This window comes from Scyliorhinus canicula, chromosome 18, assembly GCF_902713615.1.
Source record: "Scyliorhinus canicula chromosome 18, sScyCan1.1, whole genome shotgun sequence".
Classification (NCBI taxonomy): Eukaryota; Metazoa; Chordata; class Chondrichthyes; order Carcharhiniformes; family Scyliorhinidae; genus Scyliorhinus; species Scyliorhinus canicula.
In genome coordinates this window covers 118,390,982-118,512,877 of record NC_052163.1, presented here as the reverse complement: position 1 = coordinate 118,512,877, position 121,896 = coordinate 118,390,982, and the positions used below count along the sequence as shown (strand labels likewise).

The window sequence follows — 121,896 nt, the reverse complement described above, 5'->3', positions numbered from 1 at the left end:
ACAGGGGGGGAGGTTTGGGTTTGTATGATGAATGGGGTTGTTGGTTGGGGGATTACTATTGTATTTGTTATTGTTGGTTATCTTTTGTTGGGTGTATATTTGATAAAAATGTGGAAAATGAAAATAAAAATATATATATTTTAAAAATTTTATTAGGCCTCTCCTTGTAAACATAAGCATGGCTTGAAAGAATGATGATCTCACTTTTATGACATCTTAATTGTGCCTTTTGCAGCTACAAATTCTGGCTTCCTTTTAAACCAGGATTGTAAAGAAATATTGCTGCAGCAGATATATACACACCTTGACCGAGGCTTTTAAAACATTACTGCAACAAATACACATCATACAGTATGTATACTGTAGATTCCACTAAAGCAGCACACTTTGGTTAGCCAGATAGAAAACAAAGATTCTATTTATTCACAATATTACACTCTCCACACCCCAAAAGGCCTCCTCCCGGCCTGCTTCCAGCCTGGGGTTTTTATTTATTTATTTTTAAATTTAAGAGTACCCAATTCATTTCTTCCATTCAAAGGGCAATTTAGTCTGGCCAATCCACCTACCCTGCACATCTTTGGGTTGTGGGGGCGAAACCCACACAAACACGGGAAGAATGTGCAAACAGCATAGACAGTGACCCAGAGCCGGGATCGAACCTGGGACCTCAGCGCTGCGAGGCTGCAGGGCTAACCCACTGCGCCACCCTGCTGCCTTGGCCAGGGTTTTTATACTAGAGAGCTGAGCTTGGGGCAGCACGGTACCACAAGTGGATATCACTGTGGCATCACAGCGCCAGTATCCCAGTCTCGATTCCCCGCTGGGTCACTGTCTGTGTGGAGTCTACACGTTCTCCCCCATGTCTGCCTGGGTTTCCTCCGGGTGCTCCGGTTTCCTCCCACAGTCCAAAGACATGCAGGTTAGGTGGATTGGCCATGGTAAATTGCCCTTTGTGACCAAAAACGTTATGAAGGGTTACAGGGATAGGGTGGAAGTGAGGGCTTAAGTGGGTCGGTGCAGACTCGATGGGCCGAATGGCCTCCTTCTGCACTGTATGTTCTATGTACTATTTATGTACCCTCAGTTAAGGGGGAAACCCTGCCCCTTCATTACCGGGGGAGGTAACCTGGAACCTAATTGTACTGGTCTTGTGACCTCCCCAAGGATTATAACATCCCCCCCCCCCCCCCCAAAGTCCTAAGACATATCCTTGTCTGCAGCTCGGAACACTGGCTCATTAAGCGTTCTAGCCCGGGAACGATCGTCGAGCGGCGAACGTATAGTAGCGGGTGGCATGTACCGGACTGGGGAATCACGCCTTTGCGTGGAGCGTCTTGGCGGGGCCGTAGACGTTGCGGTGACCGGGGCCATGGACACTACTGGCTCAGGCGGTGGCGATATATCCATGTCAACCTCAGAATCAGTGTCCAGTGGATCCTCGTCCGGCCTTTTGGTCTCCTACGTCTCTGGTAGGTACGCCCGGGACCAATGGTGGCGACTTGGGCAGAGCTGTCAGTTCGAGCTGGGGGTGAGTTTGGTCTGAAACCTCCGGAATCTGATCCGGCATCTCGATGATGTGTCCTCGGAGGTGATCCACATGCCCATTCGATTTGCGTCCTTGTGCCCGTACTCAATATGAGACTGGTCCCGTCAGGGCCTGGTGTCCACGTGGCTCCTTCTCCAAAATTCCAGACGTACACTGACTCGCCCATCGTGAATGCCCATAAGGGCAAACATCGTCCAGCATCAGCCTAAGCGCGGTCCTGGCCCTGGCGATTTTCCCACCAATGTCCGGCAGGACTAAACTTAAACTTGTTCGCAGGCGACAGACCATCAATAATTCAGCCGGAGCGACCCCTGGCGTGGTGTGCGGCGTCGTCCTGTCACACAAAAGGAACTGTGCAAGCCACGTCTCCCAAGACACGCAGGTCAGTTTCTTCACCTGTTTTTTAAAATTTGCATGGTGCATTCCGCCAGTTCATTCGACGCGGGGCGGTATGGGGCATTGTGTACATGTCGTATCCCATTGGCGGTCGCGGACGCCCCAAATTCCACACTTGTAGACGCTGTCCCATTAGCCGAGACCGGTATCCCATGCATGCTGAATGATTGCTGCAGTCTGTCTATGGTGGCTTGAGCTGTTGTGCTCTGTATTTTGTAGACCTCCATCCACTTGGAATGGGTGTCTAAGATAATAAGGAACATCACTCCCTCGAATGGTCCCACAAAATCGACATGGAGACGGGACCAAGGATGGCCCGGCCAATCCCATCCTTGTTGGCAGTGTAAAATCTGTTGAAGCAGCACACATGGATCAGCCTGATAGAAAACAAAGGTTTTATTTATTCACAATGTTACACTCTCCACTCCCCGAATGGCCTCCTCCCCAACCTGCCCTCAGGCTGAGGTTTTTATACCAGAGAGCTGAGCTCTCAGTTAACGGGTAATCCCGCCCCTCATTACCGGGGGAACAGGAGGTCACCAGGAACCTAATTGTCCTGATCTTGTGACTAGCCTGAGGGTTATAACATATACCAATTTCTTACATTCAACACAAATGGACTAGCCATTTAATTACTGTGACTACAAGAATGGGTCAGTGGCTAGGAATCCTGCAGCAAGTAACTCACCTCCTGCCTCCCCAAATTATCTATAAGGCACAAGTCGTGAGTGGGATACTCTCCACTTACATGGATGAGTGGAGCTCCAGCAACACTTAAGAAGCTCAACACCATCCAGGACTAAGAAGCCCACTTCATTGTCCACAAATATTTACTCCCTCCACCACCTGCACAGTATCAGGAGTAAGTAGCATTTACAAGACCCACTGCAGGAACTCACCAAAGTAGCACCTTCCAAACCCACGACCACAACCATCTAGAAGGGCAAGATCAGCAATTACCTGGGAATACCACCACCTGGAAGTTCTCCCAGCTACTCACCATCCTGACTTAGAAATATATCGGCCGTTCCTTCACTGTCACTGGATCAAAACAGTGGCACCCCCTCCCTAACAACATTATGGGACTTCCGTTGCTCCAGCAAAATCTCATCCAATGTCCCGAACCAATAATCAAGCTTAAAAGTATTTCTGGGGCAGCACGGTGGCCTAGTGGTTAGCACCAACGCCTCACGGCGCTGAGGTCCCAGGTTCGATCCCGGCTCTGGGTCACTGTCCGTGTGGAGTTTGCACATTCTCCCCGTGTCTGCGTGGGTTTCGCCCCCACAACCCAAAAATGTGCAGGCTAGGTGGATTGGCCACGCTAAATTGCCCCTTAATTGGAAAAAATAATTGGGTAATCTAAATTTAAAAAAAAAAAAAGTATTTCTGTTGTTATGGGGCCAGGGTTTAGAAAACTCCGAAGTATATCATGGAGTTAACCTGACCTACAACTGTTTATTGATTTTGGCTGCGATGGGCAACACGGTGGCGCAGTGGGTTAGCCCTGCTGCCTCATGGCGCCAAAATCGCAGGTTCAATCCCGGCTCTGGGTCACTGTCCGTGCGGAGTCTGCACATCCTCCCCGTGTTTGCGTGGGTTTCGCCCCCACAACCCAAAGATGTGCAGGGTAGGTGGATTGGCCACGCTAAATTGCTCCTTAATTGGAAAAAAAGAATTGGGTAATCTAAATTTATTTAAAAAAGAAAACAAATTGTTGATTGTGATGAATACAAGGTCCTACCTTTCAGGTGTTATTCAACACAGGCCTTAAGCACTTTTAATAAAAAACAAAAGTTTATCCTACAAATTTAGTTAACATTTTTCTAAACACACACGCAAAGCATTTTTATCAATTACCCACATAAATACCCCACACAGCTACTGTACTCTATGTATAACCCTTAATAATTCCCCCTTTAGCTGTTTCAATTTAATAACAAGATCCCATAAACCAAAACAACTCTTTTCAAAGGTGTAGCCCAGCATATGGAACTCTTATTGTCTTTAAGACCAGCATATGGATAGTCTTCTTTCCTTTCCAAAACAGCAGGTTTAAATTCCTTCCAGAAAACAGTTATCACTTTTAAGTTATCAAGTAATCTGAAAACAACTTTTAAAATGCAGACACTCCAAGATACTTGTCTGCCTGAGTACAGCAGCCAAATGTGAAAATGAAAGCAACAAACGCAGAGCCACCAAAACAGCCCCAAACCAAAGCAAAAGTAAAACCAACTCCCAGAGCCACAGCCCAGCTCCACCCACACAATTACATCACTGAAGAAGCCATGTAATAAGACAAAAACATTTCTTAAAGGGGCACTCCCATGACACTGTGCTTAAGGTCCTTTAAATCTTTCCATTGTAAAGCATTTTACTTTACACCCTGCTTTGAAGGCAATCACTATTACTGTGGTAGAGCTAAATAGATTAAGGATATTGTCATAACCCAGTACAATCTGAACTTCAAACTATTTTTAAAGCTGACCAAATGGGGCAGCGCAGTGGGTTAGCACTACTGTCTCACGGCACCGAGGTCCCAGGTTCGATCCCGGCTCTGGGTCACTGTCCGTGTGGAGTTTGCACATTCTCCCCGTGTTTGCGTGGGTTTCACCCCCACGACCCAAAGATGTGCAGGGTAGGTGGATTGGACACGCTAAATTGCCCCTTAATTGGAAAAAATCAATTGGGTACTCTAATTTTATTTTTTTTTAAACAATGTGGTTGAATAGGGCCGTTCAATGGGTAATAAATGCTGGTCCCATGAATGAAAAAAGAATGTCGCTGGCAGCCTTCATGTGTAAATCTTTTTTTTTTAAATAATTTTTATTCAAGTTTTTTAATAACAATAACAAATGTTCTCCCCGCAATTTAAAACAAACAAGGCGTGTTCCCACACCAAAACAAGAAAAGAACTCTCCCCCCCAAATAAATAATAACAAATAGCAATACAAGAAAGAAGAAAATAACATAACAAACCCACCGCCGCAAAAACACACCCCCCCAACCATCCCCAGGTCTCCGAACTCGGGGGCCGCGCATCTCTCCACTGTAACAGAATCCTACGCCGGGCTACTAGAGATGCAAAGGCCAGAATGCCGGCCTCTCTCGCCTCCTGCACTCCCGGCTCCGAAGCTACCCCAAAGATCGCGAGCCCCCAGCCCGGCCTGACTCTAGACCCAACCACTTCCGACAAAATCCCCGCCACCCCCTTCCAAAACCCCTCCAGAGCCGGACATGCCCAGAACATATGGGTGTGGTTCGCCGGGCCTCCCGAACACCTCCCACACCTGTCTTCCCCTCCGAAAAACCGGCTCATCCTTGCCCCCCGTCATGTGAGCCGTGTGCAGCACCTTCAGCTGAATTAGGCTGAGCCGTGCGCAAGAGGAGGAAGAATTCACCCTTTCCAGGGCGTCCAACGACGTCCCATCTTCAATCTCTTCCCCTAACCCTTCTTCCCATTACGCTTTGAGCTCATCTACTGAGGCCTCCTCCTCCTGCATCAGTTGGTAGAGAGCCGAGATCTTTCCTTCCCCGACCCACGTCCCCGAAGGCACCCTATCTTGCACCCCCTCGGCGGCAGCCGCGGAAACTCCTCCACCTGCCTCTTAGCAAAGTCCCTGACCTGCATATACCTAAAAGCATTCCCAGGGGGGAGGTTCCACTTCCCCACTAGCTCCTCCAGAGTCGCGAACTTCCCATCCAAGAAGAGGTCCCCAAACTGTCTGATGCTTGCCATGTGCCAACTCCCAAATCCCCCACCCGTTATCCCCGGCGCAAAACGGTGATTGCCCTGTATCGGGGCCCAAACTGAGGCCTTCCCTTCCCCCCTATGCCGCCTCCACTGTCCCCAGATTTTGAGGGACGCAACCACCACCGGACTCGTGGAGTACTTTGCCGGGGGGGGAGTGGAAGTGAGGCCGTCACGAAGGCCTCCAGACTCGTACCCGCACAGGATGCCACCTCCAATCTCTTCCATGCGTCACCCTCCCCTTCCGTCACCCACCTGCGAATCATCGCCACGTTCGCCGCCCAATAATATCCACACAGGTTGGGCAGCGCCAGGCCCCCTACCTCCCTTCTTCGCTCCAAAAATACCCTCCTTACTCTCGGGGCCTTCCGCGCCCACACAAACCCCAGAATCGACTTATTCACCCTTCTGAAAAAAGCCTTCGGGATCAACATGGGGAGGCACTGGAAAAGAAACAAAAACCTCGGGAGCACCGTCATTTTAACCGACTGGACCCTGCCCGCCAACGAGAGCGGCAGCGCATCCCACCTCCTAAACTCCTCCTCCATCTGCCCCACCAGCCGCGAAAAGTTAAGCCTATGCATAGCCCCCAGGTCCTAGCCACGTGGACCCCAAGATACCTAAAGCCCTCCTCAACGGGAGTTCCCCTATCTCCCTCTCCTGACCCCACAGGTGCAGGTCATGTGTGAATCTAGACAACAGCTTGTATTTATATAACACCTTAAACATAGGGAAAAAAAATCTCACGGCATTTACAGACTATTAATCAACCAAAACTTGACAAAGAGCCCAAGAAGGGGCTATGTGGGATGGTGTCTAAAAGGTAAGCAACCGTGTCTGCTTGGGTTTCAATCCCACAAACTCAAAGGTGTGCAGTGTAGGTGGATTGGCCACGCTAACTTGCTCCTTAATTGGGAAGAAATACTTGGGTACTCTAAATTTATTTTTAAAAACTTAAGCAAAAAGGTTTTGGGCTCTGTACGGCAGGTCATGGGAAGTTCAGTGTCAGAATGCTTTAGGAACAGTAGACAGCCAGAGTTAGAGAGCTGGAAGCATAACTGCAAAGGAAGCTAAAATGGAAGGAACAGCGTGCTCCAGGAGGGTTTTAAGCCTGAAGGAGGCTACAGAGGTAGGGAGGGGTGCGACTCTGAAGAGTTCATGAAGGGGCACTGGTGATGGATGTCGGATTGGAATATGGCGAAGAGATTTTTGCATGATCAGAAGTGGGAACGCTGGCAGATACTCCCTTACTCCCGACCCCTGGCAAAGCCTAATTGTTCTGCCCTTTCTGTGAAGTTGGGATCTTTGGATTTCTATGACTTGGTACTGCACCAGATGTGTCTCTACCTACAAGAACCTTCAGGGAAGTGAGGAAAAATCGGAAGGAAAATTTTAAGATAGATTTACTGCTGCTACAGACAGGGATTTATATATAATTATTGCATTATGTTATTGTCAAGAGTGGCATTAACTGACTGTTGGAGATTTCCAGGTCTTCCTTGCAGGTGGTCTGACTTTATCCTGATGAATTACAACACTTGGCACAATCTCAGCTTGCAGGGTGTTTTAAAAATTCAAGTTTCAGAGAAAACAAAATGTAGGAAATTCTCTGCCATTCCCCCCCCCCCCCCCCCCCCCACCTCACTCTATCATGATTTTTCTTTGGTTTGTTTATTGCCCATGAAAGAGTTTGTTCAGGAATGTAAGAAAATCATTTTGTAACTGAAAGTACAGATGCCAAAAATAATACATGGCTGAAAAAAAAGTTGCATTTTTTTTGTCTGTTCCTGGAATCTTATCGGGATTGGTCGGAAATCTGGATTTGAGTGGAAGACAGCAGATGAGAATCCATTGTGTAGGAAAGAAAGGTAATTTTCTAAAGCCTTTCATACAAACAAGATTCCGAAAGCTCTCCAAGCCTGATTAAATTGGAATGAGCAAGAGGCTAGCAATGAATAAAATGCTAGGAATTTCTACTCAGCTGGGGATCCTGGGCCAAGGGGGAAAGGGCCAGAACGTCTTGCTTTCCGCACGCTGATGCAGTTGCACACATGAGCAGGCAGTCCACTAACTCAAAGTCGTGAACAGATGAAACTGCTCATAAAACCCACCTCGTGGGTCTGCAGTATTTTTTTTAAAAATGACAACACAGAACAGTATTGTTTGTTGAGCAAGTGTTATCCTTTTCGGTCAGGGAAATGTCTCTCCGTTTCTCAAAATAATGTTCTGCGTACTTAGGCAGGAAGGCATTTTGCAGTAAAGTGAGAGACTGCGTGATTTGCAGTTCCAGCTGCCCAGACTGGGAATCTGTTCCAAGAAAACAGGCCAAGTGGTGCGGGTATTTTAGAGTATGTGAGACTGAGGAAATTCTGTATCGCATTTGGCCAGACAGAAACTATTTTGCTGCAGCAATAGACTGTAGGAACATTTTATCATACAGTAGAGACTGAATGTTACCTGTTCAGTGCACTAGACTAGTGGTGGAGGGAAGGGAAGGAGAACAGACAGGATAACATGGATGTTTAGTCTAATTGTTTTATCCGACTAGGAATTTAAAAAGTCTGCAAGAATCCCAAGTATTCAACGTGACTGAAATGTCTGCACTGTTTGGTCTCTGCACTATTGCATTACATAAGCCAAATGTTTTATCACTGAAATTTTCAGATCTTAAGAGAAAGTTACTTAAAGCATAAAAAATTTATAATTTCTAGCATTTTTATCTCATTAAGAGGTTTTTTTCTCATCAATCCCTCTTAATATATTTATCACCCTTAAAATAAGTTTTGTGGGGTGGCACAGTGGTTAGCATTGCTGCCTACGGCGCTGAGGACCCGGGTTCGAATCCCGACCCTGGGTCACTGTCCGTGTGGAGTTTGCATATTCTCCCCGTGTCTGCGTGGGTTTCACCCCCACAACGCAAAGATGTGCAGGTTAGGTGGATTGGCCACGTTAAATTGCACCTTAATTGGAAAAAATTAATTGGATGTTCTAAATTTATAAAATAAATAAATAAATAAAATAAGTTTTGTTTTGGAATAAAGTAATATTTTTAAAATATTTTTTGTTTTCTTCTGTCCCCAGCTTCCTGCCATCTCTCCTAATAGCACTGACTCATGCTGGAATGTAGTCTCACATGCACGACATCACTGCTGTAGTCATTGTTCATCTGTGACCATAAATGGTGAATGTCAACAGGAAGCACAACCATCATGGCCACATCCAGCTTGTCTTCACCTGACATTCGGACACAGATCGCTGGTTAATGATTAGGAACAGGCAGCCCTGGGCAATTTTATTTCTCCCTTTCCTCTGAACCCTATAACCAATTATGGTGCTAAATTTTCAGGTGAGCTAACTCAACGCAAAACTTGTGGCCAATATGATCCAGTTTCACACCAGGCAGAATAAATCAAGTGGGGAACCCTGGGTATCTGTTAAAATAATTCATTGAGTTTTGAAAAGTTTTAAATGTAATTTCATTGTATTTTTAGTGACACGGTCAGCAGGATGTGCGGCGCTGAAGACTGGGGTTCGAATCCCGGCCCTGGGTCACTGTCCGTGAGGAGTTTTCACATTCTCCCCATGTCTGCATGGGTTTAACCCCACAATCCAAAGATGTGCAGGGTAGGTGGATTGTCCACGGTAACTTGCCCCTTAATTGAGAAAAAATAATTGGGCACTCTAGGAAATTCGGGATGTCCACATTAACCCTTACCAACTTTTACAGATGCACCATAGAAAGCATCCTATCGGGCTGCATTACAGCCTGGTATGGCAACTGCTCGGCCCAAGACCGCAAGAAACTTCAGAGAGTCGTGAAGCCGTCCAGTCCATCACACAAACCTGCCTCCCATCCATGGACTCCATCTACACCTCCCGCTGCCTGGGGAAAGCGGGCAGCATAATCAAAGATCCCTCCCACACGGTTTACTCACTCTTCCAACTTCTTCCATTGGGCAGGAGATACAGAAGTCTGAGAACACGCACAAACAGACTCAAAAACAGCTTCTTCCCCACTGTCACCAGACTCCTAAACGACCCTCTTATAGACTGACCTCATTAACACTACACCCTGTATGCTTCACCCGATGCTAGTGCTTATGTAGTTACATTGTATATCCTGTGTTGCCCTATTATGTATTTTCGTTTATTCCCTTTTCTTCCCATGTACTTTTTTTTTTTTGTTTTTTTTTAAATTTAGAGTACCCAATTAATTTTTTTTTTCTAATTAAGGGGCAATTTAGCGTGTTCAATCCACCTACCCTGCACATCTTTGGGTTGTGGGGGCGAAACCCACGCAAACACGGGGAGAATGTGCAAACTCCACACGGACAGTGACCCAGAGCCGGGATCGAACCTGGGACCTCAGCGCCGTGAGACTGCAGTGCTAACCCACTGAGCCACCGTGCTTCCCTCTTCCCATGTACTTAATGATCTGTTGAGCTGCTCGCAGAAAAATACTTTTCACTGTACCTCGGTACACGTGACAATAAACAAATCCAATCCAATCCTTTGTAGCATTGGATTATTCCTTCGATGAGCCCAGTGCCCTAGGCCTTCCTTGGCAATCTATTCCAGCAGTTTATCAGGCTCCCCACAGCAAAACACGTTCTCCCATCTTACCCTGCTTCTATCAAAGTATTGTTTTTCTGTCCCGTTTAGGTACTTCAGGATTTCAAATGGTCAATCACATCCCCCAAATAAAATATAATTTTAAAACAAATTCTGCACAAAGATGTCAAACAATTTAGTGACAAACCAATTTAGTCCTATTCTGAAATTACATCTCATTGGGAAAGTGGTATTTAGTAGAAACTTGGAAACTAATCAACTATCTTGACTGTAATTGGCATCAGCCAAGTAAGACAAAAAAAAACCAGAAGCAAGTTAACTAGGAAAGAAAACCTGGACACTCATTTATCAATAGGCAGCCAGGGTTCCCATGCCTTTTTGTTTTAATTTAGAGTGCCCAATTATTTTTTTCCAATTAAGGGGCAAGTTACCGTGGCCAATCCACCTAACCTGCACAGCTTTGGGTTGTGGGGGCGAAACCCACGCAGACACGGGGAAAATGTGCAAACTCCACACGGACAGTGACCCAGGACCGGGATTCGAACCCCAGCCTTCAGCGCCACAGTCCCAGTGCTAACCACTGCGCTACATGCCGCCCACTCCTGATCACAGTTCAGTGATGTCTGCTGCGAGGTGAACATGCGTGGATCTCAAGCAAGGAGAAATTGAGGTTGATTTTGAAAACTCCTGGTTATAATGACCAGCTAATACACCACCATGTGGACTCACTTGGCCCTTCTCACAGACTGAAGACAGACAGGTTCCTGTGGCACGACACTGCATTGTGAGTTGGCAAGTTGATAACTGAAGGCTTAGAAAAAGAGATTCACACATTTACAGCAATTAACATACTTGAGAAAGAAAAATCAAATTATTTATGCATTTGTCCCAACTATGTTTATCCTGGTCTAATTGGTATCAGACTCCCTGGTCGTGCTACCAGTGTGTATGGGCCAGACAGCTGAATAAATTGGTGCAAATTGGAAAGAGAAAAATAGAGTGAGGTGTTTGTAACCTTCTACCGAGGGGAGACAGGGGCATAGTGGCTGGGCTAGTAATCCAGAAACCCAAGGAAATGTTCTTGGTACTGACGTTCGTATCACACCATGGCAAATTTGAATTCAATAAATATTTTGAAATTAAAAGTCTAATGGTAGCCGTTGTTGTTCAAAACCTATCTGGTTGACTTCCGGTGACGGCGGGCGGGAGGCAGCCGCGCATTCGGGAACGGCATTGTCGGGGATTGACGCCCGGTCCCAGGGGCAGCGAAGGCGGTAAAGGCCAGGAGAAAGCACAGGGAAGGGATATGTCCAGCACCAGAAGAAAAAACGGCTGTGAAAACAGCTGAAAGTCCGTCGGGGAGTAGAAAGGTCACCAAGGAAAATGGAGGCTGGAGCACCAGGGGAGGCCGCATTGCTTACGGCTGAAGAAATAACTACGGTGATGGCTGCGGAATTCTAAAGGCAGTTTACAAAATACATGGAGACAATGAGGAAGGAGATGTGGAAGGTTTTGAGTGTGCTGGTGGGGGAGGCGATTTCCCCGGTGACGACGGCGGTGGCGAGCGCAGTGGCGGAGGTGCGGAAGCAAGGGGAGGCGCTGAAGGGAAGTGGAGGAGACATTATTGCAGCACGGTGATCAACTTACCTCGATGGGGAAGGAGATGCGGAAGGTGATGGAGATTAACAAGGATCTGCGAGGAAAAATGGAAAACCTGGAAAACAGATCCAGGCGATAGAATTTGAGGATTGTGAGGCTGCTCGAAGGAGTTGAAGGGCCGAGGCCAACTGAGTATTTTGCTGCAATGCTGGCGAAACTATTGGGGGAGGGGAGGATCCCTCCCGTTATGAACTGGATCAGGCTAATCGGTCGTGGAGGCCTGTACCAAAGGCGAGTGAGCCGCCAAGGGTAGTGACTCTGTGCTTCCGTAGGTACAGTGTGAAGGAGAAGGTCCTGTGCTGGGCCAAGCAGAAGTGGGTGGTGCAGTGGGCTGGAGCAGGTATACGTGTATACCAGGACTTTACGATGGAGCTGGCGAGGAGGTGGGCTGCTTTCAACCGGGTGAAGAGGGCACTGTACATTAGCATGGTGCAGTGCGGCATTGTATATCCAGCAAAGCTGAGGGTGACTTACAAGCTCAAGGACTTTGATTTTGGAACGGTGGAAGCAGCCGAGGAGTTTGCGAAGGCAGAAGGACTGTGGCAGAACTGAGAAATTGAGAAATGGCCATGTGCCTATGTAACCTCAGGACTGTATTTTATTCTTTTTTGTTTCACTGCGTGCGGGTGTATGGGTGTATGTATATATTTGGACAAGTGATGGGACTTTCACTCGAAGTGAGGACTCTATGGGTGTAGGTGGATATGCGGGGTTTGTGCGCTAAAAGGGGATTTCTGGGCTTTCCTAGGGCCGGGCAAGGGGGAAAGGGACCCGGGCGGGGGCCTCCACGCTGGCCGGTTTAAGCCGGCCAGTGAACAGGAGTGAGGTGGGGGGAAGGGCTGCGGCCATTGGAGCCTGGTAGAACAGGGTCCGAGTGGTCTAGCCAGGATGGAAAGTTGGGGGGAAGGAACTGAGGTTGGGGGAAGGTGTTTTACAAGAGGCAGTGGACGGGAGGAGTTGGGGAGGGTGGTGGGGTTTACAACTCTTGGGTATCATGTACGGCACTCGGAGATTGGATGGCGTTGAGTATGTGGGGGGGGGAGTGGACTCTTTGGTGACCATGGGCGGTCCCGAACTCCTTTTCTCTTTTTCTCCTTTGTTTATTTTGTTTCCACTGTGGGAGGGTTTGTTTTATTGGATGCATATGTTGACATGCGGGCTGTTGTTTGGGGTGGTGGGAGGACGGGATCATTGTTATTGTTAAGGGATTGATTTTGTATTTGTTACCGTTTACTGTCTGTGGGTGGGGTGGGAATTTTGGAGGGAAATGTGAAAATGGAGAATAAAAACATTTATAAAAAAAAAACAAGCCTATCTGGTTTGGCATCACGGTGACACAGTGGTTGCCATTGCTGCCTCATGGCACCGAGGTCCCAGGTTCGAATCCTGGCCCTGGACCACTATCCATGTGGAGTTTGCACATTCTCCCCATGTCTGCGTGGGTATCACCCCCACAACCCAAAAGATGTGCAGGGTGGTGGATTGGCCACGCTAAATTGCCCCTTAATTGGGAAAAGAAAATCGGGTATCCTAAATTTGAAAGAAATGCTACCGAAAAAAGACTTGGGCAGAAAGATTGGAAGACTCTGAAATACAAACAAGAACGAGTACTTGCAGGTTTAGAATTATGAGAGGAGCAAAGTGCCGTCTTTCCCGGGGTTGCTGCCTCTGGTGCTGCAAGATAAGCTTCTGTTGGAGGATGAATTAAGGGAGAGGAAAGTGTCGGATATTTACAAGGAACTGATGGAGGGTGCCTGGGTTGAGGATGTTTTTTTTAAATAAATTTAGAATGTCCGGGACGAGGATGAGCAGGTTTTTTTGGGGTGAGGACAGGTGCATTAGGTGTTCGGGGAGTCCAGCGAACCACGCCCATATGTTTTGGGCATGCCCGGCACTGGGGGAATTCTGGAAGGGGGTAGCAAGGACGGTGTCGAGGGTGGTAGGGTCCAGGGTCAAGCCAGGCTGGGGACTCGCGATATTTGGGGTTGGGGTGGAGCCGGGAGTGCAGGAGGCGAAAGAGGCCGGTGTTTTGGCCTTTGCGTCCCTAGTAGCCCGGCGGAGGATCTTGTTGCAATGAAAAGATGCGAGGCCCCCAAGTGTGGAGACCTGGATCAATGACATGGCGGGATTCATTAAACTGGAGAAGGTCAAATTCGCCCTGAGGGGGTCGGTACAAAGGTTCTTTAGGCGGTGGCAGCCTTTCCTCGACTTTCTGGCTCAACGATAGGGAACTAGGTCAGCAGCAGCAGCAACCCGGGGGGGGGGGGGGGGGGGGGGAAGGGGGGGGGGGGTTTCAGGGGGCATTGTTTATGTTAATTTATTTATTGTTAATTTATTTTGTTGTTTATTGGGTTGGGGGGGGGGGGGGGGTTTCGTTATATGCGTTGTTACGGGTGCCGGGGATGTTTATTATTGTTATTATTATTATTGTTCTGTTGTTATACATTTTTCAAAAATTTCAATAAAAAGTATTTTTTTTTAAATAAAAATAAATTTAGAGTACCCAATTATTTTTTTCCAATTAAGGAGCATTTTATTGTGGCCAATCTACTTATCCTGCACATCTTTGGGTTGTAGGAGTGGAACCGATGAAGACATGGGAGAATGTGCAAACTCCACACAGACAGTGACCCGGGGCCAGGATCTAACCCGGGTTCTTGGCGCTGTGAGGCAGCAATGCTAACCACTGCACCACCGTGCTGCCCTTCGGGCGGAGGATGTTAAGCACAAATGGGAGGAGGAGCTGTGAAAGCAGCTGGGGCTGAGACATGGGCTGAGCTTTGTGGAGGGTGAATGTGTCCTCATCCAGTTTAAAGTGCTCTTTTATCCTGTGCCACTTTCCTCGTTTATCCTTGTGTCTCTGCCACTCTTTGTGTTCTTTTATCCTGTGCCTCCTCTGTTCTCCATGCACCCTTTTACTCTGGGTCACCATTTAAAATCCCATCTGAGAGATGGCACCTCCGGCAGCGTAGTCATCACTCAGTACAGCACCAAGTGTCAACCTAGGTTATTTGGCTCATGTCCTGGTGTCCGATTAATACCTACTGCCTCAGATTAAGAGTGCTATCGTGGGCCTTGTGGAAGTGGAGGAGAGGGGTTGATTAATTCTTCGATGGGGTGCTTCCATTATCTTCGTAACAATTGTTGGAACCAACATCACATTCACCACAACAATGTAGATAGTATAACAAGAACACTCATGAGATGAAGAGCGGAAACGAGGATCAGTGTTTACTGTATGTGAGTAATTTTGTTATTGAGTAATAGTATAAACCAGGTGATAGAGTAATGGGCAAATGAATCAATATTGTTTTACACTATCCCCAGGTCAAAATTACCCCCTCTACGTGTAGCTATAATAATGATTTTCAAATGAGATATTTGACAAGAAAGGGCCATAAATCATTTCTATTCTACTTTGAAAAAAAAACATTTATGTACAATTTATTAATTGGTTTCTTCTTCTATGTGACTACCAATCATTTTGATATATCTCTTGCATTATTATTGATGTTAATTATGATAACCTTATACTATAATGTGGCACCAGAGCAAAGCAAAGTTGGCGTAGAAGAAAATACTCTGTTTTAAGACTGATATTTTTAAATTCCCCCCCCCTCTGAAAGTGGTAATTCAGGCTGGAGCCATAGCCCCACAGGGGATGTCAGCCCTCCAGTACTTAATCCAAGTAGCAATTTTTTATGTTGGGAGCCTAAATATTGAATCTATTCAACCATGCAAGGATAGTGGGGAGATTATTAGAAATGCACTACTAGCTGCCCAATGCTCATTCATTTTCAGCCACAAATGATCAGATAGTAATCCGTCGCTGTATCCCTGACTGATTTGCTCTCTATCTAAACCAGACACCTGGTGATTAATTGTAATGACCCTCTTCAATTAGTGCATCTTAGCAAACCTAGCACAAGACACAACCTTCTGAGTTCTGTGCTGGGCACTTACCCGACTAATAATTATATGCAGAAAATCATCGGACCTCCGACACAACGTGAAAAGCACGTCGTAATAATAATAATAATAGCTTATTGCCACAAGTAGGCTTCCATGAAGTTACTGTTAAAAGCCCCTAGTCGCCACATTCTGCGCCTGTTCGGGGAGGCCGGTACGGGAATTGAACCCGCGCTGCTGGCCTTGTTCTGCATTACAAGCCAGCTGTTTAGCCCACTGTGCGATAAGTCAAAACGCTGAAAGTCTGAACCAGTTTTCCCACATACCAATGGGGATTGGTTCCTGAACCAAGGCTAGAAATCACTCATGGGGCGCCTGGCAATGTTAAATGCTCTCAACCCTTGCCCTGTCAAGGCTTTAGTGAGACTCTTGACTGTTGCTGCCTGCATGACTTAGCAGAAGGTTCTCGGTTAGCTTGGGGATATAAAAGTGGAGGGGGGGGGAGGAAGGTGGGGAAACCACAAAGGAGGAGGGAGCTTTCTCTGAAAATAAAAGCTGAAGCCCAAGTGAGTGCGGGGGGCGGGGAGGAGGGGGGACTATAGACCGATCCAAAGGATGGCAAAATGTATATAAGGTCAATTAAATGGAAGACAAAATAAATCTCTCTGTACAATAAAGTAAATTAACGCCGGTAAGAAAAATGTGATGTGTATATATATAATTGTTTATAAATATGAGAAATGCCAATAAAAAGATTTTTTAAAAAAAGGTTTGGGGTTATAATGAAGCCATCGATCACTGTTGGTTCTCTATTTAACCTTGAACTTTTGTGAATCTGAACAATTATTAAATGCAACATAGCGTATAAATTAATTAAAAACACGGCAGTTGTGCCAAAGAAATTAACAGAATAAAACACTTATTTCCAAACTAATAAAGAAGGTTCACCCTGTCCAGTTAAACAGATCAGCAGTACAGAACGCCAATGCACGTGTACGAACCTGCTGGAGTGGCGTTGCAAAGTCAAAGCCGCCATTGCAAAGTTGAAATGGGCTGTCAATTTATGAACATTGTAAGTGCCGGTTGTTGTAACTCGAATGTCATAAAGTCAAGGACTGCCTGTAGATGTTAAGGTCTTCTGTCCTAGAAGTGAAATACAGCTTTATTGCAGACATGTGTAATGTTCCATTAATATTTGCACATATGTAAAGAAAGTATAATCTTTAAGAAGTTGGAGCATGAGTATAAATGCAACCAGATCAATAAATCAGGCAGGCAAACTTTAAACGACTACTATTTACAGAAAGTGTTTTTTTATTTGGAAGTCACAAACCTTTAAGTGTCTAAAGTTATGATCAAATGTCTGGTAATTACTATTCAATGAGACAAATGCTAAATTTGAATTTACCTACGCACATACCACACAAATTGGAGGTAAGACCAGTGACGACTCACTAATCATTCGTAAAGAATTATTGCACCAAAACACCCAATCAATTAAAATAGTTTCAGCAATAGTGCCTTAGGATGCTGATGCTAAGAACGGCCCATTTTTATTATGTGTTGACTGCATAACACCGGAAGAATAGAAAAACAACAGCACACGTACAAGTGAGCACATGGACCACTGTTTATGCAACTCTGTGCTTCCCCGATGACTGGCAGAAGGCCCTCAAGGTCAATGAGTTATAATCTGCATTTCCACCTGAGTTAGGATGAAGCAGGCAACATTCTAGCAGCTAGAAAGGACAGCAGCCTCTTCTGTGGGGGTGGCAATGTCTGCACAAGTAGTAGCAATAAGCTCTTCTCTTTAGTTGTTTCATGGAACTACAATAGAGGGCGAAATTCTCCGACCCCCAGCAGGGTCGGAGAATCGCCTGGGGCCTCCGAAAATCCCGCCCCCGCAGTGGCAGAGATTCTCCGCCACCCGGGAAGTGGCAGCGGCGGAATCTCGCCACTCGGATCGGTGAGGCCCCTGCAGCGATTCTCCGGCCCAGATGGGCTGAAGTCCTGCCGCTGGGAGGCCCCTCCCGCCGCCGAGGTTTGAACCACCTCTGGAACGGCGGCATCAGCGGCGCGAGCGGGCCCCGGGGTCCTGGGGGGGGGGCGGGGGGCGATCGAACCCCGGGGGGTGCCCCCACGGTGGCCTGGCCCGTGATCGGGGCCCTCCGGGCCAGTGCCCTGGGTGCACTATTTTCCTCTGCGTCCGCCACGGCCTCCGCCATGGCGGAAGCGGAAGAGAAACCCACATCGCGCATGCGCCGGCAGTGACGTCAGGGGCCAGCTGCCGCTGACGTCACTGTCGGCGCATGCGCTGACCGGCGAAAGCCTTTCGGCCAGCCCCGCTGCCGGGGGCGCCGGTTTTTTGCGCCAGTCTTCTGGTGCAAACCGCTCCGGCGTGGGGCTGGCCCCCAAAGGTGGGGAGAATTCCCCACCTATGGGGAGGCGCGACCTCTGACTGGTTGGCGCTACTCCCCTACGCCGGCACCCTCCGTCACGCCGGGTAGGGGAGAATGTCGCCCCGAGAGAGCAAACCTGCCTTATTTACACAGTAAGAAGTCTTACAACACCAAGTTAAAATCCAACAGGTTTATTTGGAATCACTAGTTTTCGGAGCACAGCTCCTTCATCAGGTGAGTGAAGAGGTGGGTGACACAAGTGATGAGCCATCAATTGCACGAGAGACGAGTTGCTATACAAAAGTTAGGCTTTATTAAGCTAGAACTTAGCCCTGCGGTTGTCTACAATAAAATGGACGACCGCCGGGCGCTCCGGCTATTTATACCTCGGTAAGGAGGCGTGGTTAACTCAGCCTCTCGACCAATCGGAGAGCTGTCACATGACTGGTCTCAACCAATCGGTCGAGAGGCACATGACTGCCAGGGCCAATGGTAAGCCGGTGTTTTGCACCAATGGCAGACAGCTATACAAATCATATCACCACAACAAGCACAGCATATACAGACAAAGTCAGTAATGTAAGATGTTACTTTGAATGCAAGTCTGTGCAGGTAATGAAGTCTTTACAGGTCCAGACTTTGCGACTGAAGAGAGGGATAATCACAGTTTAAAGAGGTGTGAATTGTCTCAAGCCAGGACAGTTGGTACACATCATTATTTACATAGGGGATGGGACTAGCGTTGGCAAAAATGAAAGAAAGACAAACTATGACTAGTTGAAAGTGCCAAATCTGCATTATTGACAAGTGGGATGTGCAAAGTGACAATTATGCAAGGATGCCTCATGGTTGATTCAGTTTACCTAGTTAGTAGCTGACCTATCAAAATCAATTGAATGGACGAGCTAAAATCAGCCATATTGCTTTCCTCATTTGCGCTGACCTCGTGAGAGCCCGACATGGAAGGTACAATCTGTATTTACATGCACAGTAGTCCCTTTGCTGAAGGGTCACTAGGTGCTTGTGGACCTACAGCTGAGCAATGAGCCAACACATTGAAGAAAGAAAAGGAGGGACAAAAACTAGCAAAGTTACAAATAGCAGCTGGATATGAGCAGTTAATTGTTTTTGTGACTAACAATCTGCAGAACATTCCCCAGTGTTAGTTCAACAATGTCACAAGCATGTTACTGCTCTAAACAAATAGGCAAATAAGTGAAATTTGTAGTATACGTTCAGAGGAGATTTGCCATATATGGCAATTTCAAAGATCTTATTTACACAAAGCATGGGCGAATCTACTTAAGGAAGTTGTATCATATGGGGTGCAAAATGTCCAAAACTCATAAATATGAGATAGTCACTGACAAATCCAATAGGGAATTCAGGAGACACGTCTTCACTGAGAGAGTGGATAGAATGTGGAACATGCTATAGAAAGTGAGGGCAGCACAGTGGCGCACTGGTTAGCACTGCTGCCTCACAGTGCAGAGGTCCCTTCTTCGATCTCGGCCCTGGGTCACTGTCCATGTGGAGTATGCGCATTCTCCCCGTATCTGTGTGGGTCTCATCCCCACAACCCAAAGATGTGCAGGGTAGGTAGGATTGGCCACGCTAAATTGCCCCTTAATTGAAAAAATATAATTGGGTACCCTAAATGTTTTATTTTTTTTTCATCAAAGAGCAAGGAATAGAAGGATGAGAGGAGGTTCATGTGGAACACAAACACTACCATGGTCCAGTTGGGTGGAATGGCCTTTCTGTGCTCTAAATGCAATGTATGTAAGAGGCAACATTCAATTTTTTGTTTCCACAAAATGCAACAGATCCAAAATTGAAATCAACCCGTGAATGTTCTCCGTTATCCCAAGTGCCTTTCAACACATCACATCAAAGATGCACTGATTGCTGTATACTGGAGCCAGTTTCTGCAACACTTGTGTTTGAAAGCTGCAGATGGCCAGTGGTATGCATGAATAATTCACCAAATATCAAGGCAAAGGATTTACAAATGCCACTGCGGTTTGTAGATCTCGTTTTCACTCCTATATTTAGCTGTTTGCCGAGTGAAACACATGCTACAGTTGTTGCTGTAAGTGCAGAAAGTATGGAATCTATGTTATTATGGTCCGACCATGTGCTGTTTTAGTTGGAAAGAAACTGATATCATTTAGTAAGGAATAATTGTGAATATCTGAATTCTTTATCTTTTAACACCTGTTGAATTGTTCTTGTGCCTCACTCATATCTGCTGTCAAGATGTCGCTGGTAATATTGCTTCCCTGACGGCCCAGCAGATAAATGGACCTCCGTATTGAACCACAAAGACCCAGAAATCTTGGGATTGACCCCTGGTCTGTGCTGAGTTAACTGATTTGGGTTGGGTTGCAACACTTTGGAGGGCGCGGCTGCGTTGCCAGCACTCTTGACCTGAATCAGAAGATTATGGATTCAGATTTCTCCTTCAGGACTTGAACACAACAATCTAGAGCAGGAGTTGGCAACTTTTTTCACCTGAAGAGTCTTCTTTTTTTTTTTAAATTGCCTAAATGAAAAGCTATAGAGATCACGTGATGTGAGCGAGGCTGTAGGTGCTTTTTCGCGAAACCTGCTCTGCCCTTTTATAACCCTTCATTTCATCCTGGTGCACGTTCCCTATTTACCTTTTATTGGGCTACATGGCTTGTGCTTTGTCCTTGCAAGTTTCTAAATTGGTATTTTTGTGAGAAAGAGCCGAAATAAAATGCTAAAATCCTCACTTTGAGGGGAGGCACTGGCATAGTGGCACTGGAGTAATAATCCAGAGACCCAGTGAGTAACATTGCTGCCTCACGGCGCCGAGGTCCCAGGTTCGATCCCGGCTCTGGATCACTGTCCGTGTGGAGTTTGCACATTCTCCCCGTGTCTGCGTGGGTTTCGCCCCCACAACCCAAAGATGTGCAGGTTAGGTGGATTGGTCACGTTAAATTGCCCCTTAATTGAAAAAATGAATTGGGTACTCTAAATTTATTTTAAAAAGGAATGCGGAAGCAGACCTCTGGTCCCACGGAGACTCGCCAGGCCCGTTTCCTCTTCTGTTAGCGCACCACGCCTCACGCCACTACCGGGGTAGCACCTTCAGAGTTGTTAATTGGCTGGCGGCCGCACACATGGTTGAGCCTCGGCCTGCATGCCATTGGAGAGAAGGTCTGCGACCAGCAGGAACAGTCAAAGCGCATCAATCCAGGCCCGCGAAGGAATTCTCTGCTCTGACAAATAATCATAGAATCATAGAATTTACGGTACAGAAGGAGGCCATTCAGCCCATCGAGTTTGCACCTCCCCTTGGAAAGAGCACTCTACTTAAGCCCACACCTCCACCCTATCCCTGTAACCACACCCAACCTTTTTTGGACACCAAGGGGCAATTTATCATGGCCAATCCACCTGACCTGCACATCTTTGGACATGGGACGAAACCGGAGCACCCGGAGGAAACCCACGCACACATGGGGAGAACGTGCAGACTCCGCACAGACAGTGACCCAAGCCGGGAATCGAACCTGGGACTCTGGAGCTGTGAAACCACTGTGCTACCGTGCTCCCCCATCCTGACTCGAAACATTAGCTCCCTTTCCTCTCCACAGAGACTGTCAGACCTGCTGAGATTGTCCAGTATTTTCTGATGTTGCATGGTGGCAGCGATGGCGCCTTGTGCTTTGATCGCTGGAATCCTGGAGAGTAATCGTTGATGCTGCTTTATTCTTTGCCTTCTTGTGCAACATTAAAGATGCCTTTATCCTGTAACTTACTCTGCGGTTCTTCTATAATCCCAAACATTACTCCCTGTTGATCATGTTGTCCATTGTTTGTTGTTGTCTTTTTTGCTGTAGGGGAGTGTGAAATGTGAGCATGATGGACTGTGTCATTGATTATCCTGTTCTAGCAAAATCATATTGAGTCAATTATGGGAACAGTTTTGCTCCTTCTGGTTATGAAGAACCAGAGCCAGGGCTGGGTGGATAGGGTTGGGAGGGTTAGTTTAGTCTTCACAAAGATTGAGGATAGCCCCCCCCCCCCCCCCCCCCCCCCAACACACACATACATGCACACACTCCCAGTTAGAGCTAATCTGTTTCAGATTTTTCTTTTGGATTTAAATTTTTTAAAATGTTGTTTCAATTTAAGAATCTGTGTTTTTATCCTTTGTTGGCCTGGCCAAAGTTATTATCATGGAGAGGACTGGGTTCCTTCTGAATCATCTATAAAGTTGAGTTTTTCTTTTCCTCTACTTGGCTGTCTCTCTTTACCCCGTCCCTTGAGGTATCAGAATGTGATGCTTAGTTTTGGTGCATGTTGAGAGACCGTAATTGTGGTTGGTTTGCAGAGGGAGGAGGTTTCTCTGGGTATCCTTTCTGCGAGGGTGGTAGCCTGCAGCTAGTCTGGGCGTCCCTTCCTTTGCTTTTTTCCCTTCTCTTTGCCCAGGTGAACGTTACGTTGGTTCTTATCCTGATCTGGTTCAGGGAGGGTTTTCCTGGTTGTGCCTGGGAGGAGGGAATCGGTTCTCCCTCCTAATTGTTGGATGTCTTGATGGTTCTTCTTCTTCTTGGGCTGGGGCTGGAGTAATTATTCTCTATCTATTTGCGTGTGTGGGGACAGGGCGCTGGCCTGGATGGGGTTTGAAAGGTACGGGCTCGACGGAGGTGAAGCTTTTTCGGATGCACTGGAGGTTCTGGGGTATAGTTTCTTGTATATTGGATGGTGCTGGGTCAGACCCAGTGATAAGGCTATTATCCTGTTACCCCTGAGGATTGGGATGTCCCTCTTTGAGGGTGCTTGCGGAGGCTGGGTTTTGCTTCTTTGGTATACAGGGGCTTGTGGATGGGCTGAGTTTGGTGCCCTGGTGGATATTTTGTTACCCCTCTTTGTTGGTGAGTGGCCTGTACTCCGCTTCATTGGTGGGTACTGGGTGGCAGCCAGGGAAGTATGGGTCTGGGATTGGTCCTGATCCTTTGTTGTCAGATGGGTTAGTTTTGGTTGTGTTCGTTCTTCCTTCCTCCTTTTCTCTTTTGGGAAGCTCTGAAGGTTAGTTATTTGGTGATTTTGTTCTGGTAGTTTAAGCTCTTCTTTTCTCCCTTTTCTCCCTGAGGAGGCCCTGAAAGCTTGATCGTAATCCCAACATGTTGTTGTTGCCGGTCCTCTCTTTATATTGTGTGGATTGATTTTAGCTCTGCACTGGGCCAGTATTGGGGTTTAGTTACGTTGTGTGGTATTTATGTAACTCCCCTTAAAACTGGGTGGGTAGGGGCGGCATGTGGCGCAGTGGATAGCACTGGGACTGCGGCGCTGAGGACCCGGGTTCGAATCCCGGCCCTGGGTCACTGTCAGTGTGGAGTTTGCACATTCTCCCCATGTCTGCGTGGGTTTCACCCCACAACTCAAAGATGTGCAGGTTAGGTGGATTGGCCATGCTAAATTGCCCCTTAATTGGAAAAAAAATAATTGGGTACTCTAAACTTATGAAAAAACAACTGGGTGGATACGATGAATCCATTCTTGGCTCCCACATGGGTGCAGATCAGACTGATATCCGGATAAAGGGGGGGGGGGGGTCGTTGGCGCTGCTGGAGTTGAGGTGAATGTACGTTGGTGCGCTCCCCAATCATGGCACGGGAAGTTTATCCTGATTTCTCGTGAAGATTGCAGGCTTGTACGGCGTTGGAGGGTTTGCACAGTTTTGTCATGTTTTCATGATCTTATCCTGTTTCTCCCTCGGTCTCTGGTGGGGCTATATGAGTATCTAGTTTTGTCTAATGATTGTATTGAGCTGGACGGCATGGTGATGCACTGTTTAGCGCTGCTGCCTCACGGTGCCGAGGACCTGGGTTCCCGGCCCCAGGTCACTGTCCGTGTGGAGTTTGCACATGTCCTGTGTGGATCTCACCCCCACAACCCAAAGATGTGCAGGGCAGGTGGATTGGCCACGCTAAATTGCCCCTTAATTGGCAAAAAAAAAATAATTGGGCACTTTAAATTATAAAAAGAAATAAATGATAAACGAGCTGGTGGTGATGTTCTCCTATTCCATTCTGTACTCATGTGTATTGAGCCGTTTGTTCTCCCTGTTTATGGAAATGTATGATTTTGTAACTTTGTTGCTTTATTCTCTAAAGTGTAACCTCAATAAATACTTATGTAAAAAATAGAAACTATTGGCAGCCACAAGATGGAAAAAAGTAAAGAATGAAATAAAGATATAAGCATAACAAAAGAGGAAATAATAATTTATTGAGAATTTAAATAATATTTTGTACTTATTTAATGCTGTAAAAGGTTATTTGTTTTAACTTGTCTAATGCTTATAAGAATGGTTACAGTTACCATTGAATTCCATGTAATTTCAATCTAGGTTGGGCAAAAATCCAGTTTCTGCGTCCCAGGAATAGGTAAAACTTATTTTTGTTTTCAAAGTTGACTGTTGATGCTTGCTTCTTCTTGGGGTCCCTCTCCAAAGGCAGGTCTAACCCACAGCACCACGATCTCCACCACAGATCAGACAAACGAGCATGTTCACACTTTTCATAGAATTTAGGAGGCCATTCGGCCCATCGAGTCTGCACCGGCTCTTGGAAAGAGCACCCTACCCAAGGTCAACACCTCCACCCTATCCCATAACCCAATAACCCCACCCAACACTAAGGGCAATTTTGGACACTAAAGGCACTTTATCATGGCCAATCCACCTAACCTGCACATCTTTGGACTGTGGGAGGAAACCGGAGCACCCGGAGGAAACCCACACACACACGGGGAGGATGTGCAGACTCCGCACAGACAGTGACCCAAGCCGGAATCGAACCTGGGACCTTGGAGCTGTGAAGCAATTGTGCTATCCACAACGCTACCGTGCTGCCCTAACTTCATCCGAGCCAGAATGACTTTGCTGGGTATATTTGAACATGTTGAATTTTAAAATTAATTAATGTATTCAGTTAGCGAAAGGTGTTATGGGCTGGAATGTATGCTCTGCTGGCAGGTTTGAATGCGGGGCATGTAAAATCCAGCGTTGGTGGAGCCGGCGGGGCGGGGGCTGGGGTGGGCGGGGGGGGAAGGGGGGGGTGGGGGGGACTGGTGGGCAAGGAAATCATTGGTGACCCGCCCATCCTTGGGCCAATCGAGGCCATTAAGGATGAGACCACACTATGAGGGAGTGATGTCAGTCAAGGGGAGACCTCCTTTGTGGCTCCACTGGGCCCAGCGGAAGCAACCTCCTCAAGCATCAGCCCCTTTTAACCCTCTCCCCACCTGCCTCTTAAACCTGCCCCCAGGACACTCGCTGAGACCTCCTGACCCCAGATTTAGCGGAATTTCTCAGTGTGTTGGGGCTGCTAATAATAGAGCCCAGCACTGGACCCTAACTAAAACTATGGGAGAGATGGCCTTATCCTCCCGAAATAACCTAACAGGGGTCTGTAGCTACTATGAAATGCCATCATTAACATATTAATGGAACGTCTTCACTCCAAAGAGTAAGGCTGGACCTTTTTTGATTTGAGAGGGTTCAATTCCCAGCTTGGGTCACTGCGGAGTCTGAACGTTCTCCCCGTGACTGCGTGGGTTTCCTCCGGGTGCTCTGATTTCCTCCGAAACATGTGCTTATTAGGCGGATTGGACATTCTGAATTCTCCCTCTGTGTACCTGAACAGGCGCCGGAGTGTGGCGACTGGGGGATTTTCACAGTAAGTTCATTGCAGTGTTAATGTACGCCTACATATGACCCTAATAAAGATTATTGTTACTGTTTTCATTTACAGAACCCAATTCTTTTTTTTTTCAATTAAGGGGCAATTTATTGTGGCCAATTCACCTAATCTGCACATCTTTGGGTTGTGGGGATGAAAACAATTCAGACATGGGGAGAATGTGCAAACTCCACAAGTCCAGTGACCCAGGGCCGGGTTTGAACCCGGGTCCTCGGCGCTATGATCATGAAGATTATTATTGAGTAAGTTTGTTCAGCATCAACCAGAATCCTCAAGGCATAAGCGATAGGTCTGACTGCACCATCTTCCATCTAATGCGATAAAACCACTCCGATTCTGTTAGTAGATGCGTCGCAGATAAGTATGATCTCTTTTGGAGGTCAAAATTAACAAAGAGACTGGATGACTGCAAAACTAGTTTAACCTGTTGAAAGGCTTCTTTCTGTTGTTCTCTCCAATAGCACCTCTGGCACTTTTTGAATGGTGTGTGGAAAGATTAGGAATAAATCTTCTGTAATAATTCACCATTCCTATAAAGGATTTCAATTCTGATACATTTTTGGGGGCCGTGCTTCCTTAATTTTTTTTATCTTCTCCTCCGTAGGGTGCAACCCCAACTAAGTCACTTCATGAGCCTGGAATGTACTTTTCCCTTTTTAGCCTTCTTAAATCTTTTTTAAACTTATATTTGCGAGGTACTCCTCTTTGGAAATTCTATAATCTGTATATCATCCAGATAGGCAACCACCTTAGGTAGGTCCTGTCGTAAGCTTTCCATCATGTGCTGGAAAATCGCACACACCGATGAGACAGCGAAAGACAGCCGGGTATACCTGTACCAGTATCTGTGTGTATTTATCGTGACAAGCTCTCTTTATGCCTTGGCTAATTCTAATTGCTGGTATGCATGACTCATATTAAGTTTAGTGTAAGGTAAACCTCTTGTTAATTTAGCATTTAAATCTTCAATTCTTCGTATTGGGTATCAGTCCAATTTTGCTGCCTTATTCTCGGTTAATTTATAATTCTCATGTGTCCTATTGGCACTATCTGGCTTAACCACAGGCACGCTGGGAGACGCCCACTCCAAAAACAGTACAGGCTTGATGATGCATAATTCTTCTAGCCACTTCAGTTCAGCCTCAACCTTCTTACGTCAGGCATAGGAGACGAAGTGCAGCACGGTGGCACAGTGTTAGCACTGCTGCCTTATGGCGGCAAGGTCCCAGGTTCGATCCTGGCTCTGGGTCACTGTCCGTGTGGAGTTTGCACATTCTCCCAGTGTTTGCGTGGGTCTTTACTCAGAGAGTAGTGGGGGCATGGAATGCACTGCCTGTGGAAGTAGTTGAGTCGGAAACATTAGGGACCTTCAAGGAAAGGAAAGCAAGATGATGGGGCAGCAGGGTAGCATGGTGGTTAGCATAAATGCTTCACAGCTCCAGGGTCCCAGGTTCGATTCCCGGCTGGGTCACTGTCTGTGTGGAGTCTGCACGTCCTCCCCCTGTGTGCGTGGGTTTCCTCCGGGTGCTCCGGTTTCCTCCCACAGTCCAAAGATGTGCGGGTTAGGTGAATTGGCCATGCTAAATTGCCCGTAGTGTCCTAATAAAAGTAAGGTTAAGGGGGGGGTTGTTGGGTTACGGTTATAGGGTGGATACGTGGGTTTGAGTAGGGTGATCATGGCTCGGCACAACATTGAGGGCCGAAGGGCCTGTTCTGTGCTGTACTGTTCTATGTTCTATGTTCAAGCAGCTATTGGATAGGTACATGGATTACGGTAGAATAATGGAATGTAGATTAATTTGTTCTTAAGGGCAGCACGGTAGCATTGTGGATAGCACAATTGCTTCACAGCTCCAGGGTCCCAGGTTTGAATCCGGCTTGGGTCACTGTCTGAGCGGAGTCTGCACATCCTCCCTGTGTGTGTGTGGGTTTCCTCCGGGTGCTCCGGTTTCCTCCCACAGTCCAAAGATGTGCAGGTTAGGTGGATTGGCCATGATAAATTGCCCTTAGTGTCCAAAATTGCCCTTAGTGTTGGATGGGGTTACTGGGTTATGGGGATAAGGTGGAGGTGTTAACCTTGGGTAGGGTGCTCTTTCCAAGAGTCGGTGCAGACTCGATGGGCCGAATGGCCTCCTTCTGCACTGTAAATTCTATGATAATTCTATGATAATCTATGAAACCCAAAAATGTGCAGGGTAGATGGATTGGCCACACTAAATTGCCCCTTAATTGGAAAAAAATGATTGGATACTCTAAATTTATTTTTGAAAAAGGCAGAAGAGACGAGTCGGGCTCTGTAAAACTTGGCCATGTTCTCAGGATCCATGTAAATCTTTGTATTTAGGCCCTCTATCTTGCCTAATTCATCTTGGAATGCCTCTGGGTTTTTTTTTAAGATGTCATAAAAATCTCCTCCTTTAAGTTCGAAGATTTCTAGCCAGTATAATGTAATTTGGCAAAGCCAATCTCTACTCATCAGACTTGGCCCTTAGCCACCCACTACACTTCGAGCAATTTGAGCTGACTGGTGCCAACAGATTACGGACGTTATGGTTGTTTCTAAGATCCTCAAAGCTTCCCCAGTGTATGTGGCAAGCCTGGCCGTCTTGCTTCTTAACTTGAGGGGCTGGACCTCACCTTGTTTTTCCACCTACAACTGTCGGGAGGCACTCCATTCTGAATGGCTGACTGTTTACCATCAACACATCGTAATTGGGGCCGTCTTGTCCACCTTAATTTTGTTTAACCTGCATACTTCAGACCCGTTTTCAGTATTAGTCTCAACAGAATACTGAAGTCGGAATTTTTTTTTTGTTGACCCCGGTTGGTTCTGCTTAACCTTGTACTTTCTCCTAATGTGCCCCCTCCTACTGTGGGCATAAATACAGCCTCCCTGAATTTATTCCTCTCCTGGGGGTGATCTCCCCCACACCGGGAGCATTCTTCATTAATCCTGGTCTGTGGACCAAATTCCTTATAACTCTGCACTCCCTTTTTCTCCGAGTCCCGCTGCTAATTACTTGCTGCACCTTCACCCCTGGCGCCACAGCTATCAGCGGCTTCCTGCCAAACTTGGTGGACCTTGCCCTGTTGCACACTTTGCAGTTCCATTTCCCCCCTTTCGGCACTTTCCATGAGCTGAACGAATCTGATGAGTTTTTTACGGTAACCTCTGCCTCAGCTAGTAATTTCCTTTGTATAGTCATATCATTAACACCACAGACTAGCCCGTCTCTTTTCTCTCTTCATGTCATTGAGTGCAGGCCCAATCTCGCATTTTTCAGCCATTTGTTTTAGGCGAGCCACAAACTCCGCTATCATCTGCCCTGGGGCTGCTGTTGTTGAATTAAATTTGTATCCGTGTTATTACTAAGTGCTTTGGGCGAAAATCTTCCTTGACTAATTCCACAAGCTCCTCTAAAGGTTTGTAGTCGAGGGCTTCTGGAGAAGTCAGATTCTTTATCAGGTTATAGGTCGGAGCTAGCAGGCAGTGAATAGAATTACCTGTTGCTTCTATTCCCAACCTCCCCCCTCCAATTTCATTGGCCATAAAGATATAGCAAATGCATTTGACATATGCACCCACTGCTCCTTGTTAATAATATTTGCTTATTATCACAAGTAGCCTTCAATGAAGTTACTGTGAAAAATCCCTACTCACCACATTCTGGCGCCTGTTCGGGGAGGCCGGTACAGGAATTGAACCCACTGCCTCGTTCTGTATTACAAGCCAGTTATTTAGCCCACTATGCTAAACCAGCCCCTTATGATCAAATGGCTCAAGTTTCCTAAAAAGGGACACTTACAGACTGCAGAACAACTTTTCTTCAAAGATAAAAGGTTTCCACATGAGGTTTTTGTAGCAGTAGGAAAGGCACTCCGATTGATCCTCATCACCAAATGTAATATCTTGAATGACTAGCGAGTAGATTAACGAATAAATGGTTTACCAGCGTGAATAACTATTTACGGAGAGTGAGATAACTGTACTCCACGACTCCAAACTTCAAATCTGCCAGGGAAAACCTAGACTCAGTCCCAGGATTTGCATGCTCCTGCTCGATGGGCCGAATGGGTCTCATGATCCTCTGAGAATACGGCCCTTAAAGGGGCACGTTACCACATTTACCATCAGGGGTTTAGAGATTTGGATAATACAAAAATAGGGTGGATAATCACTAGCTTCCATTCTTGTTCCAGTTCTACAGTGCCGGCTTCGTCCTTCTGGTCACAAGGGCAACCAAAACAAAACAGAATCCAGACAAATAAAAGCTAAAATCTATGGTTGCTGGAGACTGAAATCAATGCAGAACATGGTGGAGAAACTCAGCAGGTCTGTGGAGAGAGTTAACTATTTGAATCGAATACTCTTCTTTGGAACAGAAGCAGAGTCATATTCGACTCAAAACATTAACTCTTTCCCTCCCTACAGATGCTGCCAGACCTGCTGAGATTTTCCAGCACTTCCTGTTTTTATTTCGGAATCCAGCCAAACTGGGAGGATAATTAAAAAACAGGAAAAATTTCTTAGGGCGGGATTTTGCTATTTTTCTGGCAAATTGTCATCTTGGGCGGGAAAAACAAAGGGTAGCCCCTGCGGTGCTGGGTTTTCCCGTCGTGTTTCCCAAAGTGTTTTTAAACACTTTGCCAAAAAAAATGAAAGGGCGGGTCCCACGTAGTCAGAGTTTGCCCCACCAGCAACTTTGGCTTTTAGGGTCCCCTGGGGTAACAAAAAACTGAAACCCCCCCCCCGCCCCGCACCACGCAACCATCCACAAACCATCGGAAATGTATGAATTTTGTCTGGTTAGATAATTAGCCATGGTCCACGGGCGTCACTGTTTAAAGATAAGGGGACACTCATTTAAAGCTGATATAAGGAGAATTATTTCTCTCAGAGAATTTGGAACTTTTCCTCAGAAGGCGGTGGAAGCAGAATCTTTGAATATTTTTAAGGCAGAGCTAGAGAGATTCTTGATGAACAAGAAAAGTTATCAGGGAAAGGCAGGAATGTTTTTTTAAAAGATAATTTATTGAAGGTATATCCAGAAAATATAAGAACAGGAACTGTCAAAAAAAACCCCGAATAATCCAGATGGAGCTGGCCGATAGCTTTAAGTTCCTGGGGGTCACCAACACCAACAGACTGTCCTGGTCCACTCAACAGTCAAGAAAACCCAACAACGTCTCTGCTTCTTACGGAAGCTAAAGATATTCAGCATGTCTGCATCAACTCTCGCAAACTTCTGCAGATGTGCCATAGAGAGCATCCTATCCGGCTGCATCGCAGCTTGGTATGGATACTGCTCAGCCCAAGATCACAAGAAACTGCAGAGTGTGGTGAACTCAGCCCAACGCATCACACAAGCTTGCCACCTGCACATTGATTCTGTCTACACCTCCCACTGCCTCAGGAAGGCAGACAGCATTATCAGAGACCCCTCCCACCCAGGCTTTACCTTCTTCCAGACCCTTCCATCAGGCAGATAGTGCAGAAGTCTGAGCACCCGCACATCCAGACATAGGAACAGCTTCTTCCCCACAGCTACAACACTCCTGAACGACTCTCCCTCGGACTGATCTGTTCCCTGTAAGAACACTATTCACGACGCCCTATGCTGCTCTTGTTTGGCCCTCGTTTCGCACTGTAACCAATCACTATTTGTCGATGTACCATTTGTCAATGTACTCTGTCGATTACTGTGTACGTTCCCTTGGCCGCAGAAAAATACTTTTCACTGTACTTCGGTACACGTGAGAATAAATATCAATCACAGGCAACACCAGAGTATAATGGACATACTTGAAGGCACCTGGCGTGTGATGCACTAACATTTTTAGGCAAGACTTTAGGCAAAGAATCAGAGGTTCTTCGCATTTCCCATGAGATAGAGAGGAGGAGGGGTTGAGGAACCATTTGGTGCGGAGGGGCACGCTTCTAATTTCATGCCTGGCCAATCGAGTCTGCTTGAATTACTATAATTAATCCACTGTTGTTGTAACTTACCTTTAAAAATGTAGGTTTTTTGTTCTTGAAAATATTGCTAGCTGCCTGAATGTGGCTTACCTATATAGTTACTTCCTGCAGCCAGCAACATTTATCAGAACCATGTGTTTCCTGCAGTCAACGAAGGAAAATAAAGGTGCAGACGAGCAGTCTGATAAATGTGTGTTCAATGGGACAAAAAGCCTGCCAGAGTCTATTCTGGTTCTCTGTTTTAAACAGGGTGACATTTTCCAATAGCTCTTGAGTGTATTTATTTAAAGCACAAGTTGGACACAGAAAGAGTTCTTATGATGGCTCAGTTGGTAAATCTAAGAATAGCCAGTGGGCAAGGTACAGGAAGGTTGCCGTGACCCTGCATGAGTCATCCTTCAGGAGCAGAAGGTAAAGGAAAAAGATGTATAATACTAATAAATCTCTCGTGATGTTGTTTGTGGTATGATGGAAGAGGCTGTTGCAAGAAGGGTTTTGGGGTTGAGGGGAGGATATATGGCAGCAGAATAGATTTGGAAAGAAAATTGTGAGATCTACGGTGAAATACAGTAAAGGACATACTTTCTGATTGGTTGCTGGAAAGTTTGACCCTAGTAGGATATTTTTGTGTGCAGGCTTTTTGTGTGAAATATTAATATCAGGAAGCTCTTTTTCCACATAAATAGTGATGGAAATCTGCCCCCAAAAATATGGACACAGGGTGGGATGGGTGGTGGATCAATTGCAATGTTTGAATCTGAGACATATCGATTTTTGTGAGATAACTGTATCAAGCGATGAGAAAAAGAGGTAGGTTCAAAAGGGTGAATTGGCCAGCCCCTGATATTCCTCCAATATGTTGTGATCCTGGAGCTCACAGAGCATTGTTCGCAGATGAAAGAACAATCGTCAGAATTCTCCGGTCGTTGCAATTCTGTTTACCTGCTGGCAGCGCCACCCCGCCTGCAGGTTTCCTGGTAGAGCGGGGTGGTTTCAACAGGAAATCCCATTGACGCTGACTTCCGGTGGTGGCCATGGTGTGAGTGGTCCTTTTCCCAGGTTGCCGGGTGGATGTTTTGAAGGAAAAAGGTGCAGAGGTGATGGGGGAAAGCTATACCCCACAGGTGGGATCGGTGGATGGATCCACGGACCAGAAGAGGGCCTCGAAGAAAGGAACTGCAGGAGCTGGAAACTCTTTGTGCGACACGGGGGAAGATGGCAGAGGGTAAAGGGTCAGCCCTACCAACCCAATGGTCAACGGAGCAGTTGGTTGACTTTCTTAATGAAAAGTTCTGCCAACAGATGAGGGGGGCTCAGGAGTACCTGGCGAAGGTGGTAGACCTGCTGAGAGCAGGGATTGACCATGTGGCACTGAGGCTGGAGACCCAGAACCAGGCGATCCAGAAAGTGGAGGAGGCGGTAAGGGTGCATGAGAGCAGCTTACCTCGTTGGCGGCCGAAGTTGGGAGACTGAGGGAGACTCAGAAGTGGCTCAAGGAGAAAGTGGAGGATTTGGAGAACCGCTCCTGGAGGCAGAATGTGAGGATTGTGGGGATGCCAGAGGGCATCGGGGGGGGAGCGGATGCAGGCTTTTATGTGGTCAAGCTGTTGGAGAAGCTAATGGGGGAGTGGGCCTTCGACCGGCCACTGGAGGTTGATCGGCGTATAGGGCACTTATGAGGAAGCCACAAACGAATGAGTCACCGAGGGCGATGGTGGTGATGCTGCACTGGTTTCTGGAGAAAGAGAAGATCTTGCGGTGGGCCAGGTAGACCAGGAGAAGTACCTCGGAAGGCAACAAGCTTCAGGTATATCAGGAATTGGGCGTGGTACTGGCAAAGAGGAGAGTCGGATTCAACCGGGTCAAGGCTGCCTTCTTTAAGAAGGGAGTGAAGTTTGGGATGCTGGAGGGCATTGAACTTTGGAGGGAATGTAAGGTGGTGTTGGTTCTCCCTGCCCCTCTTTTGCTGTATTGTGCTGGGTTCTTTTGTCTTGACCGATGGCCAGGGGAAAACTTTTCTTTTCTCAGGGGCTGTTTAGCTCTTTCATGGGGTGCTTTGGTGGGAGGTCAGAGATGGTGGAGGGTGAGTGCACCTTTTTCCTTTTTGACCAGTGGGGGTCAACAGGTGGTTAGAGTTTTAGAGTGGGAATGGGATTGTTGTTTTGATCACGGGAGGGGGGGAGCTGCTGATGGGGGTGGGGCAGTTGAAGTGCAATATGGAGGAAGTTGGTGACGGTGGACATCCAAGGGTGGGGCTGACGGGTTGCGAGATGCAGACTGGGGACTGGTCCAAGAAGGGTTATGGTTGATTGGCAGGGGAGGGGGGCGGGGTGCCCTCCCCCTGACCAAGCTGGTCACATGGAACGTGAGGGGGCTGAATGAGCCAGTCAAACGGTCGTGAATCTGAGGAGTTTAAAGGCGGATGTGGTATTCCTACAGGAAACACATTTGAAGATTGGGGAACAGATTAAGCTAAGGAAGGGGTGGGTTTGACAGGTTTTTCATTTAGGGTTGGATTTGAAGACCCGGGGAGTGGCGGTGCTAATAAATAAGCGGGTAGGATTGAGGTGGGGAACAGATGCGGGGGGAAGGTTTGTGATGGTGAGCGGGAAAGTGGAGGCGATACCAGTGAATGTTTATGCCCCAAATTGGGATGGTGTCGAGGCGGGTGTTGGAGAAGATCCCGTACCTGGAGTCATTGATTATTGGGGGGGGGGGGGACAACACTGTAATACCATCATCGAGCCGATGTTGGACCGGTCAAGACCACTATCGGGGAGGTTGTGTCGTGTGGCGTGTTATGGGCCAGGGTTTAGAGAACCCCAAAGTGTATCATGGAGTTCACCTGACTCACAACTTTTAATAGATTGTGGTATGGGGAGCACACGGCCCACTCTACAGGTGTGGTACAGCAGAAATGGAAAAGTATTTTTTAAAGCAAAACAATGTTAATTCTATGAACTCAAGTTAACCTTTTTAAAACATACAGTGAACATCTTAGCAACCATTAATTCAAATACAACCCACAAAGAATACAACACTAAGTAATCCGTTAAGCTTTCCTTTTAATATCCGTAAGACTTCAAAACAAAACTTTTAACAGAAGCACATCAGGTTAAATTCACTACTGAGAGCAGTTATTAGTTTTAAATCACCAAAGGATCGATTTACAGTTTTTAGATTACAGAGAGAGAGACTCATACACCTTCTGGCTGTGACTGCAGCTATCCAGCTCTGAAAACGAAACTAAAACACACCCTGCAGCAAACAGCCTAAAACAAAAGCAAAAAGCTGAAAGACAGCCCAGCTCCACCCACTCTCTGACATCACTGCAGTAATAAACACCCATTTCTTAAAGGTACTCTCACATGACAGGCGAAAGAGCTAAAGAGGTTCATGGAGCGCGGGGGCGGGGTGGACCGGACTCATAGAGGTTTGGGAGGCAGAGGGTGAAGGAATTTTCGTACTTCGCCCATGTGCATAGGTGTGTTCGTGGATCGATTACTTTGTGGTGGGTAAGACTCCGCTGGCGGGGGTAGTCGACTCGGGGTACTCCGCGATTGTGGTTTCTGGCCATGTGCTGCACTGGGTAGACTTTGCAAGCAGACCGGGGGTAGTGCGGGGGGGGGGGGGGTGTGTGGGGGGGGGTGGGGGGGGGGGGGGGGGGGGGGGGGGGGGGGGGGGGGGGGGGGGGGGGTGCGGGGGTGCAGTGACCGCACTGAGAGATTAGATATGGACTGTTAGCAGACGAGGAGGTGCGTGAGCGGTTGATGACTGCCATTGGGTGTATGTTGGAGCTGAATGACACGGGGAGGTAATAGCTGCCACGCTATGGGAGGCACTTAAGGCAGTGGTCAGGGGGTCAAGATCTCCTTCCCTAAAATGCTTTACAGCTGGTAACAACCTGATGTAAATGACCAATTAAACTGCTTTAGTTTATGTATAAAAGTATAATCCCAGTCAACTTTCCTGCTCTTATTTGAGAAGTGCCATGGGATCTTTTACTTTCACAAGGGATGGCTGACAGAGCCCGACTGAACTTCTCATCTGAAAAATGGCACCTCTAATGGTGCAGCATTCCCTCAGTGCGCCACCAAAGTATGAGCTTGGATTAAGTGCTCTGGTCTCTGGAGTGGGGCCTGAATCTAGCATTTGATCAAAGTGGTGAAAATGCCACCAACTAAACCAAGGCTAAATGTATATAAATAAGAACCTTCCTTTGAGCCAGAACAGGAATTGGCAGGCCATATGGTGAGGGAGCTCAAAATGCTGATGGGTAGATAGCCCAAGAGTGTTAACACATCGACAGCGAAGGAACAGTGATATATGCTAAAATTGGGATATGTCTTGTAGGGGAACTCGGAAGTGATGATGTTCCCATGCTCCTTGCTGCTGTTGTCCTTCAGGGGCTGTAATCGGGCCCGGCGCCGTTCGGCGATTCTCCAGGCAACAAAAATCGGCGTCACCGTGGAGCATGCCGCGCCGCCGGGGCCATTGCCAGAGGTCCACTCAGCAATTCTCCGCTCCCGACCGGCCAAGTTCCCAATGGCGTGGAACTAACCTGCTATTGCTGGTCAGGCTGCTCGCATGGCGACTGTGGACTCAGTTTGCGGCTGCCCTGGTCCGGGGGAGGGGGGGGGTCAGAGACGAGAAGGGGGGCCTTATGGGCAGCCGGGGATTAAATGTGCGCAGTTTTCTAAAAAAAATGTTTTCTCCATGTTCACCTTTTCTTCAAAATTTACACCCCACCAATAAACAGTAAACGGTAACAAATACAATGTCCTCTTATAAACAACAACAATCCCATCCTCCCCCCCCCCCCCCCCCCCCAACAATGACCCACTTGACAATATAAGCATCAAATAAAACTAAACCTCCCAAGGGAAAAAAAGAAAAAGGAATCAGGAATCGCCCATGGTCACCGTTGACACATATAGTCCACCCCCCCAAATCCCCCCTAATATTCAATGCCATCCAATCCCTGAGAGGGTACCGTGAATGACACCCATGAATTGTAGACACCACCCCACCCCCCCTCCCAGACTCCTCCCCTTCACTTCCTCTCCTAAACTCCTCCCCCCAACCTCGGTTCCTTCCCCCAACATTTCATCCCGGCTAGACTCATCAAAACCTGTTCTACCGGGCTCCGATGGCTGTAGCCCCTCCCCCCACCTCACTACCGTTCGCTGGTCGGCTTAAACCGGCCAGCATGGAGGCCCCCGCCCGGGTCCCCTCCCCCCTTGCCCAGTCCCAGGAAAACCAAGAAATCCCCTTTACCACACAAACCCCGCATACACACCCAAGGCCCAAAGAACCATCATAACAAATGAAAGTCCCAACTCTTCCCTTGTCCAAATATACAGCGTCAACTCATTTAGTACATACACCAACACACAGTGAAAAAATTAAATTACATGAGGCTACATCGGTATAAGACCCGCTCTTAGACCCATTTCTTAATTCTGCCACAGTCCTTTTGCCTTTACAAACTCCTCCGCCACTTCCGCCATCCCAAAATAAAAGTCCTTGGATTTGTAGGTCACCCTCAACTTAGCTGGATATACTATGCTGCACTGCGCCTTGCTGATGTACAGTGCCTTCTTCACCCGGCTGAATGAAACCCGCCTCCTCGCCAGCTTCACCGTAAAGTCCTGGTATATGCGTATACCAGCTCCAGCCCATTACACCACCTGCTTCTGCTTTGCCCAGCACAGGACCTTCTCCTTCACGCTGTACGTACGGAATCAAACAGTTAGATTTTTAGATTTAGAACAGTACAGCACAGAACAGGCCCTTCGGCCCTCGATGTTGTGCCGAGCAATGATCACCCTACTCAAACCCACATATCCACCCTATACCCGTAACCCAACAACTCCCCCTTAACCTTACTTTTTAGGACACTACGGGCAATTTAGCATGGCCAATCCACCTAACCCGCACATCTTTGGACTGTGGGAGGAAACCGGAGCACCCGGAGGAAACCCACGCACACACGGGGAGGACGTGCAGACTCCGCACAGACAGTGACCCAGCCGGGAATCGAACCTGGGACCCTGGAGCTGTGAAGCATTGATGCTAACCACTATGTTACCGTGCTGCCCACAATGAGTGAGCATGAGTTACTACTCATGGCGGCTCACTCGCCTTTAGTATAGGCCTCCACAACCAGATGAGCCCAATCCAGTTAGTATCGAGAGGGATCGCCCCCCTCCCAGTGCCTTCTTACAACTTTTTCAGCCTCCTTTGCCCCTGGGACCAGGCGTTAAAACCCAGAAAATTCTATTCCCGAGCGGGAGCCCTCCAGTGTGCGGGTTCCAAAGGTGAGATATAAGAATGAAATGCGACCCACTTTTGGTGGAGCACTTTGTGGCATATCAACTGATCAGTTGGCATCATCTTTAATGTTAAATTAACCTAAGCTATGAAACATTCTTTCACAGTACTGAGGAAAACAGGAGCCTTTCTGTGAAGTAATATGGAGCTGACGTTTTCAGTCAGTCACAAAGGCCTATTTTTTCTCTTCCCCTTGTTCCAGCTGTGCGAGATAATAAGTGAGAGGCTTTTCCTTTTTGGTGGGAGAGAGTACTTACTGCCTTATACTGCAGGTGCTGTTATTGTGTATCCCACAGTCCATGTACGTCAAATAGTAAATAAAGGTGTTCCCTCACTCAACCAGTGCCACATTTTTAAAAGAAGGCTTTGTTTTCACGAAACTGCACAGGGAGTGACATCGAAAGTGGATTCAACTAAAAATACCTGATTTGGCTTGTATTTCAGGATTAGGAATGCAGAAAGGGATCAACATATAAAGCACTGGAATGCCCATTTTCTTATTAATTTAAACTTTGCTGAAGCATAATCATGCAACCACCTTCTTCTATGACAGGCAGTCAACTAAAATGCCTGAGCATCTTTCCTCTTGACAATCCAACTCAATGCTGTCTTCACATAGAAACCTTGACACTTGGTACCAGCAGACACTTCAGCTCTTGGATGCATGACAGCTTATTCAAAAATTCTTCTTATTTGAAGTCTACATATGCCATTGGATTCTGATTAGGAGTAGCAAGTCTGGGGCGGGATGCTCCGACCCCCCGCCGAGTCGGAGAATAGCCGGGGGTCGGCGTGAATCCCACCCCCACCGTCCTCCGAATTCACCGGCCCTCCAAAAGTCGGCGAGGTGTGAGTCGCGCCGCCCGCCACGGAGAATGGCGGGGACCGGTACGACTTAATGGGCCCGGGGCTGCCTGCATTCCCCGGCCTACAATGGGCCGAAGTCCCGCTGGTTTTTTGCTGGTCCTGCCAGCGTGGATCAGACTAGGTCCCTGACCGGCGGGACCTGGTGGCGTGGGCGGGCTCCGGGATCCTGGGGGGGGGGGGCGCGGGGTGATCTGGCCCCGGCGGGGTAACCCCACGGTGGCCCGGCCCGCGAACGGGGCCCACCGATCCGCAGGTGGGTCTGTGCCGTGGGGGCACTCTTTTCCTATGCGTTGGCCGTGTCAGCCTCCGCGATGGACGGAGGCTGATCAACATTCGGTGGGGATCATCGCATAGGTGACCCCCACCCTGCGCATGCACGGGGATGACGTACCCGAACGGGCGCCGGATTGTGGCGACGAGGGGATTGTCACGGTAACTTCATTGCAGTGTTCATGTTAGCCTACTTGTGACAATAAAGATTATTAAATTATTAAGCAGATTAGACAGCAGTTTAAACTTAGCTCCATGTCTTTGCTGGCCCCTATCTGCAGTAATGATCTCTTTGTGCCCACGAGTTTAGATTCAAGGTTTGGGTCATTGCAGGGGAAGGATTTGGAGAGATTTGGGGATCTGTTTGTGGAAGGAAGGTTTGCCAGTTTTAGGGAGCTGTCAGAGAAATTTCAACTCCCTGGTTCCAATCCGTTTGGATATTTTCAGATTCACGATTTTTCACATGAGGCTTTTCCCGCCTTTCCCTTTGGCACCATCTTCCTCCCTGTTGAATGGAATCTTTTCTTTGGCCGAGTCTGGTGGAGGGAGCAGCTCGGATTTTACAGTCAATCCTGTCCGCGGAGTCCGCTCTATTAGATGAGATCAGGATGAAATGGGAGTGTGAACTGGGTCCTATACTGGATGATGAGGTGTGGAGCGGGGCTATTTGCAGGGTCAATTCCACGTCATCCTGTCCTCAGCTTGTCTGATCCAGTTCAAGGTGGTGCTCAGGGCTCACTTGACCAAGGGGAAGATGAGCGTTTTTTTCTCTGGGGTGGAGGACAGGTGCGATCGTTGCTTTTGGGGGCTGGCTAACCACACGCATCAGTTCTGGTCTTGTCCCACGCTGGTGAGCTTCTGGGTCTCTTTCTTTGACATCATGTTAAAGTTCTGAATGTTGATCTGAGCCATTTTCAGGGTCTCAGCTTCGCCGGTGCAGCGGACTTGGGGTGAAGGTGGATGTCCTCACCTTTACCTCATTAATAGCCCAGAAGGGCAGCACGGTGGCCTAGTGGTTAGCACAACCGCCTCACGGCGCTGAGGTCCCAGGTTCGATCCCGGCTCTGGGTCACTGTCTGTGTGGAGTTTGCACATTCTCCCCGTGTCTGCGTGGGTTTCGCCCCCACAACCCAAAAATGTGCAGAGTAGGTGGATTGGCTACGCTAAATTGCCCCTTAATTGGAAAAAATAATTGGGTAATCTAAATTTAAAAAAAAAAAAAAAAAAAATTAATAGCCCAGAGACAAGTTGTCCTTGGGTGGTGATCACCCGCTCTGTCCAGTCCTCGGCTTGGCTGGGTGACCTCCTGTTATTCTTGCATTTGGAGACAGCCAAGTACACCATTAGGGGGTCAGTAGAAGGGTTCCACCTAAGATGGCAACCATTCATTTCCCTTTTTAAGAGTTCGTCACCGTCAGATGTTAAGGGATATGGTTTTATGTTAGGAGGTTAAGTTAGTGTGGGTTCTTGATTGTTTATTGTGGCCTTTTTGAATTGTAACTTGTAATAGATGTTTCATATTATTGTGTTTAGAATGAAAAATCTTTAATAAAAATATATATATTTAAAACACACCCTATGGTAGAGTTGCCTGCTAAATTCTCAGGAGGAAACCAAAGATCTGCTGTACCATAATCCCTCAGCACTTTCCCCAAACCACATAAACTAGATAACTCATCAAATGAGAACAGAACAATCACTCTCAGCTTCTCCTGATCTCTGGCCTAATCTATCTTTGTTTATTCCTTCTTGGGATGTGAGCTTCACTGCCAAGGCCAGTACGTGTGGCCATCCCTAATCACTCTTGAGAAAGTGGTGGTCAGCCACCCTCTTGGACCGCTGCAGTGCATGTGATGTAGGTGCACCTACAGTGCTGTTAGGAACAGCAACAGTAAAGGGACAGCAATATCATTCCAAGCCAAGATGCTGTGTGGCTTGGGAGGGAACCTGCAGGTAGTGATGTTTCCATACCTCTGCTGCCCTTGTCCTTCGAGGTAGTAACGGTCACATCTTTTTTTAAAATTGAGATTGATATAAACTAGATAAACCTGTAAAGCTGCATGGTATGATCCCAACAGCTCATCACGTCTAAAAGCTGTAGACACTCTGCATTAAACTGTTTGATTTTGCAGCATTACCTCTTGATTTCTGTATTGCCTGGATGGAAGGCTCTTGGAATTAATCAGTTCAGATATGAATATGATGAAGTAACAGACTGTAAGTGAAACTGACAGACAAAATTGACATTCACACTGGAAAACAAAGCTGTGGTTTTTCCCGTGGAATAAGGGAATCATGTGACTAAATAGTCTAACCACTGAGGTTTCTTGCTGACGGTTGTCAGCAGATCAAGCCTCATGTCAATGATATCACATTCTCAGTCTGCTGCAGTACCGTTTGGTTGCCACATTTTGGCACCTCTGTTAAAGATTGGATTGGATAGGGGCAGGGCAAAGTGGTGGGAATATCAGTTCAGTTCTGATTTTGGTTTTCAGTTGATGGAAATTCATTGAAGATTATAATAACTGGGCAGCATGGTGGCACAGTGGTTAGCATTGCTGCCTACGGCGCTGAGGACTGGGGTTCGAATCCCGGCCCTGGGTCACTGTCAGTGTGGAGTTTGCACATTCTCCCCGTGTCTACATGGGTTTCGCCCCCACAACCCAAGGATGTGCAGGGTAGGTGGATTGACCACACTAAATTGCCCCTTAATTGGAAAAAAATTATTGGGTACTCTAAATTTTAAAAAAAGATTATAATAACTAATGTTGCCAACATCTTGAAGTACAGAAATGAGAGAAGGGTTTTCTGTCAACTTAGTAGAGGTCCTCCAATTGGCCTGATTATTCAGGCAAAGGCAGAACAAAAACAGACAGAATTCCCTCCACAGAACTATCCAAACAGCCCTGCATACCTGGCCGGGATTATTTTCTTTAGAAAAAAGTCTAACCTGATTGAGGTCTGTTTTAAAAATATAAATTTAGAATATCCAATTAATTTTTTCCAATTAAGGGCAATTTAGCGTGGCCAATCCACCGACCCTACACAGCTTTGGGATGTGGGGGCGACACCCACGGAAACACGGGGAGAATGTGCAAACTCCACATGGACAGTGACCCAGAGCCGGGATCGAATCCTGGGACCTCGGCGCTGTGAGGCAGCAGTGCTAGCCACTGTGCTCTCCTTTGATTGAGGTCTTTAAGACTGTGGACGGGTTCAATGGATTAGACATAGAGATGTTTTCACTTGCAGACCATAAATATAAGATAGAATGTATAGAATCCCTACAGTGCTGAAGGAGGCCATTCAGCCCATCGAGTCTCCACCGACCATCTGAAGAGCACTCTACCTAGCCCTACCCCTGTAACCCCACGCATTAATCATGACCAATCCACCTGACCTGTACATTTTAGGACACAAAGGGGAATATTAGCATGGCTAATGCACCTGACCTGCACAATTTTGGACTGTGGGAGGAAACCGGAGCACCCGGAGGAAACCCACGCAAACATGGGGGGATCGTGCAAACTCCACACAGGCACCCAAGTCTGGAATCAAGCCCGGATCCCTGGTGTTGTGAGGCAGCCGTGCTAACCACTGTGCCACAAAGCCAAGATAGTCACTAATAACATTCAGGAGCAACCTCTTTACCCAGACAGTGATTCGAATGTACAATCCTGTTATCACAAGGAGCATTTGAGATGAAATGCACAGCAATTAAGAGGGAGTTAGACAAACACAAACACAAGAGGGAGAAACAAATAGAAGGAAAAGTTTTTTTTATAAATTTAGAGCAGCCAATACATTTTTCCAATTAAGGGGCAATTTAGTGTGTTCAATCGATGGGATGCATGTCGTCCTACAAGCACCTGCAGGTGACAGGCAACTCTTCACCAACCAAAAGGGTTTCCACTCGATGAACGTGGAGCTGGTGTGTGACCATCAGATGCGTATCATGCACATCTGCGCAGATACCCTGGCATTGTGCATGATGCCTTTATCCCAGCACACTCAACGGTTTTGGGTCTCTTCAAGCCACCCCCCACCCCCGGCTGCGGGGTTGGCTCCTCGGCAACAGGGGCAATCCGCTGTGGTTGTGTCTGATGATGCCTATCCGAAGGCCACAGTCCGAGGCAGCAAACCGCTACAACATTGCCCATACATTGGCAGCATGGTGGCACAGTGGTTAGCACTGCTGCCTCACAGCACCGAGGACCGGGTTCGAATCCCGGCCCTGGGTCACTGTCCGTGTGGAATTTGCACCTTCTCCCCGTGTCTGCGTGGGTTTCGCCCCCCACAACCCAAAGATGTGCAGGTTAGATGGATTGGCTACGCTAAATTGGAAAGAGATTATTGGGTACTCTAAATTTACTTTAAAAAACAACACCCCAGGGTGGAGCCATGCCCGATAGTGGCGGTCTTCGGGGTTTCAGACCAGCCAGATCTATTCCTGGGGAGGAGGGCGGACGCCCTTGCCTTTGCCTCCCTGATCGCCCGCCGTCGAATCCTGTTTGGCTGGCGGTCAGCAGCACTGCCCAGAGCTGCAGACTGGCTGTCCGACCTCTCGGAATCTCTCCAAATGGAGAAAATCAAATTCGCCATCCGAGGGTCAGACGACGGCTTCCACAGAACGTGGGAGCCATTCATGCAATTGTTCCGGGACCTGTTTGTGGCCAACGAACAAGAGGAAGAATAGTCGGGTGGCCAAGAATCAGGGGAAAATGGCCGGGTATCGGGGGAAGGTAGCCGGGGGAGGGGGGGGGGGGGGGCTACGGGTTCGTTATGGGGGTCTGTTCGCATGGTTTTACGCTTATTTCTTTTCCTTGTTAATTTATTGTTTTTGAATTGGAGGGGAGGGGTTACTGTTTTTCTCTGTTGTGATAAAATTTGTTGTTGAAAACTTGAATAAAAATTATTCCAAAAACAAAGGAAGGACAAAGCCGCAAGCGACAGTCTGATGGCAAGCTAAGGCCCAAAACCAAATTGTAAATAAATGCCTATAAACATGTGCCTCGGCCATATTGGGGAATGTAAAATATGTATGCTGGCTAAAGGGGGCGGCCACAGTTGTTATTATCAAGATGCTTACCTGTAAATATACATGTTAATTTTGCGTGTTTTTTTTTTCTAATAATTTGTAATTTGTTGGATATAAAATATGAAAACTCAATAAAAAACATTTCCAAAAAAAAACCAACACCCCAATCAAAAACAGAACTGTCTGAATCAGAACCGGAAAGGTGCCAGTGTTTGAATCTTCACATCCCGTTTGTTACGTTTACAGACAACAGCGGCTCCTTTGGTCAGTTCTTCCTGTGTATCGTTTGGATCTCAGGACGAGTAGACAAACTGAATCTATTACGATGAATTTATAGTGCCATTGTTTAGCGACGTATTTCCTCAATATAAAGCAATGGTTGAGTTGTTGTCATTTTTTTCCTGAAATGGAGGCAATACTCAGTGGAAGGTGATCTCCTGCGGTCCCCTGGTGGAGGGGAAATCAGGCAAGACAGTGGAGCAGCGGTTCTTTTACTCAAACAGCTGAGGAGTAACTTTTATGTGAGCTTCCTGTTCTGAGTGGCAGTTTCCTGTTCCATGGTGCAGTTTCTAAAAGTAGTTCTAATTTCCAGCGCTTTGAAATGACTTGGTTCAGCATGAACTGTCCACTGGATTATTGGAAAATAAAACAATATAATTAGCTATCTTGTGACATTCTGTGGAAAATTGTAAAATGCATGATAGCGCTGAAGTGCAAGTGGTTTTGACTGACTGAGTAGGTGCAGTGTCAGCTGTGATACCCAAGGTGTGATTTAACAGAAACAGTGTGATTTTGGATGCGTGTTTCGGGGAGTATCTCAATGGCCGCGTTAGCGAGATCGCGACCCGTGTTTAATGTCAGTTAGTGGAGGAAATGAGCCCCATGAGCTTCTCGCCATTACTGGCTTACTCACCATCTGATTCGCCTGGCGCACGCCTCATCTCGCCTCTAACAAGACGGAGATACTTTTACTCGCTCCATCACCACTCATTCCCAGTCAACACACAAGCATGGCAGCGTGCAGACCTGGCCCTCGCTTTGGGCATGCCAACCCGGCCAGGCTTCTCAGAGCCGTCGGTGCGAGACGCGACGTCTTGGACGGGATTCCCTGATCCTGAGGCTAAGTGTTGATGCTGTCGGAATCGCCGTCGCGTCTCTCGACGCCGTCAACACAGCTTCAGGATCAGTAGTTCTGGCCCCTACAGGGGGTCAGCACGGCACTAGAGCGGCCCACGCCACTCCAGCTGCTGATCCTTGCATGAACTGGGCGCTGTGGGGTCCGCACATGCGCAGCGGCACCGGCACCAACGTGCAACGTCTCCCTTCTCTGCGTTGGCCCTGACGGAACATGGCGCAGGGCTACAGGGGCCGGCGTGGAAGAAAGGAGGCCCCCAGCCCGAGAGGCCGCCCCGCCGATCGGTGGGCCCTGATCGCGGGCCAGGCCACATCGGAGGCCCCACCCGTGGTCGGAACCCCCCCCCCCCCCCCCCCCCCCCCCCCCCCGCCACAGGCCACCCCCGACCCTTCCATGCTGAGTTCCCGCCGACTGAGAGCAGGAGGTCAGAACGGCGCCGGAGGGATTCGGGGTTTTTGACACGGCCGTTCAGCCCATCCCGGGCGGCGAATCGTTGGGGGGGGCCCCGTAGAGCGGCCCCTGGCCGGTGCCGCGCCAACCACGCCGGCGCCAATGATGGCGAGAATCGTGCCAGTCGTGGAGATTCCCCGGCCCGGCCCCGGGCTGAGAGAATCCCACCCCCAAGGGTGTAGGAGGACTGACAGCAGGTTGACCAATACCACCTCGGAGACAGCGGGCAGCATAACCAGGAGGGCCATTGTACAATGTCAGTAACCAGGAGGGCCATTGTACAATGTCAGTAACCAGGAGGGCCATTGTACAATGTCAGTAACCAGGAGGGCCATTGTACAATGTCAGTAACCAGGAGGGCCATTGTACAATGTCAGTAACCAGGAGGGCCATTGTACAATGTCAGTAACCAGGAGGGCCATTGTACAATGTCAGAAGAAGACCAACGACCGCCATCAGGTGGCTTTTTAAAAAATTTAGAGTACCCAATTCTCCCCCTCGCCCCACACAAATCGCGGAGTACCAGAGATTTGAGGCCTCACCCCCTATGAGGAACGGGCCTACGATGTGGCCTGGCCCGCAATCAGGGCCCACCGATCGGCGGGGCGGCCTCTCTGGCTGGGAGCCTCCTTGACCCAGGAGAGAGCAGCCACCGACAGCGAGGTTGGCCTGCGTTGCAGAAGCTCCTCCGTCAGCTAAACCTTTCAGTTTGAAAGTCCACAAGTTACTCCATCGATTACTGGGCAGGCAAGGCAGACCCTTTACCCTCCGCCATCTTGTCCTGTGGTGCACAAAGAGTCCCTTGCTCCAACTGTTCCCTGCTTCCCGACGCACTTCTGGTCTGCGGATCTATCCACCAGACCCACCAATGGAATCAAACATTTCTCCAGCCAGTCGTACGCTTCTTTTCTGCAAAACATCCACCCGACAAATGGGAAAAGGTCCAAAAATACAGCCTCTTGCGGGAGCTGCCAAATGTGCGACCACTCACAGCAAGGCCGTCACCGGAACTCCGCCAATTCTCAAACTCAACCAGAATTCACCTCCCATCTCTTGCCAGGGACTGCGCTCAGAGGGGTCATCCCGCCCAGTCCTCATTTCCCGAACCCGGAAGGAGAAACGACACACCAGGCAACAGGATTTCGACAATATTAAGGCGGGCCCTTAATCAGGGAAAGTGCTCTTTCAAGTGCAAGAATCTTCTCATGCACCTGTACCTGTCATCTGAAGGTACCCTGCAATCCCTGTAAGTGAGTTCTAATGACTTGCACTGCTGAGCCGGAATTCTCAGTCAAGGCAACATCTACAATACTGGCCATCATCCAATGCAGGCAGAACTGCCAAGGAAAGAGCCCGCTCAGCAGCAACTATACCACTACAAGCTGGGCCCCACCCCAGCCCACTCCAGCTGCCACGAGCAAACGAGGATTTTAGTATATAATCTCGGCTCTTTCTCACAAAACGACTAATCAGGAGCTTCCAGGGACATGATGCAAGCCATGTCGCCCAAGAAAAAACAAGTATGAAATGTGCATCAGGATGGAACAATGAATTGGCTGCACGGTGGCGCACTGCTGCCTCACGGCACCAAGGTCACAGGTTCGATCCCGGCTCTGGGTCACTGTCCGTGTGGAGTTTGCACATTCTCCTCGTGGTCTGCGTGGGTTTCACCCCCTCAACCCAAAGATGTGCAGGGTAGGTAGATTGGCCACGCTAAATTTCTCCTTAATTGGATAGAAAAGAATTGGGCACTATGAATATATTTTGAAAACAGGATGAAACAATGAATTAAGAGGTGAACAGACTGGAGCTGCCGAAAATGCAACTTCTCCGTCAGGGTGCTCTTTCAGAGGGTACGCAATTTCATCAGCCAGGTTTCCTCCACCAAGCGTGAAGAACGGCTCTGTGCATAATTTGGAGTAAGATGAGAAACAGATTTGTGAAAATTTATTTACATTCCTGGTGGAGAGGAGAGTTTCCAACACTATTTTAATTCAGCAACCTCTGGTGGAAAATGTTGACGTGGGGATGGGATCTTGGGATCAGCAAACAGTCCACGGTTAAATAAGCCGGCTGACACTGACTGCCTGGCTAATTTGGGTGGGATACTGGGACCATATGTTTCCCCTGGAAGTGCACTTCAGTGTGAGTCACTAAAGTGAAAAGGAGAAAGTTTGTGGGGCGGGTGGGAAAATCTTTTTAAAAATTACGATTGTACTAAAATTATCTGACTGAGCAGTCTAGACTCACAGCAATAGGGATGACTGACTCATTACTTATTGATTCTAACCAGAGAGGACCAAACACTCCTTTAAAAATGAGTAACAGACGAAAGTAAAGAAACTCTAACAAGCCTCATGGTTTAGCAACTCACATGTTCAGCTCTGTTTCCAGTGACAGAATTGAAGGACCTGATGGTTAGCAAATATGAGCCGGGCCATTAGAAAGATTTACGACACTCCATTTAGGCATAATGGGTCCAGAGAGGAACCTAGCTTTGTTATAGAGATTTAGTGAAGGTTCAGGGAACGTGCCATACTCGCTAGCAGATGTCTTTGAGTGTAGGGTCATTTGAGCGCACATAATTCCAGATAAAGAGTGAAAAGTCTGACCCATTTGTTTGGAACTTGAGACAAAAGTAAACCTGGTGGTGCAATTAAAAAGAATGGGTGAAAATAATTAACTCCTTCTGAGAACATGGAAATAAGGGAGCAGGTCGCCAGTTGATATTGGGGCAGCACTGTGGCACAGTGGTTAGCAGGGACCCGGGTTCAATTCCAGCCTTGGGTGACTGTGCGGAGTTTGCACGTTCTCCCTGTGTCCTTGTGGGTCCTGTGTCCCTGTTCTCCCTGTGTCCTGAGATAGGATGTGGGAGTGGACCTAGTAGGGTGCTCTTTCACAGGGTCAGTGTAGCCTTGATGGGCCAAATGGCCTCCTTCTGCACTGTAGCAGTTCTGTGGTTCTCTGGATATACAGTAGGATGAATTTGGACTCAACTAGGGAGGGAATTATCAAACAGGGTTCCAATTCCAGATCGATCTTATTCCAGTGATCACCTAGCCCCCATGCTTGCCACCACCCACCTCTTGGAATTGTTTATCTGTGGACACCCACTATGATGAACATTTCCTCAGGTATTCCCAATCAGCCACTGTAACTTTCGCACAACAATAGGAGATTCCTGTCAATCTTCTGCCAAAGTTACAGCAGCTGATCATGGGAACCCTCAGGGAATGCAACACTGTCAGAGATGTTGCGTTTCAGATTAGACCAAGGCCCCATCTGTATTCTTATGTACAAAAGATTGAGCTTTGAAGAAGTGCAGAGGAGTTCTCCCCAGTGGCCTAGTTTCAACCATTACCATTAAATATATTGGGCGTGATTTAACCACGGGGAGTAAACTGGCTCCCCAGTGAGAAATCACGTCGGTGTCGTTTCGTACTCCGTTTTCAAAACGCGAAATGCAATGGCTACTGAGGAGGGCACTGGAGCTGCTGCCCCACTGCTTGGCGGAAGGCTGAACAGTTCCAAGTCGAGTTCACCCCTGGGCCAGAGGCGGGTGGGGTGAGGGGCATTTCAGCACTCTGAGAGAATGTGGGAATGTAAGGCTGGGGGAGGTTTGGGGAATTCAAGGGTCCCGCGGTTGAAACCCGAACTGATTGTTGGTCTCTCTCCTCTCCAATTCCTTTCCAATACCAAAACGGATGGTGGTGTCACCCCACAAAGGATGCCGTTGTGATGTTGGGGACAGTCCAGGTGACCAACTGCTGGAGAAGGCAGCAGTGCGGAACAGGCTGGAAGAGGCACCCCATGTGCAGAGGGCCGCTGCACACCCTGTAGACCCAGCCATCATCAGGCCAAGGAGGAGTCCAGAGGGAGACGCCATTGACAGCCCAATATGTCCAGGCATCGTTGGTCTTTTGAGGAAATTACGGACAGCATCTGCCGCAGGAGACTCCATTTCAACAAAGAAACAGTGCGGCACCTGTGGCACCTCCTTGCGGACTTTGCACCAGGTGGCCGCAAAGATCACCACAGCCCTGAACCTTTATGCAACCAGTTCAATTCAGAGCTCATGCGGGAACTTGTCCGGCATATCACAAACCACAGCCCACAAGTCCATCCGTATGGTCATGGATGCCCTGTATGCCTGGGCATCAGAATTTATTAACTTTGACCTGCACTAAGCCCATCAAGATGCCTGGGCTGCAGGACGCTCCGCCATCACCGGGATGCCACAGGTCCATCGGGTAATTGGTGGCATGCATGTTGCCTTGCTCGCACTGGGGCATCAGGGAGTGGGGGAGAGGGTGGAGCCGTGCCCAAGAGCGGCAGTCTTAGGGGTTGGGTCCAGCCAGAACAACATATAGGGAAGAGGCCCGATGACCTGGCTTTCGCTTCCCTAATCACCGGAGAATCCTGCTTGGCTGGCAATCAGCAGCACCACCCACAGCTGCGGAATAGCTAGCAGACCTATCGGAATTTCTCCACCTGGAAAAGATCAAGGACACCATCCGAGGGTCGGACGAGAGCTGCCATAAAGCATTGGGGCCATTCATCAGCATGTTCCAAGACCCTGTTCGAAGCAAACAGCGACCAGGAAGGGGGGGGGGGGGGGGGGGGGGGGGGAGAGGGAAACAGCGGTTAGAGGAAAACAAATAAGGAGCAGAGGGGGAAGGGGAGCGGAGGTGAGGTGGGAACCCTAAGGGAGTCACAGATGCCCCCTCTATTCACAGCATCAAGAAGCCTGTCCAAGGGCAGCACGGTGGCCAAGTGGTTAGCACAACCGCCTCACGGCGCTGAGGTCCCAGGTTCGATCCCGGCTCTGGGTCACTGTCTGTGTGGAGTTTGCACATTCTCCCCGTGTCTGCGTGGGTTTCACCCCCACAACCCAAAAATGTGCAGAGTAGGTGGATTGGCCACGCTAAATTGCCCCTTAATTGGAAAAAATAATTGGGTAATCTAAATTTATAAAAAAAAAAAAAAAAAAAAAAAAAAAAAAAAAAAAAAAAAGAAGCCTGTCCAGGTTGGCACCCCCAAAGTGAGGAACAGGTCTGCACGTTGCCATGCTTGTGTGTCTAAAAGCAGCTCCCCTTTCTAGCGGCAAGACGCTAAGGCGTGGGTCTGGCGAAATCAGACAGCGAGACAGCCAGTAATGGCGACATGCTCTCTGGGGCTCACTTTCAGCACCATGCGCCGTTAAATACAGGCCCTGATCTCGCCAAAGCGGCTGTCTAGAAACATCCCGCCAATTGAGCCCAAAATTACACTTAGAAATGTTTCCGTCAAATCGCGCCCATATTATCTCGCCATTTATCACATTGCTGTTTGTGAGACCTTGATGTGATAAAATTGGCTGCTGTGCTTCCTACAGTACAGTAATAGCCATACTTCATGTCATAATCTGCACCCATACACATCATGAGGTAAAAGCAGGCAGTGACAGACACCCAGGTGAGCCAATCAACATACAGGACAGAACACAACCAATCACCAGGCAGAACACTAGAGGGTGGTTTCCCACTATAAAACACACGAGGCATCAGCACTCTGCCACTTTCCACTGGTGACAACTGTAGTGACAGTCAGGGTGTATATATCAGTTAGCACCTTCTACACGTGGATCAGAGTGAGCCTGGTCTAGATAGAGTTAGTTTACTTAGAGTAGTAGAGAGTCAACCCACAGCCAGCTGTGTGCATAGAAGTTCAATAAATTGTATTGAACCAACGCCTACATTTCGTGTATACTTTATAGTTTATCTGCATCGTGTTGCAGTCCGTGTTACCCCAGGGTGAATAACACGACACTTCAGGAGTGCTTGCTTGACAGTAAAGTGGGGACGTTGTGAGGTCAAAAAGCACTATATTAATATAGTTTCTCTTACCATCATTACAAAAGTACCCCTGTAAGGTCGCTGTAAGGTCACCAGGAGACGACAAGACAATTTTAAATTATTTTCAGGATAGCATTGTTCTTTCGGTGCAACTCGAAGATTCAGCCTTTAATGTAAAAAGCTGGATTTGTCACTCTTCCACTTTTGCTACTGGCATGTTGTGTTGGTCTCCCCTGTGCCTGCTGGGCTCTGCTGTGTACTGGCTGCTTTTGCACTGCAGCCTCGATCTGCAGACAGCGAGAGAACTGTGTCCCTTTCCCACACGTGGCTGGAGATGGTACAGCCTATCTTCCTATAAACCAGCTGCCTTGGGGGCAGTGGGGAGAGCAGAGAGAAAGGGAAGGGGTGGTTGTCACTATTTTGGTCTACATAAATCAGGCCAAGGCAGTTTGGCAGTGCACATGTGAGAAGTTCCAATGTTGTATCACAGCATTAGTCGACAGAGCTGCAGACTTACTGGCTCCACTCAGTTGAATGCCAGTGAGGAAAGCCCAGGTCCGGTTTTTCTTGCTGTTACCACCAGGCCCAGGCAATGGGAGTCTGTGGCTGCAGGCCAATATTCCACATCACAGCAGTGACAATGTTTCAACGGTACTTTGTTGACTGTAAAGCACTTTAGAATGCCTGGAGGTTGTGAAAGATGCTACATAAATGCAAGTCTTTCTTTTCGTTATATAAAAGTAGTTACCAAGATCCGAGTGCACAGGTTTGGTCTGCATGGGTCTAAAGTCAGTTCCCTGTGGCTGTTCAAACGTGGCAGTGAATGATGTATCTGTAGTTGGTTGCAAACCTGAGTCTACCTGTTGGGGTGATATGCATCACTGTAAATACACAAGGGGTTAATGTAGATACACTAGGACTGAGTAAACACTAGAGGGAGCACCAGAGACATTATGACACACAGACATTCAACCAATAGGTCAGTAAGATAGGACACGACCAATGGGCAGCCAAGACACCCAGAGGTGACACTACCACAAGGGGGCTACCCATATAAAAGGACAGCGTACACATGCTCTTTCCTTTTTCCATAGGCGACACTCAGAGAGACAGGGGCAGATCAGAGCATCACACCCACCGCGTGGCTTAGAGCAGACTGGTTAGTTGGATTGAGTTACTATAGTTAGATTAGCAGGAGAGTCAAACTCAAGTAGGAGAATTGTTAACTGTTCACTAAATGTGTTAAACCGATCTCCAAGTCTGAACCTTCCTTTGTCAGAGTATACATCAAGGAAGCAGCTTATGCTACGTGAAGAAGCAGAACACAACACCTGTAAGTCCTGACAGTCTATACTGCCTTGAATGTTGGACATTACATTCCAAGGCACTTCACAGGCGTGCTATGAAACAAATTTATTTTCACTGAGCCATATCAGGAGATATTGAGGCAGATGAATCTCAGCTTTGATAAAATAGGTAGGGTCTTAAGGGGGATTGGAGAACTTAGGGTCCAGCTGTCTAATCACACAGCCGCCTAGAGGCGCACCGGGATCTGTGAGTGTTGTCGTGTCAGAGGAGACGTACGAAGGATGGCAGGGGGTAGTGGTGAACTAGGGCACGGAATTTCCAAAAATGAAAAAAAAAACAATCGCTCCCTTTGCTGAGCAGAAAGGGAAAATGACCCACTTTCATGGCCCTGTCGGAGGCACAGTCTGTACAAAGCCCAAACACACGGCTGCAGCAGTTAAGACTTTCCACTCGGTTGGCAATGGGACACTTGGGTTTATTCTTTTCTCTTAAATTTACCCAGATGAATGATTAAGTTTCCAGAAACTAAGACTGGAAACCTAACTGGAAAGAAGCGTGCACTGAATTGAATTGCAGGCAGTTTCTTAGAAGCAAACACCACAAAGAACAGACGGGGAAGTAGGAAAGTAGGAGAGCCAGTGGAGGAGACAGAGGGGCTCCGTGCTGGAGACAATCTCATGCTTCGAAGCCGACTACTTGGTTTGTTTTACAGTTCACCACACCTGGAAAATATCAGCCTCCTTGCAAAGTTGGCCAAGAAAACTTTCCATCACTGAAAAGATGTTTTAATATAATACCCAGCCACTAAATGTCCCTCTTTATGTGCCTAAACCTCCCCACACCCTGTATCCGCCCCCCACCCCTTTTAATGTATTCCTCATGCAATGCTGCATTTATAGTAAAGCACTGCAATGAATCATTGATGTAAATAAATGAGGTGACACAGGTTTCAGCTCAAGGGGTTTCTCCAAAACTGACAAAGGAAACCACAACCAATAGCTTATCATGATTCAGCGCTGCAGCACCCATTCTATGCCAGCTACACACACTGAGCTAAGACTGTCATTCTTGCATTTCTACCCCTTTACAGGCTTTTCCCCAGAATCCAGTCATTTCCAAGAGTAAGGGAATAGAAATTGTAATTGCAGGATCATGTGAGCTGAGCAGCTCCATTCTGCTAAACTTGTCATCCTTTATTTTATCCCAGTGCACATTTCATATTTATCTTTTCTACGGATATATGTCTTGCGCTATGTCCCTGCAGGTTCCTGATTGGTGCTTTGCAAAAAAGCGACAAGATAAATTGCAAATAGTCCTCATTTGACTATGGTGATTGGAGTGGGCTGGATGAGGGGCTGGGTGGGGGGGGGGGGGGGGGGGGGCTGGGTGAGGGGCTGGGTGGGGCTGGGTGAGGGGCTGGGTGGGGCTGGGTGAGGGGCTGGGTGGGGGGGGGCTGGGTGAGGGGCTGGGTGGGGCCCAGTTTGCAGTGGCGTTGTTACTGGTGAACGTGCCTTTGCCTCGGCAGTACAATGTGCATCTGGATGATGGCTGCCATTGAGAATGTTGTTCTCAATGAAGATCTCGGGCGAAATTCTCCCCTACCCGGCAGGGCGGGGGTCCCGGCGTAGCGGAGTGACGCCAACCACTCCGGCATCGGGCCTCCCCAAGGATTCTCCGCATCTTTAGGGGCTAGGCCCGCGCCGGAGTGGTTCCCGCTCCACCGATGGCGGCAAAACTGGATCCAATGGCCTTTGGCGCTACGCCGCCCGGGCTGGCCGAAAGGCCTTCGCCGGTCCGCGCATGCGCCGGAGCGTAAGCGGCCGCTGACGTCACCACTGGCGCATGCGCGGTAGGGGGGTTCTCTTCCACCTCCGCCATGGTGGAGGCCGTGTCGGCGGCAGAAGAAAAAGAGTGCCCCCACGGCACTGGCCCACCCGCCAATCGGTGGGCCCCGATTGTGGGCCAGGCCACCGTGGGGGCACCCAGGACCCCGGGGGCCCGCTCGCCACGTCCGCAGGATAGGCCTGTCAGCGGCAGGACTTCGGCCCATCGAGGGGCGGAGAATAGCTGCGGGGACACGCCAATCGGCTCAGGGGGCACGCCAATCGGCGGGTCGTGATTCCCGCTCCCGCCGATTCCACGGCGGGGGCGGGATTTACGCCGGCCCCGGGCGATTCCGGGTTAGAGACCCACTCCAGGGAGCTGAGTGGATAATCAAAGCTGTCACTTCAGGACACAACTGAGGCAGTGCTGCACTGTCAGCTGGGCGGTCTTTCAGTTGAGTTGTTCAATTGAGGCTCCGTCTGCCCTCTCAGATGTATGTAAGGCCCCCACAGCATTCTACATAAATATCGGGGAGTGCAACTCTCTCTTTTGGCCTCTCGCTTTCAGCTGATTCCCTGCTCCTCAGAATATGTTCCTTAAAACTTCCTCCAATCCACTCAACAGCTGTATAATAGTTTACGTTTCTCTCCAGTTACATCTTGTGGCCTCGTTGCTAGCCTGTATCTGATTTCTGGTTTGCATTCTTTAATCGTTCTGCTGAGAATTCACCAGGCCTGATTGTGTAACATCTACTACCAAGATCCTCAAATGTGAGGTTAGCCCAAGTTAAAAGAATGTTATCGGAATCTTTTTTAGGCCTTCCCAGATATTGGTCATGTGCACCGTAAGTAACTAGAAATTGTGAAATGACCCCTAGCACTTGCTGCAAAGATTGCAAACTTGTTTAAATCGTTCAGAAATCTGGAAGAACTCTTTTTTAAAAATGTTTTCAGTTCAGACCCTTTCTGCATGCAGTTTCAGGAACCCGCATTTTACTCCCTTACTTGTGTTTGAGATATAGGCTAACATCGGAACTTCCCTTGAACAATTGATTCACAATCCTTGCTGGACTGTCACCCTATTGTTATTTCTCTCACTGCCTCAAAGAGAATCACCACTGACAGTTCACCCAACCAAGATTTAAAACCAGACTTTATTTGGAATCTGGGTCAGCAGTACAGTTTCGAACAAGGCTAAGGGCTACTGGACCAACGAGGAAAATAAAAGTTTGTGAAACAAAATATATTCATTTTTTTTTTTTTAAATTTTAGATTACCCAATTATTTTTTCCAATTAAGGGGCAATTTAGCGTGGCCAATCCACCTACTCTTCACATTTTTGGGTTGTGGGGGCGAAACCCACGCAGACACAGGGAGAATGTGCAAACTCCACACGGACAGTGACCCAGAGCCGGGATCGAACCTGGGACCTCAGCGCCGTGAGGCGGTTGTGCTAACCACTAGGCCACCGTGCTGCCCTCAAAATATATTAATTAATGGCTCCTCGATGCATACAGCTGAGTATGATAGGCGAGAAGATCTCTGGCCAATTTATAGTCTGTGCTGAATTAGCTGATCTCAGTCTCTTTTGTGTTTACAATCATCTCAGTTCCAGGACATCACTGCAGGGGAGTTCCTCAGGGTAGTATCCTCAGCCCAACCATCTTCAGCTGCTTCAACAATGACCTTTCTTTCATCATAAGGTCAGAATTGGGGATATTCGCTGATGATTGCACAATGTTCAGCACTATTTGTGACTCCACAGATACTGAAGCAGCCCTTGTCCAAAATGCAGCAAGAGCTGGGCAACATCCAGGCTTGGGCTGACAAGTGGGAAGTAATATTTGCGCCACACAAGGCAATGACCATCTCCAACAGCAGAAAATCTAACTATCAGCCCTTGACATTCAATGGTTTTGCCATCACTGAATCACCCACTATCAACATCCTGGGGGAGTTACCATTAACCAGAAACTTTTTTTTTTCTCCTTGATGCCTGAACTTTAATGCAAGGAGCAAGATTGAGCCACAGCCCTGTCAGTAAAGCAGTGAGGGTGACAGCAACGGTACCCCCTTTACAGTAAGCACACCTCCACTTTAGGAAGACCCCCATGATCGGAGACCCACATCCCCACTTTAACGCTTTGACTTGGAGACCAGTACTGAACGGCGCTTCCCTGAGGTCATAGATTATAGAATTTATAGTGCAGAAGGAGGCCATTCGGCCCATCGAGACTGCACCAGCCTTTACGAAGAGCACCCTACTCAAGCCCACGTATCCACCCTATCCATGTCACCCCCACTTAACGTTTTTAGACACTAAGGGCAATTTATCACGGCCAATCCATCTAACTCACACATCTTTAGACTGTGGGAGGACACCGGAGCACCCGGAGGAAACCCACGCACACACAGGGAGAACGTGCAGACTCCGCACAGACAGTGACCCAGCCGGGAATTGAACCTGGGACCCTGGAGCTGTGAAGCAACAGTGCTAACTATGCTATCGTGCTGCCCTTTATAATAATCGCTTATCGTCACAAGTAGGCTTCACTGAAGTTACTGTGAAAAGCTCCTAGTCACCACATTCGGGGGGGCCGGTATGGGAATTGAACCCGCGCTGCTGGCATTTTTCTGCATTACAAGCCAGCTGCTTAATCCACTGTGCTAAACCAAGGCAAAGGGATAAAATCCCATGCCTTGGGTAGATCACAGGAACGCATATTAGAATGAAACGCGTTGTCTCTAATATGTAGATTTGCCAGAAAGTGACCCCCCCGAAAATGGGTTTGATTCACATCGCAACATCTCAATGATGTTAGATCTCGCAAGGTGTGGCGAGACAGGTAGATCCCAGAAGTGGGATTCCCGGCATCCGCCAGTCCCGTTGCACTGCGCTGTTTTTCAGGTGCAACGCGATCGGTAGATCCCGCCCAAGAATTTTTTTATTCAGAGTATTGTTATTTTCTGGAACGCACTGCCAGAAAGGATGGTGGAAGCAGATTCAATAATAACTTTTCAAATGGGTGTTAATCATAGAATTTACAGTGCAGAAGGAGGCCATTCAGCCCATTGAGTCTGCACCGGTTCTTGGAAAGAGCACCCGACCCAAGGTCAACACCTCCACCCTATCCCCATAACCCAGTAACCCCACCCAACACTAAGGGCAATTTTGGACACTAAGGGCAATTTATCATGGCTAATCTACCTAACCTGCACATCTTTGGACCATGGGAGGAAACCGGAGCACCCGGAGGAAATCCACGCACACACGGGGAGGATGTGCAGATTCTGCACAGACAGTGACTCAAGCCGGAATCGAACCTGGGACCCTGGAGCTGTGAAGCAATTGTTCTATCCAAAATGCTACCGTGCTGCCCTTGTGTTGGATATATACTTGCAAAGGAAACTTTTGCAGGGCCGGGAGTTGAAATAATTTGATTAATCTTTCAAAGAGATAGTACGAGTGTGATAAGCTGAATTAACAAGGCGGGCGAAAGGTGATCGGGGGTGGACAGGAATGTGGAGTTGAGGTTACAATCAGATCGGCCACGATCTTATTGGATGGCGGAACAGGATCGAGGGGCCGAGTGGCCCACTCCTGCTCCTAATTCGTATGTTTGAACGTTTAGATGATTGTGCTGCCACCTAGGAATCTGTTGGAGACATAACTAGGCAGGGCAGTAATGTATAGAATGCAGAGTCAGCTCGGAATGTATATGGAATCTGATGACGTAGATATGGACAGTAGGACAATCTGTCATAATTCTGACTGGTTAAAGCAACAAAAGGTTGATGTAGTTGTGATGCTGGTTCGAACACTATCCTTAGGGGTGGGATGGGAGAATACTGGGTTACAAAGCAGGTTGATTGAGATTCAAGTTTATTTTGCAGTACTTTAAAACTTTGTAAGTTATTTATAGATTATTCTCTTCTGTATGAAAAGTCTGTGGGGATTCACTTTGCTATGGAATAAGGTGTGTCCTCAAACAGTCCAATAAAACAATCCAAACTGTGTCTTTACTCTGTTCCGCCCAGTAAAAATATTATTGACTAAACTGTTGGAAAGAAAGGATGTATATTTATTTTCTTGAAGAGCAGATCCTCCCAGATCTGCAGATAGGAATTTGAGTTCCTCCCAAAGTTTGTTTTGGGGAGCCCTGACCTATGACGGGGTTCGAGGCCTCCATTACCTGTTGCCAGTGATGTGTGGGCCACCAACAGAAGCTCACAGTGAAGGGGACAGGTGATCCTCGGATGGAGATGATCCCCAAACTAACCAGCTGCAGCTAGTGTCGTTTGGTGGATTTAGCAGGAGCCCTTTACGAACTGCTGGTTATACTGGAAATATGACACCAGTGCAGGATCCTGATTTCCCTATTTAAGCTGCCTTGCGTGTGATGTGACCATCAATTCACTCGAGACACGAGAGGAAGTAAACTGTGGCTTTAATAGACTTACAACTGAGCCTGCCTGCGACCAGAAGAACTGAGGGCAGACCCACGAGGCTGCAGCACTTTATACTTCCGGTAGTGGGAGGGGCCATGGGCGGAGCCAAGGGTGGAGCCCTGTACAAGCTCCTCATCTCCCCCTGTGGGCAGAGCCGTGCAACTGCTCACAGACAGAGCCCACAAGGACACAATGCTATACAGTGTGAATTAAGCAAAATACATTCACCACAGCGTGCTCACACACTTACTTATGCATATTTGGGTGTCATTGAGGTGGCTGAGATACACTGATACACCCACCAACCCCAATTCTCAACAGCACACCAACTGTTCTGCAGGGTAGAAACATATAGCCAGCCATTGGGCAGGTCCACTATTCACCAAATTCAGCTGCCCAGATGAAAATCGCTGTTGCCTGTCTATAACAATCTGCGTGACCAGTTTGAATCATTTACCAATAACAAAAGTAGCAGGTCTGGCAACATCTGTGGAGAGAGGCACAGAATTCATGTTTCAGGACAGTGTCCTTTCATCAGAATTGGGAGGAGTTGAAAATGTTGAGAAAATGGAAGGGGGAGGGTTAGGAAAAAGAACCAATGGGAAGTCTGTGGCGGGGGGGGGGGGGTGGCAGGGGAGATTCATTTTCCGGAGATGTTGTGCCCAGCGCACCTCCTGCTATTCCTGGAGAATAATGGGATATCCCACCGGATGGCGAACGAATCGCGATGCTCCTGACACGCGGTCACCAACACATAGAACATACAGTGCAGAAGAAGGCCATTCGGCCCATCGCGTCTGCACCAACCCACTTAAGTCCTCACTTCCATCCTATGCCCGTAACTCAGTAACGCCTTTAACCTTTTTTGGACACTAAGGGCAATTTACCACGGCCAATCCACCTAACCTGCAAGTCTTTGGACTGTGGGAGGAAACCGGAGCACCCGGAGGAAACCCACGCAGACACGGGGAGAAAGTGCAGACTCCGCACAGACAGTGACCCAGCAGGGAATCGAACCTGGGACCCTGGCGCTGTGAAGCGACAGGGCTATCCACTTGTGCTACTGTGCTGCCCTTAATGCAGTTTGCAATCCTGACACTCTTACCATTCATTTCCCTCATCATCCTTCCCCTCCGTCAAAACCTCATACATTTTATTTTATTTTTTTTTTTAATTTAGATTAGCCAATTATTTTTTCCAATTAAGGGGCAATTTAGCGTGGCCAATCCACCTACTCTGCACATTTTTGGGTTGTGGGGGCGAAACCCACGCAGACACGGGGAGAACGTGCAAACTCCACACGGACAGTGACCCAGAGCCGGGATCGAACCTGGGACCTCAGCGCCGTGAGGCGGTTGTGCTAACTACTAGGCCACCGTGCTGCCCTAAAACCTCATACATTGGGGAAATGATCTAAAGGTCTTTCTTGTTTAAAATAAAATTAGAGTGCCCAATTCATTTTTTTCCAATAAAGGGGCAATTTAATGTGGCCAATCCACCTAACCTACACATCTTTGGGTTGTGGGGGTGAAACCCACACAAACACGGGGAGAATGTGCAAACTCCACACGGACAGCGACCCAGAGCCGGGATCGAATCTGGGAACTCGGCGCCGTGAGGCAGCAGTGCTAACCCACTGCCCTGATCTGGATCACACCCTCACTGGTGTAAACCGGACTCGCATATTTAAAAGAGGCTTTAACCGCACAACCGCCTCACGGCGCTGAGGTCCCAGGTTCGATCCCGGTTCTGGGTCACTGTCCGTGTGGAGTTTGCACATTCTCCCCGTGTCTGCGTGGGTTTCGCCCCCACAACCCAAAATGTGCAGAGTAGGTGGATTGGCCATGCTAAATTGCCCCTTAATAGAAAAAAATAATTGGGTAATCTAAATTTTTTTTAAAAAAAAATTTTTTTTAAAAGAGGCTTTAATCTCATTTATATAAACTCAGCCCATTTGAGGCCCGAGGATCTCAGTTTCTGGGATTCACTGGCCCCACTGGCAAAGCGTGAAGCCAGCGTGAATCACTACTGTTTTCCAAAACAGAAACCAGACATGATGACCGCACTGGGGAGGGGGGTGGGGGGGGGGGGGGGGGGGGGTCGGCGCTCGGAGGCCTTTGGAGTGGATGATCGGGGACAGGGCAGTACCCTAACACTGCCTTGGCACCCAGGCAGTGCCAGCCAGGGGCAAGGGACATTGTCAATGGGTGGGGCCTGAGGGGGGGGCCATGGCAGGGGGGGGGGTGAACTGGGTGAGGCCTGAAGAGGGGGCATGAAGGGGGTATGACAGGTGGAGAGGGTGAAGGGGAGTGTGAAGAGGGGGGGGGGGTCTTGCAGCTCTTACCATTACATGGAGGGGTGTCCTGAGGGACTGAAAGCCGGGCGGCCCTCAGAGACCTCATTGCGGGGGTGGGGGGGTTATGTACCGTTGCTGACAGGGAAAGGTCACCCTCATGCCTGCATGGTGTACTGGGCATGGCATCGATATTTAGTGATAGGGGGCGGTTACCCCTCTGGTGTCCATGTTTCAGGGTATTGCCATGTCTGTGGGGGTTCACAATGTCCATGGGTGGGTGAGGGTGGGGGGAGATAGGGGGGGATCTTCAACATAACTTTGAGGACTGAGCACCTTTTAAAGAGGCCACCCCGATCTCTGAGCACACTGTCGTGCTGGCATCTTTAGTTCCCCATGCCAGGAAAAAAATCTGTGGGAGAATTCAGTGAGAATCTCCCCGTGCTCCATAAAAAATGACAGGGGGCTGGATTCTCCCAAAATGGGACTGTCCCCACACTGGCTTAAAAATGGTGGAGTTTTACTCCCGAAATTCCGATAAAAACGTTGACCTAATTCACTGCCCTGCAGGGGGCTGGGAGGGACCTGGAGTAAATCTTGCAGCTTTAGCTATGGATACGGACCCCGTATTTCGGAATCCACACACGGGCACGGCGGCGGCCTCCAGCGGCCGCACCAAACTCCATGGCGGACTTGGACCACAGAGACACACCCAGAATTTTTTTAAATATAAATTTAGAGTACCCAATTAATTTTTTCCAATTAAGGGGCAATTTAGCGTGGCCAATCCACCTACCCTGCATATCTTTGGGTTGTGGGGGCGAAACCCACGCAGACACGGGAAGAATATGCAAACTCCACACGGACAGTGACCCAGAGCCGGGATCGAACCTGGGACCTCGGCGCCGTGAGGCAGCAGGGCTAACCCACTGCGCCACCGTGCTTTTCCCAGCCGCACCAAGAAATGAGACCCCTCCCCGATCGGCCGCGTGCCCGAGTAAGTAACCCCCCGGATCTAACCCCCGGCTGCCTATCAGGGCCTCCCTAGTCTCCAATCCCCCCTGCGGCTGCGGACATTGTGGGGGGAATCACTTTTTGGCAAATCTGCATATTAGATCAACACAGCTGGTCTCACTCCAATGTGCAGATTACCCAGGTACCTGAGGCTTGGGATTCACCTCTTTTGCTTCAGATACCTCGGGCAAGTGCTGTTCAGCACTGGTCTCCACAAACAGGGACCAGACAGAACGGCATTCCTGGGGGTCTCCCAGGGGATTGGAGGCTCCCAGCTGCATGCCCTATGGGCAGGGTGGTACCCTGGCACTGCTGATGATGACACCTGAGCACCCTGTCAATGCCACACCTGGGTGCCAGCTTGGGTTATCTGTGGCCTCAGCCACGTGTTCTCTGCTGAGGCCCCTCATACAATGTGAGAGTTGGGAAACATGTGGCTAAACGCACTCACTATGGGACTTTGTTCCAAATTGGTTGAATTGCATACTTCATTCATGAACATAAAATGTATTTATTAATAAGTATTGTACAGCAGCGTGGTGGTATGATATTGATGGCTCATCAAGCAGCCTTATGGCTGCCCTTAGCTCCCAAATTGTCTCTTTGTCTTGGAGCCTCTCTCACCATGGGGGCGATTCCACATTCTGAGTCCTGGTTGGTTGCACAGGCCATGTGACCCTTGTGTTGCTTTTAAAAGGACAATCACCACATTTTTCAAGGAGTACATACATGGCTTTCTTATTCCTCCTGTTAAAAAGCACCAGCACAGACTTACCTGGAAACGAAGGTGCCGTTTCCACACCCATACTTCAAGTTTATTAAAATGCCTTCTTGTATTTTGTCACCTGGGGGACCATTAGTCCATCAGAGAAGAGTTAATAAATTAACCTTTCAGACACTGTTGATTTGGGACAAAGGAAACTTATTTGAATTAAAACAAAAAATGCTAGAGAAAGTCAGCGTGTCAGGCAAATGTTTCAATTGAAGAGTATTTGAATGCTGAGCAGTCTCTGCTTAGCTAGCTGTTGTCAGTGTTGCTCTGGACTATTTAGACATCTGATTGTGGCTGACAGCCAGCATGTGCGTGATCTACATAACAATAAAGTCAAGCTTTGAACATTGTGAAACAGCAAGAAATCAGTTGGGGCACTCTGCCCTGTGAGAGCAGGTCTCTGGAAATAACAGGACATTCTCAACTCATTTGAAGTGAACATTAGAAGTTGTTTTTGTAGATGTGGTGATTAGAAAAATGATGCTTATTCTTCGTATGAATTTAGACTTTCTCCCACTCCACCCTTTCCCTCTTCTAGTATCACCGTTCCTCTCCCAAGGGCACAAACTCTTTGTAGAGCATGGTTTCTGCAGGCACAGCTGCCCTCTGGAACTGAGTCAAATGGTTGGTGTCCGTCCTTGTACCAGGTCAAGGCAATTCAACCACAGGGGATATCACAGCAATGCCTGATCCGTAATTTATGAATTCCCATCCTTGTTTTTAGAGCTTCCCATAAACTCAATCCTCCCTATCTCTGTAACCTCCTACAAATCTCCAAGATATCTGCACTCCTCCAATTCTGGACTTCTGCTCATCTCTGATTTTTATCGCTCCGTCTTTGGCAGCCGTTCCTTCAGCCACTTATACCCAAGTTCTGGAATTTCCTCCATATCTTTCTCCCCCTTTGAGACGTTCCTTAAAAATGACCTCTTTCAGGGCAGCACAGTGGCGCAGTCGTTAGCACTGGGACTACGGCGCTGAGGAACCGGGTTCGATTCCGAATTCGCTCCCAGCCACAGCCAGGACCCCAGATGCCGAGCAGCGAAGAGGATACCGAGGCAGAGGGGACCCAGGAAACCCCGGAGCTTGAGTCCAAGGATGGCACTGATTTCTCGTTCCAGCTGTCTCCAATACCCTCCACCATCCTAGAGACACTCAGCTTTAGGGAAGAAGCTTCTGAGACACAATCTGGTGCACACCACACAGCTGCCCCAGAACAGCAGGTGGAGGAAGGAATTCCTGAGGGGGCGGACAATCGGAGGGCAGGCTGACCCCAGGGACTAGCTGCCATCCAGACAGGTATCAGGCTTCTGGGATGGACAGTTCCATCAATCGTGGAGATGCAGCCACAAAGCCAGGGACAACAGGAGGGTTTGTCGGCGAGCATCCAGCACCTGCAGGCGAAGGTGAAGAGGTCCAACCGCGTGCAGTAGTGCCAGCCATGTATTCCCCCCCCCAGGCCAACACCGCAGGGGTGGCATCCGCGCTGCAGACCTTGGGCGCAAGGTTATCGGTTATGGATCAGCATTTCCAAGACCTGGGGCATCCCAGGACAGGGCTGCCCTTTCACAGGCAGCCATGTGCCAGAGCCACCTGGACATTGCAGCGGCCCTCCTGAGCGTGGCCCAGTCACAGCGGGCCATGGTTGAGAGCGTTGGCGGCATTGCCCAGTCACTGGTCAACATATCGCAGACATAGGGAGGTGGCCCGGACCCAGAGGGAATTGGCACAGTCATTGGCTGATGTGATACAGACCCAGAAGGTGGTGGCACAGTCACAGCCGGATGTGGCGCAGTCGCAGACGGAAGTGGTCCACTCCCTGTGCTCCCTGGCTGGTAGCACGCAGACCCTGGTCAAGACAGCAGTGGGCCTCCAGGACTGGCAGTGCCAGGAGGAGGGGGAGCCTCAGGGGATATCACCGCTCACACCCCCATCCCATGGAGTGGCCCAGGGGGAGGGGGAGGTGATGGCGCCTGTGCCAGTGGCTCCCGAATGGGAGATTCCGGAACACCGCAACACGTCGGACTACTCCACTCCTGTCCCGGGCGGATCTGGCGGGCAGTGGGCAGAACAGGGCAGCGGCAGCACGGTGGCGCAGTGGTTAGCACTGCAGTCTCACGGCGCTGAGGTCCCAGATTCGATCCCAGCTCTGGGTCACTGTCCGTGTGGAGTTTGCACATTCTCCCCGTGTCTGTGTGGGTTTCACCCCCACAACCCAAAGATGTGCAAAGTAGGTGGATTGGCCATGCTAAATTGCCCCTTAATTAGAAAAAATTAATTGGGTACTCCTGTATGACACAAGACAAGATGCATGATTAGACCGTGCGCGCGGGGTGGGGGTTGACACACATGTCACAGGGTGCAGCCTGGCCCATCCAAGTCTAATCGCCCCAGAAGCCGCCAGTCAAAGAGGACCCAGGTCACAGGGCGAGAATCACAGCAGGGCGCCTCCACTCCTGATATACCACCTGGGGATCCACCTAGATCCACTTTAAACACCTGTGCACCATGTTACAACTGCCTCAATGCTCTGTCAGATGGGCGTGAGGGGTGAGATGGGTGTGAGGGGTGGGATGGGCTGGGCTGGTGGCAGAGGGGGCACGTGGGGAGGTGGGAGAATGGTTGGATGTTGGGGGTGGGCTTGTCAAACGATGCAGAGCACCAGAGCTCATCCCAGACTGGGTTGTCATCATCCTCCATCCCATGGACCCAGACCTGCTGTTATGGCCAACCCAGGGCCTGCACCCCGTGGAGGGTGTGTGTGTGTGTGGGGGAGGGGGGGGGGGGGTTATGCCTGGCCAGTCCCTCCCCTAGTCGGTGAACCTGGAGGCAATCAGAGCATCCCGTGCACATTGGCCCTGGTGCACATGTGTGACCTCAGATGCCTACCCAGGCCCCGTGCCCTATCCATCCTTGCCCTCATCCTCCTCTTCAGCATGGCCTGACATTCATCCTCCAACAGGTCGCCCCTCTGTTGCACGATGTTGTGGAGGGCGTAGCCCAATGCGGGCAACCTTCCCAGGCCTTACTGGAGGACACCTCCAGCCAGAGCGGCCCAGGCATCTGAATCGCATCTTCAAGATGCCGAAGCACCACTCGATCATGTTCCTGTTCGCTGCATGGGGTGTCCTTGTATTAATAATAATCTTTATCAGTGTCACAAGTAGGCTAACATTAACACTGCAATGAAGTTACTGTGGAAAGCCCCTAGTCGACACATTCCGGTGCCTGATTGGGTTCACAGAGGGAGAATTCAGAATGTCCAATTCACCTAACCAGCACCTATTTCGGCATTTGTGTGAGGAAACCGGAGCACCCGGAGGAAACCCACGGGAGACCGTGCTGACTCCGCACAGTCAGTGATCACAAGCTGGAATCAAACCTGGAACCCTGGCACTGTATTCCCCAAAGGGGAAAAAAATTGTTCATGAAGATACCAAACAGACTTGTTATTGAAGTTTCCTTGAACATCTCTTCCAGCAATACAGTTCCTGGAAATATTGATTAATTCATCAAAGTCACTGACCTTGCTAGTGGAACGCACAGAGTGATTTAGAGTAGTACAGCACAGTAATGGTCAAGGCTCACTGAATTGGAAGGTGACTTTTGTCATAGCTCCACACCATGCCCATGCACACAGCGCAAGCCCCAAGCAGACATCTGCTGCATGTGTCTCTGTATCTGCATGACAATAAACTCCACAGCCTTGTACTCCGACATGTGCCAATATCCACATAGCAACGGCCATGGTCTCACTCTCCCTTTGTCCTGCCACATGTGCCGGAATCTACATAACAATGCCTGTGACCCTGTGCCCCTCCCGCGTGTGCCCATATCTGCATCACAATAATACAAGCTCGACAGCTGAAACAGCCAGTAATCAGCTTGAAGAACCTGCTGTGCTGCAGAAGGCAGTCAAATGGCCGAATTGGATGCTTCTTTGTTTGAGAGCTGTAGGTATTTTCCTGTGAGGAGCACATCCACACACACAGACACACACACAGACACACACACAGACACACACACAGACGCACACACACACACCTGGCACCATCTCGTCTTTATGTGATTATTTCTTCATTTCCAATTCCATCTCCATCCCCACTGCCCTCAGCCCGATTTTTCCTGATGGCACTGACTCATGTGGGGGTGCATTTCCCGAAATGTTGCCAGCCCATTGCTAATCTCATGCATTCATCAAGTAGCGAAAGATAAAGGCAGGTTTATCCAGCTGTGGGTGCTGGTAGGTCGACCCAACTGAACTCTGCCCTTAACTGCACACTGGTCAAACAGTGGCCACCGAACGCTGACTAAAGAGAGCATAGACTGATTTACTCCTTCCTGGCTTCAGTAACTGGGATTTTACTAATCAAGTTGAAATTAGCCCACAGAAGAGATTAAATTTAGTACTGAGGGGCAGCAGTGGTTAGCTCCCTGTGTCTGCGTCACCCCCACAACCCAAAAAGATGTGCAGGCTTGGTGAATTGGCCAGGCTAAATTGCCCCTTAATTGGGAAAATAAAGAACTGGGTACTCTAAATTTATTTTCAAAAACATTGTTGCAACCTTTTGATCTTCGGAGTTCAAGGAAACATTTGAAGGAAATGCACGAGCTGATTTGTACACAGCAAGGTCCCCCAATCAGTGCGTTAATGACCAGATCATCTCTTTTAGTGACACTGGTTGAAGGATAAATACTGGCCAGGACCAAGGGGCAAGCTGACATGCTCTTCCTCAAATAACTCCATGGGATCTTTTATGGCCACCTGAGAGGGCAAAAAGGGGGCCTCCCTTTAACGCCTCAAACAAAAAGCACCGTCTCCAAAAGTGCAGCACTGTTGGATCATCCTCATTCTTTAGAACACCAGTTTCTCTGGAGAACCCACAACCCTTTCTGATATATTTGTAACAGTGAGTACTCTGCAAAAGTACACCACTTGGCCGTAAAGTACTTTTGTGGCATCCGGTGATTGTGAAAAGTAAATGTAAGTTTGTCTTCTGACCTGGAACTGAAATGCAACTAATTGAGCCACAACTGACTGTTCAGTTGTATCTTTGCATTAAAAGTGAGGCAGATGCCCACAAACTAAACAAGGGGGATAAAAGTTGAAATGTAGCCATCTCCTGTCTCACAGCTCCTATTTAATCTTACGACTGGCTGCACACGGGTTAGGCAGACGGCTTTGTGGAGGAAATTGCTTCTGAGCAACAGGGTGTTAAATGGAGTAACCTGTGATTATAAAACTCTGAGCAGTAGACAGTGTGTAGTCTGTGGTAGTGGAACGTGTCCTTGTTTGGTGCACACCCTTTGAGAATTCTTCAAAAGCCAAAATATCCGCCCCTCCGCCCACCATATCCACAGAAACTTTGCACAAGAACAAGGATTGATTTGTTTTGGGTGTACAAGTTTTGAACAACTCAATCTCCAGACCCACCTCCATTAAAAGAAATTACTTGGGCACTAGCTTACTAGTAATAGTGCATATTTGTGCAAGAGCTAAGTGGAGCGGATTGGCACAACTGTGATGCTCACTGTGGTCAATAGCTTGTCAACACTTCACTAGCTTGTGTTCACACAAAATAAATGGCTACTCGGGCAAGTTACTGGAGGTGGCCTCGTACCCTGGAAAGAAGTCTTCAAAAGACGAAGTGGAGGGAAAACAATGGGCAGAAAATAGCTTTTGTACAGACTTTTCCTCCTTTTTTATAACTCTCACCTCTGAGTCAGAAAGTTGTGGTTCAAATCCTCCCCCGTAAACTTCAGCATATTTGTGCAAGTAGCAAAGGTTTGCTGCATAATGGCATGTGCTGTCCTTTGCATCCTACATTAATCCAAAGCTCCATCTGCCATCCTTAACATACATAAATGATCCCTGGGGACAGTATTAAAAAAAAAGAGAAGGAACTCTTCCAGTGTCCTGATCAACCAAACAACCAAAAGGCAGATTGTGTAGCCATTTATCTCTTTTATTATCTGCAGCACCATTTTGTGCGCCTTAATTGTTTTCCTGCATAACAGCAGGGACTGTATTTCAAAAGTTTTCCAATATCTGTAAAGCACTTGAGATGCCCTGAGATGCTGCATGAATAAAAAATTGAACTAAAAACTGGGAGAAATGGATTGCCGATTCACTGCACCCATTTTACCCCATTTCACAATGGTATGCATTTGCCAATAAATCACCAGATAGAGTTACATATTTTAGGAGAGATCTTTGAACAATTAGAGCTCACCGTAGCAATAAATACCATTTTTATTGCAGTTGTATTACAGCACATTTGATATGCAGCCCTCCCCTGATCACAGTCTGCCCTTTCTGACTGTATGAACCTTGCAGAAAATCAATTATGTACTTAACAGGGTCGCCATGTGCAGTTATTATCTCAGTGTCTTCCAGATGCATAGCACACAAAGAAAGGAAATATAGAAAGATCACATTTGTAAACAGCTGTAGCTGTCAGTCATTGACCCAGGCTGGAAGTATGGTCAAAGACACAGGGATAGAGCGCATTCGGAGAGTCGGGGGATTGATGTGCTGTTTAAGGCAATCACATGTCAAATTATAAAGTAAAAAGCATTTTGATTAGTCACAGACTGCTGTCTCTTTCCCCAGATACAGGCATGTGCAAGGATCTGGGCAATAGCTGGAACAGGAGGCCAACACAATGCGTCTAATTACAACTGGGACCTGCTGGCCATCGGAAAGGTCACATGCCGACCCCAACACAACACTGAATTTCCATTTCAGCTTCAGAGTTGGAGAAAGTGTAACATCAGAGGATAACATTCTGACTAATTTTGCAGACGTTTGTCAGCAGCGATAATGCAGTGGCGAGGCAAGGAAGGGAATCATGATATCAATATCAGGATATGTATCGGAGTAATGAAGGAGTCATGGCATTCGGATGCAGTTGTCTCTTTTTTAATAGCCCTCTGGCACCTCATCCTGGTGTCTGTTCATTATGTGTCAGGACGTTATTTGACCGTGGGGACAGCACAACGAATCTTGCCTAATTCGATGCCCACGCAAGCATTCTTACCAGAAGGAGTCACCGGATCACAAGTCATGAACAGGAATTTTGGCTGCTTTTACCCTCGACTAAATCAGGAGCCAGTTTTGAGCCAGCCAGGATCAGCTCACCCAGCACAGACTAATCAATCTTAGTATTTTCCTCCTCTGTATATCTCAGGCCTTCACTGGACAGTCCATTTCTAAAGACCAAGTCACCGTGAAGAGGGGCGACTCAGGGTTAACAGTAGAGGGCCGTCAATGTGTGTAACACACAGATAATCCGAAACTAACAAAGAAAGAAAATAATTGTATTTATATTGTTTCTTTCACCACCTCAGGATGGCCTGAAGTGCTTTACATTTAATAAATTGCCTTTTGAAGTATCATCATTGCTGTAGGAAATACTCCCATGTCTATGTCTTATGTTCTCAGAACTCCCCTGGTCTTCTTCAGAATAGTGCTGGATATATAATGACCATCTGAAGGAACTGAAATGGTCTAGATCTGTCTCATTCCGAAAGGTAGCGCATGTTCAAATATCCTTCCACCAATCACTCTTTATACTCACACTGGAGAGGTCGTTATTACCACAGGTAAGTAGAGCCCACCATGCACATACCTTGAGGTAATGTCAGCAGGAGAGGAGGGGAGGAAGGTTCAATTTCTTTTGAAATTAATATTTGGGGATGGACCCCAGTTTGGAAGAATGAAGTTCTGCTGCAGATTGCTGTTGCAATCTATGGAGTGATAAACAACCTTTACCCTCTCCGCTGTGCTCCCCACCCCTTCGGCATGCACATGGCAAGCTCTCCATCAGCTAGCCTTTCACTGCCAGCAAAAGCTTCAGATAAATTTTATAAGCAGTGTAATTCTCGTTCCATTGGAAGTAGAAAGATATTTGTCAATAATTACACACACTCTCTCGCTTCCATTCTCCCTGTCGGAGCAAGGGCAGGCTTCGTGTGCCTGCTGCCGTATGCCATTCAATCAATGATTTCAATAGCAGATAAAGGAGTGAGACCCCCATGAGCAGCTGTGACTGAGTCAAACAGATGAGGCACACGCCAGCTGATCCTAACACAAGCTCTGCACTTCAACAATTGGCATTTTGTCTGCAGCCTGTGACACACATTCCAAGGGTTCACTGCCCTCACAATAAAAGCAATCTTCCTCCAATAATCTACTGCAGTGCAGACTGCTATGTTACACCAGGTATTTTGCCTCCGTTCATTGAGTCTTCCAATAAAAATCAACACACCTTCAGTGAGGATAGAAATTGATGTAAAAACATGTAGTAAAACTGCACAATCAGACCTGAGGAATAGAATAAATTGATTACCTTCTCATGAGCTTTGTGTAAACTAAACACAAAATAATTGGTACCTGCTGATGACAACAATTTTACTGAACACTTTTCCCCCCTAAGCTTTATTCCCTCCTCCCCTGCCTAGTTGCACTGTGCCAGAGAACTCTGCAAAATTTCACGGGGGAGGGTTTTCTGCTTCAATGGGTTTAGTCGTTAAGTCCAGTTGCTCAAAGGATGGAGACTGTGGCCAAGAGCTATAACCGAGATCATCTAACTCAGTGCGAACCAGGAGTTAAACCTCATTTGGAGTTTAAAAAAAAATTTAGATTACCCAATTATTTTTTCCAATGAGGGGGCAATTTAGCACGGCCAATCCACCTACTCTACACATTTTTAGGTTGTGGGGGCGAAACCCACGCAGACACAGGGAGAATGTGCAAACTCCACACGGACAGTGACCCGGGATCGAACCTGGGACCTCAGCGCCGTGAGGCAGCTGTGCTAACCATTAGGCCACCGTACTGCCCTACCTCATTTAGAGTTAAAGATCACACCCTATCATTGGGTCCCTGTGAGCAAGGTTCTTGTCAGTAATTTGTGATTCTGGAGCAGCACGGCATTGGGACCTGCAGAGATTAAAAGATTATCACTTTGTTTTTATTAAAATAAGGTCAACTAGGGGAATAACCTGAGAAGTACAAGATGCAAGGGAGTGCTGAAGTATTGGAGATGACATCTTTCAGGTGCGACGTTAAACTGAGGCACTTTTCTCAGATGAACAAAAAAGGTCCATGATCCAACTCAAAGACAAACCGTGGGGCTTCCCCAGTGTCCTGGGCCAACAACGCTAAAACAGATTACTGCTATTTGTGGGAGTTTGTGTGTGCAAATTCCTGCCATTTTCCTACTTTACAACAGCGACTGCACTTTTAAAAGTGTAGCATTGGGGGGGGGCAGCACGGTGGCACCGTGGTTAGCATTGTTGCCTACGGCGCTGAGGACCCAGGTTCGAATCCCGGCCCTGGGTCGCTGTCCGTGTGGAGTTTGCACGTTCTCCCTGGGTTTCACCCCCACAACCCAAAGATGTGCAGGTTAGGTGGATTGGCCACGCTAAATTGCCCCTTAATTGGAAAAAAATAATTGGGTACGCTAAATTTATTTTTTTTAAAAAGAAAAAAAAAAGTATAGCATAGGCTGTGACCGTTCTTCAGGGTTTCCTGAGATTCTAAAAAAAGTCGTAGAAATGCAAGTCTTTCTTTTCTTTCACACAACCAAACTGTGTGCGTTTGACAGAAGGAAAAATAAATATGATGTATACTTTATCTTACTATCTGGCAATAATCCTGAACTCTCAGGTCAGCACAAGGCTGTCTTAATATTCTAAGTGTGTAGGGTGCAGACCGGTGTTGGGGGGGTCACTGCATTTTTCTTCCCTTGTTACAGAATGCTGGCGCGTGCTTTGTGATGGTCCAGAGTGTAGCAATTGTCATTGTAATTGTGAAAGAGGACAGACGCGTGCCTTGGGACAGACTGCCTGGGTTTCTATTCTGTATGTCTTCTCATTGTTATGGTGCGAGTGCTGTAGTGGTTTGCACCTGTCCTCCCCTGGCCTTCCATTCATGCCGATGTCAGTACCAGCACCATCTGCTACCCCATGTTAAAGGGTCTGTCCATCAAACTGGGGGGTGTGGGGGGTGGGGGGGGATGAAAATAGCACACACATACAGACGCACGCTGTACTAAAGGCACAATAGCTTACCATTTGTTCCTGAAGGTCAAAGGGCAACTCCATCAAAAGCAACACAATGAGCAAAGACCACTGCCAGCATAAGTCACAGTCCTGAGCTGTTAGCATGTGACTTCATACCGCCCCTGTCCCCCCACTAAGTGGCGTTAGGATTCCTTATGATGACTGTGTGCAATATGCACTTTCTTTTTTTTTTATAAATTTAAAGTACCCAATAAATTTTTTCCAATTAAGGGACAATTTAGAGTGGCCAATCCACTGACCCTGCACATCTCTGGGTTGTGGGGGACGAAACCCACGCAATGACGGGGAGAATGTGCAAAGTCCACACGGACAGTGACCCAGAGCCGGGGCCGAACCTGGGACCTCGGCGACATGAGGCCACAGTGCTAACCACGGCGCCACCCTGCTGCCGGAGTCTGCACGTTCTCCCTGTGTGTGCGTGGGTTTCCTCCAGGTGCTCCAGTTTCCTCCCACATCCAAAGATGTGCAGGTTCGGTGGATTGGCCATGCTAAATTGCCCCTTAGTGTCCAAAAGGTTAGGTGGGGTTACTGGGTTGTGGGGATAGGAGGGGGACCTGACCCTTTCAGAGGGTTGGTGCAGACTCAATGGGCCAAATGGCCTTCTTCTGCACTCTAGGAATTCTATGAAATATCTATGTCAAGGTCAGCCGCACAATTTGCGTCACTCAATCCTCAACATTACTTTTTTCTACAAATATTCCATGTTGCTTTGTAAATTATTTATTTTATACATTATTTTAATTAAAATGATTTTCTGCCCTTATCCCTTGAAGGTGGTATCTTTAGTTGGCTTGTAGGGAACTTGATAGGATCGATGATAGGACTTAATTAGGGCAGCACGGTAGCATTGTGGATAGCACAATTGCTTCACAGCTCCAGGGTCCCAGGTTCGATTCCAGCTTGAGTCACTGTCTGTACGGAGTCTGCACATCCTCCTTGTGTGTGCGTGGGTTTCCTCCGGGTGCTCCGGTTTCCTCCCACAGTCCAAAGATGTGCAGGTTAGGTGGATTGGCCATGATAAATTGCCCTTAGTGTCCAAAATTGCCCTTAGTGTTATGTGGGGTTACTGGGTTATGGGGATAGGGTGGAGGTGTGGACCTTGGGTAGGGTGCTCTTTCCAGGAGCCGGTGCAGACTCGATGGGCCGAATGGCCTCCTTCTGCACTGTAAATTCTATGATGTGGAGAAGATGGGCGTGATCCAACGGCCATGCTGCAGATGAAACGCAGTTCGCTGTGACGCAGTGTGACCGCTAAAAGCCGGGGACCCCGCTCCCGGGATCTACTCGGCTCACAACGCCTCGTGAGATCTAACCCAATCTCGCAAGACGTTGTGATGTAAATCCCGCCAATTGTGGATGGGATCACTTTCGAGCAAATCTACATATTAGAGCGAGACAGCTAGTCTCGCTATTAAAATGTACCCACAGCATTGGGATCTATCTCCTCCCCCTCGGAGATCTCGGGCAAGAGCCGTTCAGCACTGGTTCCCACAAACAGGGACCAGGTAGAACGGCACTCGTGGGCATTTCCCATAGGATTGGAGGCCCCCAGGGGCATGCCCTTTGGGCACACACCTCAGTGTGAAACATTAGTGGACAGGCTTCAGGAGCACAATCTGGTGAGCACCACACCGTTGCCGATGCACATCGGGTGGATGCAGGAACATCAAAGGCAGTCAGCAGTCGGAGGTCTGCTGGATCCCAGGACTCAGCTGAGTCCCAGTCAGATACCAAGCCTCTGGGAAAGGTTATCACAAAGCTGATGGAGGCACTAGGGCAAGACCGGGAGACCCAACGGGGTGTCAGTGATACTCCAGCGAGTGCATGGCCGATTGTAGGAGTCCCAAAGGCTACTGGCACAGGAGATGATGCCAGCAATGTGTGGCAAACACGGCTAGGGTGGTGGTCGCAGTGGAAAACCTGGAGCATGATGTCAGCACCTTGAGTCATTCACCTGAAGAAGGAGCCGTGCTCCGAAAGCTCGTGTTTGAAACAAACCTGTTGGACTTTAACCTGGTGTTGTAAGACTTCTTACTGTGAGCACCTTGAGTGGTAGCGTCCAAAACATGGCAGTCAGTGACGGCCATGGCTGAGGGCTTTTCACATCACCTCCAAGTCACTGAGGGACGTGGCTCAGGCGCAGGTGGACAATGGCGGGCACTGCAGTGCGTGGCCCAGTCACTGAGGGACGTGGCTCAGGCGCAGGTGGACATTGGCGGGGCACTGCAGAGCGTGGCCCAGTCACTGAGGGACGTGGCCCAGGCGCAGGTGGACATTGGCGGGCACTGCAGAGCGTGGCCCAGTCACTGAGGGACGTGGCCCAGGCGCAGGTGGACATTGGCGGGGCACTGCAGAGCGTGGCCCAGTCACAGTGGACCATCACTGAGGGAGACAACTCCATGGTGCGGCCAGGGCTGGAAAAGCTAAATGACCCAGAGGCCTCTGAAGCTCATTCCAGCAGCCCCTCCATCCCATGGAGACCCCAGGGGCCCTATGGGCACTGTCTGGGATGAGGGAGTGCTGGAGGCCCACCCGTGACTGCCACCAGGGTGACTAGGGCAGTTTCCACCCGAATCCCGTCCCCTTCCTTTTTAAAAAAATATATTTAGAGTACAAAATTAATTTTAAAATTTCCAATTAAGGGGCAATTTAGCGTGGCCAATCCACCTACCCTGCACATCTTTTGGGTTGTAGGGGTGAAACCCACGCAGACACGGGGAGAACGTGCAAACTCCACACGGACAGTGACCCAGGGCCGGGATTCGAACCCAGGTCCTCAACGCCGCAGTCCTAGTGCAAACAACTGTGCCACATGCCGCATTTCCCGCCTCCCCTTCCTGACAGCGGTGTGTCTCAAGGTCAGCAGGCAGAACAGGGTGGCACGGCTCCAGGGCCTTCAGAGGCCATCCGCCAAGAGCATCAAAGGCCACAGGGCCTCCATCTCTGATGTGCATCCTGGGGTCACACCTAGACGTAGCAGTAGAGACCAAAAGATTAAGAAGATTCAGAATCAGTGAGTGGGAACTGGGGGATGGGGACCATCACTATCTGTAGCTAGGGACAATGGCAATATCAAATGTTCAAGATTTCATGGTCAGCACTGTTGCTTCACAGCGCCAGGGCCCCAAGTTCGATTGCCGGTTTGGGTCACTGTCTGTACGGAGTCTGCACGTTCTCCCCGTGTCTGCGTGGGTTTCCTCCGGGTGCTCCGGTTTCCTCCCACAAGCCCTGAAAGACGTGCTTGTTAGGTGAATTGGACAATCTGAATTCTCCCTCAGTGTACCCGAACAGGCGCCGGAATGTGGCGACTAGCAGATTTTCACAGTAACTTCATTGCAGTGTTAGTGTAAGCCTATTTGTGACACTAATAAAGATTATTATAATAAAAAATCATGTAACATCTTACACATGTGCAGCCTCTGTCACATTATTCCCCACAGCAGGCCTGCCTGCACCCCCCATCCCTGTTGCCCTCTGCTCCCCCCACCCACCAGCACACTGTGGTCTGCAAAGGTGCCCGGGATGTCCAGTGTGCCAGGATGTAGCTGTCATGCATGCTTCCTGCGAAGCATGCACACACGTGCATGATCCAGAGATGGTGGTTACACAAGTTGAACATTCAGGGAGTGGCACCCCTTCCTGTTAATGAAAGGCACTCCCTGATGCCTCGGTGCGCGCAAAGCAACATGCGTGCCATCACTTACCTGCTGGACATGAGGCATCCAGGTAATAGCGGAGCATCTTACTGTCCAGGCATCTTGCTGGGCTTGGTAAATTAATCTAGTCAGCCTACCGGTCATACAGGGCATGCATGAGGTCATCCATGAGAGATGCCGCTCAAGTCCCCTCTCAAGCCCAGAAATGAACTGGTGGCATTAACGTTCAGGGCTGCGGTGACCTTCACGACCATCAGGAGCGGGCGTCATCCTCCTTCACAGGGTGCTACGTCTGCGAGGATATGGCACTGGTGCTGCACTGTCTCTTGGCTGAGACGCAGTCTCCTGCGCCACATGCTGTCTGTCATCTCTTCGAATGACCAACAACACCTGTACATCTTGGCCTCTTGCCAGCGTCCTCCCCTGGGTCCCTCCTCAGCCTGATGGGCTGCTAGGTCTGCAGGTCGTCCGCTACCCCTTGTACATGGAGTGCCGCCTCTAACCTGCCCTGACACTACTGCCTTCGTAGGCGTCTCTCTGCCTCGTCTGCAGATGTATTATACACAGAAGAGTATTATTGCCCCGCATTCCAATCAAACTGTGAGGCCTGGACACTTTGCCTGAATGCTGGAGGCGTCAGCACCACAGAGGCAGCGGCCAACAATCAGACACTCAGGATATCCCTGTGACCAAAGGGTGAGTGTGAGGACCAGGGAGGGCACCTGAGCACCATTTCCCCAATGTTCCCAGCAGGGGTCTGGGGTCTAGGGGCTCCTATTGTGGGCGGGGTGAGTGTGCAGAGCAAGATTTGCCAGCTAATTTTCACAAACAAAAAGCAAAGACACGGTATCGCCCCGCACAGGATCCTCAACAGAAACAGGGGCTAAGCCTGAGAATGTGCTCTCATTTCCAGATCTTTGTCGTAGATGTTGCACGGTAGCATTGTGGATAGCACAATTGCTTCACAGCTCCAGGGTCCCAGTTTCGATTCCGGCTTGGGTCACTGTCTGTGCGGAGTCTGCACATCCTCCCCGTGTGTGTGTGGGTTTCCACCAGGTGCTCCGGTTTCCTCCCACAGTCCAAAGATGTGCAGGTTAGGTGGATTGGCCATGCTAAATTGCCCTTAGTGTCCAAAATTGCCCTTAGTGTTGGGTGGGGATATTGGGTTATGGGGATAGGGTGAAGGTGTTGACCTTGGTAGGGTGCTCTTTCCAAGAGCGGGTCAGACTCGATGGGCCGAATGGCCTCCTTCTGCACTAAATTCTATGAAATAGTAATCCATCAATGTGCGACTCGTTCCTCGTATCAGTGCCATTCTCCATCCAGGAGCCGCAGCTGTGCAGGTCCCTCCCACACGGCCCAATCTCACCGGAACCAAATCCTGGCATCTACATATTCCACTGATGCTCAAGGTGCAGTTGAACATCCGTGACTTCCAGCGTGTTTAACCCACGGTGACATGCCAGCCACATGCAACATTCACCACACCAGCAACAAAAGCATCAGCAATCTGCAAAAGCATTTCTTCAATGGTGTTAGCAGGTGGCCCATTTGGATCAATGTCGAGGACCAGGTCCCACAGCTTCTGCTTGCTTCAAACTGGATTGCCTTCTGTACTCACACGCCCCCCTGAGCCCAGTGTTCAGGAGCCAGGTATCTTAGAATATATTGTCCTTCTTTCCGGCTACCGAAAAGGAAGGAAACAGCAACAGCAGCCCCCAGGCATCTGCAGCCACCAGCAGGAGCAAACAGCAAACACAACCTGCAGCTGTGAAGTGCTCACATAACTAATGACGCCAATTCCTCATTCGCAATAGCCCATCCCCTCACTCCCCCTCAGCAGCCATTCCGCCAACTTCACGTTTTTAAAAAGGAGTACTAAACGATGCCACGTGATTTCTTGCTGGGGAGTTGGCTAATTCCTTGCATTAGACTTCAATCTCGCTAATGAGATGGAGATCAGTACAAACTGGGGTCAATAATCTTCTCGCCACGCTAGGGATGGATCCGGCACCCGCTACCAGGCGCGGGCCGGGTAGATGGTGAACTGATTCGCGCTTGCCATGGATCCTGATTTTGGCCTCTCCTGCTATTTAATCGGGTGCCCAGATCAGCGCCGGGCGCAACGCGGTGGTTAAATCGTGCCCATAGTCTCCCAAATGGAGCATTCCGTCCAGAGGTTTTAAATATTTGTAAGGCAGAGTTTTATAGATTCTTGATAAACAATAGGATAAAAGGTTATTGGGGTAGGTAGGAATGTGGAGTGGAGCTGGCGAGGAGGCGGGCTGCTTTCAACCGGGTGAAGAGGGCACTGTACATTAGCAAGGTGCAGTGCGGCATTGTATATCCAGCGAAGCTGAGGGTGACTTACAAGCTCAAGGACATTTATTTTGGAATGGCGGAAGCAGCGGAGGAGTTTGCGAAGGCAGAAGGACTGTGGCAGAACTGAGAAATTGAGAAATGGCCATGTGCCGATGTAACCTCATGACTGTATTTTCTTCTTTTTTTTTTGTTTGTTTCACTGCGTGCGGGTGTATGGGCTAAAGGAGCTGGTGTTGTATATATCTGGACAAGGGAAGTGATGGGACTTTCACTCGAAGTGAGGGCTCTTTGGGGTGTAGGTGGATATGCGGGGTTTGTGCGCTAAAAGGGGGATTTTTGAGCTTTCCTAGGGCCGGGCCAGGGGGAAAGGGACCCGGGCGGGGGCCTCCACGCTGGCCGGTTTAAGCCGGCCAGTGAACGGGAGTGAGGTGGGGGGTGGGGCTGCGGCCATCGGAGCCTGGCAGAACAGGGTCCGGGTGGTCTAGCCGGGGTGGAAAGTTGGAGGGGAAGGAACCGAGGTTGGGGGAAGGTGTTTTACAATTCACCTGAGGAAGGAGCTACGCTCCGAAAGGTCGTGTTTGAATCAAACCTGTTGGACTTTAACCTGGTGTTGTAAGACTTCTTACTGTGCTCACCCCAGTCCAACGCTGGCATCGCCACATCACAGTTTTACAAGAGGCAGTGGACGGGAGGCGTTGGGAAGGAGTGGGGGGGGGAGTTTACAACTCTTAGGTATCATGTACAGCACTCTTTCAGAGGTTGGACGACTTTGAGTGTGTGTGTGTGTGGGGGGGTTGGGGGGGGGGGGGGGGGGGGGTGAACTCTATGGTGACCATGGGCGGTCCCGGACTCCTTTTTTCTTCTTCTCCTTTGTTTTTTGTTTCCACCGTGGGAGGGTTCATTTTATTGGATGCATATATTGACAGGTGGGCCGTTGTTTGGGGTGGTGGGAGGATGGGATTGTTGTTATTGTTAAGGGGATTGATTTTGTATTTGTTACCGTTTACTGTCTGTGGGTGGAGTGTAAATTTTGGAGGAAAATGTTAAAATGGAGAATTTAAAAAAAGGAATGTGGAGTGGAGGTTACAATCAGATCAACCATGATTGCATTGAATGGCAGAGTAGACTCGAAGAGGGCAGGACGGTGGCCTAGTGGTTAGCACAACCGCCTCACACGCTGAGGTCCCAGGTTCGATCCCGGCTCTGGGTCACTGTCCGTGTGGAGTTTGCACATTCTCCCCGTGTCTGCGTGGGTTTCGCCCCCACAACCCAAAAGATGTGCAGGGTAGGTGGATTGGCCACGCAAAATTGTCCCTTAATTGGAAAAAATAATTGGGTAATCTAAATTTATTTTAAAAAAGAATAGACTCGAAGGGCCGAGTGGTCTACTCCTGCTCCTAATTCATATGCACGTTTGCATGACCGTACAGAAGCCGATTGTACCCGTACTCAACTCTGGCTTAAAGCAGCTAATGTAGCACAGGCTAGGAATCATACCTGCTGATTTCTGGGACTGTACAGCTCAGTTATGTGCTGGTATTACTGAGGCACCAGGGAATCCAGACAATATTCATCTGTTAAATTTGTGGCTTCTTGTCAGTAATGTGAAACATTATAGATCCTTCTCCTTAATGTTATGAATACATGAACAGGAAGTTAAGACTTTTTTTATTTTAAAAATAAATTTAGAGTACCCAATTCTTTTTTTTTCAATTAAGGGGCAATTTAGCGTGCCCAATCCACCTACCCTGCACATCTTTTGGGTTGTGGGGGTGAAACCCACGCAAACACGGGGAGAATGTGCAAACTCCACACGGACAGTGACCCAAAGCCGGTGCATCACCGTCCCGTCCGGGAATATAAGAACAAGAACAGGAATAAATATTTAAGCCCCTTAAACCACCATTCAATGGTCTGATTCTACAAGTTAACTGTATCAATTTAAGTTAAGTGCATATGGGTAGAGGACATTGATTTGTTACTTGAGCACAGAAAGACACTTACATGAGAGCAGTGGAGTCTACCTGTATAGAATAGACATAGAATTTACAGTGCAGAAGGAGGCCATTCGGCCCATCGAGTCTGCACCGGCTCTTGGAAAGAGCACCCCACCCAAGGTCCACACCTCCACCCTATCCCCATAACCCAGTAACCCCACACAACACTAAGGGCAATTTTGGACACTAAGGGCAATTGATCATGGCCAATCCACCTAACCCGCACATCTTTGGACTGTGGGAGGAAACCGGAGCACCCGGAGGAAACCCACGCACACATGGGGAGTGTGGATTTTGTGGATTTAAAGCAAATGGTGCTGAGAAAATAGGGCGAGACTTTGTAGCCACCCTGCAGCGTATTTTCAGGTGGAGGAGGTGGTTTGCTCATTGGGCTCCTCCGCCGATCACAATGGCGATTTGTGGGGATCACACCCGCTGCTGCCGAGGGACCCGTCACGGGGATGACCATCAACGGGACCAGAAGATCCCACTGATGGGAAGGGCTGGAAAATTCACTCCGTAATATAGAACATAGAACAGTACAGCACAGAACAGGCCCTTCAGCCCTCGATGTTGTGCCGAGCAATGATCACCCTACTCAAACCCACGTATCCACCCTATACCCTTAACCTTACAGAACACTACGGGCAATTTAGCGTGGCCAATCCACCTAACCCGCACATCTTTGGACTGTGGGAGGAAACCGGAGCACCCGGAGGAAACCCACGCACACACGGGGAGGATGTGCAGACTCCGCACAGACAGTGACCCAAGCCGGAATCGAACCTGGGACCCTGGAGCTGTGAAGCATTTATGCTAACCACCATGCTACCGTGCTACCCTATGAATAAATCTAACCCAAGTAAAGACTTTGGATTCTCCCTCACCAACCAACCATACCTACTTCTGACCCACGTCTCCTCAGAACTTTGGTTAACAACAATCTAAGAATCTCAGTTTGAAAATGAACAAATATCAAGTCTTGGTTTTGTCCTTTGAATGTCATATTTATCATGTTGTTAGAGATCTTGTTTATACGACTGTCTCAAACTATCAGTTGTCATGGATTTGCAGCAAAAGACCTGGCAATAAGCCACGGTGAGTTATTTACTCTGAGTCAATGTCACTCCACATCACCCTCTGTTTATTCAGATCCAAGATCTAAGCCATATAGTCAAGTCTTAGCGTCAGACTGATATAAATAGTCAAAGATGAATCACCAACTGTTTACAACCAAGCTAAAATGCCAGGCCCTTTATCAGGCAGAGCATTTAACACCTCTTTGCCCATGAACTTGATTGTGGGGCAGCCAACAGCATAAGGTCACTGAGAGTTGTCACTCAACTAAGGTCACCCTGCCCTAAACAGAAGGCGATCTCCAGTTGTAGATTTGTGTGCATGTACAGTGGGGAGATAGTCAGAACAAGTATGTGCTCAACTAAAGCTGGAGTTACTTTTATCTGCAATTATAGATGTATCGTGCCTCTGCAGCTCATGGGTTGGTGCCATAATTAAGTGGGAGGAGTACTGGGTGCACACTACAAAAGGGTTGCACATGCACTAGAGAGAGAAACATAGCAATATTTTACATTTATTATAACTCCTTTCATGTCCTCAAGACATGCTAAAGCACTTCACAGCCAAGGAATTATTTTTCAAGTGTACTTTGTGTTATGACTTAGGCATGCAGTTTTACACACATCAAAATGCTGCAAATAGCAAATGGCATAGTGATCAAATAATCTATTTTTTTTGGTGGAGTGGGATGAAGGAGGGATTTTGACCAGGAGAATTCCATTGTGTTGTTGCCAACAATGCCGCAAGATCCTTATGCAAGGACAGATGGGGCCTTGCACAGACAGCACTCCTGACTCTAGCTAGCATTATGAAATGAAATGAAAATTGCTTATTGTCAGAAGTAGGCTTCAAATGAAGTTACTGTGAAAAGCCGCTAGTCGCCACATTCCGGCGCCTGTTCGGGGAGGCTGGTACGGGAATTGAATCGTGCTGCTGGCCTGCCTTGGTCTGCTTTAAAAGCCAGCTATTTAGTCCAGTGTGCTAAACCAGCCCCTAATATCTTGCCTCATTAGGCTCTCAAGTCTCTATGGTTGGCCTCAAATTCACAACCGCTACAGCTTTTAAGGAAGATGGTTATTGTTGAACTACCCAGAAGTGTATAAAACATTAAATGGAGATACGTCTTGAAAATATTATTAAAATGAGGCAGGATAATCATGAATATAAACTGGAAAAATTAAACTGAGATCAGAGACCAGGAGAAATCTCATAAAGGGCGATAAATGTTTAGAATGATTTGACAGACACGCAATACGTAGTTGATTCCGAGTGAGATCTACCGGCCACATTGCAGCCGAAAAGCAGCAGGCATGGCCAGTAGATGCTGGGAAAACCCTCTTCCCGGGTCTACCCGGCTGGCCACGCCTCGCGCGATCGAACATGATCTTGCGAGATGTCGCGATGTATATCCTGCCCATTGTGGGCGGGTCACTTTCTGGCAAATCTGCATATTAGAGTGTGACAGCTAGTCTCACTCCAAAATGCAGTCCTTTTTTTTTCTTTATAAATTTAGAGTACCCAATTATTTTTCCAATTAAGGGGCAATTTAGCGTGGCCAATCTACCTACCCTGCACATCGTTTGGGTTGTGGGGGCGAAACCCACGCAGACACGGGGAGAACATGCAAACTCCACACGGACAGTGACCCAGGGCCGGGATTCGAACTCGGGTCCTCAGCGCTGTAGGCAACAATGCTAACCACTGTGCCACCATGCTGCCCTCCAAATGCATTCCTGAGATCTAACCAAGGCGTGGGATCTACCCTCCTTGCCTTGGAGACCTTGGGTGAGTGCTGATCTCCACTAACAGGGACCAGATGGACGCCACTCGTAGGGGTCTCCCAGGGGATCAGAGGCCCCCAGGTGCTTGCCCTCTGGGCTCAGTGGCATCCTGCCATGGTACCCAGGTGGCATTCTTCATGCAATGAAGGACCTGGAAGGGCCAAGGACCCCCTTATACATGAGTTGGGGTTAGGATCACGTGAGGGGGAGGGTCAACAGATAGAGACACAGGAGAAGCACGGTGGTGCAGCGGTTAGCACTACTGCCTCACGTCGTCGAGGACCTGGGTTTGATCCCTGCCCAGGGTCACTGTCCGTGTAGTTTGCATATTCTCCCTGTGCCTGTGTGGGTCTCACCCCACAACCCAAAAAGATGTGCAGAGTAGGGTGAATTGGCCATGCTAAATTGCCCCTTAATTAGAAAAAAAAAATTGGGTACCCTAAATTTATTTTTTTAAAAGAGGTGGACACACCATTTAAAAATGGTTCCGTCGGGCTCCTCAGTGCAGGAAATGAGACTAAGTGCGGCCTTGTCCACGCGTACCCCACTGAGGCCCCCTGATCTACCCAAATGGCCGTTCGATAACGTGATGTTTCTCAGCGCTCCGAGCAGGCGCCGGAAATGGCCAGCTAATCGAGCACCAAGGGATTTTGTTCCCAATCGGGTAGATTGCGCTCTATGTTTGGGGATAGAGAGCACCGGGAGTATAGGTCTCTCTGCCTTTACCCGCCCTTCTGTTAATATGTCAATCCAACAGACAGCTCTTATTATGCTGTTTACAGGACAGTTCCCAAGCTGTTTATACATTGTCCTAATCAAAGAGTTTGCTGCCGTGATCCCAAATGGGAACAGAGTCCCATAGCGCGCAATTAGCCGTGATCTTAAAGACAAAATAAAAGCAGAAGATTCTGGATGCTGGAAACATGAAACAAAGACAGAACGTACCTGAAAAACCCCAATGGGTCACCGACATTTCTGGAGATTGAGAGAGAGAAAAACAACGTTGGGCGTTTCAGGTCACAGACCTTTCAATAAAACTATAAAGGTGTTTTCCTCACAATTTGAAACTTCCAAAACTTTACCGAGGTAATTTGCAAGACTATTATTGCCTCTAAAAGTTCCCAACCACACAGTAAACATGCTGCATGTTCGGATAAGAAGAAAAGAATTGTATTGGTACAGACCCTGAGCAGGAGAATCACAAAACGCACTCTGTGCAATGAATTACTTTGATGCACAATCACTTTTGTTAATTAATAAACTAACTCAGACATTTGAGAAATACCCAGATTTGGGAAGGTCCCAGTCTATTCAGGGAAATCTAAATTGTTTTAAAAATACACATTTTCTCAATTATGATTAAACCTGAGTACAGTTATAGTGAAAATATCACATTTATGTTTTTGTTGTTCAAAGTTAAAACCGTTCAAGCTTTGGGAACATATTTTATTTCAGCAAGAAGTCCCCCTTTTGGAGTTTACTTCTGGTAAACAGGTTTTATTTGAAGTCCTGAATGTTATGAGACTGGAAAGTCCCCCAAAGTAACCTTTAAAATTTGGTCTGAGGCAGCCAATACTCTCCTCCGTTCTTCCCCCACCTCGCCAACAGAAACTGGGATGGCCAGTGTGTGAGGAATTAACACTCAGGTTAAAACTGTTAGCTGGGCCACATTTGCTTGGACAGTTGCCCTGACCCTGATTGACGAGACAACAGAGGCAGCTAGCGGATCAGCTGATAGCTTACACGTGCTGCCTCAGCCCTGGCGAGAAGCTGTGAGCTCAGCTCCCACTTCAAGCCTGTGATTAACACGCACAGCAGCTGCAGAGTAAAAGGAGGCGGGTGAGGGCCGAGATAAGGGTTCCTGTTTACACAACTTGTGCTTTTTCTCTGACAAACGGGCCCCAAGTCAATCCCCATGCCCTTTACTATCACTGCGTCTTTCAGTCTAAGGGAATGCTCCTACCACGTGACAGCTCTAACACTCCTTATCCCAAAGCCCATCAGGAACTTTAATTGTTTTTCATTTGGAGTTATTTTTCTGCTGAAGGTGCTGACTCACGCCAGGGCTTCCGATTGATCACATGTCGGCTACATCACAAAGCAGTGATTCTGCTGTGGCCTGATGACCACATCACCCAACCTCTACCAGGAGCCAGAAACCCCAACTAACCGTTTTCTGTGAACAGAGAAGTGTTATGATCTGAAAAGCATCCCCTGAAAGGGTGGGGGGTAGCAGATTCAATAATAACTTTCAGAGAATTAGATAAATAACTGAAAATGAAACATTTGCAGGGCTATGGAGGAAGAGCTACAAGTAGGTCTAATTGGATAGCTCCTTCAAAGAGCCAGCACACGTGCGATGGGCCAAATGGCCTCCTGAGGTGTATGATTTTTTTTTGATTGGCTGAGCACAACAGGGAGTGGAATTTTACAACCCCTCCCGCTGGTGGAATTGTTCGATCCCGCTGAAGTCAATGTCCTGCCTCCCACCGAAACGGAGCTATAAAATTCCACCCGTGGGGTTAATAGATTAAAAAGAAAAGCAAATGCAAATCTGAAATAAATGCAGAAAGTGCTGGAAGCACGCACAGGTCGGTCAACATCCTTACAAAGGCTGACTATATGGATCTACTTTATGGCTGTTTGCAGGTTGCCAACTTTGGTTCACTGTGGCGACTGGGGGCTTTTCACAGTAACTTCATTGCAGTGCTATTGTAAGCCTACTTGTGATAATAATAAAAATTAATGGGTGGCACAGCAGCACAGTGGTTAGCATTGTTGCTTCACAGTGCCAGGGTCCCAGGTTCGATTCCCTGTCTGTGTGGAGTCTGCACGTTCTCCCCCTGTCTGCGTGGGTTTCCTCCGGGTGCTCCGGTTTCCTCCCACAAGTCCCGAAAGACGTGCTGTTAGGTAATTTGGACATTCTGAATTCTCCCTCAGTGTTGCCGAACAGGCGCCGGAGTGTAACCTCTTTGCAGTGTTAATGTAAGCCTACTTGTGACAATAATAAAGATTATTATAATTATAATCTATTCCTGGAGGTTGCATCACATGACCTCCAACCACCCCATTTGGTCAAATAGTCATTTTGTCCATCGCCAATCCTTTTTTACAACTAATTATTGAAATTTTTCACAAAATATGTAAAACCTTTAGTGCTCTAATGATTTTTCTCTCCAGAATTGTTCGCAGCAGTCTCCAAGAGCATAAACCTCAATTCCTGAAGATTCCAGGGCAATTCCGGGCGTTTGGCAACTCCCATGTGATTTGGGCGGCACGGTGGCGCAGTGGGTTAGCCCTGCAGCCTCACGGCGCCCAGGTCCCAGGTTCAATCCCAGCTCTGGGTCACTGTCCGTGTGGAGTTTGCACATTCTCCCCGTGTCTGCGTGGGTTTCACCCCCACCAACCCAAAAGATGTGCAGGGTAGGTGGTTTGGCCACGCTAAATTGCCCCTTAGTTGGGGGAAAAAAGAATTGGGCAGGCTAAATTTATAAAGAGAAAAGAACTCCAATGTGTGCTGCATTTCCAGTTTTTGTGTTTGGTTTTCCTGTGATGTTCTCTCCCTCCACCAGAGATTCACAGAGGAAGGGAGATAATGGGAATCAAAAACAACTCTTAAAAAACGGTGCTCAGTGTAATTTGAAAAGCTTAGCATTTTGCACAATGGAGCTAGAATAGGTGCTATATAAATGTAAGTTTTTATTTCCTGTTACCCGGTAACCCTCACTGGAAAGTGGCAGTAATATGTTCCCAGTATCAATCATCCTATGTGCAATCCCTGCTTAGTCTTATTGATGAAAATTGACCATGTGAGTGAGGTATCATCTTGCCTGTTGATGTAAAGACAAGCAATGACCAGTGTGTGGGGTGAGGCTGGGGGTAGGGGTAGAGGCGGGAGCAAATCAAAAGATATGAGAGCTAGTCTCCCATGTCTTTTTAAATAAATTTAGACTACCCAATTATTCTTTTCCAAATAAAGGGCAATTTAGCGTGGCCAATCCACCTAACCTGCACATCTTTGGGTTGTGGGGGTGAGACCCACGCAGACACGGGAAGAATTTGCAAACTCCACATAGACAGTGACCCAGGGCCGGGATTCAAACCCGGATCCTCAGCACCAGAGGCAGCAATGCTAACCACTGTGCCATGTTCCGCCCCTCTTCCATGGGGTTTTAAATCACAGAATTAGTCCTTCTCCAAAGCCCCTTTAATCCAAAGTAATACAAGCCCCCGCCACGGAGAGTTGGTCTTTCTCTTATCCCTGTTACAGTTGCAATGGCAAGGACACAAGGGGAGAGCTGATTGCTGCTCTTTGTCACCAGGAAACCGAGAGGGGAGGGGGTGGGTGGGGAGGGGTGGGGCACAGTGAGGAGGAAGCAACTGAAAGAAAAGAACAATAAAGTCAGACAGCAAGTGTGTAGGCAAGGTGCTGACTAATCACCTCAGTGCCAGTGGCAGATGCTGTGCAATTGTGCTGAGCTGGGGTCTGGAGCGTGCTGGGGATATAACAAGCTCCACATGTGACAGCATGCACGAACAGAATAATGCACAGTCCTACCAGCACATGCTGGGCGTGAAGTTCTAATTGCTTTGCATTATTTTTATGCAGATGACTTTAAACCCTCTTTTGCTGCTAGGCAAATCCTCTTTAAGGAGAAGCAGGGCACTGATTAAAAAAGCAACCTCCTCCTAGAATGTAAGAGGACCCTGCCTTATTTCTGAATGAATTTGATCAATGGAATAGCTACAAGGGGGTATAAGTGTTTGCGTTCTTTCAGTGTTTTCCCAGTGGATTAGCTGGTAATAGCTCCCTGGAACTTCACATCTAATACCCAGCCAGGTCACCTCCAGTTAAAATTGGACTTGCTGGCTGATTTTCACCCTCTCTTGTTTTATTGTGCCAACGAGACTGAGTCAGAACCATTTCCCCCACCGGGGTCTCGGGGTTATGGGTTGAGAACCCCTTCCAGCATTTGAGCACCTTATCTCGGCTTCACAAAGCTGCAGAGGGGGTGCTGCACTATCTCATTTTCTGGCTTTCAGATGACAATGTAAACTGAGGTCACATACTGCCTGGCTGGGTCGACATAAAAAACACATCATTGCCAGAACAAGTAACGTTTTTATTTTATTTTTTAAAAAACTAACCCACGCCACCTGCCCACCAAAAATTGCTGAGTTTTTGCAGAAATCAGAACAAGTAAAGTTAAATAAAAATGCTTACAATATTGGCCACTCTGCTAACTCCTACCATCTCCAACTGTTGGGTTTGGTTCCATGTGGAATCACCATATGAGCTCTGGTTTCTGTGGAATGGTATCGTTCCTGACAGATGGGGGCACATTCGAGAAGACACAAGAGTCTCAATTTGGTTATTTTTGCATCACACCTTCTCCAAAGATTTCTTGCTGTGAAGATATTGAACATTTGAAGCACAGGTCAATGTCTATAACATTGATTTGCTATGTTGCCTCTTAGTCGTGGCCCTGTGATTGGCAGGAGGTCAGTGGTGCGAGTGTAGCAAGACCACATATCACTGATACCAATCACTCAGCTTTGAGAGTTCAGTTGCTTCAAGCAACCTGTTAGATTCCAAATATTTCAAGAGCAAATGTTCCCTTTTCTTCCCCGTTTTCTCCCCTTGTTAACAAAAGGTATGAGCCGAGGCAACAACAACTTGTAATTATATCGCAATTTTATGTAAACAACCCAGGGGCAGCACGGTGGAGCAATGAGTTAGCCCTGCTGCCTCAGGACACTGATGTCCCAGGTTCGATCCCAGCTCTGGGTCCGTGTGGAGTTTGCACATTCTCCCTGTGTTTGTGTGGGTTTCGCCCCCCACAACCCAAAGATGTGCAGGGTAGGTGGATTAGCCATGCTAAATTGCCCCTTAATTGGAAAAAATGAATTGGGTACTCTAAATTTATAAAATACAAATGTAAACAACCCAAAATAATTCACAGGAGTATTATATAAGGAAATATTTGGATAAAGATCAAACACTTGATTGATGAGTTAGATTTTAAAGATCATTATAAAGGAGGAGAAAGGGGTGGCACAGTGGCGCAGTGGTTACCACTGCTGCCTCACAACACCATGGACCCGGGATCGATCCCGGCCCCGGGTCACTAATCGTGTGGAGTTTGCACATTCTCTCCGCGTCTGTGCAGGTCTCACCCCCACAACCCAAAGGTGAGCAGGGTAGCTGGATTGGCCACGCTAAATTGCCCCTTAATTGGAAAACAAAATCCAACAGGGTCCCTCAACAGGGATCTTGGATTCATGTCGCATTACATCCATCCCCCCACCATCTGGCCTGGACTTGCAAAATCCTACCAACTGTTCAGGCTTAAGACAATTCACACCTCTTTAACCTGTGATTATCCCTCTCCCTGGATCTGTAATGATTTGATTACCTGCAAATGCTCGCATTGTCCAGCATCTCTGACTTTATCTATATAAATGTTTCTGGAACATACCTCGCCATTCACCTGAGGAAGGAGCTGCGCTCCGAAAACTCGTGTTTGAAACAAACTTGTTGGACTTTAACCTGGTGTTGTAAAACTTCTTACTGTGCTCACCCCAGTCCAACGCCGGCATCTCCACATCATGGAAAACAAAAAGATCTGGGTGCTCAAGTTTTTTTTTAAATAAAGGAGGAGAAAGAAGCGGAGACTTTTGGGTAGGGAATTTCAGAATTTGGGGCTCAGGCAAGGCTACCATATGATGGAATGATCAAAATGGAGAGTGCTCAAGAGGCCAGAATTGGAAAAGTAACTGGCTAATCGTATCATCTGGAATAATAAAGATTCCAAGTTTAATCTCCAGACTGAGCTAAAGCTGTTGAACAGCAATAAGGGAGCACTACAGCAAGCACTGTCGGGAAAAAGAAAATCAACCAGAATGTTAAATTGGCAAAGGCTAAAAAGTGCCTCTTGCTGTAAAGTGCTTTTGTGTGGAAGCTGGAGGAGATGGGAATTGGCAATTAACAGGCATAATATGCTTAAACAGTAGTTGCGTAGGTTTAATCGTAAAGTAGCCACTGCTTCGACAAGGAGATGAAAGCCTGCAAGTGTCAGTACCTTCAAGAGAAGAGGAAAACCGATACCAAGAGTTACCATTGCAAATCCAGGTTGGGGATTAGGGAGAGTGTGGCAGAGTCGGCTCCACGTGATTTATTTGCATTTCTGCAGATTATCTCACAGCAACAGTGGGTGGAGGATTGGAAATTCACAGACCCAGACCATTTTGTCTCAATGGCCAGGAAGATTTAATTAATCAACCAGCTGAAAACTAAATATAGCTTCTAAGAAGATAAGAAATAGGAACAGAAGTAGGGCATGCGGCCTCTCGAATCTGCTCAGCCAGTCAATACAATCTTAGCTGATCTTAATCAGGGATTTGTTCGAGATTAGGTTAGAGGTGAGCAGAGTAGGTCAAACAGTTGTTTAATGCACTCACTGATTAAACACACCGATAATCTTCACCTGTGTAGACATTTCTTTAACAGTAGGTCAACTTCCAGCCATGGAGGTGAGATTTCCATTTTCAATTTTGACTTTCATCTTGCCAGAGAATTTGCACTGGCGAGAAAATTGCTTATTGTCACAAGTAGACTTCAAATGAAGTTACTGTGAAAAGCCCCTACTTGCCACATTCCGGCACCTGTTCGGGGAGGCTGGTACAGGAATTGAACAGTGCTGCTGGCCTGCCTTGGTCTGCTTTCAAAGCCAGCGATTTAGCCCTGCACTAAACAGCCCCTATAAGAAAGGCTCAGCACGGTGACACAGTAGGTTAGCCCTGCAGCCTCACGGGGCCGAGGTCCCAGGTTCGATCCCGGCCCAGGGTCACTGTCCGTGTGGAGTTTGCACATTCTCCCCGTGTCTGCGTGGGTTTCACCCCCACAACCCAAAGGTGTGCAGGGTAGGTGGATTGGCCATGCTAAATTGCCCCTTAATTGGAAACAATGAATTGGGCACTCTAAATTTATAAGAAAGAAGGAAAGGCTCACATTTATACAATGCCTTTCACAACTTCCAAAAATTCCGGAGTTCTTCGCTACCAATGAAGTGTAGACACCGCTGTAATCTGTGAAATGCAGCAGGCAATTTCTGCACAAGGTCCCACGAACAGCAATGTAATAATGACCACACTAGGGGGAACTCACCAGCCCTTTTTCAAATTAGTGTCATTGGATCTTTTACATCTACCCGCGGGGATTCCGTTTAACATCACACCTGATAGAAGACTCCTCCATTGGTGCCCAGTACAGCAGTCCCTCAATGCTCGCGTGGGTCTCTGGAAAGGACTTGAACCCACACTCTTCTGACTCAGAAGCAAGAGTGCTACCCACTGAACCGCGAATGACATTTAAAAGAGAGTCACCAAAAGTCAAATTTGATTCTCTGCTGCATGAAGCTATTTATCCACAATATGGCATCTTGACAATTAGAGTATTAAAAGCCTGACTGACCCAATGCTCCCTGTCCCTAACCTCTAATGACACCATGATTGCGATGTGGGTTTTAGCCTTTAGCTACTGAGCTATTTATGTCACTATTATGTTCCCTCTGTATTAGTCATTAGGCCCCCATTAGCAATTGTTTGTGAAAGGCACACTGTTTCATTGTGAGGCTGAGACTGGAGCTGTGTTCCAGAACATCAGCAATTCTTTCACAGTGGTTAACACTTGCTCTAAGGTCTCGTAAAAGTGGCTTTCTCATTGCACTGAGACCCAGTGTTCCCTGCGCCTGGTGCACAGCCTATGTGCTGCTCCAGTACACAAGTAAACTTGTTGAGATTCAACGGTACATGCAATGGGGTAAAAGCGGTTCATCGAACCATCTGACAACTCATGCCTGGTTTGGTTAGGGCTGGAGCTGGCTACATAAGGACTCACATCAGGAACCTTGACTGATATCACAGCAGTTTCCTCCCAGTGTGCTGTTCGGTGAATTGGACATTCCGAATTCTCCCTCTGTGTACCCGAACAGGTGCCGGAATTTGGCGACTAGGGACTTTTCACAGTAACTTCATTGTGGTTTTAATGTAAGCCTACTTGTGAACTAATAAAGATTATTATTATTAAATGTGCCAGTCAAATCACGCACTGCAAACTTCCAAAAACTGTATTGTCTTGATGACCAGATAATCATGTTGATTAACAGATAAATATTGACCAGCTCACAGGGGAGAACTTCCTTGCTCTACTTTAAAATGGTGCCACGGTACTTTATATGTTCTCCTGAGAGGGCAGCTGGCCATGGTGGCTGGCACCTCAGACAGGGCAGCACTCCCTCATGTATTGCATTGGAGTGTCAGGTTAGATTTAACATCAGCCTCAACCACTTGATGCTGGGGAGCTTTGCCAAGGCCTGCTGTGCTATAGTTTCATGCAGGCTTGTCCTCCTTCCATATCTCAAGCCAAAGGCTATTCTTCATGCGTGCACCTCGTCAGTAAGTCCAATCACTATCTGATTATGAGGTTAGTGAGATGCAGCATCACAATACAGGCGAACCAGTTCTGTTCAAAGTTTCCACAGAAACACTTGCCAACAATTCACTGGATTGTGTTCAGAATATGGAATCTTGAGCCAATTGGTCTTCTTAATTATCCCATCCTAACTGAGATCAGTTAACGCAGCCCAGACTGAGACGCATACCTGGGACATTGACTCAGGTGATCCAGTAGTCTCGGCAGTGAATTTACTCACTGTGTGATTTGGGGAAGTTTGCAAAACTGCTCGAACACATTATGAAGATACCAGTGCGACAAACAAAGGGTTAATACCTCCAAATAACAACAGGACCTTTGCCTCATTCAAATAAGCTGCTGCACATTTGCCAAGGTCAGCTCGCTGCCAATAGTTACGTTTTTCTACGAAAAATGTGAGACAGTTTCAGAAAACCACTGAAATGAACAACGCTGGATTTATCTTATTTAATATCAAGACTGAAAAATAAGTAAAACAAAAATGTAGCTGTTAACACGGTATGTGAGTCTGACTGAATGTACAAGTCTGGTTCTGTGCAGGACCCCAGTCTGCTTCGGATTGAGTCTGGCCATTTCAGACTACCTCAGTCTATTCTGGGAGAGAGACAATCTGACCACAAAGTCCCGTTTTACCCTTGTTCTTTTCCATTTTGCAGACTTACAGACATTCTCCTTCACTCTCAAAAGTAAACACACAGCCCAGGATTAAATAAACTGCTCACCAAGGTGGGTTTTGTAAAAGATAGCCGCCGTTTCAGTCCGAATGAAAAATGTGCTTCATTCCCCATTCTATATCAAATTACCTAATTTTAGTTAGACCATGTACTATGGAGGGATCCAGCGATCCCTGCTGGAAACCACTGCCGTTCAGTGTTGACTGAAGGTGTGTTTAGGCTTGGCTGTGATGTTGCTCACTGCCAAATAGCTGGCAGCACTCATGGAACATGCATTAACATAGGGCAGCACGGTAGCATGGTGGTTAGCATAAATGCTTCACAGCTCCAGGGTCCCAGGTTCGGTTCCCGGCTGGGTCACTGTCTGTGCGGAGTCTGCACGTCCTCCCCGTGTGTGCGTGGGTTTCCTCCGGGTGCTCCGGTTTCCTCCCACAGTCCAAAGATGTGCAGGTTAGGTGGATTGGCTACGATAAATTGCCCTTAGTGTCCTAAAAAGTAAGGTTAAGGGGGGTTGTGTGGGTTACGGGTATAGGGTGGATACGTGGGTTTGTGTAGGGTGATCATTGTTCGGCACAACATCGAGGGCTGAAGGGCCTGTTCTGTGCTGTACTGTTCTATGTTCTATAGCACCTTGACACAGGTCGGGTGCCCCCAGTGGAGTTTCCTCATCCATCACACCCCATTATCACATTCTGCCACAATTACTCATTATATACATCATATCCCATGGCCTCATCCCGCCCTATCTCTGACATCTCCACCAGACAATAACCCTCAGATACATCTGCACCATTCCCATTCTGGTCACTTGAGCATCCCCCCATCGGTGGCCGTGTCTTCTGTTGGCTAGGCCCCAAGCTCTGGAATTTGCTTCCTTTTTTAATATAAATTTAGGGTACCCAATCCATTTATTCCAATTAAGGGGCAATTTAGCATGGCCAATCCACCTACCCTGCACATCTTTGGGTTGAGGGGGCAAAACCCACGCAGGCATGGGGAGAATGTGCAAACTCCACACGGACAGTGACCCAGGGCCAGGATCGAACCTGGGACCTCGGCGCCGTGAGGCAGCAGTGCTAACCACTGCGCCACCGTGTTGGCCCTGGAATTTCCTTCTTCCACATTTGTGCCTCATTTTCCTCCTTTAGCACTCCTTAAACCCTACCTCTTTGACCAAGCTTTTGGTTAACGGACTTAGTGGGCGGGAATGTCCGATTGCCAACGCCGACATCGCGTTCGGCAATTGGCCGGTGAATCCGTTATTATGCCGGAATCGTGGGTGGTGCCGTTTTCCGGAAGCTCCGGCTCCTCAAAAACGGCGTACTCTCCGCACGCTGTTGGGACGGCCTCAGGACGTCACCTGAGGCCCTCCACTGATGCTCCGCACCGATGGCCAGGCTTCCCAATGACATCGGTCGCGGGTCCTCTCAACGTTTGTGAACCTGGCCTGGCGGGCGGTGCCGATCCGCTAGCCGGGGGGAGGGGGGGGGGGAGTGGGCTACGGAGGGGGCCGCGGGGACTGGTGGGGGGTGTCCAGGGGGATGAGGGGGGGTGGGTTACAAGGGGGCACTATCTGGTGGGCCTGGTCCACGTGTGGCCCGGCGCCATGTTGTACGGTGGGGTAGCCGCAGACCGCCATTGTGCCGTATCTGCAGGGAAAGGCGGCTGTCGCCCTCCACCGGGCGGAGCATCCGGTGTAGGGGCGGTGCTGACTTTTTGCTCGTAAGACCAGCCGCTTCCTCCAGGCATCGCCGCAAAGCTGGAGAATACAGCCCAATTTCTCCTATGTGTCTCAGTGCCTTTGGGAGAATTAAACAGTAAGGAGACCAAACGAGCTGCAAATTTCTGCGACAGGAAACATAAATTACAGCTCCATGTCAGAGTTTCTATTTAAAGTTTTCCTAAATTAACTTTATATTCGCCAAACACTTACACTTTAATTATGGTACAGTGGGGAGAGAGAGAAGTGGAAAGAGGACAAAATAATACAGTTTTGCTTTAAAATAGCTTCTGGTTGCTGAGGTTGGGGAGAATTGGCAAGAGGACACCAAAGGATCATTCAGTCATGGTAATAAAAACAAAAAGCCACACAGAGGCAGAGGTGGATGATTAGGTTTACTTTACTAAGAAACTGGAGGTTGTTTTGTTTTGCTGCTCAGGCAAGTCTGAAGATGCTACTTCGTTCAGTTATCTAGCCCACCCCCAGACAACGCTGTAAGCATATACACTGAGCTCAACACTGGCCAATTCTCCTCGCACTCACTTTCGCAGTGTAACAGCCCTTCCTCCACACTCACACTCCATCAGACCCTTTCTCCACAATTGCCCCCTATCCATAACCACACTCTGCCACAATTACTCATTATATACATCACATCCCATGCATCTAGCTTCCTGTCTCCTACATGCACACACCAAATCTGTTGATGCTTCCTTATTTATGTCCCAAGTAAGAACATGAGCCAGTTCGGATGTGACATAAGATGCACTGCCAGACATCCAAGTCCTCTGGAGCCAATCTCTGCCCAAGAGGATGGGTCCTAATCGTTGTACAGCTATGTATGGAAGTTGGGTTGTCTGCTATCCATCGGTAACCGTGGTCATAATCTCCAGAGGTTCCCCCGTACATGTGACCAACCTGGCCCTGGTGTCTCACAGGCCAAGGGGCAAATTGCCCATCCGGAGATGGTGGAATGTGTGTTTTCCAACGGTGGAGACGGCAGGTCCCGTATCCACCTCTATTTCTAGGGAATGGCTGATGATCAAGATTGGCATGATAATAGGCCAATCAGAACTGGAGTTGGCAGCTCAGATGCCTTGTCAATCAAGGGAATGAAGGATTATGGGGATAAACAGGAAACAATAGGTGGGATTCTCCGACCCCGGGCCGGGTCGAAGAATCGCTGGGGGGGGGGGGGGGGGGGATTCACGCGACGTCACTGGAGAATTGGCGCCATTGGCGCCAGCGTGATCGGCGCGGAACTGGTCGCGGGGCCGCTCTATGAGGCCCCCCCGAGCAATTCTCCGAGCATGATGGGCCGAGTGGCCACCGAGATAGGCCGAGTCCCGCCGGCGTTTTTCAGTGTGGCCCTACCCGGCGGGACCTCAGCGTTCATCCTGCGGGGGGGGGGGGGGGGGGGGCCTGGAGGGGGGGGGGGGGGGGTCCGACTCTGGGGAGGGGACCTCCACAGTGGCCTGGTCCGCGAACGGGGCCTACCGATCGGCGGGCCGGCTAGTCCTGGTGGGGGCCTATGTTCCTTCGTGCCGGGCCCCTGTAGCCCTCCGCCATGTTGCGTCGGGATCGGCGCGGGGAAGGCTACCCATGCGCATGTGCAAATCCGCCCCGGCCATAGTGCGCATGCGCAAATCCGCGCCGGCCATAGCAGGCATGCGCAGACCCGCGCCACCCGTCCTGACGCCGGTATCAGCAGCTGGATCTGTGTGAGTCGCTCCAGTGCCGTGCTGGGCCCCCTGTGAGGCGCAGAATCGCTGCTCCTAGGGGCAAGTTGACGCCGTCGGAAAGCGCGACGGTGTTTACGACGGCGCCAACACTTAGCCTCAGGACCAGAGAATCACAAAGTTCTCTTTAAATAGTGCGGCTATGCGGCAAGGCCCCTGTGCAGCTCGTGCACAAGTTGAAATTATTGTGCATCCATAGCCACGTAATAACATCTAAAGGAGCCACACACTTAAATAAATCGCACTGTTCTCCAAAACAAAATTAGAGGGAATGTTGGTGAGACAGTGGAGTTGAGGTCACAGATCAGACATGATCTTATTGAACTGTGGACAGGTTCGAGGGTCATATGGCTGGCTGCTGCTCTTATTGTTAATCTTCTTATGATTGTTGCTGGCCAGCTTTGCAGCGTTCATATTTCGCTGCTTTTTGCGGTGGGCAGTGCAAGGGGATAAGATGATGAACCTTTGCACAGCAAATAGCTCTGAGAATCAGCGGTAGAGAGAGACAGGCTGTGGCTTAAAGTTCCATCCCTTGTTTCTACAGTGACATAGTTATCCGCATCAAATTAGTTGGTAGAATTCTTCATGTGTTCATGTTTCCTTCATACTTCTGATATCTCCCAGCACAACCTGTTCCTGTGCTTTCATTTTTTAAATTTTTTATTTTTATTTTAGAGTACCCAATTATTTTTTCCCAATTAAGGGGCAATTTAGCGTGACCAATCCACCTACTCTGCACATCTTTGGGTTGTGGGGGTGAAACCCACGCAGACACGGGGAGAATGTGCAAACTCCACACGGACAGTGACCCAGAGCCGGGATCGAACCTGGGACCTCAGCGCCGTGAGGCAGCTGTGCTAACCACTAGGCCACCGTGCTGCCCTTCCTGTGCTTTCATATCCTCCTTCCCAAAGGAGTTACTGTCGGCACTGTACCATATAGGGAATTAAAATTGTGTCCACATATTTACACAGTATGTAGAGTATTTATTTTTACGGTACAAAGAGATTGTAAACTGAAAATACAATTATATGGAGATGTCCCTGGCCAGTTGGAGTGTGGAAAAAAAGAGAGAATTTGTTCTTGCAGAGAGCTGGTAAGCAAATGATGGGCTGAATGGTCTCCTGTGCTGTAACCATTTTACGATTATAAGAAGGGGAGGTTCCTGGTGGAGAGCGGTTGTAAGTAAAACTACAGCACTAAATATATATGCTTCTAAAGTAATAAATATGTACGCTTCACTGTATTCCTAATTTTTATGCAGAACAAAACACCTATAGGGCAGCACGGTAGCATGGTGGTTAGCATAAATGCTTCACAGCTCCAGGGTCCCAGGTTCGGTTCCCGGCTGGGTCACTGTCTGTGTGGAGTCTGCACGTCCTCCCCGTGTGTGCGTGGGTTTCCTCCGGGTGCTCCGGTTTCCTCCCACAGTCCAAAGATGTGCGGGTTAGGTGGATTGGCCATGCTAAATTGCCCTTAGTGTCCTAAAAAATAAGGGGGGGGGTTGTTGGGTTACGGGTATAGGGTGGATACATGGGTTTGAGTAGGGTGATAATTGCTCGGCACAACATCGAGGGCCGAAGGGCCTGTTCTGTGCTGTACTGTTCTATGTTCTATGTACCTATGTTATGTTACAGGGGTTTGAGGAATGTCTAAAAAAAAGTGGCAAAAAAAGAAACAGATTGAGAGCCCCTGATCAAGTTAACCATCAGTGCACTACCTCTAAAGCAAGTATATCATCCTTCAGTGAGGAGACATACACAGTGGAGCAACTTCACAGAATCCAGTTGGAGTTTGTGACTTAGCAAATTCACAATACCATAAACAAGTTACAAGTCTAAAAACTGTAAGAAACACTGATTCGATGACAATGCAGGTGCTTCCTTGTGTTCTCAATTATCCCTCAGGTTACAAAGCAGGCGCCCTGACATGCAGTTACAATCTTTTATCACTGGCCAGGTTGAGCAATATTTACCTTGCAGACAGAATGACACCCACCCACAAAGGCTTCCCCTTCTTCTCTGTTTTATTACCTTCTTTCTTCTCTCCTACTTTCATGTTCAACTGCACTGCTGTGTAACAGCTTACAGGCAAGGTGAGCTGGCTGCACTTTAAAGTCTTTGCCAAAATGGCACTCATTCCCTGCCGTTGGTCCTGCTTTCCTCACTCTGTCTGTTCACCCCCCTCCCCCAATCACCATGCCCACAACACCTCCTCCAACAACCCACCCAACACTGCCGCCAACTCCCCTCACTCCCCTCCCCTCCTGCCCAGCAACTCATCTGCCACTTTGAATTTGTCACATGATGTGTGAGTATAGGTGCCCATACTCCATATTCAATCTGAGTTAGAATATCCTGGCGCGGGCAGCACGGTGACCTAGTGGTTAGCACAACTGCCTCACGGCACTGAGGTCCCAGGTTCGATCCCGGCTCTGGGTCACTGTCCGTGTGGAGTTTGCACATTCTCCCCGTGTCTGCGTGGGTTTCGCCCCCACAACCCAAAAATGTGCAGAGTAGGTGGATTGGCCACGCTAAATTGCCCCTTAATTGGAAAAAATAATTGGCTAATCTAAATTTATAAAAAAAAAGAATATCCTGGCGTTTGGCCCCAGAACCATTAAACAGAATGGAAGAAGTCAACCGGGGTTCTGGCTCCTGATTGCTAGTCATTGAGCCTTGCCCCTATGGATAAAGAGAGGAACGTAAAGGGGCAGCAGGGTAGCATGGTGGTTAGCATAAATGCTTCACAGCTCCAGGGTCCCAGGTTCGATTCCCGGCTGGGTCACTGTCTGTGTGGAGTCTGCACGTCCTCCCCCTGTGTGCGTGGGTTTCCTCCGGGTGCTCCGGTTTCCTCCCACAGTCCAAAGATGTGCGGGTTAGGTGGATTGGCCATGCTAAATTGCCCGTAGTGTCCTAATAAAAGTAAGGTTAAGGGTGGGGTTGTTGGGTTACGGGTATAGGGTGGATACGTGGGTTTGAGTAGGGTGATCATGGCTCGGCACAACATTGAGGGCCGAAGGGCCTGTTCTGTGCTGTACTGTTCTATGTTCTATGTATGAAGCCTGTCTGTGTTGTGTTCCCCACTGCTGATACTCATTTTAACAGGGGCCACAAGAAGGGTCAACCCACAGTATTTAACTTGTTTCTTTCTGTTGCAGAATTCATTTCTTGTGCTGCTTCTTCATGGAGAATCACAGAATTATTTCAACACAGAAGGAAGTCACAGTAGCACGGTTCCCTAAATGACAATTGGCAATGTGCTAACCCTCTGTTCTGTCCCCAAACCTCTGCACATTCTTCCTTTTGATATAATAATCCAATTCCATCTTGAATCCCTGAGTTGAATCCCAGAAGACATTACTTACATTTAATTTGACAAAGTTTAAGGGCTCTTTTGCAATTATAAAGGTTGTACATTAGGGGAGTTGTCATCAGTAGATTGTCAATCAAACTTTTCTTCTATTCAAACTAAGTTCAGTGTGGCAAATTGCCGTTGATCTTATCAGATCCCATGTTTGTCCCGAAGGGAAGCCAGTGTTCACAGACAAGCATGTTAGGACGAGAGAAAGAGGGTCAGTGAGATTATCCTGAGCGTTAGGTTTCATTGAAAGCCCTGTCACTAACTAATTAACACAAAAAACAAACCACGTCTCCTGGTCTCGTGGTTAACAGACGCTTTGGCCCTGAACCCAACTGCACTGCGCAAGATCTGTAGGTCACCAGACCAGTGTAAGATCCCCCTTTCCTTCTTTAAACTAACATTCACGTAAATGATGACACACACGGAAACCAGAACTAAATTAAACAACAAGGAAGCAGCAATAACAAGTAACAACAGTCCCACCAGAAGTTCTGAGCTCAGGCTGGCTTTGATATTTTGATGTTTTCGATCCTTTTGATGTTGTGTGGAGCAGAACGATTTTGCTGCACAACTGGAGCCTGTCTTTCCCACAGCAAAAATCAAACTACGTGCCTGTTGCAACAAATATTCATCAGCTTACAATGCAGTAAATAATGACATAGTCTATGTATGCAAGCACACACACTGAGTGTTTGTAACAGATTTGCCACTGCACTGCTCAGGAGGTTTTGGAACCTGAATCACAGTATATGGCAGGAATTCTACATGCCGCCTATTGAACAAGCCTTTAGGATAAATTAAAAAGCAGAACGGATGTTCAGTAAAACTCACACAATGAGGCTGGAGTTTACATGCCCCCCCCCCAAACCTGGCCTCTGGCAAGTGTGCTTCTCGCAGGAGGGGGCACATAAATGGGATATCTGCCACCCCACCACCTTCCTGCCCTGCTCCAAGCTCACCCCCGTAATACGGGAGATGAATGGACGCCAAAATTGGCAGACCATAGGCCATATTTAAATAGTAATCAAGGATCACTTAGGCTTTTACCCAGCCAATTGACCCTGATAATACACCGTCCACCCCATTAAACATTTTGCGTGGGTGGATGGGCAGGAGTGGGCAGCCCAATTGCTTAATGGGAGCTTCCAAAGGGCAATAAGAAAAGTGCAAACATTTGGGACTGTCCTTTGCAGATTGGTGGGCCCCCCTGCCAAGATTGAACCCGTCTTTCTTCGTATCACTCCCCCCCCCCCCAGCTTAAACCCAAGAGCCTAATCCCCCCCCCCCCCCCCCCCCCCCCGTGCCTGCCCTGACCATCTGAGACCCTCCCTGCCCAGGAATCCAGATTTATTAGCTTTGGAAGCCCCAAAAATTGTTGATTTCAACTTTTTCCAATTAAGGGGCAATTTAGCGTGGCCAATCCACCTACCCTGCACATCTTTGGGTTGCGGGGGTGAAACCCACGCAGACACGGGGAGAAAGTGCAAACTCCACACGGACAGTGACCCAGAGCCAGGATCGAACCTGGGTCCTCGGAGCTGTGAGGCAGCAGTGCTAACCACTGTGCCACCATGCCGCCTCCTGGTTTCAGAAACCATGGTCATCTTATGGCCGAGGTACCGGGTTCGATCCCGGCTCTGGGTCACTGTGACAAATGCAAAAACACGATTAACTAAATATTATTTTCTTTTTGTAGGCGTCTTACAAACAGATTCATTCCATTTTGCTGCATTACTCAGTTTCTTAAGTAGGTGCCCAATTCACATGGAACCAATCCAAAGTGATTGCAGCTGCCAAGGGATTTACTTCACTGTTATTTTCCTTTCCCAATACTAACTTCCACACTGAGGACACTCCTTCTACTTCCAAATGGGCAAGCCCTCCAGCTTTGTTTAACTCCTCATGAACTCCTAGCTATATTCCGTATGGTGAACAATAGAGTCAACATTTTGTCTGATTAAGGAGCAGCCATGGCTAACATCTACCCTTTCAGTTGGTTACATTCCAACAAGATTAAAAATTGAAACTCCCTCTCTCTGTGATATTTCTAGGTTTATAAGGAACCCCTACAGTGCAGAAGGAGGCCATTCGGCCCATCATGTTTGCATTGACCCAAGGGCAGCACGGTGGCACAGTGGGTTAGCCCTGCTGCCTCATGGCGCCGAGGTCCCAGGTTCGATTCTGGGTCACTGTCTGTGTGGAGTTTGCACATTCTCCCCATATCTGTTTGGGGCTCACCCCCATAACCCAAAGATGTGCAAAATGGTTTTCTCTATTCCCTTCTCCATGGCAACAGGAAACACATTAACTTGGTATTCAAATGGAAATGTTAATCAACTATCTCTGATCACAATGATCTTTCTTCTTAAAAACAAAAGGACACGTTTCAGTACAACTGATTACAACTTGATATCAATACCTTCTTTCTAGATCTTTGAGACTTAAGGGTCTTCTCAATCTGAACTTTAAAAAGTTATCACTGTCCCCAATGTGTAATTGCCCCTTCCAACAAAATAATCTGAGTCTTCTCCTAATCTTTCAACAATCAAACTACTCTGTTAGGCAGACTCCAGTACAGGTCACATGACCTCTTACATTTACTCTAAATTTAAAGATATAGTCCCAAACTATAACACTCTTATAAAATCAAATATACAGTTCTCAAACATCATACTCTTATACACTTTACAACGATAACGCATTCTACCATCATTCTATAATCCAGATTTTTTTTTCTTTTCTTTTTTTAAATTTAGTGTACCCAGAGCCGGGATCGAACCTGGGACCTCGACGCCGTGAGGCAGCAATGCTAACCACTGCACCACCGTGCTGCCCGTCGATAATCCAGATATAACTTGGTCCGAAGCATTCCAGACCGTAGAGTTTACAGCCAAATTTTAAAAATGTAGAGTACCCAATTCATGTTTTCCAATTAAGGGGCAATTTAGCGTGACCAATCCACCTAACCTGCACATCTTTGGGATGTGGGGGTGAAATGCATGCAGACACGCGGAGAATGTGCAAACTCCACACAGGGAGTGACCCAGAACAAGATTGAACCGCTGCAGCCAAATTAATACATTTTGAACAATATAATCACTTAATCATTGCCCCCACCCTAAAAAGAATGGTTTGAGCCATTGGAGAAAGTGACTGAATCTTTTCCGTCATCATTTTTAAGTTTCCCCCCATAATACCACCCCAACCTGCCACTCAACCCTCCCTCCCTGGTCACTTTTTAAAAATACATTTGGAGTACCCAAATCTTTTTTCTCCAATTAAGGGGCAATTTAGCGTGGCCAATCCACCTAACCTGCACATCTTTGGGTTGTGGGGTGAAACCCACGCAAACACGGGGAGAATGTGCAAACTCCACAGGGACAGTGACCCAGAGCCGGGATTGAACCTGGGATGTCGGCGCGTGAGGCAGAAGTGCTAACCACTGTGCCACCCTCCCAGGTCACTTTTTGTATCAATTCAGCAGACCTGATTTCTCAAACAAAGCTTTGGGTGTCAATGTAGTCTGGACTGGCTACAAATTTTAAAACTAGGACCAGTGGACTCTACAAGGTCATTGGGAAATACCCCAAAGTATTGCAAGATAACTTATGCGGACCCCGACTCTCTACCCAAATTCTTGAGGAGGTGATAGCGCTGAGGCAAAAATGCAGGGTTGGGATGATGTAAGAATGGGGAAAGCAGGAGGTGCACAGTTACAACATCTGTAGCCCATACATCATAGTGGATTGTGGGGTAAGAGTGAAGTAGGACTTGTGAAGGTGCATTAGACAGGAACATACCATCACCCTTGATGGTTTCAGCTATGCTACTGGCCTTAGCCTCAGTAACAGTTACTCCAATTATTCCCAGCATTGTACCCTCCACGGGCGTGGGAACATCGATCCGCCTGGCCTGCCACCCTCCAGTTAGTTGCTGCAGTTTATTATGGGCCATGTCTTGCAAACAAGATGCAAGTGTGTCAGTGTGCATGATGCCATGGGTTTAGGTGATGTGCCTTCCACAGTTAAATCGCTGGCAGTGTATGCAGGCTGTGAGATGTGAATGTGCAGGTTTCAGTAATACTGAGTGTGGGAAGGTGAGGGGAAGTATGGGAAAGTGAGTTTTGAGTCATTAACTGATGGTAGGGAGTGACGGGGGTGTGATAAATCCAGCAATGTGTGATACAATTGATTGGATATGACATGTCAAGATGCATTCGCTGATGAAATGAAATTGAAAATCGCTTATTGTCACGAGTAGGCTTCAATGAAGTTACTGTGAAAAGCCCCTAGTCGCCACATTCCGGCACCTGTCCGGGGAGGCTGGTACGGGAATCGAGCCATGCTGCTGGCCTGCTTGGTCTGCTTTAAAAGCCAGTGATTTAGCTCAGTGAGCTAAACCAGCCCCTAGTGAGCTTAAACAGCCCCTGTGAGCTAAACCAGCCCCTTGACCATTCACTCATTTGAGGTCAGGAAACTTCATTAAAAAAAAATTTTCCAATTAAGGGGCAATTAAGCGTGGCCAATCCACGTACCCTGCACATCCTTGGGTTGTGGGGGTGAAACCCACGCAGACACGGGGAGAATGTGCAAACTCCTCATGGACAGTGACCCGGGGGATCGAACCCAGGTCCCCGGCGCTGGGAGGCAGCAGTGCTAACCACTGCACCACCGTGCAACTTTAAGTCAGGGAACTTCTTGCAGGACCGCATCCAAGTCTTCAACCCTGCACAGGCGGCATCGGAGACCTGTTCCCAAAACCTTAAAATACTTCCCTGGCCTCCTTGCCCCCTGAGGGGAGACAGCTGAGTCACCTCTTTGCCAATTACTCCAGAGCAACATCCAAAAGCAAGGAGGGTGAGATGCTGTCTGGCCTGGTGCATCATTTCTGCTCCTTCCTCAAGGGCCCCAATTTAACGGAAACGTTTCCGTGTCATTTCAGAAGGATTTGGCTGGGAGTTTCTCCCCGACTCTCTAGGTGCCTTTCCCACCGCTATCTAACCACACAGTCGTTATTTTTAGGCCCTGGGCAGTTTCTCCCCTGTCCAGCCCAAACCACTGGGGATCTGCACTCATTGGCTAGACTGACCCCTCAGAGATCAGGCCACCATTTTGTCACCCCCACACGTACATGGGCATTATCCCCCCCACCCCAAGTGAGGACACCCCACTATGGGGCTGCTGATGGGCTCCCCATTTCAGGCTTTCCCTCGCTCCCTTTTGGATACCCCCTTTGAAGACACCACCCTTCACCCACCCCCCCCAACCTTCTGGAGACCCCTTCATACCTGCCCTTCACCCCACCCCACCCCTTCATACCCCATATCATCCCTCCATTAATGGGCATGGACTCCCTCAAGCCCTGACCCTTGGAAGCGTCATCTGGGCACCCTGGCACCACGACAGTGTTCCTGCCAGCCTGTCAGTGCCAACCAGACATGGCAGGATGGCAATGCCAAGGTGACAGCCTGGCAGCAGCAGGGTGCTGGGGGAGAGCCAGGGGGTCACCCTGACCCCCCCCCCCCCGACCACCCAGGGGCCTCCAGTGGTTTGGGAGACCCCTTAGGTGCCATGATGCCTGGTCCACTTCTGTGTGGACCAGTACTAATCGACACCGGTGTGACACTCACGGGGGAGCCAGTTAGATCACGGGTGGCCATTAAATCGGGCTTCCATCTCGCTGATGAGATGGAGATTGCCTTTAATTAACCACAATTAGCTTCACGTCTCGGCAGGATCTGGATCCCGAAAATGGGGGTGAGCCGGTTAGATCACAAACTGCTTGGCACCTGGCACAGTACCCGGTTTGGGTCTCTCCCTTGATCTACCTGGCCCACACGGATCCTGACCGGGTGCAATGCTAAACTGTGCCCTAGGTTTTCAAATAATATTGAAGAATTTGAACTCCTGGAGCAGTCTGGTTTTTAATAGTTTAGGCGAGCTGGTATGACCCGGTGAGGAGGGGTTCAATGGTTGCCCACTTTTCCCACTCCTTATTTGACCACAACAGGCTTTTTTTTTGGAAAATGCTAATTTAATAAGTACTTAACTCCTGACCTGTAATCGTAAAAGAACAAATCGGACAACTTTTCTTGTTTAATAAGGTTAGCTTAATTATATTTAAACTGATCAAAGTTAAATCATAAAATTTGCTCCATCTTTCTCTCTCTCTCACACACACACACGCTCACCCTCAAAGCCCACATTCACACAAACAAATACAGATTACAGAGTGGAAAAGGATGGTTTGGTCAAATTAGAGTCGGTATAAGTTAAAAGGAATTGTCAGTCTGTAGTTTGGTGTCTCGGCTGGCTTCAGGCTGAATTTGGTGGCACCAATGCTTTGATTTGGTTGTCCTCTGCTTTCAGCATTGAGGTGATTACAAACAGCAGATTGATCACCTATTTGTTCTTTTGGAGACACAGCTCTGGAGTTGAGTCCTTTCTTTAAAACCTCTGTCTGCTGTGCATGGAGAGAGAGTCAAACGATGCGGAAAGGCTCAAATGCCTGCTAGTTTGGTGGAGAGAGAAATAGGAAGGATCTCCCTCAGCTCCAGGGTCCCAGGTTCGATTCCCGGCTTAGGTCACTGTCGGTGCAGAGTCTGCGCGTTCTCCCCGTGTGTGCGTGGGTTTCCTCCGGGTGCTCCGGTTTCCTCCCACAGTCCAAAGATGTGCAGGTTGGGTGGATTGGCCATGTTAAATTGCCCTTAGTGTTGGGTAAAGTTACGGGGATAGGGTAGAGGTGCGGGCTTGGGTAGGGTGCTCTTTCCAAGGGCCGGTGCAGACTCGATGGGCCGAATGGCCTCCTTCTGCACTGTAGCTTCTACGCTTGTCCTCAATTCTGCTGAGTGAACATGTTGCTTAAAACATACAAAGGGTTGGCTTGTCATGTGACTGCCCTCTCCCACTGACCAATAATTCAAACATGATCACGGATTCCACTTGTAACTTGGTTTATTCAGACCTGGTCGTTCCCCATTTTTGTCAGAGTCTCATTGTTCCCATTGCATATCTGGATGTTGTGCTGGTGGAATAGGAAATACAGGCGTGATCTACTAGCCAGGTCCCGCCGGAGTCAGGGCAGGATACAGCCAGTGCATCCTGGGAGCCGTGCTGACACCAGATTGAACGGCCACGCGGCATCTATTGGCCTTGCCAAGGAGACCCGAGCTGAGCGCCAATTAGGACTGATCCCCACAAACAGGGACCAGGCATACCGGCACTTGTGGGGCGGGGGTGGGGGGGGGGGGTCTCCCAAGTGATTGTAGGCCTCTGGTGGTCAGTCTCTGGCCAGACTGGCACCTTGCCACTGCTGTTGCTAACTGAGCACCTGGGCAATGGGAGCCTGGCACCCTGGCAATGCCACCCTGGTGCCAGCCTGTTACAGCCAGGGTGCCCAGGTGGCACTGCCAGGTTGCTGCGGCACTGCCAGGATGCCCGGCTGTCAGTGCCAAGGTGCCAAGCTGCCATTTTGCCTGCACTGGGGATCGGGCCCAGAGGTGCCATTCTGGTATAGGTGGGGGGGGGGGGGGGGGGGGGGGGTTTGTGGATCCCCAACAGGTGACTTGAGTCATTGAGTGGTCTGGGGGTCATGACGGGGGGGGTGAGAGTCAATAGATTGGAGCGGCATTTTAAAATGGCGTCCCAATGCTTCCTGCACTGACGAGTTCCGATGAGTGCGGCCTCGGGGGAGGTAGGAGGAGGGAACCTGTGTGTGTGGTCTGAAATAGCAACTATTAGATGGCATTGTTGTAGCACCAGGAACGAATCTGCTAATCCTGCCCAGAACGGGCTCTGTTTTTTTTGGGTTACATCACGCCCCATAGTCTGTTCACATTCCTCTGTGATCATTGTCTTTGATGGGTTTTTGCAGACATACTGTATCCATTTCACCGTGGTTGGAATGTGGAATATACAATAATGTAAATTAGGTAGCCCATCTTTATTGCGAGTTCAAGTCAGTTTAGCTTGTGTCTTAAAAAGTTTTGTTTTTAAACGTTAATTTCATCTTTCTGTCAGTCAATTAAAAAAACATTATTTAGCATAAATAATAATAATAATCATTATTATTATCACAAATAGGCTTACATTAACACTGCAGTGAAGGGCAACACGGTGGCACAGTGGTTAGCACTGCTGCCTCACGGCGCCAAGGTCCCAGGTTCAATCCCGGCTGTGGGTCACTGTCCGTGTGGAGTTTGCACATTCGCCCCGTGTTTACGTGGGTTTCGCCCCACAACCCAAAGAATTGCAAGATAGGTGGATTGAACATGCTAAATTGCCCCTTAATTGGAAAAAAACTGAATTGGGTACTCTAAATTTATTTAAAAAAACACTGCAATGAAGTTACTGTGAAAAGCCCCCAGTCGCCACATTCCGGCGCCTGTTCGGGTACACTGAGGGAGAATTCGGAATGTCCAATTTACCTAACAAGCATGTCTTTCGGGACTTGTGGGAGGAAACCAGAGCACCCGGAGGAAACCCACACAGACACGGGGAGAACGTGCAAACTCTGCACAGACAGTGACCCAAGCACGGAAACAAACCTGGGACCCTGGCGCTGTGAAGCAACTTTGCTAACCACTGTGCTACCATGCTGCCTTCTTCTAAAGTACATCTTCATGACATTAGTTTTAAGCAGTGCTTGCATTCCATGCCATCCTGCTGAATTAAGTATGCATACAGACAGCTGCACATTCAGAGGGCTGCATGCCATTGACCACTTGCATGAAGCTTGAATTCACTTTGATAGGGTGCAGGGTAACTTCACATAGCAATCCATGTGCTCATTTTTCGGCTATTCAATATAGCCCCCAAACATCTTTATTCTTGAGAAGACATCATGAACTAATGTCTGTGCATGTATATAATATCAAGGTTTTCAATGCACTGTCAAAGCAATGACTAAATAACTAAGGAGTCAGTTACTAAATTGATCATCAAGCAGACTGGGCCTGGGGAAGGTGTGGTTCAAAGCCAGGAACCTGGTGGTGGTGTCTGCCCTGTGGTTGCAAACCTAAAACGCAATTTTAAGACATTAATTGGGAACAGACTGCTCTGATGCATAGTTAATCAGAGAAGACTGTTGGACTAAACTCTCATTTTATATTCAACCAGACTTTGCTTTACTAATTTGGGTGTGGGTGTGGGGGGAGGGGGGGGGGGGGTAACTTCCTTGTCAAATATAGGTAGATTGGCAATGATAAATTGCCCTTAGTGTCCAAAATTGCCCTTAGTGTTGGGTGGTGTTGCTCGTTATGCTTTCCTTTAATTTGCTCTGTTTTAATTACCTTTGCTCAAGAGTCACCAGGTATCTTTCTGATACCACCACAGGGTTCAAAGCCAAGTACTGATCAATAACTCAATACACCAGTTAGTAAGTTTGAAATCAATGCACATTTATTTACACACACAATCAATTATTACTCATGCACAAAACTCTGCTCACTAAACTACAACTACTACTAAAAGCCTAAACTTAGCTTCGAGTGGCCCACTCAGTCAGAGGAACAATGGCCGTTGTCCGGTTCTGAAGCTGCTGGCTTCGAACTGGGATAGAATAGTAGCTAGGAGCGTCTATCTCGTAGCGTGCATTGACCTTAGACTTACTTGGCTGGTGTTTGGCGGCCTCTCGTCGCTGAGAGCCAAGGCCAAGGTGAAGATGGACAAGCTAAGAGTTCTCAAGAGAGTGAACTGACCTTGGGGACTCTGTTTTATAGCCCACAGGGGTTTCGCGCCCTTCTGGGCGGACCCTGGACTTGGTCCCAATTAATTGGACCATGTCCCAATCGTTTGTACCGATTCTCTCCAATAACGGGGTCGTTCCCCGATCGTTGGGCGGGCTCTAGGTAACCGTCGGCCTGCCTTTGTTTTAGCTTCCACTGGCGCCGGGAAGTCTGTCCTGGTACCGATTGTTTCAATGTTTATTTTTGTCCCCAGAGATAGCTCATTACTATGCTAATGGCTAGTAGTTTCAGTTCTGTCTGGGCTCTGCAGGTTCCAATACACAGGCAAACCTTGCACCTGCTTGTTTTCCTAGTGCTGTCCATTTTTCCCTGCAGTCTTTGCGAGTATCCATTTTGAAATCGGGACGTGGCCACCCCAGGTGGCTACACTGGGGTTACTGGGTTATGGGGATAGGGTGGAGGTGTTGACCTTGGGTAGGGTGCTCTTTCCAAGAGCCGGTGCAGACTCGATGGGCCGAATGGCCTCCTTCTGCACTGTAAATTCTATGAACAGTCTATAGAGAGAAATTATTGCCTCGGGCTGGAGACAGTCTAAAACAAGGGGACATGATGTGAGATTTTGGGTTGATGTCAGGAAGCACCTCTTCATACAAATGGCTGGAAATTTGGAACGTTCTCCAAAAAGTTGCTGATGCTGGGGGATCAATAAAAAATTCCAAAACTTGAGATTGCTAAACTTTGATTCGGAGATTGAGGAATATGAAATTGAGCAGATAGATGGAGCTAAGATTCAGATCATCCATAATCAAACTGAATGAGTCAAGGGTGAAATAGACTTTTCCTGTCCCAATTTCAATCCTGTGTTCCTGTGTGGAAAAACCTGCTCCCAGCTTTCCCTTCATTATGTCGGTGCTGATCTCATCCTCTAGTGGCTGACTCACTCCATCCAATGCATATGAAGTCACAGCAACAGTAAGTGCCATGACGTCAGTGCATCAAAGGTGCAAATGTCCTTTAATGGCATCACCATGCTGCTAAATACAATAAAAGGACAACCTGTATTTATCTGATACATTTTAGATTTTCACAGTAACTTCATTGCAGTGTTAATATAAGTCTACTTGTGACACTAATAAAGATTATTATTATTATGACCTCAGGACATCCCATTGAGCTTTATACCTAATATGTATTATTTAAAAATAGTCTCTGCTGTAATGCAGGAAAGACAAGAACAATTCCCCACAAACAGCACTGTGATAATGCCTTGATCAGCTGTTCTTTATGATTTTGATTGAAGGATAAATTTGACCAAATCGAAGAGGAACCCCACAGCTCCTCTTCAAAATAGAGCCAGAGGATTTTACACCCCTGCCTCAGAGAGAAGCAAGTCTTATCCAAAAGACGGCTTTCGATAGTATAACGCTCCCTCAGTGCTGTACTGGAGTACGTGTCAGCCAAACTTTTGTGCTTACATCTCTGACGTGAGACTGCGAATCCATGACCTTCTAACTCGGAGGCGAGAGTGCTACCCACAGAGTCACGGCTGTACCCAGCTGGTATCTTATGGGGACCCTGCGTCGAGCGGGAAAGCATATGAGGGAGATCAACTCCAGGAAGCTGGCATAGTAGGTGGTCTCTGAAAATAAAACTGCCAAGACATGGATGCTCTGGTTGTAATCCAGGCTCCTGATTTCAAACATGCACCGATTATCATTGTGTGGCTTACTGTATGTAAAGATAAAAGCAGTTCAAAGCCTTGTCATCATCTGCACTGTACCTGCAGTGCAGACCCTGTAATTGATCCCATATAAACGGGTTTCAGTACAAAAGCTCCCACGACTTCCTCTGGTATTCAGCCAGCCTCCTATCCTGTAGGCAGTGACTCACACACACACACACACACAGTGCTCTAGTGCTGGCAGCCCTCCAATCATGCAGCAGCCTAGACAGTGACTGTCAGGAAGCTGCTTGGCTGTGGGGAGTGCTTCACAGACTTGTCTGATCTTGCCCTCATATGGCATCAGCAGACACACGAACAGACACACACACACACACTGACACCCAGCTTCCTACAGCATAATGATTAGAAATAAAGATCCGCAGGCCAGGATTCCCACCTGCTCGGCTGCTAAAATTGGGGTACCTTTACCTTGAGCAAGAGGTGCAGGGATCTCCTGCCATTTATAGAACTCCTTAATATCAAGGACTTGCACTCTGGTAGCATTAATTCACCCAGATTTGCATGGGTCTTAAATGATTTACTGCTGGATTAACCATTTCTTGATCTGGCTTTGTAATTAGACAGAGCAATTCCATGTACCTGTCTGTTTCAATCGTGACTCTCTATTTTTACATCATGATTCGGCATGGACCAGCTTCTGATTAATCCCAGACCCATCTAATGGCATTGATTGCCAATTAATTTCAAAACTATAATTTTAAATTAAGGTAAAAGCAAATTAATATCCAAAACAATTTATTTAGGGAGTACCTGAAGTTTTGAAATCGATACATAACATCACAATATTGGGCGTATTTTTCTATTTATTCTTCTGTAACCTTTGTGGTTAAGGTGCTTTCTACACAGTGCTCTTTAGATGGGGATTTCAAGGATTCCTACCGGGAGATGGTTAAGGAACAGCTGAAGTTGGGATGTTGTCTGACTTGGAGGGGAATCTTGGAAGGTGACGGTGTTCCCATGCAGTTGGTGTTATTGTCCTTCGAGGTGGTGGAGGTCACAGGTTCTGTCAATAGTAAACACTGCAGCAACGGTCCAGCAGTATTACAGGGGCTGGATATTTGGACAAGTGGCTAACGTGTCGATCAAGCCAATTGCTTTGTCACAGAAGGTGTCAAGCTTCTTGGGTGTTGTTGCAGCTGCACCCGTCCAATGAGGTGCATTCCACCACACACTCCTGACTTGTGCCTAACTTGTGCCTTGCAGTGCTGGACAGACTTCAATCTGCAGCCATGGCTGATGATACCTATGTAGCTTCCCAGGAGATGAGGCTTCTCTTATTCTTGAAAATGAATGCAAAATACGAGAACTTTGATTTCCATGACATGCAGTTAAGCCCAGGTGTCAGTGTGCAGCCCATCATCGGAGTGACAACAGGTGTATGAATCAAGCAATTAAAGTGCGTATGAACCTTTAGTGAGGTGCAAACATGTAAGAATGTGAGTTAGAGAACATTACCCGGTGAATATTGGAATGTCAAGTACACTGGGAACATTGATTTTTCTAAAAATAAATTTAGAATATCCAATTAATTTTTTTCAATTAAAGGGCAATTTAGCATGGCCGATCCACCTACCCTGCACATCTTTGGGTTGTGGGGGTGAAACCCACGCAAACACAGGGCGAATGTGCACAGTGACCCAGAGCCGGGATCAAACCTGGGATCTCGGCGCTGTGAGGCGACCGTGCTAACCACTAGGCCACCATGCTGCCCTCACCGAGAACATTAATGGGAAGCATTTTAACATACAAAGTAAAACTGACAGTACCTCGGAATATCTCAAATTATGTCTTCATAGCCAATTGCATATTAGTGAAATATAATTAAGATACATTGAATCCCTACAGTGCAAAAGAACATTCAGTCCATCGTGCTGCGCTGACCCTCTGAAAAAGCATCTGACCTAGACCCACACCCCCACCCTATCCCCATAACTCCACCTAATCAGCACATCTTCGGACGTAAGGGGCAATTTATTTATTTTTTATTTTTATTTTTTTAATTTAGATTACCCAATTATTTTTTCCAATTAAGGGGCAATTTAGCGTGGCCAATCCACCTAGCCTGCACATCTTTGGGTTGTGGGGGCGAAACCCACGCAGACACGGGGAGAATGTGCAAACTCCACACAGACAGTGACCCAGAGCCGGGATCGAACCTGGGACCTCAGCGCCGTGAGGCGGTTGTGCTAACCACTAGGCCACCGTGCTGCCCAAGGGGCAATTTATTACGGCCAATCCACCTAACCTGCACATTTTAGGACTGCGGGAGGAAACCGGAGCACCCGGAGAAAACACGCAGACACAGGGAAAATGTGCAAATTCCTCACAGAAAGTCATCAAGGCCACCGTGCCGCTTTTGTTGTGTTGCTGTGATTTCTATTTGGATCTGCATCGACTCAGTCCGAGCAGCATTAGATCTCTAGCCTGACCCCTACAGCAAGATGCTTTTTCCCACAGAATATGTTCCGGAGATTGCCAAGGTTCAACATGTGCCAGGTCTGATGGGAATCCCTTCTCACATCAATAACAGGGGCTACTTCTGCTCAAAACCGTCATCAGACTAAATAACCGCACAATGTTTGCATGACGATTGAGAGACAGATGGAGTGACCAACAATAACGTAATCTCACGTTCTGAAGATGCCATCAACATTTCTGCCTCTAAGTCAAAATGCTGCAGTTTTAAGTCCCACTCTCAGGTCAAAGTTTAGGCTGATCTCCAGGGTAGTTCTGAGGTTTTTTTTATACCATGTGCAGTAATCACTAAATCAGGCAATAATCTCTGCTTTTAATGGAGCTCTCTGTGCCCTCCGCTGAATTTGTCAGAGGGCAGTCTTTAATGATATCTGTAATTATTCTATAAATTTAGAGTACCAAAATCTTTTAATACCAATTAAGGGGCAATTTAGCGTGGCCAATTCACCTACCCTGCACATCTTTGGGTTGTGGGGCGAGACCCACGCAGACACGGGAAGAATGTGCAAACTCCACACGGACAGTGCCCCAGGGCCAGGATCAAACCCGGGTCCTCAGTGGCGTGAAGCTGCAGTGCTAACCACCGCGCCACCCTCCCACCCCAATGATATCTGTCATTGATTGGGGGGGTACCGCAGCTACAGTTGGGTTCCTTGCAAGGCCCCTCACGCCAGTTTGTGTACAAGGGCCTTGGTTGGTGCGGAAACAGTTGAGGAGTGTCCAATGTTGACATGGCAAGTTGACACCGAGTTGGCAGGCTATGGGATGAGGAAGTGTGTTTTAAAAAAAATTTAGAGTACCCAATTCATTTTTTCCAATTAAGGGGCAATTTTAGCGTGGCCAATCCACCTAGCTTGTACATTTTTGGGTTGTGGGGGCGAAACTCATGCAAACACAGGGAGAATGTGCAAACTCCACACAGACAGTGACCCAGAGCCGGGATCGAACCTGGGACCTAGGCGCCGTGAGGCCACAGTGTTAACCCACTGCGCCACCGTGCTGCCTGAGGAAGTATTTTTTAACGGTGGTGTGTTGGTTCCACTCCACAGGGCCTCTGCTGTTTTTCTTTGGCACGTTGGTAGACAGACAGGCTGGTGCGATGGGAGGCAAGCAACAGATAAAATCCTTGTGTAGCGGCAAGCTTTTTCAAAAATAAATTTAGAATACCCAATTAATTTTTTCCAATTAAGGGGCAATTTAGCATGGCCGATCCACCTACCCTGCACATCTTTGGGTTGTGGGGGTGAAATCCACGCAAACACAGGGAGAATGTGCAAACTCCACACGGACAGTGACCCAGGGCTGTGATCGAACCTGGGACCTCGGCACCGTGAGGCTGCAGGGCTAACCCACTGCGCCACCGTGTTGGCCCTTGTAGCGGCAGGCTTGAGTTGATGTAAACCGTCTCAAGAAGGTTCCTTGTAATTTCCCTACTTATGTGATGGGGTGGAATGTTGCTCCGGAGCGGGAGCCAGGGGAGTTGAGTTGATTGGACAGTACCTGAGATGAGACGCATTGTTGTGTTGTGCTGGGTATCTACAAGCCTGGTGTGGCTAAGTTGTACCAGACAGGTGCACAGCACTCTGCAGTCGAATAGATGATGGCAAGAGCTGAGGTTTGAACATCTGCACATTATGAAGAGCCAGCAAGTTTGCTGAGGAGTACTGAGTAACCACTGCTCTGACAGAGTGCCATCTTTAAGTTGATAACCAATCTGCCCTCTCAGTCTGACAGAAAAGATACCATATTACTATTTTTGAAATAGAAAAGACTAGGGTTGTCTCGCCCGTGTCCTGGCCAATTTTTATCCATCAACCACTATAATTAAAGAAGACTTTTCTTGAACAAATAGCTGCGGTAATCTGTGCGCATGTAGCTTGCTGCATTTTCTATAAGGTTGTGAAACGCAGTATAAAAATGCAAATTTCCTGACCAATTGTACTCTATTGCCTCAGATCCTCTCAAACCTACTCCCGTAATGTAAATTAGGAAATGAGCAAAGAACAACAACTGATACATTGTGAAACATGAAATGACATAAATATTACCAAAGCACATGAGGGAATGTAACAGATCCCCAGAAACACTGCGGTTACTTGACTGTAAACTGTGCCTTTGTTGCAAAGGACCCGAAGTGGCGAGTTCTCTTGGACACTTTCTCATATCTGAGGTGTGAGAACTAGATTTATGCAGCTGGGGATCGCTCCCTCCTGCTCACCCCAGGAGAGGGGATGTCCTAATGTCAGAAATGGGAGCCCCCAGGCGAGGAAGTTTGTGCAATCTAGGCACAATTACCCTCCACTCCACCTTTACCAGCCCCCCTGGGACAGAAGGTGTGAAAAGCCCATCCCTTCACGATGGGAAAAGCCTCTTTTTTCTCACAGTATCCCAGTACCGCTCTGCAGGGATTGAAGTCTTTTGTTTATTCTGGCTATTTAACAGGCCAATTCAGAGATTTTGAACGTGCAGCAGAGGATCTCAGCTGATGCTGTATTACAATCGCCCTTAACACAGTGATCAAATGTTGCTGAAGGTTGTAGTACCGCAGTATGAGATAATGTTTCCTGGATGATTAATTCATTTCTTTAAGCTTCTCTGACAAGCTCTGCCGAGAAGACTGGATCTTCCAGGAATCATCATGGAATGAAATAAAAAAGACTTGAAGAAAACACATCTTTTCACACAACAATTCTCTCACAGCTTCATAAGCCTGCTCTCTTCTCCAGCTGCTGCACACTAGTCACTACAGTATTTCCAAATGTTCCCATTCCACCTCCCACCTCCCCAAAGCACCCCCCCCTGCTGATTCCCTCAAAGCAGGTGACCGGACAGCAGCAATACCAAGCCGGGATAATTAGGGGCTAACATTTTGAATTCTCTGCAGGCAAAGCCATCACGCACTGAGGATTTTTATTCTGTACGTTTCTTTGTTCTTTCGGACCGAGTAAGGGCAGATGTTTTTTTTAGTTAGGGCATCGTGATCGGCACAGGCTTGGAGGGGCCGAAGGGCCTGTTCCTGTGCTGTACCTTTCTTTGTTCTTTGATACTATAGTGGAAATCTGAGCCTGCATTCGCCATGATTTCCCAACTACATTGATAACACCCAGTACTGGGACCACTATTTTTGATTGATAACAATGACCTAGACTTGGGTAGAATTTAAAAGTTTGAAGATGATGCAAAATTTGGAACTTTAGCAAATAGTGAAGAGGATAGTCACTGATTTCAGAAGAACATTTTTTATTTTAAAATTTAGAGTACCCAATTCATTTTTCCATTTAAGGGGCAATTTAGCGTGGCCAATCCACTTACCCTGGACATATTTTGGGTTGTGCGGGTGAAACCCACGCAAACACGGGGAGAATGTGCAAACTCCACACGGACAGTGATCCAGAGCCGGGATCGAACCTGGTACCTCGGTGCCGTGAGGCAGCAGGGCTAACCACTGTCCACCGTTCTGCCCTTTCAGAAGAACATTAACAGTGCAATGAAGTTACTGTGACAATAGACCAAGGTGACAAGATGACCCAGTTTTTAATTAAATATCCCAGTATCTCAACAATTTCCCCAAAATGGTTCAAATTTCCTGGTTTTCCGCTTATACTGCAGGTGTGGAATGAGTTTGAATTGAATTTAGGTTTGCACATCCATCCTAAATCTGCCATTTTGCCTGTGCCCTCTGTCCCCACAGTCAGCAGTTTGGGCAATGTTTTGCCCCCACAGTCAGTGCAGTTTGTGCGATGTTTTGCCCCCACAGTCAGTGCAGTTTGTGTGTATTTTGCCCCCACAGTCAGTGCAGTTTGTGCGATGTTTTGCCCCCACAGTCAGCACAGTTTGTGCAATGTTTTGCCCCCACAGTCAGCAGTTTGTGCGATGTTTTGCCCCCACAGTCAGTGCAGTTTGTGCGATGTTTTGCCCCCACAGTCAGTGCAGTTTGGGCAATGTTTTGCCCCCACAGTCAGCACAGTTTGTGCGATGTTTTGCCCCCACAGTCAGTGCAGTTTGTGCGATGTTTTGCCCCCACAGTCAGTGCAGTTTGTGCGATGTTTTGCCCCCACAGTCAGTGCAGTTTGTGCAATGTTTTGCCCCCACAGTCAGCACAGTTTGTGCGATGTTTTGCCCCCACAGTCAGCAGTTTGTGTGTATTTTGCCTCCACAGTCAGCAGGTTGGGCAATGTTTTGCCCCCACAGTCAGCAGGTTGTGCGATGTTTTGCCCACACAGTCAGCACAGTTTGTGTGTGTTTTGCCCCCACAGTCAGCACAGTTTGTGTGTGTTTTGCCCCCACAGTCAGCAGTTTGTGCGATGTTTTGCCCCCACAGTCAGCACAGTTTGTGCGATGTTTTGCCCCCACAGTCAGCACAGTTTGTGCGATGTTTTGCCCCCACAGTCAGTGCAGTTTGTGCAGTGTTTTGCCCCCACAGTCAGTGCAGTTTGTGTGTGTTTTGCCCACACAGTCAGCACAGTTTGTGCGATGTTTTGCCCCCACAGTCAGCACAGTTTGTGCGATGTTTTGCCCCCACAGTCAGCAGTTTGTGCGATGTTTTGCCCCCACAGTCAGTGCAGTTTGTATGTGTTTTGCCCCCACAGTCAGCACAGTTTGTGCGATGTTTTGCCCCCACAGTCAGCACAGTTTGTGCGATGTTTTGCCCCCACAGCCAGCACAGTTTGTGCGATGGTTTGCCCCCACAGTCAGCACAATTTGTGCGATGTTTTGCACCCACAGTCAGCACAGTTTGTGCGATGTTTTGCCCCCACAGTCAGTGCAGTTTGTGCGATGTTTTGCCCCCAGTCAGTGCAGTTTGTGCGATGTTTTGCCCCCACAGTCAGTGCAGTTTGTGCGATGTTTTTCCCCCACAGTCAGCACAGTTTGTGCGATGTTTTGCCCCCACAGTCAGCAGTTTGTGCGATGTTTTGCCCCCACAGTGAGCACAGTTTGTGCGATGTTTTGCCCCCACAGTCAGCAGTTTGTCGATGTTTTGCCCCCAGTCAGTGCAGTTTGTGCGATGTTTTGCCCCCACAGTCAGTGCAGTTTGTGCAATGTTTTGCCCCCACAGTCAGTGCAGTTTGTGCGATGTTTTGCCCCCACAGTCAGCAGTTTGTGCGATGTTTTGCCCCCACAGTCAGTGCAGTTTGTGCGATGTTTTGCCCCCACAGTCAGCACAGTTTGTGCGATGTTTTGCCCCCACAGTCAGTGCAGTTTGTGCGATGTTTTGCCCCCACAGTCAGTGCAGTTTGTATGTGTTTTTCCCCCACAGTCAGCACAGTTTGTGCGATGTTTTTTCCCCACAGTCAGCACAGTTTGTGCGATGTTTTGCCCCCACAGTCAGCACAGTTTGTGCGATGTTTTGCCCCCACAGCCAGCACAGTTTGGGCAATGTTTTGCCCCCAGTCAGTGCAGTTTGTGCGATGTTTTGCCCCCACAGTCAGCACAGTTTGTGCGATGTTTTGCCCCCACAGTCAGTGCAGTTTATGCAATGTTCTGCCCCACAGTCAGTGCAGTTTGTGCGATGTTTTGCCCCCACAGTCAGTGCAGTTTGTGCGATGTTTTGCCCCCACAGTCAGCACAGTTTGTGCGATGTTTTGCCCCCACAGTCAGCACAGTTTGTGCGATGTTTTGCCCCCACAGTCAGCAGTTTGTGCGATGTTTTGCCCCCACAGTGAGCACAGTTTGTGCGATGTTTTGCCCCCACAGTCAGCAGTTTGTCGATGTTTTGCCCCCAGTCAGCACAGTTTGTGCGATGTTTTGCCCCCACAGTCAGTGCAGTTTGTGCGATGTTTTGTCCCCACAGTCAGCACAGTTTGTGCGATGTTTTGCCCCCACAGTCAGGACAGTTTGTGCGATGTTTTGCCCCCACAGTCAGGACAGTTTGTGCGATGTTTTGGCCCCACAGTCAGTGCAGTTTGTACGATGTTTTGCCACAAAGCCATGGGAAGCACTTCTAGCTGAAGTGTACAGGAAATCCATGGCAGGTAGGCCCGCCTGTGGTTGAACCCACCCTTCTCACCTACCCGCTCCGTCTCTTAAACTCACCCCCCCACTACTCTGCCTAACCTACCCAAACCCTCCTGGCCTAAGACCCCGGACGTACCTTTTCCAGGTATCCATCTTCTTCATCTGTTACAGTCCTGGCAGTGCCATACCATGGTGTCACTCGGACTGTTGGCTGGCAGCTCCAGCGGACATGTTTCTGCCCCTTGGCCAGTGTTAGAGCGCGGTGGGACAGTCACTGTGAAGCACATTCGCTCCATGCCAATATGTTTCTAGAGGGGTGGGGAGGCATTGACATTCTGTCCATTAACTCTGTTCCTCTCTCTGCAGACACTCACAGACCAGCTGAGGATTTGAGCCTTTTGCTTTTTTTTTCATTTCCCGTTGCAACCTGCTCTGTATGGCTCAGCATCACACAACGTGGTTTATAAAAACAAACAAACAAATAAGCTAAAACTTGTCTGTTGGCTCAGTATTAGCACAGTAATTATAGATTCAAACTCCATTGCAGACGTGAGTGTAGCACCCTCCATGCTGATCCCTTGTTGCAGGC

General features: G+C 48.1%; 1 long non-coding RNA gene across 1 annotated transcript; it reads right to left on the bottom strand.

The window, feature by feature from the left end:
* Positions 1 to 956: 956 nt before the first annotated feature.
* On the bottom strand, positions 957 to 90,282 carry LOC119953763. The gene is made up of 3 exons (XR_005458094.1): positions 89,684 to 90,282; positions 16,835 to 16,976; positions 957 to 2,322 (listed from the first exon to the last, which is right to left on the bottom strand). It is a non-coding gene; the product is annotated as an uncharacterized LOC119953763 (long non-coding RNA).
* Positions 90,283 to 121,896: the final 31,614 nt, after the last annotated feature.